General features: G+C 53.8%; 1 protein-coding gene across 6 annotated transcripts; it reads right to left on the reverse strand.

The window, feature by feature from the left end:
• Nucleotides 1-6,987: 6,987 nt before the first annotated feature.
• Nucleotides 6,988-86,436, reverse strand: CHST15 (carbohydrate sulfotransferase 15). 6 transcript variants are annotated; one of them, XM_053910007.1, is made up of 8 exons: nucleotides 86,254-86,436; nucleotides 39,711-40,775; nucleotides 38,656-38,995; nucleotides 36,762-36,908; nucleotides 33,229-33,385; nucleotides 17,052-17,208; nucleotides 9,033-9,180; nucleotides 6,988-7,446 (listed from the first exon to the last, which is right to left on the reverse strand). In XM_053910007.1, exons 2-8 carry the CDS (start codon nucleotides 40,254-40,256, stop codon nucleotides 7,256-7,258), a joined length of 1,686 nt encoding a protein of 561 aa, XP_053765982.1. In that variant the 5' UTR covers nucleotides 40,257-40,775; nucleotides 86,254-86,436; the 3' UTR covers nucleotides 6,988-7,255. The 6 variants fall into 6 exon arrangements, with proteins under 6 accessions (XP_053765982.1, XP_053765985.1, XP_053765987.1 ...); XM_053910010.1 differs by lacking the exon at nucleotides 86,254-86,436 and adding an exon at nucleotides 85,563-85,722; XM_053910012.1 differs by lacking the exon at nucleotides 86,254-86,436 and adding an exon at nucleotides 85,548-85,722.
• Between the last annotated feature and the right edge of the window lie 55,958 nt (nucleotides 86,437-142,394).

Genomic DNA, 142,394 nt, shown 5'->3' on the forward strand with positions numbered 1-142,394 from the left:
GTGAGAGCGTCTCAGGAGGAGGGGAGCAGGGCCTGGAGACAGTTGCCGACGGTCTTTAGGGATGAACGTCCCCAAGGGATTCGCTAGGGCACACTAACTTAGAACCGCTTTCAGTGAAATGTTAGTCACCCCCAAAAAAAGAATTCCATCCTCTCCTAAGCAGACCTGTATCACCAAAAGATGGTGCTGAATTATTATATGTAAAATCCTGTTAGTAAATATTTATGGCAATTTGTGTTCTCTGTTAAACAGGAACCTGCATCATGTCTTCCATTCTACCTCTTGGGCCCGCGATGTCTAACGTATTTATCATCGGCCCCTTTGCACGGGCGAGAAGGTGAAGGAGGCATTCCCGGGTGGGGTGACGGCCGTGAGGCCCCGTGCACCCAAGCGCTTGGCCCGGAGGCTCTGGGGGCGCCCTGGCGGGTCTTTGGCATGCTGCCATTGTGCCCACGCCATCTGGGGGAAGCCGGGTCACGAGTTCCAGCTTGGCCTCTCACACACAGGAAATGCGGTGGCCTGGGGAAGGGTGGAGGTCACAGCAGGAAGAGGTCACTGCCCTCAGTTCCTCTCCTAGGTGGCGCCCCATGGCTGTTGCAGTTCTGCATTGCTGGGGTGACGCTCCGATCTGTATCTGTCTGCCGCCCGAGGCCCCGGGTCCAGGCGGCAGGGACCGGGCCTGCTGTCCTGGGAACCTATCTCCAGGCATCCAGTCAGCGCTCTGTAAATACTTGGTGAAAGAAGCCAGTGAAGGAATCGGCGAATGAGCCAATTTGCAGCCCCCGCCCCAAAGTCTGGCCCAGTGCCTTGTGCAAAGTAGATGTTCTGAAAACATTTGCTAAAAAATTAAGTGTTGACTCTTTGCACACTTTCTAGCTGAAGTGTGTCCCTTGGGGCCTTTGGGACGGTGGGGCGGGGCCTCGGGGAGGGCAGCCCACTTCTCAGGACGCTGCTGGCCCCTGTAGGCGGCGGCCCCCAAGTCTTCCTCATCCTATAGGCGGGAGGCTTGGACCACTGTGCTGCCAGACCCCTGGCAGAACAAAGTCGTGTTTATTTCCTTGTGTTTTCCCTAGCAGCTCCACTCACCGTGCAGAGCCCTTGATGGATGGGTCTGCAGAAGCAAGCCTATGGCCCAGAAGGCCCAGACCCATCCCTGAGGGTCTTCAAAATGGGAGCTGAGGGGGTAGGGAAAGGAGTTTGGAGGCTGCAGGGCTCTGTGGGCGGCGGGGGTTGCAGATGGACACTGGAGCATCACAGTTAAAGGCATTGACTTTGAAGTTAACAGGTGAAAAAATCTGAGTCGCCATTCTCCTGTTTTCTGGGGACCGGAGTTGTGTGATCTCAGGCAGGTGTGCAGCCTCTGATCCCGTCTGTACTTTTGTAGACCGTTGTCTTAACTCTGACGCTCACTCATGAGGTTCACAGATGTGTGGATGTGGGGAAAGGCCAGTGGTGTCCCCCAAGAGTGACGAGGTGGCTGCATCTGCACTGAGGAACCCAGCCCAGCCGCCTGGAACTTGAACCCAGCACACCTGGCTCCAGCCCCAGGGCTTGCCCTCCATCCCTTCCATCCCTCTTGGCGGGGGCCGTTTGGGGGAGCGCAAGGCAGATCATCCCGTTTTGGTGGAAGAATGGTGAAGAATGGCTCAAGACTTGGGGGCGGGGAGCTGGACACTTTCCCACCTCGACTTCCTGGGCCTGGCCTTTCTCTGCGCCACTGGGTCCCCCGCCGTAATCTCACCCGCGTGGCTTGGGAAAACCATGAAACTCGGCGGGGGGCGGGGGCCGGATTCAGCCTTGAAACAGATCTACCTGCTTCTAGATCCCACTTTGAAGGGGCCTTTCAGAGCAGGCAGAGCACAGATGCAAGCCACAAAGCCTCATGCCCAGCGGCCCTCCCTGCTACCCCCCAAGCTGTGCCGCAAGTAAGGGGCCCCTCACGGTGGGGCAGGGGGCCCCCTTCGTATTCTCCCTCCGCGCCCCACCCACAGGGCGGCCAGCAAAACGCTGCCCAGCCATGGAGTGGACCAGTCTGGCTCCTTGTTTAGCCCTAAGCCCAACAGTGTAGGACATGGGAGCGGGCCTGCATCGGTGGGGGGGGGAGGGGGGATAGGCGGGCCTGAGTCCGTGGCAGGGAGGGGGGCGGGCCTGAGTCCGGTCTCCTGTGCCCCTGGCTGGTGGATGCAGCCACCCTCAGGAGGGGCAAACTGGTGTCCCTCGCAGGCCGGCTGCAGCTTCCCCGGGGCGCCACCGTTTCCACCTCGGTGTTCAGCCCTGGCCCGTGCGGGCTCTAGGGGAGCCATCTGCACAGCCCTAAGGAACCCTGGGCTGTCTGCAGTTTTCCACCCTTCTGCCAAGACCTGTGCTGGGAGCCCCGTCTGCAAAGGAGGAGGATGGAAGGCGGCCAGGGGGGTGGCCGGGGCTGGAGACAGGGTCCAGACTGCCCGGGCGGCGGGGCTTCAGGAGCAGGGACAGAGTAGAGGTTGTGGACTTGGGTCCAGCTTGGGGCCATGAGGCACGGCCGATGAAACCGAGGTTGGAAGTCAGCCTTCCCATGCCATCCCTGGAGCAGGAGTTCATGGAGGTCACTGGCCCCCAGAGGCTCTCTCAGGGACCAGAAACCACGCAAACTATTTTTGTGACTTTCAGAAGCAGCTCCCCTTGAAGCATGACTAACTAGGAAACAGCTGAACTTCAGAAACTCAAAACTGCCCATGCAGCTGATGTGGGTCTCCTAGGGAACCGAGAAAGTATAAAGAAAAAACAAAACTTGTCAGCGCTCAGAAATCACTTTTACCCAGAGATGGACAGACAGTCCCACCTGGGGTAGGGACGCCCCCTGGGCTCACTTGAAGAAACACACAAAAAGAATGACTTTGACTTTGGGAGAAAGGTGGGGCTTTGGCCCTGGCCTCACCCTGTCCCGAGCACCCCAGTCGCAGGGCCCTGCTGGACAGGGAGACACAGCGTCTCAGGACGGACGCGTTGGGAGGTCTGGTTCTCTGCTAGGCAGCCGCCTGCCCGCTCAGACCTGCTTGGGCCCCACAGGGCACAGCTGCAAGGGACAGGCCAAGGGCACCCACTCCCTTGACTGGCTGGCTGGACCACCCTCCTATGCGCAGCTGAATAATGACCCCTGAAGATGTCCATACCGTGGTCCCTGGAGCCTATAAATATGTCACCTTACACAGCAAAAAGGCCTTTGCAGACATGATCCTGAGATAGAAGATCCTGCATTATCCTGGGGGGGGGGGGGCGGGCAGAGTAATCACCAGAGTCTTTCTGAGGGGCGGGAGGGTGACAGAGAAGGGCAACATAACCACGGAAGCAGAGTCAGAGATTTGAAGGTGCTGCACCGAGGATGGAGGCCGGGGCCCGCGGGAAGGGGGCGGCCTCCAGGAGCTGGAAAAGGCCAGGAGGCAGATTCTCCCCTAGCGTTTCCAGAAGGAACAGAGCCCACACCTTGGCCGTGGCCCCATGGGGCTGATTTTGAATTTCCCGACCTCCAGAACTGCCAGATAATACACTTGTGTCGTTTTAAGGCCCGAAGTTTGGCATAATTTGCTCCGACAGCTGGAGGACAGTAATACAGCTCCCCCAGGGCCGCTGCTGCTCAGGCTGCGGGGGCCCACCAGCGGGCCTGCCCCCTCCCAGCTGCTCAGCCAGAGCCTTGCCCCGGGTTCTGGGAAGAGGTTCTCCCTACAAGTCTCCACAGGACCTGCCTCGCCCGCCTGCATGCAGAGTGGCTACCCACAGGGTGAGATCTCTGGAGATCAGGAAAACACCCGCCCACACCCAAGGCCTCCCCTCCTCCCTCCCTGTGGGCTGAGACCAGAAATTCCTCCGGAGCACTGCCTCTGCTTCTGTTCCACACAGGGGCATTTGGGAAGAGGTCATTCCAAAGGGAGGTTTACACGAAGATCTAGATGATCCGCGTCCTTGCGTTCCCCGCGAGCTGGTTCCCAAGCAGGGGTGGGAACAAAGCAGAGGGGGTTTCCGGAAAGGCTCCAGGACAGGGAATCAATCAATCCTGGAGACTCACCCGTCCATCCTGCCCCGTCGTGTCCCACCCGCCCCCTTTCTCCTCGCAGGCCGGATTTTCTCTGCTCAGCCACGCTGTTCCTGGCTCCCTCATCAAGAGATGGGCTCCTCCTCTTTCCAGGTCTGGACTCACTGGCCCCCTGCCTACAATGCACCACTATGGGGAGCAGTGCTGGAGAGGGACGCTCCCAGGGTGGTCTTTTCAGAACTAGGGGACCATGGCCCATGCTGGCCCCAGGCCTCCAGAACCGCAAACTTGAGACAACCCCATCTCCTCCCACAGGCTTGCCCATCCCAGTGCAGCCAAGGGACCCCTGAGTGGCCTAATGACAGTGACACACACCCAGCGAACACCAGGAGTCTCAAAATCACTGTCCCCCAGGGCCAGGCCTGGGCCCAGAAATGAAGGAAGCAGCCATGATGACAACAGTCTAGGATGCTCCCTTTCACTTTGGTTTTGGATGACAGGCTCGAGGACCGCTGTTTTGGAACAGCACCCCGTGCCGTCAACGGGAACCGGGCCCGAACAGGAGAAAGCAAAGCAGAGGCAACCGACATGCCCTCTGGAGAAAGGCCCCTTGAGAGAGACTGTCTGGATGGCACCGACTGGCACAGAAGGGCTGGGCCTGCCTGTGGTCACCCCACCCTTCAAATCCAAATGTCTGACGACCGCGTTAGGCTGGTCTACGGGCAGGGCCGGCCCTGGGACCCTGACTCACACCCACGGGAGGCCTCTGGTGGGGAGTCACCGATAACGTTGAAGCCCTTCCTCCTCTGACAGTCTCTCTCCCCGTCACCATATGCCGTAGGTCCCCTCACGCAGCGTGCACAGAAAGCACGCAGCTCAGACTCTGAACTACTTCTGAGATTCATTCGTGCACAGCAGACACCATGGAGAACTTAGCACGAGTGCTTGGGGGGGTGGGGTGAGGAACAGCATGCATGCCCAGGGACGGGTCACAGGGGTCCACGTTTAATTATGTTCAATATTAATAAAAATACAGCATAACTGGTTCACTTAACATACCTTCCACTACTAAGGGCGTACAATGGAGTACAATCCGATATACAGCTTTGGGGACACAAAGTAACTTCAATACCAGGTCATGAGAAATGCTCCGTTTCACTTTGGTTTTGGATGACAAGCCCCCAGGACCGCCGCTCGGAACGGCACCTGCACTGTCAACGGGAACCGGGCCTGAACGTGAGAAAGCAAAGGCAACAGACATGCCCTCTGGAGAGAGGCCCCTTGAGAGAGACTGTCCGGATGGCACAGATTGGCACGGAAGGGCTGGGCCTGCGTATATAAAAAGATTTGTATAATAAACCAAATAATATTGGAAATAATACCTCCAGTAATACTTCTGTAAGAAGCAGAATTACACTGCATGTTATTCACATGCATAGGAGCGTGTAGGAAAAATCCTGTGTTGTAATTATGGCTGGGGTGGGACAGCAAAACACGTACTGAAAACGACAAGGTAATTGGCAGGGAAATTCATCCACGGAAGGGCCGCGTCCAGAGCAGGGGCGCCTCATCAGCGGCACAACAGGAAGGGAACCCACTCAGAGAACCGACCCACACACGCGCACACAACACCCCCCACTGCGAATAAATACACACACACACGCTGAAAGTGAGATCTCCCCGCAGCTCCCTTGTGCTCCGGCCAGACTCCCTGCCGGCCGCGAGAGATGCGGGCGGGGGGGTTGCTGTCCCAGAAAGCGGGTCTTCAGCAGCAGAAACAGCTCGGCCGTGCCATGCGGACGGAAGGCCCTCCCCGCACCTCCCGGAGGGCTGTGCCTCCCACCTCTGATGGCATAGAGGTGACGGCTCCGGGGCTGGAGAGCTGAGCAAATCCTCACGTCTGCGCGTGACGGCCGGACACCTGCATGTTTGCGCTTCCTGACTCTGGTGTAGGGGACCCTGCCCGGAAGGTTCTGGTTCACCTTGCAAACACTCCGGTGCGAAGCTTCCCCGAGTTCGCACCCGGGGCTCCAGCCCCCTCTTCAGTCTCTCGCCATCACCTCCGAGAAACGACGAGACCGTGAGGCCATCCGTTGGTGGGCCAGGCGGTCGAGCGGCCCGGAAGGTCCCATGAAGAATCGCAGCACACCCACGTGTGGCTCGCGGTTTCTGCCTCGGGACACACGTGTCTTGTAGTTTGCGGAAACGGGGAGGGCCTCTGGCCACACGGGGCGGAGAATGTGGGCAAGGAGCTGCTTCCAGGGGGCGGGCAGAGCGACGGGGCCTGTCTGTGGCCACAGCTAGAAGTTCACACACCCTCCGGGTCTGACGACCTCGTGTGCGTGAGGAGGGTCCAGGACACCTAGATTTCCCACGGAGAGTTCAGTTCCTTGAAGTTGCTCAGTGTGGCATTAAAGCAGAAATTTCCCTTCTAATTATAAGCTGAGTTTGTATCCCGATTACAAACTCGCCCCAGGTTCTGGGAAGAGGTTACATGAGCTCTCGAGAAGCCCTCAAAAGTGGCAGAAAAGGAGCTACGGCTGGTGAAATGCAGGAATGGTTCGTCTGAAACATTCGTGTTCTGGTTAAACGTAAGTAACACCAGGACAGGACGGGAGGGGTCCGAGATGAATGTGCTCGGGCTTTTTGTTCTCTTTCGTAAAAGTGAAGTTAACAAGGTTCAGATCTGAAGAGAAGAAAGGGCGGACCTCGGAGTCAAAGAGAAAAAAGGAAAGCGTCTGTCTCCTCGCTCTGCCCAAATGAAGGTATTGGCCCGACCGGTGTTTCAGGACCGAACGGAAGCGTTAACTCGGACAGTGTCGTGGCGTGACCTCTAGCGTGATGGCGCGACCTCCGGCGTGGCGACGTGACCTCCAGTGCGCTCACTCGGATCCCACACTGTCAGCCCCCAGCCGCGCTTCCTTCCCGCCCCCCCACACCCCGCCTGGTGCCCCCCGCCCCCCCCCCCCCCACCCCCCCCGCCTGGACCCCGCGGCCCGGCCACTGTGCCGCAGGAGGGAACGGTTCCCAAGTGGAGTTTCCAATGGCCCGGGATGGCGGAGCCCCGTGAAGGGTCAGTTGCCAGGTTGTTTCACACCACAAACGGTTATACTAAACAGGTGCCTAGGAAGGGGAAGAAGAATCATCTTGGGGTTTTCTCCAGGCTGATGAGGAAGAGGGCCCCGCCCCCCAAAGAGAGATTTTTAAATCACGGTAACAGTGGAAACCGCAGGGGGACCCCGACCCTCAGGTCTTCTTCCAGGCGAACGCCTCGTCGGCGAGCACCTGGGCCAGCCTGGCGTTGAAGGGCCCGTAGAAGTCCTGCAGGATCTTTTGGGTGACCGGCCACATGGGGCCCAGGTTCCGGTCCTCGGGACGTCGCGCGTTGGACGCGGGGCTCTTTGTCATCAGGGTCTCTTGTTTCTCACCTAGGGGTCCTGGAACACAAAGAAAAGACTGTGAAGCAGGAGGTGCGGCAGGAAGGAGCTTCGCAAAACTCCCAGCCGTGCTTCGTGTTGGGCCAGGAGTTCCCCTCCCCTCAAGAGTGCTCGGTCCTCTGGCCAGACCCGTCCTGGTCCAGGAGTTGCTGAGGACGGAAAGTGGCAGCGTGCCATCGCGAAGGAGCAGGTGCTGTCCGGCCTGGGGCTGGACACCTGCCCGCAGAAGTGCAGCTGCGGCTCTGGGAGGCAGCCTCCCCTGAGCCTCACCTCCTCCCGGTCTCAGTGCCAAATACCCACAAAGGGCTGGCTCCCGTGGCCGTCAGCCTGTCCGTGGATAACTGTGCGAGCTGCCAGGCACAGTCCATGTGCTTAGATTTTCCTACTAACCAGCCTGCTGGAGTCCTGCCAGTGTCATTTCTGCTTCAGGCTGCTGATGCAAAGGGCCTGTGGCTGGGCCATATTTCACCCTGTGTGTTGTGCCGTATCGTGGCCGTGGGGGTGGTGGGGCAGGAAGGCCACCTGTGCCCAGAGACCCTATAAGCTGAACCTCCACCTGCACCAAGATCAGTGGGGAGAGGCCCGGGAACAAGCCAGCCACCTCTATCCCCAGCCCCCTGGACCATTAGTCCCTCACTGGCTTAACCGACCAGATCACCACTCAGGCCACTTTGTGCCAGGCCCTCGGGATCGGGCCAAAGTCCTGAGCCCTTACACAGAAAAACCATATTCCGGTGTCGCTGGGGTGCGTGCAGCAGAAGGAACAGAACTGGCCTCACTGTCCATCTCAGAGACTAAAGTCAAGCTCACCAACACAGCAGAGTCTACTAGGGACCCACTCCAAGGAAAATGGTTCTAGGCCTTCAGAGGAAAAAGCAATCACACTCCCTCCTACCACTATGACGAAAGGATTCTGAGGCCAGTGGAGGGTAAACAGATTTTAAGGAATATGCCATCAACAGAATTCCTAGGCCAGATCATTAGATGGGGCTGCAGGAGTGCTTGAGCTCTGGCAGTCCTTGGGTGCCCATCCACGTGGGCAGCCCTCTGTGCCCAGAGACCCACCCCTACAAGCCATCACCCTGGCCACTGGCAGTGGACTCTCCTAGAGGAAGGTGGCCACGTGGCCCTGACTCTAGGGGCCCCCCAAAACCTGAGAGCATGCCATGACCCGTCCACTCCCTCCTCCAAGCCTGTGGCCTCTGCAAGACCGTTCCGGCCATGCTCTGACATGTCGCCCAGCCCAAAGACTCAGCTCGCAGACCACTCCTTCCATGACCCCTTCCACCATTCCTCCTGGGACCCCGGAGGCACGTATACGAATCAACCGTCACTCTGCCAGTGCCTTGGCTATCGGTAGCTTCCTCCTCTCTTCCTCTGCTGGGCTAGAACCTCCCAGATGAGGGACCCCCTCCCCCCACCCCGGCACCAGGCCCCGCGCCTGAAAAGCACGTACCGAACCAGCCGCCCGGCCCGGCCCGGCCCGCCCGGTGCGCAGAGTCTGTCTGCGACTCAGAGAGCACCGCGGACAGCCAGTGTCCACAGAGCTCATGCCTGCTCCCGGGCCACCAGCGTGACATTCATACCAAGGTTGAGGAACTGGAAGACCCTGTGCATGGTGTACTTGACGTTGGAGGCGTGGTCTTCCAGGCGAAGGACGAGAAACTGTTCTTTATTAAACACGGTGAGCCAGTCCAGAAGGTACACAGCATACAGACCGACCTGGAGCCTCACCTAGAACCAAGGAGAAGGCGGGCATCACTTCGGGAGTAATTTCCCTAACGCTTTTCCAAACGTACGAGGCCTGAGTACAAACCAGCACCAAAAGAGTTGCCCGAGCAAACAACTGCCTTCAAAGGATGGATTTTATTTTATTTTTTTTAATGTTTATTTGTTTTTGAGAGACAGAACGTGAGCAGGGGAGGGACCGGGGGGGGGGGCGAGACACGGAATCTGAAGCAGGCTCCAGGCTCCAAGCTGTCGGCATGGAGCCCAACACGGGGCTCGAACCCACCACCCGTGAGATCATGACCCGAGCCAAAGTCAGACGCTCAACCGACTGAGCCACCCAGGCGCCCCTGTTTTTTAATTTTTTTAAACATTTATTCATTTTGGAGAGACAGGGACAGAGTGCAAGCAGGGGAGGGGCAGAGAGAGAGGGAGACACAATCTGAAGCAGCCTCCAGGCTCCAAGCTGTCAGCACAGAGCCCGATGCGGGCTCGAACTCACGAACCACAAGATCATGACCTGAGGCTAAAGTCAGACGCTTCACGGACTGAGCCACCCAGGCGCCCCCAAAGGATAGATTTTAAACGCCATGCTTTCTTGAGTCTTCAGGAAGGGTTCTGAGCTCCTCACACACTTCTGTGTGTGACCTACTTAAGGTCACAGTTAATTCTCATGACAACCCTGGAGGTGGCTCCGCAACACGTTCCAGTAGAGACTCAGGTGAAGGAAGAGGTCAAGGCTGTACCCGTGAACAGCGCAAACGTTCTTTGCACGATACCCTGGCTGTTTCTGCTCCTACACCCAGCACACGACAGCCACGAAAACCACGTTCAACACCTCAGAAACAAGCCAGGTGAGTGAACCGCCCCGTGCCTGGTGCCACCTGGGCGTCCGTGACCAGGGGGCCGTGTGTACATCCAAAGAAAGCAGTGTCACGCACAGCCACTCCTTCCCACCTCCACGCCCGGGGTGACGTCCTCCCGCGCCTTCTCTCACGCCAGGCTGCAAGCTTGCGCGGTGAATTCACCTTACCCAAAGGAAGTCTGGCCTCTGGCCTCGGCTCCTGGGAGGTGACCTCTAGGCCACCTGGGATGATCTGCCTGATAAGTGGCTTGGCTGGCCTGGGGCATCTGGCCACCGGAGAGTAAACAGTGAGACTGACTGACAGGGGATCGGTCTGGCCTGCAGCAGGGACTGGACGGTAAAGGCCAGCCAGGCGGATGGCATGTGACTGAGTCCCAGTAAATACTCCGGGCACCACAGGCTCGGGTGGGCGTCCCCGAATGGCAATGCTGTGTGTGGCCACATGTGCTCCTTCCCTGGGTGGGAGTGGGGGGGAGGGGGGTGCGGTTCAGTGGGTGTCCCTTCTCTGCTGGAAGCATGGTCTTCAGTGAGTCCTGCGATTCCTTCCGGGGAGCTACTGAACCCAAAGTGGTTTGGGGGACCCCCTGCCTTACAAACATGTCAGAAACGAGAGTGGCCGTGGGACGTTCCCTCTGACTTCACAGCTGCTGCTCAGCTCTTCAAAGCTTCGGGAAAACACCAGAGCTCTCCCCTTCCGCCCGCAGCCCCTTTCTCCTGGGCCCCCCGCCCTCCCCCAAGTCCTGGGGACCCAGCCCCATTTCCGGTCTGCCGCTCTGCCTCTGCGACCTTCCCATGTTTCCACCTGCTGCCTCTGCCTAGCTCCACGCCAGCCCCTCCGGTCAGACCCAGTTGTCACAGCCTCCTAACCGGTGCTCCCGTCTGGTCTCCCGAGCACCCACCCCTGGCCCGTCACCAGTGCGAGCTGCCCCACCTGCTGGCCTGGCCCCTCGGGCCCCACTCCCAGCCTGCCTGCCCTCCGAGCGTGGGGAGCCCTTGGTCTGGCTTGCGCTCGGCCCCCAGGCGCCCCCTCCCAGCCTCAGCCGCTCAGCTGCGTAGACAGACGCTCTCCCTTCAGGGTCCCTCTCTCCCTCCCAGCCCGACCTGGGGCTCCTCCAGCCTGCCGGGCTCCGGTGTTCCTCGGGCGACGTGCCGGACACGGTGGTGGCAGGGCGGTGAAACGTTTGACAAAATACGTACAGAAGCCGACTAGTCTCATCTCTCGCTAGTCTTTTCCCACTTCCTTCTTTTTCTAATCAGGTAGGAGGATGCGGAGGAAGATAAACAGTGAGAAGCGATAAGCGGTCTCCAGAATTCATTAGCTGCCTCCTGTCCCCCTGGGGTTGTTGCTGCCTCACGCGCCGGCCCCTAAAGAAGACCCCCCGAGCTGGACCAAAGCCGGAGAGAGAACGAGTACGTGCCAGCCTCAGAAATCACGCGTGCGGCACCCCTAACACAAGCAGACCGTAACGAGCGTGCCTTCTGGAGTCATTGGCCTCACAGAGCAGGTCAAGTCTCTGTCGGGCTCGCTGGCCGGGCCCTCCCAGGGAGGGCCAGCCTCACGAGGGTGATCTTCCGGAGAACCTGCCTGTGCAGCTTGAGAACTTTCTAGAAGGACAGAAGCTGGTGTTTGTGGTGGGGATGGGGGGGGGGGGGGCATGATACAGCAGCCGGAACGCATTCCTGACCTGGCCACAGGTGACAGACTATTTCTCTGAAAGCCTGTCGGCTCCCTCCGTGGGCAGAACCCCCCAGCACAAAGACCCGCGGGCTGAAGCCTCCTGCAGCAAGGCCTTCCTTCGCGGGAAGGGACGGTCCTGGCGGGGGGGGGGGGGGGGGGGCGGCGGCAGGGCAGGGAACAAACCCCGCGGGGCTCTGCAGGCCACAGGAGGCGAGGAGGCTCCCCTGAACACCTCCCCTTCTGGCCAGCCCTGGTCCCCCTTCTTCCTCCCCCTCCCTCCCCCCCTCCCCACTCCAGGAAAGCTCCGGTCACCCTGAGTGACGCCTCCCGGTGCACGCAGCATCGTTACCACAACCGTGCGCCATCGACACAAACCCAAGACGGGCCCACTTGGAGCGGTGTTTCTTCACCTTTCCCGGCAGAGGCCGGAGGATCCAAACGGCGCGAAGATAAAAACGGCATTTAGGGGAAGTGTCTGATAGATGTAAAATTACAAGACAGCAGAGCTGAGAGAAGCCTTTGAGGTTATCTGCCGCGGCCAACTCTTGCTGGAAAAATGGAAGCCCAGGGAGGGGTGGGGGCCTGCCCGCGGTCAGCTGGGGGGGCACCCAGCGGCACCCTGAGCTGACACCGGGTCCCCGCCACCGGGGCTTTTCCTGCCACACAGGGAAAGAGCCCGGGAGGGGTGGGTGCGGGGCTCCTTCCAGACAGGCTCCATGCCGAGACTCTCGGTTCCCGATTAGGGGTTTAGGTGAAACACCCTACACAGCCTACCCGGTATCCGCTAGTCTCAAAAACTCCCCATTCATTCATTCATTCATTCTGCAAACAGCCGAGTGCATGCTACATGCAGGTACCCCCCTAGGCAATGGAGACGTGTGGCTATGTAAGAGACGTGGCCCCCGGCCTCACGGAGCCTGGAACCTCGTGGGGGACACAGAGCCGAGCTGCTGAAGAAACAACCTGCAGCCACCAGTTGTGATCCATGCTGCAGGGAAACAACTGGGGTGGAGAGAGAAAACGGAGGTCAGTAAGACCCACAGGATAAGAAACCCAGGGGAAGCACGTTCCAGGGAAAGGGGCTGGAACCGGTCTCTCCAATCCGCCTGGAAGGTGCTAGACAGACTGATGGGCCCACCCCCCCAGCTGCTGTCTTCTGTGGGCCGGGGCTGAGCCTGAGGGTCCCACTGCTGACAAGATCCCCGCGGATGCTGACGCTGCCGGAACCCTGCTTCGCGAACCCCCGATCCGAGGCCAGAGGCTGTTAGGTCCTCTAACAGGAGAGAGTGTGGCTGCAGAGAGCAGTGACAGAGAGGGGGTGGCTGGGAGGAGGTGGAGAAGGAGGCGGGGGCCGGCTGGTGCACTCCAGTGCTGCTGGAAGGCAGGGGATGTCTCAGGAAGGGTGGCACCAGGGTCCGCCGATGTTTGAAAAAGCTCTCCCTCCCTGCGCTGTGGCTGAGCTGGGACTCACAGCTGGAGGGAGATTTGCGTCCCTCACCCCAGAATTGAAGGTTCGTGCCCAAGAGGAGGGTTTCCAACTGCTCCTCGCTGCCTGGCTCTTCCCGGTGAGCAAGGGGCTGAAGGGTCACGGCCAGTCTGCCGTCTGTGACGCCCCCCACCCCGTCCTGTCGACCGATCCTGCCCCCGGACACCTCTCTCTGACCTAAGGTGTCGGCTCAGCCACCACCTCGCCATCCTCAGCAGAACATGAGATCGAGTGAAAAAGCCAGTTCAAACCTGTGCTCTTAGGAGCTAGCCAGGGAAAGGAGGGAATGCCATGAGTCCGAAAGGCCACAGGACCCGGGATGAACCCTAGGCCTGTTACCCACTCTATGTCTCTGGATGTGAGAGTCCATGTCTGTGAGCCTCAGTGTCCTCATCTGTAAAATGGGCATGGGATTCAGGGCAGCACGGACGACAGAACATGAAGAGCTCAAGACTGTGCCTGGCGCAGAATCAGCGGCGAACAAAGCTCGGATCCCATCGTCCCTCGCTCACTGGCAAAGGCTTGTGATCAGGAAGAATTTCCAGCACACCCCAAAGTGGAGGCCCATGACGACTCCTGTGTACTGATCACCCGGTGTCTGTCATGTTTCAGGGTTCCCAGCTGGAGGCCAACAGGGCAGCGGAGGGGTCTTGTCTGTGGGACACAGTGGCTGTGGAAATCTCGCCTCCTAGAAACCTATTCAAAGGCAGGTGAGACCTGCATCCGGCCAGCTCTGTCCCCGTGGCCCTGACTGTGCCGAGGCGCTGGCCCGGCGAGCTCCGGGCGGTGCAGCGGGCCCCGGGCTCAGACTGCACGTGTACATCAGACACTCTCCTGGGACAGAAACACGACGTGAAGCCACTGAAATGCCACTGAAATAAGCCTCACAGTCAGGAGCTCTGCCCGGCCCTGCCTCGCCCTGCCCTTTTCCAAATCCAGCCAGCTTGGGGCGCTCCCTTGTAGAAGGGCCCCGAAGCAAAGCCCTCGCCTATCCCTCCCTTTTGGAGCACCTGCCACATAACCTCTTGAAGAGAGAACTCAGTAGTAACACGGCCTGGAAGAGGACGGTTCCAGCACCTTCTCTGAACCACACCAGCTGGACGCATCACCTCAACTCTCCCTGTTCTGCCTCCCGCCCCCTCCCTCTCCCTTCCAGGTCACCCCAGGGCGGTGCTTCTTCCGGCACTGAGCACGGTGCTGAGCACAGAGTCGGCACCCACTGTATGCCCTTGGAGACGAATCAAGTCTCAGCTGTGAATGAGGCCAGTCCCCAAACCACGCCACACCTAGGAAGTTTCAAGAAACATCTCCAGGTAGTGGCTCTTCTCTCCTGCAGGCCCTGCACAGATGACCCTCACGGTCATGAACAATCATACTAAAAAGCAACAGCTAAGAACCAGAGCCATTTTGAAGCAAATGCTGCACTCAGCCTGCCGGCCGGCAAACACGTGGCTTCCCCATCATCCCACCGCTTGATCCGATCCAGTCCAACCCCTGTCCACGTCCTTTTTCTAGTCCTCCTAATTGTTTCTAGAAACTTCCACCGTCTCCTACCCTGACTCAGCCCCCAGTTCTCTTACAGAAACCCCATCCCACCCCCACCCTGGCCTCCCCGTCTCTGGGAGACACCCCGCCAGCCCTGGGCACCACACATCAGGCATCTTTCTGAAACACAGATTTGCTACGACTGTTAAACCCTCCCTGGGGACCCGTGTCAGGCCAGACTTCCAAGGCTCACACCCACCTCTTACCGTCGCCCCACCACCCACGCAACCATGTGCTGTGCCCAGCTGTAGCAAACGCTCTCCGTGCTTAACTCTTCGGCCTCTGCCCGAGCTGCTCCCTGCACCTGGACAGATCACCACCTCCACGTCCCCAGCCCGTCATCCTTCAGGCCTCGGCACAAACACTGCCTTTCCTAGACGTTCCCCTGGTGCCTCGTGTTCAGGTGGCCTCTGCTGGGAGCCAGGGCTCCTGCCCCAGCTGCTAGGTCACTCTCCCTGCCAGGACTGGGACAGCCCGGGGGCACGAGGACCAGGCCTGTCCTGTCACGGCTGCCCTCCCATGCACAGACACGGTCAAATGACGAATGCATGTGCAGGGAGGCAGAACACGCTGCCCCGAAATATACCACTTTGGCATGAGGATTATTTTGAGCCCAAGGCAACTGAGAAGAAACACAAACATAAGAAAAGCTCTCCGCCCTCACCCTATTTGCCTCCAAGCCGTACATAAATTTGTCAGGGTGCCCTTCCTCCCCTCTCCACCAGGACGGACCAAATTAATCACTGGAGACAACCCTAGACCTTTATCAGCCTTAAGACAGCATCAGAGGATGTGACATAACAAACCTCGATGAAACTAGCCCTTATCAGCCATTAGCTCCCCCATACGTTTACCTGCCTTCCCACGATTTGCTGCCCTAGAAACTCAAAGTCCTCTTGCTTTGTCCGGTCACCTCTCTACAAATGTCCTTTTCTCCTGTTGGGACGTTACACAAGCCTGAGTTCTAACCGTCCCTCTGAGCTACTCATCACGCACGGGTGCAACACACCTGTTAATAAACTTGCAGTTTTTCTCCCTCTTGTTAATTTGTCTTTTGTCGGTCTAATTCACAGGGCCCGGACCGGCAACTCTAAGATGGCTGCAGGACAAGGGTTCTTCATTTCTCCCCTACGCACAAAGGGACTATCACTCTGACCTTTACAACAGCCTGGAACGGCAGTCTTATTACCCGATTTGAGGACGAAGCAATGGCGTCTCAGAGAAGCTAAAACGACTGTCCAGAGTCACACAGCTTAGTAAACGCCCCAGCTGGGAAGCGAACCCACACCTCTGTCTGGCTCCAAAAGCCATTCCCCCACCCTGTGCCGCTGGGCAGATTCTAGGTTTATCTGTGCCCCTGTCCGCATCTTCTCTGACACACTGAAAACTCCAGCCTCAATCCAACCCGCTGCCTCTGCGCATCCTGCCGGAACCAGGACCCTGCGTTCCAGATACGACGGCCTTGAGAACAAGGAAGAGGGAGGGAAACCTCTTGACCCTGAGCACCCCACGCCCAGAGGGTTCCCAGCCTCCACCTCGAGCACATCGGTCTGTGCCGTCCCACATGCTGCGCTCCGCAGAGCAGCGGTGAACCACGCCCCGGGACAGGGGCAGCACCAGCTTCACTGTGTTAGGCTCTCCGGCAGCACCAATCTGCTGAAAAGGCAGGCAACCCAGGGTGCTATGCGGTAGAAAACCACCCCCAGCTGAAGGGTGCTGAATTCACCACCAACAGCTTCTTCTGCATAAAGAGAAAAAAAGGCAAGAAATGTACAGCCACATTCCTGAAGGCAAGTAAGAGAAAAGCAAAAGAGAGATCAACGGGAGATAGTTTCCCATTTAGGCCCTGTCGCAGGAACACTGAAAGTCACCGGTGGGTGATTCGTTAAACCACCAAAACAATCCGCCATCGATCAGGGAACGATGCTTAAGACGATTCGAGAGCTGGGTCCCCGCGTCTGCCAATCCTAATTGCAGGGTGGGTTTTTGGAGCCTCACTGAATGGCAGTCTCCCTAAATGTGCCCTCATTCTCTGCAGGGGGAGGAGAGAGCATTGCAATGGGGAGATGAGCAGGGAAGAGAGCCTGGTGCCAGCCGAAAGGGCCCAGCCTTTCTATACAATTTTTATGTCCGTGCGTATTTGTTTGTGCACTAGCCACCACTGCTCAGAGGCATGGGGAGAGGCGTTTGCACATTAAAATGCTTCTCTGCGTTTATATGCTAAAATCCCATCCACCATGCCACCTGCATAATAACCACCAAGTGGCCTGCTCTGTAAGGGGGCCGGCTTCCGGGATACGCACAGGCATGGCATTGTTGAGGGTGTTGTTGTAGACGCAGGCACGCAGGGAATAATCGAGCATGCAATTCTCAAACAGCTGCACAGCTTCGGTCACTTTCTCATGGAAGTCATCAGCAGATTTATTCGAACTTGCAAAGTAGAGATAGTCGGAGTACAACCTGTGAATAAAATAAACGGAGACTTTTACCACCCGGGACCGTGGAATCACGCGACGTGGGTGACGATGGAAATCGACGTGCAATGACGTTACCTCGTCTCATTCATTAGGACCCTGCCATTTCTCTTGGTTCCCCTGCAGATGAGCCCCCTCCCTGCTTCCTCCCACACCTCCCCACCCCTCACCGGGCCACCCACGCTCTCCTGGATTCGGACATGTCTACACTGGCCCCCCGACCAACCACCGGTACTTCTTAAATCCTATCCAGCCACTTCAGCACGCAGCTGTTTTCACTGGAACGGTGAGCTTAGAAACACCAGATTGTGAAAACTGTACGACAGCGAAGACAGGCCACGAAAATGTTATGCTCCTTCCGGTGTCTCTCTCCTCCATCAGAGGCAACAATAACCAGAACAGCTGTTGCTCCTACAATCTGATAGTTTCTCATGAGATTCCTGGCCCATTCCACAGACGTTCCAAACATTAAAAAACAACAACAACAACAAATTATGAAACGTATCTTTCTAGATTGGTACGGACCTATTTTTTAACACAACATAAAAACACCCCTACATCTGCGTGCAGTCACCCTGTAAACCTGTTCACACGGACCCCACCGCATGTATGTGGCCATGTTTTCCTTCGAGAACTGACGGTGTCACTCCTGGACCCAATTTCCCCGGGCTCCCCTAAACCTTCCCAACTGGGCCTCAGCTTGTAGACTTCCACGTCCACCTCTGCACTGCCCAAGTGCGCAGGAATCCTGCCAGGTTCAGCCAGAATCCCCCGCCCTGCGATATCTGATCACCCTCAATATTTGGCGGGCTCCTGGTCCCCCACCATCTCCCAGGGGATGTCTCATCGCCCCATTGTGCCTTCAGCAGGAATCCTGCTAGGTCGATTTAGCCAGAACCCAGACCGACCTTAGCCCGGTGTGTCCTCTTAGTAATTTCCAACCCATGGACCCCCACTACTCCTTGGCTGTGAGTCCCCACTTTTCCTTGCTGGATCTGGAATTGAGGCCAGTCTTCGTGCCCTACACAAAACCCCACGCAGTGTCCTGACACCCACTGGAGTGGGTCCTGAGTGAAACCTGCCTTACCAGCCTTGACCAAGCTCCAGGATAAGGGTTTGCGTGCTCCTTCATTTCTCTCTTCCTCCCTCCCTCTTTCCCTCCTTCCTTCCTTCGTTTCTTCCCTCCCTCCTTCCTTCCTTCCCCTCTCTCTTCCTTCCTTCCCTCCTGCCCTCCATCCTTTCTTCCCTCCCTCTTTCCTTCCTTCCTTCCACTTTCTTCCCTCCCTCCCTCCTTCCTTCCCCTCTCTTCCTTCCTTCCTTCCCTCCTGCCCTCCATCCTTTCTTCCCTCCCTCTTTCCTTCCTTCCTTCCTTCCTTCCTCTTTCTTCCCTCCCTCCCTTCTTCCTTCCTTCCCCTCACTCCTCCTTCCTTCCCCTCACTCTTCCTTCCTTCCCCTCACTCTTCCTTCCTTCCTTCCCTCCCTCCCTTCCTTCCTCTTTCTGTCTTTCTTCCTTTCAATAAATCCTCTGTGAATATATTTTACCAGACTCTCAGCATTACAGATAGATTTTGTTAAGCAAGGGCTACTTGTTTTCTTAAATGAGACAGACAAACAATAAGAAAGGGTGAATTATGACAACAGTATCATGAACACGGCTCTCACTCAAGCCCTCCTGCCCAGTTTCTCCGGGGGTCCAACCTGTGAGTCCTGCTCCCCAGAGGTGACCTCTCTTATCAGGGGCTGAAAGAGCCTTCCAGAAATTTTCTGTGCCCACTCAAGCAGGTAGGGGCATATTTTCTATTTTCACAACCATGGATGGTACCAGATCAGATCCGGTGGAATCAGATCACGTGCCTGTCGTCGCGGCACACCGCCCACCTCCCGGTTGGGGGGTGGGGGGCTCTGAGCACCCACGAGCGCAGGGGCGACGGGGGACTGCACCCTAACATAAACGTCATCCCACTGCCACCCAGGAACTTTTTTCTTTGCCGCAACTTCTGAGCTGTGAGTTCCCACACCTTTTCCAGCTTTCCGCTTGCAAAGTCTTCATCTTCTTTTGTGTTTCGGAGATCCCTTCTTCATTCCTGCCTGGTGCCTTTCCAACGCCCACCCCCCAAGCGACCTCCCTGCTTCACCCTTCACTCGCACACCGCCCCCCCACCCCGCCTGTGGGGAAGCGGGGCTGACACGGGTCGGCCCCCTGGCTCCACGGACTCACGTTCTCTCTCCCGTTAACGCCTTACTTTCCACCCTCCAACCTCTCTGACGTGGCTTCCCTCATTCCAGCAAGGGTGAGGGCGACTCAGTGAATCTGACAAGGACACGTGTCCTGCCAACGCACACCCCCACCCCGCGCCGCGCCCCTGACACCCACACTCAACCACGCCCACCGGGGCGGAAACCACAGGGCCCCCGTTGCAGGGGCCAGCCGCAAACGCTCCCCTCCCCCCCGGCACCCCTCCCCTCTAACTGCAGTCAAGGTTGGATGCACATGTGTTGACCGCAGGAGCATGGCTTCTTGGGGACCAGCTCTCCTCGGGCACTGGGCACGGTGCCCGCGACAGGGCCCGTTAGAATTCATCCACAGCCAGTGTCCACAGAGGACACCTCTGAGAAGTCCTGAGATGACTGGGATCTGCCCACCGATTGCCTGGCGTCTGCACACACTCTGCAAAGGGAGAGTTTTGTAGACCTCGGCCTGCTCGCTCCAACTCTCCAGAAGGCCCTGTTTCCAGACGAGTCATTAGAGGTGCTCAGGGACTAGTGAGTACATTGTCCCCCAGATCTGTGCCCACCCGAGCACATTTCCCAGGATGACACTCCATCTGCCGGTCACAGCGTCCCCAACAGCAGCTGTTGGTCGCGGCACCCGTCCCTGCAGGCCAGTCGTAGTATCACCCAGAGGCTGATGGGTAAGTGTCTACATCGGATTTGCGTGGACCTCAAAGAGCAGTCGACCTGTACGTGCCAACGCGTTCCCTGTGGCAACGGGTCTGGTGGGGGTGTCCTTCCTGGCTCACACACTTATCGGTCCTGCCGTATCACGGCCCAGCCCAAGAAACCACGTCCGTGGAAAGTAACAGACGCCTTTCAGACTCTCATCAAAATCTGTATATAATGGGAAATCCGAATTCCAGAGTTCCTACCATGGACTCCTACAGGACTATCCAAGTCCTTTGGTGGAGCTGGAATTCTATCACATAAATTACTGTCTACAAACCCAACCACTGGGTCAAGCTTTCCATACTGAGAATTGATTCTGTGGTAGTACCATTCCTTGTAGACACTTTGGCTCATAAATAAAACAAGAGTCCAGGGGCGCCTGGGGGGCTCCGTCGGGTTGAGCGTCCGACTTCGGCTCAGGTCATGATCTCACGGTTCGTGAGTTCAAGCCCCGCACTGGGCTCTGTGCTGGCAGCTCAGAGCCTGGAGCCCGCTTTGAATTCTGTGTCTCCCTCTCTCTCTGCTCCTCCCCCGCTCATGATCTGTCTCTCTCTCTCTCTCTCTCTCTCTCTCCTTCAAACAAACAAACAAAACCATTAAAAATAAATAAGTAAAACAAGAGTCCCTACACCTGGCTCAATTTTAAACACAAAGTAACTTCATGAAGAATCTGCTGATTCCACAACAACTCTTTAGAGATCAAGAAGTAATCCCAGGGCATAAACTGGGACCTGTCCGAGGTGCCAACCAGGCCAGCCCAGCCCTGCTACAGGGCGGGGGCAGGGGACGGTGAGGGAGGAGAGGACGACTGATCTTCATCTGTTTGAGGGGAGGTGAAATGAACTCAGGACCCCATCTTCTGTGACTCAAGTTCACAGCCGGGCCGGGCCCACTTCCTCAGCAGAGTCTCTAGAGGGGATGTCTCTGGCCCCTCAGTCCCCCCGGGAACCTGGACCTGCCCACAGAATGTGCCCGGGGGCTCTGGGATCCCCTCGAGCCCACACGCTTGCCGGGAGGCGTACGAGTAACAATACGTCTCTCACACTCCACTTTGTCACAAACAGCTGAGCAGAGACTTTACTCATCACAGTGAATGGCCACCTCTCCTGTCTGGATTCTACAGATCCTCCCAAAATGTGTCCCCAGCACCTATGAATGGGATCTTATTTGGAAACAGGGTCTTTGCAGATGAAATTATGTCGAATGAAGATCTTGAGATGAGAGCATCCTGGATGGAGGGTGGGTTGTAAATCCAATGACTGGTGTCCTTACAAAGGCGACAGAGACACGGGGGGAGAAGGCCACGTGAAGACACGGGGGGAGGCTGGAGGGATACTGCCGCAAGCCAGGGACCAGCAAGAGCTGTCAACCACCAGCAGCAGCTGGACACAGGCCTGGAACAGCCCCTCCCTCAGAACTCCCAGAAGGAACCCACCCTGGTGGCATCCAGGAGTGTAGACTTCTAGCCTTCTGAACTGCCAGAGGATAAATTTGCATCGCATTAAGCCCCCAGGTTTGTGGTAATTTGTTGCAACAGCCCCAGGAGACGCATGCAGGTTCTACCCCCCAGTTCCCAGGAAGACTGAGGAGTTTTCTGCCTACACCTCTCTCCTACCCTGAGACCGCGGGAGAGTCCTGAGTGTACAGATGGATGAGAGTCACACGGTTCGCTTCCCTACAGAGATGTAAGCAAGAAGGCAAAGGAAAAGCATGAGCTCTAACTTTCAGGGAGCCCTATCTGGATCCCCCGAAGAATCAGGCTCGTGCTTCCTAAGAATGTCAGCAATAATCAATGCTATGATTTCCCCCACAGCTACTCTCTGGGGGAAAAGGGCCAGGCAGTGACCATGCACGAGTGAAAGCCACTTGGATGGGTTAAAGCCATTCAGAAAATGTTGAGAAGGGCAGCAAATGTAGCAAGACTAAGTATCCAAGGGCTGGAGCGGACATTCTCATGTAACAATAGATAAACCGAAACATCCACGTTTTGGTCTTTAAAATCAACTGTACAAGGGGCACCTGGGTGGCTAAGTCAGTGACTCGACCGACTTCCGCCTAGGTCATGACCTCACCATTCCCGAGTTCAAGCCCTGCATTGGGCTCTGCGCTGACAGCTCAGAGCCTGCAGCCTGTTTCAGATTCTCTGTCTTCCTCTCTCTCGGCCCCTCCCCTGCTAGTGCTCTGTCTCTCTGTCTCCCTCTCTCTCTCTCAAAAATAAGTAAACATTAAAAAAATTTTTAAAATAACTGTACAATGATGAAGCAGGGGAGAGAGGCCAACAGGGTAAACACACAATAGGTTTAGCTGACATAAACTCATAATGAATCATCACAGAATTGCATGGACACTGATGCAAACCATAGGATGCATTAATAAAGGTATGGCATTAAAAATGTGGGAGGGTGTCACTCTGCACCACCCTGGCCAGTTGGGATCCCAAAGGATGCTTGCTTTCAGGGCTGGGTGCCAAACGGTGAGGGGGAAGGAGCTGTTCCATCTGAAGAAGCAAGACTTAGCAGGAAGGACAACAGCTTCAATGGCTGAAAGGCCGTCCAGAGCGGGAAGGAAACCTGAACTACGCTCCTGGAGGGAAGACTGCCCAGGGGGTAGAAGGTTCAGGAACCAGCTTGAGACAAGGGGGAGGTCTCCAGCTGGGGCAGTCCAGCAGGAAGCGAGTGGCCCCAGCAGCAGGAACAGTCACGGCTGGCGGGGCTGAGGGCTCCCCGGCTGAGAGCCAGCTGCCCCGACACCCAGCCAGCCCCCTTGCATTGTAGGGGCCGCCAAGCCCCCTTCTGCTGAACCATCTAATTTTCTTACTCTTAAACCATCCCAAACAGATGGGTGTTACATTTGGCCAGGACCGTTTCCAACAGCAATTCCAAATATAAGTCCAAATACATTCCAGGCCTTCTGTGCTGTGGTTATTTTAGAAGGCTGCTGGGGCGGCCCCGTGACAGGGGGCCGGCTCTCCTGGAAGTGCGCTCGGCTCCTGCCTGTGTGGTGCGGGGGTCCCGGGACCCAGCACGGCCGCGAGGGGGAGTGGGAGAGAATGTATGCGTGGGGGGTGGCTCCCCGAACCTAGTGCCTCTGGAAGGGACTACATCTCTCCCTCTCGTGGGGACAGAGGAATGGCCACCAAGGCCATGGAAAACCGGGACGGTTATGCCCAGGCCAATGCTGGATTCCTTCAACGACACTGAGCAGAGGTGGGTGGACGGATTGGCACAAAAACAGGGGCAGCCACTACTCCGTGGGCCGCTCCCACAGGCCGGGCTCGCGGGTGCTGTGGGTGTCAGCTCCCACGGTCCTCACGGCTTCCATCCCTGACGCGGCTGCCCTCAGCAGGCCCTGTGCCACGCACTGCACACGTTTTCTCATCCCGCGTTCACAACCTGTCTCCCCGAGCCCCCCCTCCCCGCCTGAGCCACGGGCAGAGCATCGTCACCCTATCTTACGAGGAGAAGGCTGGCCTTCGGAGAGGTCACACGGCCCCAGGGCCTTTGCGGCTGGGGCCCAAACGAACCCAGGTCTGCCTGGGCCCAGACAGAGCCCCCTGATCCCACAGGCCTCGGCCCATGGCCCGAGTTTAGAAGCCAATCAACCGGGGCGGGGGGAGGGCCAGCCATCGGAGCCAATGGGTTCTGGGGTCTGTTTTGACGTTTGTGTTGTTTTAGGTGCCCAGTGACTGCAAAGCAGGAGTCAATTCTGTTACAGAACTACTCAAGCTCCTGGAAACAGAAAAGCAATTGTGACGTGTAACACAGCACCCAACACACACTCAGGACCAAGATGAGCATCGCTGTGACCATCGGGAAAAGCGAGTTTACGGAGCGTCGCCTTGGGCATCATTCGGCAGCAACGACAAACAGGTGTTCAGGTGTTCGTTACGATGTCAGAGCTCGGGGCGCCTGGGCGGCTCGGTCAGTTGAGCGTCCGACCCTTGATTTCAGCGCAGGTCATGAGCTCACGGTTTGGGAGATCGAACCCCGAGTCGGGCTCTGGGCTGACGGCCCCTGTCTCTGCCCCTCCACCGCGCTTCTGCGTGCACGCGCGCTCTCTCTCGAAATGAACAAACATTAACAACAACAAGTTCGGAGCGCACGGAGTGATCTTTCGCCACTTGCACAAGCCGACGGTCATCGGCTGCTTGGCCTTGGTGGGTCTGGTGCTCACCACCCTTCGTAAATGGAGACGCAATCCACGTCCTAACCATCCAATAGTTCTTGGCACATACACGACGCTGCGCCCATGCTGCCACCATCCACTTCCAGAAGGTTTTCGTCGCCCCCAGAACGTCCCTGCTGCTTTTAACCCGTCCGTTCCCGGAGAGGCTCACGTCAGAAGTCACGGACATCCCCGGGCCCCCGAGGCACGCGACACTTCATCGGCTCGGTCTCGAGAGCCTGAGCCGTGCTGTCGTTCCCCGTCGAAGCGTCACGCTTCGGCCGTCTCAGAGGGCTGGGCTCTGGGAAGAGACCGGGGGCGGCTGCTGGGATGGTGGGCGGCCGGGGGCGGCTGCCGGCTCCTGGGCTGGCTCACCGCCTGCAGGCCGTGCCAGCCCCAATTTCGCTGCGTTCCCAGAGTGCCCGCCAGCCGGCTTCTCAGGGACCCACAGATGAACGTCCCATTTCCTCCACCAGGACCCCCCCGGGAGGTGGGCACATGACACTCTTGTCTTCTGCTTCACCCAACCCCCACCCCGGGCCTGCAGCCACCCAGAGGGGGATGACAAAAATGAAAAACCGAGAACCCCGTCACTGTTCTCCATCTGCTGGCGTCCAGATTCAAATCACTGATCGATAACTTCCTGACCTCCGATACTGTGCCGTCAATAATCATCATGCGTATTTTTCCTACAAGGAAATAAAGGCCATTTGATGTGGCTGGGAAGCAGGCCCTTCCGTCTCGCCGAATCATGGGCTGTGCGTTTCTCACCTCGAGGAACAATGAAGCAGGACTGGCCGGGCCAGTTCGTTTGGAGAAAATGTCGAGAGTCACCTTAGGGCCGTACACATGGGTGACACGGATGAGGCTCATTTTCTGCCAGAGGAGAACATCCACGTTTGGGCCTGAACGTGTCCACATGGATGCAAAATCTCCAGTTCACTGAGGTCATTTGGGCCGGTCTTCTCTTCCCCTCGGGCACGAGTAGGGTTCTGGGTCCAGAGCAGCCAGTCCTGGGTCCGTGGTAAATGCTCACGGAACGAAAAGCAGGACCTCGCAGAGGCAATACCAAACGTGCCTTTCATCTAAGAGCCCAGCATGGTTGACAAAGCACTTGGACACAGTTTGCCAGTGACCCTGATCGTGGGTATCTGCTGGCAGGAAAGAAAAGAACGCGCAGCGGGTCGCTGGGCTGCCCCTGATTAAAGCAGTAGCGAAGCCAGGCCTGAATCCCAGGCTGGGGGACCCCCACCGCAGGGCGTGGCCACCGCCCCCCAGGGCTGGCCCGTGTGTGACACGCCCTCCCCGCTTCAACTCGCCAGCCTCACTAATCCGAGGTCCCCAGACTGACCTGACGGTCCAGAGGGGACTCGCCACCACCCCACCCCCATCCATCCTGGCCTGATGTGGGCACACGTCTCGCCTCGCAGCCTCTGCGGACTGGCTACAACGGGGCCCTTCTCCCCGGTGTCTCTCGCCCTCTGCAAACAACCCGTGTGGGAGCACGCAGGGCTGCCCACGCCTCTGTAAACATTTCCCAAAAACATAAACAGTGTCAAACACACAAGGAATTTTCAGCACGATGGTTTTTCTCTCACCGGTAACAAGACGGGGGCCTTCGCCAGGCGGTCAGTCCCGAACGGCCTTCAGAGCACCTTCACAAAGGCCTGAGCTGTCCTGGCCTGGGCCCGGCCGGCCCTCCCTCCCCACCGTGACAGCCCCGGCCAACCCCCTTGGCCTCGGGTGGCTCACAGTTCAGCCCTATGAAAGTGAGCCCACGCCACATTCAGGGCTCACGAAAGGCAGGCCGTAACACCCCACAGACGGGTTCTGAGAAGCGAAATGCCTGAATCTGCCAGGAAATTAACAGGCCACTGAGAGACACTGCACTACAATCCTCCTCGAGACTCCCGCTGATTTCTTCGTCCCCCAGGGTCTCAAAGACAAAGGCAAGAGTGCGGGCCGGAGGGAGGAAGAGGGCATACCATCCATCTGCGGCTCTGAGGCCGCTGTCACGACCTCTCCGCTCCGACGGCCTCCCCCCACCACCCCCAGTCCCATCTCTTGCCCACAGGGGAGTCCTCATTTCCCCTTAAGATAATCGACGTTAATAACTGAGCCATCAGCGCTGGGCGACAGCCTGCTTTTCAATCCCCGTGCAGATGTGTTACGGAGAAAATACCACACGTGACGCCGAAGCGCCAGCTCCCCGCTCCTGCCCGAGGACGTGTCTGTGGCACTAAGTCAGCGCTCCCAGGGACCCAGGGAAGTGGAACTGTTTGCGGGACATCGGAGCGGCGAGAGAAAGCCTCGTCTCAAGTCAGAGGGTGCCGGCAATCCCGCAGCGGCGGTCAGCGCAGCTACCTGCTAATCTGAGCTCGATGTCGCCCTGGGATCGGCATCTTAATCTCTCTGGCGTGGGGTCCATGCCCTGAAGGCACCCATCAAAGACAGGGGACCTTACTGCTTCCAGAGCTTTGCAAAAGTGGGCAGTCACCCTGCTGATGGCTCACAGCCCAGTCCGGTCCAGGAAAGGCCCCGCCCCACCCATGGTTACGCTTCCCCAGCACGGACAGGGGACAGCGGCTGGTGGCCGGGAGAGGCCTCGCTGGGGACAACTCTGAAGGGCCGTCCAAGCCACGGAGCTCGTGGTGGGGTCGGGGAGACCTCTGTGCGACTGCGTCATGGCCCCAACCTCCGCTCTGCCTGTCTCCCCCCACCGCCGCCTCCCCACCCCCCCACCGGCTTGTCCCACAACGGGCCCCGTAAACCTCCTGCGTGCTCACTGCCGTCTCCAAGTTAAATCTGCATCCCAAGGACCAGCCTATGATAGGGAAGAAAGCCTGATTCCTCAAACCAACAGGGGCTCAAATCCAGCCTGGCCACACTACTAACCAGTTGACGGCGAACCCAGTAATGCAGCCCCACTGAGCCCACACACCTACTTGCCAAGCTCGAATGAGGCAATGCCTGAAAAGGGCTTAGCAGGTAGCCCAGCCTGAGTACGTGCTCAGTTAACGCTTTGGTCACTTAATTGAGGGCTGTCCCCGGCCCTTGCACTGGACAGAGACTCCACGAAGGCAGACAAGAAGGATTTTGTTCTCTAACGTATGCACTGCATCTTGCATATCTAAGTTGTTCAATACCTGTTCAGGGAGTAAATGAGTGCTCAATCTGGCTGTTGTCATTATTTGCTACTACTGTGACCTAACAATAATAGCTAATAATTCCATAATATTTTGTATTTATCCAGCCCTGTTTAAATACGTTACATATATTAAGTTATTCTCACAACCCTAGAGATAGGACTATTTTCCCCCATTTCACCGATAAGGAAATGAGACACAGAGAGGTCAAGTAACCTGCTCAAAGCCACACAGCCAGTGAGTGGCAGAGCTGGGGTTCCGATTCAGACTATCTGGTCCCCCAGAGCTATGACTCTACAAGGCGACCCTGGTTTGCCACTCACCGCTCACACATCCTACCACCCGCTTTGCTGGGAGTAAGATCCATGAAACCAGCATTCCTGCCCCAAGGCTTAGCATCGCTCATTACTCTGTCCTAATGATCAACTGCATGTAAATGGATGCATTTCATTAAGTGTTTCATTCCTTCCCTTCCTAGGGCATCGTCCTAAATAGATTAATTATTGACCCACACTAGTGGGCTGTTTAAAAATCAGTTTAGGGGGGCCTGGTGGCCCAGTGGGTTAAGCGTCTGACTCTTGATCTCCACTCAGGTCACGATCTCACGCCTCATGAGTTCGAGCCCCGTGTTGGGCTCTATGCTGACAGCACACAGCACCTCCTTGGGATTCTCTCTCTCCCTCTCTTCCTGCCTCTCCCACACACACGCACTCGCTCACTCTCTCTCTCTCTCTCTCTCTCTCTCTCAAAATAAATAAACTTTAAAAAACCAATTTATATAAGCAGATGAACACAATGCCCCAGGTTCTCAGGCTCATGGTGCTTGGGTCAAAATCAAGTTCTCACTCCTAGCGGAGCTCTCCTTCCTGTTTGACTCGTCATCATAAAGCAGGAAAACCAAGCATCCCTGTGGGGTCGTTGCTGCACCCTGCATTAACACTACATACAGAACGAAACCCAAAACAGACACGTGGTAAAGTCCTTGACAGATGCTGTGTGACCCTACCCTCCAAGTGTCCCCTGAGTGAACTACGTCCGAGGGGCCAGCACCTTCCAGCCATTCTGCACATGTAACGGAGGCTGTCTCCAAATGATGAGGCAAACTCCACCAACCTCTTGCAGATGAAGAGGCAGGAGGCTAATGTGAGAGGCAGTGAAAAGAATGGTCTTTTCCACTTTAGCGTCAGATTAAATGAAGAAAATTCTGCTTTTTAATTAAGTAGGCCAATTTGGCCTAGAAACGCTTCACTTTTTTAAACTGTCATTATCTCTTTCACAGAGAAACTTGCGACATGACGCCTGGCTGGCCCTTCTGGCCGCAAGCACCCGCCTATCCACTTTCCACTATTCCTCTGTTCTCTTCCAGAAGGGGAGAGATGGGCTTACTTACCATTTACATCTTTCTCTGGAAACTTAAACGTGACTGATTTGATTCTACCTGCAATTCCAGTATTTTTAAACCCTCTACCTTGGATCCATTCGAGAAATAATGGCTAAGTGTGAATCTGAAACTAGAAATAAAATCCACCCCTGGCCCCCGCCAATTTGTAGATGGAAAGAAAGGTTTAGCCTAATCCCACTGGCAGCAGGCAACCACGGAACGTCCCCACGGAAGAGCGAGGTCGCGGGACGACCCAAGTGGGCTATTGGCCGGGGACCCAGTTAGACTAAAGGGAACAGGGCTCCAAGGGTGTGTTTCTTCGAGTGACCTAAACATTGAGTATCTATCATCCTTTTTGGCTGGAATGGCGAACGAGCCAGCCACTTAGGATAGGCCGTGAGCCACGGGTTTAAAAAAAGAAGAAATCCCTACTGTTGCATATTTTTTATAAATGCTTAAAAAGCAGCAAAACAGCTGTTGCTGTCAGTAGCCCACACAGAAAAGGTGCAGATGAACACACACTCCGCTGTGCATGGGGGGGGCTCTGCCTCTGGATGGGGTATCACTCTGGCAGCTTCTCTGCTGTTGGCTGCAGGGCTGGGACCCAGGTCTCTGGGAGGATCAGACAGGGAAATGGAGGGCAGGTGTGCAGGGCAAAAATCCCTGTTCCTTGGCATTCAGAGCATGTAACCTCCTCCCTTCGAGTGTGGCCCGGACCTTGTAACTTGCTTCTAACCGACAGAGTATGTAAAGGTGATGGATGCACAGCCTAGCGATCAGATTATAAAAGACTGTGACTTCCGACTTGCTGGTTGACTCTCCCCTTGCTGGCTTTGATGAAGAAAGCAGCCCTGTTGGCAAGATCCAGCAGCAAGGCCTTGAGGGAAGCTTCTAGCCGGCAAAGAATGGACGCCCTCCCCCCAACAGCCCTTGAGGAACTGAATTTGCCAACAACCGTGAGAGCTTGGAAGCAGAGCCTTCCCCAGTCAAGCCTTCGGATGAGACCCCACCATGGTGAAGCCCTGACTGTGGCCTTGAGAGCGAGCCCGAAGGAGAGGATGCAGTAAACCGGGTCAGGTTCTGACCCACAGAGACTGTGCCATCGTAAGCGTGTGGTGTTCTAAGCTGCTGACTTTGGGGGTGAACTGTTATACGACAGTCGATGCCGAATGCAGCAGGCGATTCAGTGACGGGGTTAGCCTCCTGATGCAGGCTGCCATCGCGGCATCGGGCCGTTCCCTCCTCGGCAGCCACCACGACATCCGCCACGAGAGAGGCAAGGCCTCACTTCTCCAAAAAAGTGCCAGCCCCCAGAGGGTAGGCACTGGATGGACCTTCATCTTTCACAGATATGTATATGCTCAGCCCCCAGCACCACGCCCAACATGTGGTCAGGGTTCGAGAAATGACCAAATGGACCAACTCTTTCTGTTGAGGACCAGAAAGGCAAAAGAGTATTCACAATAAACAGAGTATTTGGGAGAGGGGAGAGGAGAGGAGGGGAGAGAGGAGGCAAAACCTGGGACTACTTGAAATGGCCGTCTCGTGGCCCTTAAGTCTTGTAAAGGCAGGCCGACTTTTGGCTGGGTCTAGAGGCAAGTTGGGCAGGTCCTGCTTTGGCTCAGCTGTCTGAATCTGGGCAGCACCATGGCCCTCCCCACTGAGAGGCTCGCCTTATGGCACTTGTGTCCTCGGAGGTACAATCGAGAACTGCAGGAAGAAAGGGATGTGTTTAGGAAAGGTGATTCCACCCTCCCAACAAGAGAACCTGTGGTCTTTACCTTTGCTCTCACTGTTCTCCCTGCTCGCAAGGCTTCTTCCTCTCAACCGCACTCCATCTCTGTCGACTTGCCAAACTCCTACTCAGCCTTCAAAACCCAGCCTGGCTTCAGCTCCTCCAGAGTAACTCTTCTAGACCTCCCCACTAGGAACTCATTCCTTCTTCTGGGTCACTTCTCACCCTCCCTCTTGCTCTGGTTGAAGTCACAGACCTTAACAACCACAGCCATGCCGGTCCTGCAACCAGCCGTGGGCTCCCATGCTCGGGGCCCAGGACGGGGCAGGCACACGCTGAACAAGACCAGACCCACACCACACCGGTCCCCACCCCTCTATGCCCAGGGAGTGACACGATGTCGCAGCGCTCACTCCCGTGGCCCCTGAGCCTGAGACACAGCGTGACCTCCCCCAGAATGAGGAACTAGGGAGAGTGACAGGAAGACATTCAGTGCACAGGAAGCATACTCTTGAGAGAATTTTCCAGCCTTGGGAGCTGCGGCTGGAGGCGGTCTGGGGGAGGAGGGCAGAGCAGCTGTGAAAACACCTCAGTGGGCGGTGAAGGGTCACTCAGTCATGAAGCCTTTCCTCCCGAGGCTGACAGTTACATAATCATGTCTACACGAGAGCACCGCCGGTTTGTGTCACCCGCTCTCCGGCTGGGGAGGAGGCTGGGCAGCCCACTCCCTGAGCAGAAGGGCCGATCCCTGCCTCCCAACTGTGGGAACCAGCAGGTAGGATGTGGCGAGCTGCTCCGAGGTCAGCGGCCGCCTCGGAACCAGACAGGGTGGCTTCCTGAGGAGAAGGACAGAACCAGAGTGGCGGCATCCGGGGCACAAAGATGTGCCTCGTGATGCAGCACGAGGAGGGCCTGCCGCAGCGCAGACAGAGGGGGACAAGCCAGCGCTCCTCTGACCAGGCCACGGTCAGAGCTGCAGGGGCCGTTTCGAGAGCTCCGCCAAAGGGACACAGAGATAAATGCAGGGAGTGACCAGGGCAGGACTTTACGGCAAGTCCTCCTGGGGGCAAGAATGTGAAACAAAAGCAGCAGGTGTAAGACTGGATGTGCATTCGGTTGTGTACATACACATACACACACACACACTTATCTGCCTAGGTAAGCTGGTGGGAGACTATTGCTGGTTTTTTTTTATAACAGTTTTCCTTTATAGCTTTCCAGTGTGTTTCCTAAAATTTCCCCAACAAGCACTTCTTATTGCTATCCCTGGCAAGGACACGAGGCCCCGGATGCATGCCATCCAAGGAAGATATTAGGGGGATATTAGTTTCTACCGCAACCTGTGGGCCCGTGACTGCGGGATTTTTATTCTTTGGGATTTCTGAAAGCTCGAAGTCTGAAATCCTGGCTTCAGCAGCAGGGCGGGTTCCCGCTGGGGGTGCTGAGTGAGGGGCTGTTCCAGACCCGTCGCCAGCTGCTGGCGGTGGTCGGCAATCCTAGGTCCCCCCCGGGCCTGCGGACGCGTCACTCCAATCTCCGCCTCTGCCATCACGTGGTGTCCTCCCCTGTCCCTGTGTCCAAATTTCCTCTTCTCACAAGGGTATCAGCCACCGGATTAGGGGCCACCCGTGTCCAACAGAACCTCATTTTAACTCGAGTCCAGCCGCAAAGGCCCTGTTTTCCAACAAGGTCACCCTCAGACGTATGGGGGCGGTTAGAACTTCAGCACATGCTTGGGAGAGGCATAACCCCGCCCATAACAAGAGACGCGGAGCCCAAAGAAAAGCGAGACACCGAAGGCCCTGGCTGCTGTCTTCCACATGTGGCAGGCGCTGCCATTTGGGGAGCATGACACTTGGTCTGTGTGACTCTGTGGGGAAGAAGCAGAGCCAAAGTGCGGATACTCCTACAAGACAGATCCGGCTTCACAAGAGGAAGAAGAGTCTCACGGAGCTGGACTGGTCATCACAGGGCTCGGGGACTCCCACTCCAGGATCCTGGACCAGCCTGCGGGGCCCCTCGTCTCTGATGTGGTGATACTACGGGGACTGCTGGGCTAAGTGTCCCAGAAGCCCCGAGCTTCCGCCGTCCACGCAGGCTTTGGTGCGATCAGAGCATCGCCAGTGCCGGCCCAGCCCCGCCGTTCAGTATCACACCAGCTGCGCCTCAGTCACACGGGGCGACCCCGGCTTTCTACAACAAGACAGCCCTGCCCGTCATTTTTCTTCCTTTTGGTCTTTTGAGGAAAGCTGGAGACGGAACACTCAGCGGAGCTGACGGGGTCGTGACACAAGGAATCGCGGGAGCTAAAGCGCTCGGCAAACCCCGACGCCCCTGATTCCAAGGGGGTTTCACGTGCCCTGACGGTACCCAAGGAAGGGCCCACGTCCCCAGGCCAGAGGCGGAAGGCCCAAAGACCGCGGTCAGGCTGTCTAAGAAAACAATCCACAATTTGTTTAGACCCAAGGAAGACTGCACCAAGAATAACATTTACACAAGAAAGAGCAGTAACGTTGCAAGTCAAGCTTGTTTATTTAAAAAAAAAAAAAAAAAGAGGCAAGATCTTGCTCATGATGAGAAGGCGGGTCTTTAAAACTGCCTCTTCACCCCCAAATGCACGAAACCCAAACCGCTCACCTCTCCACGGGGTCCCTGAGCATGACAATCAGTTTTGCGTCTGGCTGAAAGGCATGGATGAAGTCCTGGGTCAGAAAGGGCGGCTCTCCATCCGTGCTGTTGTCGTAGAAGAACGTCCAGGCGTTGTTGTCCCACATGGTGGACGCGCTGGCCTCCCCTAGAAACAGAGAACGCCGCAAATGAGCAGTGCTGAGTTAGGGGCTCCCGCGGGGCAGCCTGTGCCAGGGGCCAAACTGGGCTCCGATCGATGCCTTCCCCTCAACCAGCCATGATGGGTGAGCTGGTCTACCACCACCGGCACAGGGGACTCCAGGAAGAGTCACGACCCTCTGCCACGGCGACTTCGCCCGCTTCCCCCCAAAGGCCTCCATCTGGAAATCCAGGTGATCTAGGCACCACGGAGCATCCGCTCCCTCCCAGCTCTTCTCCAGGATGTGCCAAAAAAACCCCTCTGCCAGCACCTGGCCTCCCAATTTCACGATGTTTGACTCTGCTCACGGCACACAGCTCTGTGGCATTTGAAGGGCCCGCTGAGAATGTACTAGATCGTTTCCTTCCCCGAGTGCCAGGGATGGAAGAGTAGTTTAGGGAAACGGAGCCTCTTCAGGAAATTAGATGGCAATCAGCATCAGATTTTTTTGTGCAATCACAACGGCCGGTCCGGGGCACTCTCTGAGACCAAACGAGAGGAAGGCTTTGCGGGAAGGCTCACGGGACCTCAGTCTCAGGTGCTGCGTCCGACGGGCCCGCCACCCCATCGCCCCGCACACAGCTGGCATTCACTCAGTACTGACTGGGTAGACGGCCCGCCGGCCCGGCCCTGGTTTTACGACAGTCCGCACGGACGGAGGAGGAAACGTTCAACACGCATTCTAAAACGGGGAGGAGGCCAAGGCACGCACATTTCCGCGTCTCCCTCTCCGACACTTGAACCAGTTCCCTGACTTTTTTTTTCTTTTTAGCAGAGTCTTCAGAGATTTAAGAAGAGAGGCAAATCGATCCATTACATACCAATTCAATTTCCCGACATTTCACATGGGTACTCGATACATCGCAAAGTCACTTATTCAGGGAAAATCTGAGCCAAAAGACGAGTTTCTTTGATTGGGGGTGAGTGCGTCACAAAGATGCGGGGAGTTGGCAGGGCCCTGGCTCTTCTAGGATGTTCAGTCACATCCAGGTGAGCATTTCTGTGCTGGTCTTTCCTCTCTTTCAAGGTAATACCGTAGAATACGGGCAAGGCACGCCCGTCAGAAGTCTTTTGAACGTTCTACTCACAACGAATATGAGAATATTACAACAAGGGAAGTATCTAAAACCAAAGTGGCACAAATTCGGTCAGATCTCATACATAAACCAGCTCTGCAACCAGAGAAACATCTGTCCCTCCACCCGTCTGTCCATCCGTCCGTCCATCCATCCATCCAGAAAACATTCATCTAGTGTCTCAAAGTGCCTGGCAGTGTGCTTGGCATTAGGGACAGAGAAAGGAAACAGGACAGACAATCCCCTGCCTTCTCCTCTCTTACAATCTAGGGGAAGACTCCATCAACAACTCCATCAGCAGTCAGATCCCCAGCTGAGCACTTTGTCAGGGCAGAGCAGGGGGCCGTGACAGCAGAGGTAGGGGCCTGCCTTTCCGCGTGTCTGGAGCCCCACCCCCGAGAATCTGGTCACTGGAATCCCTTGTGACTCCAGCCATTGGCCCAGACCACTGAGGAAAGGCTCTCTCTGACCCGTGAGCAGGGCTGAAGGAAGACACTTATGCTCTACCAAAGACCTAACCCGAGGAAGCTGAAGCAGAGCTGAATCGCATTTCAGGGCTCGGAGGAGCCAGAATGGATCTGGTCCATTCTGTCCCATGGTGCAGATGTGCCGACTAAAGCTCAGGAACGCAAAGACAGACTCGTCACACGGCTCAGAGCCGGCTGGTGACACAGGCAGGCCTTAGCCTCCAGCTTTCCACCTGCCTCTCCACTACCATGAAACTCATCAAACTCTGTTCTAGGTAAGTATCAGAGCAGCAAACTTTTTAATTTTCCTTTTTAAATCTGGAAGTAAAATTAGAAAACCACACTAAGGCTTTCCTTTTTCATTCATTATCTCAGGCTCTATTTCCTAGCCCTAGGATGTGTATTTTTAGCTCTTTCATAAGAACATGAGATTCTCCCAGAGGCATACGGTGTAGGAGTCACAATCAAATATTAATTAGACTTGTGAGCTGAGGTGTGTGGACCCAAGGCTGCAAGAAGATAGCTAGTAGCCAATTTGCACTACTGGGGTGGGGGGTGGGGGTGGGGTGGTGTATGATCTCATCTGAGTGACTTGATGTGAGTTAAACCATCTGAGTGACTTGATGTGAGTTAAAAAACCATAAATATATCAGAGCTTAGGCGTGTAAGTCTATCTCCTTGGACAGGAGAGTCAAAAGCAAGGCCATGTTTCAAATGGTTGATTACAATTCCTCTGAGTTGCTAAAAGATTCCTTGAGTTTGGAGAATCAAAATATAACACATTTAGGAAAGTTAAAAAAAGAAAAAAACAGATTGCTGCCTTAGGTAACCAATTGAAGCAAAATATGTGATTAGGTTTCTCTCTTTCAGAAGAGGTAAGTGGATAAATGTCTTCTCCTAAGCTGAATCCAATACAAAGAGCGGGTTAGACAAGTTTTTTTTTTATAAAATGTTCTTGTGAATTAAAAAAAAAAGTGATTATTAATCAAACCACCTCATTGTGAATGTCTAAAGGCATTAAGTTGATAAGGGCTAGGCTTTCTCAACAGCCATCAGTCACCAACAATGTGTTAGGGCTGCGTCTGCTTCAGGAAGAGACTGCGTCCCTCTCTACCGGGCCCCAGTGGCCAGGGACTACAAAAGCCACAATATTAAATCGACTCATTGGTTATCGGCGATCACGATGCCCCGTCCAAACTTAGATCAGTACGTCATGAAAAGAAACCAAGTGTGTGCGCTTAGTTTAAATGAAGACAAAGAAATACCAACTTAAAAAAAAAAGACAAAAACGTTTCCGGTACACTTGAGTCTGCACAGAACTAAAAAAGCCTACTAAACGTCGCTGCTTGGGGCACCTGGGTGGCTCAGTCGGTTAAGTGTCCGACTTCGGCTCAGGTCATGATCTGACGGTCCGTGAGTTCGAGCGCCGCGTCGGGCTCTGTGCTGATAGCTCAGAGCCTGAAGCCCGTTTCAGATTCTGTGTCTCCCTCTCTCTCTCTGCCCCTTCCCTGTTCATGCTCTGTCTCTCTCTGTCTCAAAAATAAATAAAAGTTAAAAAAAAAAAATCTAAGCGTCGCTGCTTTACAGAAATCGCGTAAGCGACGTCAACATTTCACGGAGGGGTGAGACCGACGGCCAGGTCGGGAAGTACACCTTCAACAGAGGTGGCCGGCGTCAGGCAAATGTTCCTGGCGGGCAGAGCAAAAGCTGGGCCAGCGTCAGGGCAGAAGGGGCCCGGGGGGAATGGGGGCCCAGCCCGGGGCGGGAGTGGCCCCGATGGGAGCTGCCCAGAAGCCGTACCGATAATGATCCTAGTCATCCTGCTCTGTTCCTCTGCAGAGCTGGCCTGCAGTCCTTGATGAATCTGGTGTGCGGCCAGGTCAAAGAGGTCCAGGTAATCTTCCACGGGGTAGCGGTCCCGAAGCCCATCTCTCAGGCGGACGATTCCTACGAGAACCAAGAAGCCCGCGTTACTGAGAACGAAACTGTCAACGGCCGGACGGTGGCCTCCTGGAAGTAACCAGAGAGGGATATGAAGGCCCGGGGGCCCACCGGAGTAAGCTGCAGGAGGGGGCTCACAAGAAGGACGCCTGCAAACTGGCTGTCCTCTTTAATCCGTGCACGCTTCAGGGAGCGGAAGGCCACCATTCAGCCCCAAGTGGCAGATTCAAGGACAGCCCGCCTGTTCGAGATCTATAAAAGCATCTGCTTAGAGGGCCAGAGACTTGGGGGCTGGTCACCACGTGCGCCAGACGGGCCCTAAAGTGGCTGAGCAGCGATGGCATCCAGAAGGCACGTGCTGTATCAGACAGAAAAGGGAGTTTTTTATCTGAGTTTCTGTTTCTGGCCTGTGGGATCAGGCAGCTTGTCTCTCTGTCTCAACAAGGGGAATGGACAGTCCCGGGACAAATGCTCGGTTGAACCCACTAGTCATTCTGGCATCGACCCACGCAGCCCAATTGTGCCCCTTGCCTGAAAAGCGGGTAAATTTCACGTGGAAATACGTTAACAACACACTGTCCCAAACCACAACCATCAAGGTTAACGGAAAGCGGAGAGAAAACACCCGTGTACAAAACAGCAAGAGGTTCAAGGAGACCCTGGGGATCGGATTCCAGAAGCATGTTCCTGGGCTTCCCTCTTCCCTGCCAGTGGGAGGCTGGGTTTCATTAGGGCAAACGGTGAGCTGTGCAGGGAGATCACCCTATGTGAAACCGTGGCTCCCATAGCTGCTGCTGCCAAACCACAAGACACATTTACGCTTCTGTTCATCCGCTCCGGGAAGGACATCAAAAGTATGAAGTCAATTTGTCAGGACACAAACAGGACTTGGCCGAAACTCAGGTTCTACTAAGGAAAACTTTAAAGATTCCCTTCTAAGCAACCTGGGTCCTTTGCCTGAAACACGCCCTCGAGTCCCACCCGAGCTGTGACCTTTGTCAAAGGGACCAAACATCTCCTGGCAGAAGGGAAAAGGTTAAGAGGAAACAGTGACATGAGGACTGCAGGGTGGCTCCGGCTGGGTGGGGGCGGTATCCACGGTCACCCCGGGCGCAAAGGGATGCTGCGAGCAAGGTCGCCCGGAATTATCTCGAGGTGACGTTCATTCTGAACTTGAGGCAGACAGATGGAGCAGGTCAGAGCAAGTTAGGCCCGAAGCAGCTTGATGACGTGTTCACGATCCTGGGAGAAGCCAGCCAGAAGCTCAAACTTCACCCAGCGTGGCAGTCTTTGTAGTGTTCCCCAGGCAGGGGGGTGTTGGGGGCGGGAGGAGCTCTGGCAGGAACGGTGCAGAGCTGGGGGCAGAAAGCCCCAGAAATACGCCCAGCTGGCACTTAACCACTCACCGCTGGCAGGTGTACCAAAGCTCTTCAGAACAAGAGCAGCTGCTGATTCTGCACCCTTCCCCTTGCCCTGTATACAGCCGGCACTCAATAAATGCTCCCTCGGTGACTGGGAGCCGGGTTCCAGCCCCACTGGAGGTTTGAGTGGGGGCGGCCCTGGATTAGCGAACTGTCTGCTCCCTGCGACTCGGGGACCTGCCCACCCTCCCTGGCGGGGCCGAGCACCACGGGACCTGGGATGGGAGCCGGAAACCACTTTAGGGAAGGCGGGAGGCGGGAGGCGGGAGGCGGGGACAGGAAGAAGCGCGCAGGCGCAGGCCCCTCCCCTCGCGGCGCCAGCTGGCGCTCACCAAAGCGCTTCCGGGTCCACCAGTGGGGCTCCTTGATGGCGGAGAACTTGACTTCCGGGTGCAGCCGGAGGCGGTCGTAGAGGTCGGTGGTGCCACACTTGGGCTGCCCGATGATGTAGAAGCGCGGCAGGCAGCGGAGGCGGAAGTGCTTCCCGCTGGCGTGGGACAGGTGGCCCCAGAAGGCCTTGCGCAGGGCGTCGAAGGTGGAGCGGAAGCGCTTGGAGTAGAGCACGTAGGAGTTGGTCAGGTAGGGGTCGGTGGTGTTCCTACCCGTGAACTCCTCGTACCAGCAGGGGCTCTTGCTATTTGGAAGAAATTTATTGGGGATTACCGAAAACATCTGCAACGAAAAAGAAAAAAAGGGAGAGACACACGGAGGGGGGACAATTAGCAAGAACGCGTTCTCACCGCGATGCGATCATGCCCTCACCCTCGCTGCAGTGTTCGCGTTTCAACTGTTCTGTGACGATGGCTAAGCACGAAAATAAAGCAAAACTTGGTAAATAGCCAAGGCCATGTTTTCTCCTTAGACCAGAATAAAACTAGAATCTGGAGAGAACGAAGATAAAAGCTTACTCAAAATCCATTCTACCATGATTTATCTTTCTTTCTCTCACACGCGCGCACAGCAATCTAATTAAATTTCACAGTTGGAATCTTTTCACTAGTTGTGTGTTTAAGTGACCATTAGGGACAAAAATACTAATTAGGACACAATAGAAACAGGATTCTGGTGATCTACAAAAGCAACTTGAGCCACCATGGCCGCGTTTCAAGTCCTGCGATGAAATTATGAGAAGGGGAGGCCCTTCCGGTATTTCTAGCTTCGCCCTTCAGTACTTCGAATTTCCTCCTTGGTGTAAACATCGTGAACGGACAGCCCTCTCCCAGTGCACTCTGATCTGTGAGGCCGTCAAATTAGCCTTGTTACACATGAGAACATTTTTTTTCCGTCATTTTTCTTCCTGTGTTCCCAAAGACGGCCGGCCGCAGAAAAGGAAGCATCTATTTTTAAAACTCAATCAATCAATGGAGATCAGCACAAGGCTACTCACGTGCAATTCCTGCTTCTTGAGATCTTCTATGTCTGGGAGCTGCCTGGTTGTGAACTCTATCCTGGCTGTGATGCTGTTGATGATTAATTTAATGCTTGGGTAGTCTTTCACGTACGAAATATTATTTACAGAGGGTTGGTGATGATGCTCTTTCGTGTCACTCGGGTTTTCACCGTCCATCAAGCTGGGATTGCTGGGGAAGGCTCCATAATGGAAAGGTGAGGAGATCAGAAGCTCTTGGTGGGCCCCAGAAAGGATGTAAGATGCCATCACCAAGGTCATGATCATCAATCCAAAAACCAGGCTACATCGCTTCCCCTTCTTGAAGCGCAGAAACCTGCCCCAGCTCTCATTGCCCTCAGCCCTCACCTCGAGAACAGCAAGCAAGTTCATCTGCTTACCGTCCACACGAAGCACAATTTTGTTCTCTCCTTTGCACGCGGGGCACTCCAGGTGACTGTGAAGGGGGCCTCCTCCGCAGCCAACCTGCTGTTTGTGCTCGTTGTTGGGCAACAACTGTATACAGCAATTAATGCAGTGCCTCATGGTAATGCCCTTGGACTGCTGGCCCACAGAGCCATGGGAGAGCCCCTGCGGAGCCCAGATGCATGCAAGTCGCGCTGGAACACTGCTTAAGGATGTCTTCTGATTCCGTAAGATGGTTTTAAGGCACAAGCAACGGAAACAAATATAAAAATGAGCAGGAGCCAAAGCACTAGACAATGAGGAAGTGCCCTCTTTGGTTCGACTCTGAAAGACAACAAAAAGAAGTGATCTCCAATTGTCATGTCCCGTAAGAGCCGCTGAAACCTCAGAAAAATCCCGAAGTCTGGGAACAATTCTGCCTGCCCTTCAGGTTTTTCCCATGGCACAAGATGAGGGGGAAGAATTCTCGCTGGAGAACACGGAAACATCCAAGGGAGGAGAAGAGATCATGGTCTCAGCGAGGGATGGGCTGGCATTCCATCCTTGGAGACGCCCGTGAAGATTTCTTCTTTTACATCTCGTGTTCCTTTCAAATGTTTCCTCTTCAGGGGGAGCAGAACCTTTAAAATGTCAGACCACCTAAACAACAGAGAAAAGAGGTTTTAGTAGCTTATATGATGATCGCAGTAACCCTGGGATCATCTTCCGAGGAGAGAAGCTCTTTTCCACCCCTGTGTTTCAGCCAGTCCGCTCCATCGCAAACCAAGTCATAGAAAATCACACAGGATAAAAGGAGACGTTTCAGGTCCTCAGTGCTTGGCTTTGGGGTTCAAGCTCTGCCACCAAATGTGACTCTGCATATATCCTCTAGTGTCCCAGCCACACCACAGCCAAGTACCAGATCCCCAAATCTCAGGAGTTCACGGTCATTCTCGGATGCATGCAGGGTCAGTGACTGTTTGGACATATCCGTGCTTTTAAATCCACCAAATACCCAAGAAGCAGCCTGGTTAGGATAGGCGCGTGCAGAGATAATATGTTTTTTTTTCTCTCCCAATAGCACCGAGAGTCTCTTACCGAGATCTAACCTTTATTACCAGTTTAGGAGGCAAAAGTTAATGAAAATTTAGAAACACTGAAATGATTCTCTCCTTCAGTAGAGTGTATCATATTAAAAAAAAAAAAAAAAAAACCATTTGACTTTAAGTTATTAAGCAATTAAATCCAACGTGCAGTATTCTCCTGAGTAACATAACACTCAGACCCTGAAATCATTTTTCACTTTCATCATCCTGGGGAAAACATGATTCTTAAAAATCCATTAACAGAATTCTGTGGTTATAAAATAGATTGTTGCCCAAATGACACTTCTTTGTAGATGTTGTAAAACGAGCAAAAAAGGAGGCTTAGTTTCCAATAATGGTAGGCCGCCGTGAACTAGCTGTGTGGCCCTGAGTAAGCCACGTGACCTGTCCAAGCTTTGCCACCCTCCCTAGTAAAATTAGGGTGAGAGTATCTCCCTTACAAGCTTGTTGCAAGAGTTTGCAGAATGCCTACACATAGTTGGCCTCCCCTAAAAGGTAGGCAACATGAAGACGTGTCATCAGTGACCATTACTATTAGGACTTTTCATGGTCAGTGAAGGCCAAGAACATTTGAAGTAGAGTCAAAGACGGGAAATCCTAGCACGTTATTTTTCCTTAGCTCTTGAGAGTGAATTACCCCAAAGGGCAGTGGACTCACCTCCGACCCGGCACACACACATACAGCCCTCAAACAATCCTACCTGTCAAGGCGGGATTAACTAACCCTCCATTAAAGCCGCCTTGTATTGGCTGGAAGGCCGAACAAGGAGAACTCACCGGCAGAAACCTTCCCTTCCCTTGAACCCAGAGGCCCACGCCTTATCAAAATATGCGGACCAAGCAACAGCCAAGCAACGTTTCCTAAACTGTCTTCCACTGAGTGCTCTGCACGTTGTCAATACCTGCTTTCTGCTTAAATTACTCGGAGAAAAGGGAAGATGGACAAAATCAAACAGACTTCTTTACCAACAGGACTTTCTGAAGCCTTTAATACTCTACTGAGCCCTGTGAATCCACAGGAGAGGAACAGAATACACAAAATTTCCAAAACATAACCAGCCATGGAATTTTCACTAATGTCGCAAGGAACCAGCTTGAGAAATGCTAGTTAGTGAAGGCTGACATCGGGGTCAGGGCAGTTCTGGGAAGAGCAGAGGAGTCGGGGTGGTGTGGGCGGGGGCGGAGGCAAAGTGCTCTGGAACCAGGCCAACATCCAGGGCTCTGCCGCCCTCTCATCTCTGAGAGCAGTTGGAGGGACGTGACAGGAGCCTCAAGGCTCACATCTCTGCCTCCCATTTGCTCAACCACCCTTGACCCATCACTTGGTACAAACAATTCTTCCAAACCAAAGAAACAAAAGGGCAAGATCCCCTACTTGGAAATCCAATCACTAAGCCAAGAAAACATTTTTTTACATGTTGAAGACAAGGGCAAGCGGGTTAAAAGAAGGCTCCAACCAGGATCCCAGCGGGGAGCGTGTTCGCACCCTTCTGTGTCTCTGGCTGCAGAAAGTCTAATTAGATTTTTTTAAAAACATGGTCTTTGAAGCTCTAAGACAAGAATGCACAAAATCCGGACCCAACAGAATGGGCAAAATATTCCCAAACACAAACAAAGGTTTCTTATTACAAGCAAAGTAAGTAAACGGATCTGGGTAGTCGGGGAAGCGGACAGTCTCAACAGGGGGGCTCTGGGACACAGTGAGCCCAGGCGTTTGTACCCCTGGGCAGCCTGCCCCCTCCAGCCAGACCGCTACTCCAGTCTTGCTTCTTCCACATAAAACAGGGCGCAGAGAACTAGGGCAACAACTCATTCACCTGTCTGTCCTTTTGGCCCGCGGACCCCTTCTGAAGGGTGACTGTGTACCAGGCACTGCTGAAGAAGCCGTGGAGGTGTGGAGACCCAAAGCCAATACGAGATGGGGGCGGGGGGCAACAGAATAAAAACGACACATGTGGTCTTTGCCCCCAGTTCCTGGCATACGGCTTCTAAAACGCTTGGAATTTCCCAAGAGGTGACAGGAGCACCTTTTACCCTTCAGCCACACCTGAGCTTATGCTAATGAGGTGACTCCTGAATGAAGCCCCAGGGAGCTTTAGGATGGGGCTGGTCACCAGAATGCAGGAGCCTTGATTAGCCAGTTAGAAGGCTAGAACTTAGGGCCCCACTTCCTCAACCTCCAGGGAGGAGACAGAGTTAATCATCAAGGAGCAGTGATTTATTAGTCATGCCTGTGCAATGAAGCCTCCATGAAAGCCCCAAAATGCCAGGATTCACAGAGCCTTCTAGTTGGTGGAGATGCTGGCAGGGTGGCTCGTCCAGAGAGGAAGGCAGGAAAGCTCCACACCTCCTCCCCCCACATCTTGGCCTCTGCTTGTGTTCGGTCTGGCTATTTCTGAGTTGCTTCCTCTATAACAAACTGGTAATGGTAAATAAGGTGCTTTCGTGAATTCTCTGCGTTGTTCTAGTGAATGATCAGAACTAAGGAGGGCCCTGTGGGTACCTCTGAATTTGTAGCCAGGTCAAACGGAAGTTGGGTAGCCTAGGGACCCAGTATTTGCAACCGGCATCTGAAGTGGGGGCAGTCTTGGGGGACGGAACCCTTAATTTGTGGGGTTCGTGTGGGCTCCAGCTAGTTATTACTGGAATTGAATTGAATTGCAGGGCACCCAGCTGGTGCCTAGGGAGTTGGAGTTGGTGGCAAGGGGGAAACATCCGGGGGACCCTCTTTGAAATACAAAGCTATCTTACAAGTTTTACCAAAACATATGGCCAGTAGATAGTATGCAAAATACCCCTTGATGATGTTGATTAAGAAGTCACATGTCCGTATACCATACACGGCTGGGCCCTTGTACGTGCAGGGCCGGCAGCTTTGAGGCTTCCCGACCAAGCCTGGTGTGGACGCGAGTGGTACAGAAGTGACGGTGACAGGGAGGCCTTTCCCCACCGGGAGATTATATCCTGCCAGGAGTTAGAGGCTACAGGGTAACAGACAATACGTGCGACAAACCACAGCGATAAAGGCCATGAAGAAAATACAAAGGGAGCATACAATGAAACCATTAAAACAGGTGTCCGCCGTGCAGCACTAGGGCTAGATAATTCTTTGTCATCAGGGGCTTTTCTGTGCGCTGACCTCCACCCCCGCTGAGACTTGCAGCCTGACAGTAAAGGGGGTCTAGCAGCAGGAGGTCCAGGGAAGGCCAGTGGGGACGGGACACCTGAATGCCAAGAAGGAAGCCAGCCACGTGGGACTGGGAGACAGAAGGACCCTGTGAAGGTGAGAAGCCGGGGGTCAAAGCCCAGGGGGACCACCAGGAGGGCAGACTCCTGGGCTTTGGGGCAGGCGAGGGGTAGGAGCCAGATGCACGAGGAGGCAGGAGCCAGACTCTGTAGGACCTGGAAGGCAGGAGTCAGGGCTGAGATTCGTCCAAGTGGAAAAAAAGGATGCACATTACATATTCTCTCAAAAGGATCTTTACAATATGTGTAACTATTAACTAACATAACTCGGTGAAGAAAAATCGAACCAATGTCGCTGTGTTGAAAGGAAAATGGATTGCCGTTGGTGTTCCCGAATTGGCCTTTTCCACATGCCACAAATTATCCTGAGAACAGTTGCGCAGAGAAACCTAACACTCAGGTTGTTCTTCCTTAAAAAATCAGCAACGCCTTTCCCTTGCACTTGACCTGTCTGGAATGTCCACATTTTGGTGCCGGTCGACTCAGATTAGTCAGGACCCTTGGCACTCCGTGCAGGTGCTAAACCAAAGCACTCTGCTATATATTCCAGTGAGATTGCTTCCCAGCCTGGGCTCAATGCTGTGCCCTATGGATGCAGACTGTAATTGTGGGAACTGGTACCACCGTGAGAGATCAGATAACTGGTCCCCAAATAGAAAGCATTCAATTACCCAGCCCTGGCTAGGATGCCCCCTATTAACCTATGTACCCCAAGCATCATTAGCAAGCCATTTATAACAAAATTGTAATTGAGAGACCCAGAAATACCACTTTAGAGTAAGTAATTGAATGCCCCCTCAGTGTAAGATCGATAAAGGGCATCCAATTTCACCCTAGGAAAAAACTTATTAAATTATGGTGGCCAGGAGCTGATAGAGCAGAAGAAAGATGTACAAAACTTCAAAAGAAATCTGGATGGAGTTAAATAAATAGCTTCATTTAGGTAGAACATTTACATCTGCCCTCTGGGAGAAGAGAGAGAAAAAAAAAATAGCTGATTACGTGATTTTCCTTGACTGTTTTAAGGAAAAAGATCTGACGGGTCTTAAGTAACCTTTACTAAAAACACAAGGCTTTCTTCTGATTAGCATGTCTAACTGCCGACATTTCCTTTGGGCTCTGTGTGTGGAAATACATTTCTTCAAGGAATATTCATCAACAAGTGCAAGAAGGAACATTTTTTCGTATTTAGCTCGAAGACATCAGATTGTCTCGGAGACTGAGAAGCAGCAAGCCTGGAGAGTCCCGCACAAACAACAGGTTACCAGTTCCGACCTTACGCCCGGAGCTTTACGCTTTGGATCACAATGCGGTCAAATCAACAGAATAAAGCTACAACCCTCAATTGTCATACTCACCGTCTACACAGCATAGCGGAAGGAAGACAGTCAGCAGTCCTGCGGGCCAGGATGCCAACGCCGTGTCCACCTGGTGACTTCAGGCAAGTCACTTAAGTGATGCGGGCCTCTGTGTTCTCAAAAGAAATCCTTGACGGTTACAGATCCCATGCACAGCCCTGGAGCCTGGATACGTGTGGCTTTGACGTTGAGCAAGTCATGATACACGTCTCTTCCTGTGTGCCTGGATGTAAACTGGAAATACTCACTGGACCTATACCACAGCATTGCCGTGAGCCTCGAGTGACCAATTCATATGAAGCGTTTAGGAGAGTGGCCCATAGTAAGTGTTAAATAACTATTAGCTATTTTTAGACAGACATAGTCCCGGCCCACGAGAAGTATTTGATAAGTAGCAGTGGATTATTCTTTACTGTAGATTACACTGTTGGTTCCAGTTTATTACCCTGCCTCGCATTCTGCTCTCCGTCGCACGAGTGACTTTGCAGCCCCTTCAACGAGCAGAGCGGAATACGTTTCTCCACCCTTTGGCTTCAGGTTGAGACTTGCTCTGGCCCACGCAATGAGCCGAGATGACAACGGGCCAGTCCCAAGCCCAGGCCTTAAGACACGTCACGCGTGCCCACCTTGCCCTCTACACCTCTGCCGTCGCCATGGGAAGAGTACGGCGGGCAGTGGCTGGGGTGTATAAAAGCTAACCGATCCGCTCTTCCATAGGTTACGAACACGAGGTGTTACTAAGTTAAACCGGTACAACTGTACATTTGTAAGTTCCCCCAAAGTGCGTTTAGAGGAGTAAAGTGAATCACGAGCGGTTCAGGCCAAAGGAACTCCTCCAGAGACCCAGTGAATGCACTGAATCCATGCGTTTGCCTAATGGAACCCCCTGGCTAACACCAGAAGCAGATATGCCAAAACAGTGCTGGCAACCCAGAGGGCAGCCGTTCTCAAACAAGACCAAACTGCCCCAATGTCACGCACCAGGTTACTTCCCGGCAAAATGCGCGTTTGTGACAACCACGGCTGTTAGGTTTTGTTATCTGGACAGCCGAGCCCCATTCTCCCCCCCTTTTTGATAACGACGCCTTCCTCCCCGCCTCTCTCTGGGACCACCATAATTTCTTCGGTGCTTCCTTGAGCAAACCTTTCCTACAGCCTAATCTTTATGATGTCCTTGCCAGATTTCACCTTTCCTGATGACTGAAACAACCTCCTCTGTGCTTGGTCTAAAAGAGAGGTCTTCAAACTGTGTGATATGACCTGCAGTTATCTTCCTGGCGGGCCCAAAATGTGCGTCTTATCGTACACAACACAGGTCGTTTTTAAAAGTTATTAAAAAAAATTGTTTGGTTCATGTTTATTTAGTTTTGAGAGAGAGAGAGAAACAGAGCACACGCAGGGGAGGTTCAGAGAATCTGAGGCAGGCTTCAGGCTGTGAGCTGTCAGCACAGAGCCCAACGTGGGGCTGGAATCTGCGAACCGTGAGATTATGACCCGAGCCGAAGTCAGACATTTAACCAACTGAGCCACCCAGGCGCCCCTAAAAGTTATTTTTAAAGTATACTTGACTGTAGGGGCTGAGTGGCTGTAGAGCCTGGGTGGCTCAGTCAGTTAAGCATCAACTCTTGATTTAGGCTCAGGTCATGTTCTCAGAGCTCGTGGGTTCGAGCCCCTATCTGGCTCTGTGCAGACAGTGGGAAGACTGCTTGGGATTCTCTCTCTCCCTCTCTCTCTCTCTCTCTCTCTCTCTCTGCCCCTTCCCCATTCATGCACTCGCTCACACTCTCTCTCTCAAAAGAAACATTGTTAAAAAGTTAAAGCATACCTGACTGCATATTAAGTTCATCATCAACACTGTATGTGTTAATAATGACTACTTCCCATGCCTTACAGTATAGAAAATATATTCCAGACTATTCTTTCATTCCATAAAATACATTCGTAAGAAACTGGCATTTCTGCTCTGATCAGATCTCCACAGGAGGCAGCCAACTCCTCCCCTGCATCTGGCCTAGAGTCCCGGTGATTTGCAACTTACTAGAAAGTTTGGATGTAGCAAAACATGTTCTCTGAGCAGTGCAAACAAAGGGTTTCAGGCCTTGGAGTCAGGCAGACCTGCATTTCATTCCCACTCAATTCCTTTTTTTTTTTTTTTTTTTTTTAATTTTTTTTTTTTTAACATTTATTTATTTTTGAGACAGAGCGAGATAGAGCACGAAGGGGGGAGGGTCAGAGAGAGAGGGAGACACAGAATCTGAAACAGGCTCCAGGCTCTGACCAGTCAGCACAGAGCCCGACGCGGGGCTCAAACTCACATACCGCGAGATCGTGACCTGAGCCGAAGTCGGACGCTTAACCGACTGAGCCACCCAGGCGCCCCCCCACTCAATTCCCTGCCAGCTTTGTGATCGCAGGCAACTGACTTAACCATTCTGGGACTTTATTTCCTCATCTGTACAATGGGAGTGAAACCATCAGTGCTGCCTAGCGTGGATGTGAAGAGGAAATGAGATCATGTCCATAAAATGCTCACTCCAGCATCTGGCAAACTTCAGTATATGGCAGGTGTCCTTTCCTTATTGGGGAAGCCCTCCGGCCCTCACTCCAGGCCCACTTGTATACAGAATTCTAGGCTCAGGTATCCGATTTTCCCGTCTGCAACTACTCGGAAGCAATGAATCAGAAGAGGCAGGTGACAGTGAGAGGCAGGCACAGAGAAGTCAGCCAGGTTTTTAGCAGAAATGACACGTTAAAGAGCAAAGCCAACTGGGATCATCCAGGTGCCCCAGGAACCAGGGTGGGGAGCCCTGCAGAGTCTGAAACCGCTGCGGGTGCATCTTGGGAAAAGCTTAGCCCCTTCAGAACGATTATCCGTCCACAACTTGCTTCAGTGCTGGACAGAGAGGGTCAATTTTCCCAAAATGTGCCTGGTCCCAAAGTTCTAGACGTCTGGGCTAAGCAGACCGCTTCTTTACAGAGGGAGTTAAGAGACGGCAGAAAGGAACTCGTGGGGGATTCCTGGGGACTTCCGCTCTAAAGTCGTTCATGCTATGACCAATCTGCAAATGACGGTGGGCAGTCAGGGCCCAGGCCAATACCTGGGCAGGCTCTGGTGAATCAGACCTGCAAGGTACCCACTCATCCAGGCCCACAGGTCACAGATAAGGAAACCGAGGCCCAATGTGCTTTTGTACTTCCCCAAGGATGTGCAGCTCGTAACAGAGACCCAGTGTCCTGATCCCAGTCTTCCCGCATACCTTATCAGCGGGGAGCCCACCCTAACCTCCAGCCCTTCACCCTGGCCCGGCCCGGGACAGTCCTGCCCCTTCCCACCCTTCAGGAATCCACCCCCACCCTCCCCCCCACCTAAAGAACAGATCTGCACAGAGATACAGGCAGGACAGGGGGCCCTGAGAAGCACGTGGGAGGGTGGTAAGGCGGGTCCCTTAGGCAGGCGCCTGGGGCACCAAGTCTTAAACGGTCCATTCAGACTCTATTCATCACGCAGGAGTGTCTCCTCCAGCTGCAGAGTATGATGGGCGACAGGGACAGCACCAGGATAGGGACAAGGTGTGCAGAGGCTGGCCTGGCACCAAGTGTGGGGCAGGGGACAGAGGTGGGGGCCGGTCTGCTAACAAAATGCTGAAGCTAGGACAGCAGAGAGAAATGGAAAGGGCCGCCCTGTGGGGGAGGCAGAGGAGGCCCCAGCCCCGTGCCCCTCTTTTGTTCTGGCACATCAAAGGGAAAAGCCTGGACCGAGTAGGACTCAGGGGGTGGCTGACCTCGACCAGCTGTGCTTTGGAACGCTATAGCCACAAAGGTAGCACCTTCCAGACAAGGCAGGAAGCTACTGCACAGGTTGAGGGGGGCGGGGGCCACTCTGAGCTGGTACCCGCAGTGTGTTCTCAATCCAGACCTGATCACTAACACTCCTGGCTGGTAACCCTGGGCAGGTCACTGCAGCTCTGGGCCTGTTTCCTTGTATGTAAAACGCGGAGCTGGCACTACCTGTTTCAGCCTGAAAAGCTGGTGCATGCGTGTTTTTACACTGGGCAAAAAAGCTGGACAATTAACCCAAAAGATACAAAAGCATCTTTTTCCTTAGCCCACACCCCATTTAAAAAAAAAAATTTAATGTTTACTTATTTTTGAGAGAGACAGAGAGAGAGAGTATGAGCAGGGGAGAGGCAGAGAGAGAGGGAGGCACAGAATCTGAAGCAGGGTCCGGGCTTTGAGCTGTCAGCCCAGAGCCCGACGCGGGACTCGAACTCACAAACCACGAGATCGTGACCGGAGCCGAAGTTGGACGCTTAACTGAGCCACCCAGGCGCCCCTCCTTAGCCCACACCCGTAAGTACATGTTTATCAAGCACCCATGGCATTCGCTAAAGCTAGAGATATGAAAAACGCACAGCCCCGGCCTTCTGGAACATTCCATCTAACTCCAGAACAAAGCCTCCAGAGGGTCCAGGAAAGTGCTGACACTCAGAATTACATATCCCATTTCAAGGACAGCCCCGAAGCCCAGGAATCTGCAGACCTTGGGAAGAACAAGCACTGGCTGGTTCACGGAGCTGAGGGGCAACCTCACAACAGAGTCACTGACCCACAGGATCAAAAGGGGTCTCTGTCATGCTCTCTGAGACGGTGGCTCCCCCAACAGGGTAACGTGTCCCAGCCACCCTCATGCAACTACCTGATACTTGGCACGGAACACAGTCAGACACCCCCGTCTCTCTGCCAAAATGATCAGATTCTCTCAGCAGACGGGAAGGGTGGACAAGAGGCTTCAACATGTTCATGCTGCAGCTGTCACACAATGATTCAATGTGCACAAGACGCTTTGTGACAAGGCCGACAATTTTCTTTTTCTGAAACCAATTGGGGGGAAAAAAAGCTACCTCTGATTGCTCATTTTATTATTGCCAGGGGTACTGCAAATGCATACTAGGGAGCGATGTTCGGTCTGTTTTAAGATCTTAAAAATTAAAAATTAAATATCACCCTTGGTGCAGCCTGGGATATATACCCCAAAGCCGGTTTCCGGGGACCCCAGAGGACGAGAGCGCCATGTGAGGTCGCTTCTTGATGGCAACCTTCCGAGGTCAGCACGGCGACTCCCACGTTACGTGTGGGAGACCGAGGCCCAGCTGGTGAGAATATAGCCCCACCACCACCGCCATGGCTAGCGGGCGGCAGGACCAAAATGCAACCGTAGGCCCGTTGGGCTGCAGAGCCCATGACCTCTGTCCCGCACTGCACCATCACGCAAGACAGCAGCTCTGGGAGAAACCTGCACAGAAATCGAGGCTCCAGGGGCAGCAAGGACAGCCATCGCTCAGCGCACTGGCCGCCCTGTCTCCCAGACAAGGAGGGGCGGCTCGAGTCGGCCGATTCTCCCTGGAAGCTCTACGAGGGTGGAGTCAGTGCTGCTCAGCCCCGAATTCAAATCAGTGCAGGCACAAGATTTCCCACTGAAGCTTCAGCATCTACTGCCCCTGGCACTGGCTGGGTACCCACTAAATAGTTTTGTTTTTAAATTAACGAGTGAAGGAGCAAACTCCCAGCTGAGATCCAGAACGGGGCTTTGGCCACAAGTGACACGAGCTAAAATGTATTAAGGGTTTCGTTGTGCCCAGACACCGGGCTGGGTCTTCTTTTTTTTTTTTTTTTTAATTTTTTTTTTTTTTTTAACGTTTATTTATTTTTGAGGCAGAGAGAGAGAGAGCATGAATGGGGGAGGGTCAGAGAGAGAGGGAGACACAGAATCTGAAACAGGCTCCAGGCTCTGAGCTGTCAGCACAGAGCCTGACACGGGGCTCGAACCCACGGGCCGCGAGATCATGACCTGAGCCGAAGTCGGCCGCTCAACCGACTGAGCCACCCAGGTGCCCCAGGGCTGGGTCTTCAATGGAGGATCCTGTTCATGCGTCATGATAGTCTACGAGAAAAGCGCAATTAGCATTTCCACTTTGCAGAGGGGGACGTCGTGGCCCCGAGACTCGGATGCTATACCCCTCCTCTTCCATATGACTTAGAGTAGAGAGAGATCAGACCGGGGGATCAGCAAACCTGGGTGAAGCACCTGCCATGCCCCTCATCCTCTCCCTCCCGAAGCGGACACATCGCATGCCCCGGTGATCTCAGGAACCCATCTATGTGATATATTCTGTTATTACTCTTTCTGCACGCTTTCAAGGGTTCGCGCACCTGCAACAACAAACCCTCACTACCAGGAAGAAGGGACACGTTGTCGGACGAGGGGTCATTGTGGTTCTCGTGCAGCAAGACCACAAAGATGACAGGCACATCCTAGTTGCCTTTCAACAACATTCCCTTAACACAAATAAGAAAATGAATACAAAGCAGCAGCAGGTCCGAGCATGCTGCACAGAGACGACGTCTCAGGGCCAAGAGGCACAGGGTGGCTCTGCCCCCTGTCGAGTCCCCAGAACCCTCCCGCCTGCTTGGACAGGAATTCGGGAAGAGCGGAGGGCCGCCGAAGGACAGAGGAAGCCCAACCCAGATGTCCTTCAGTTGGGGCGAAGAAGAGAGGTCTTGCATAGACACACGGCTCACATGTTCAAAACCGACTGCGAATAATGATTTTGCAGATGTACCACGGCACCCTTCAATGAATAAATTAAAGGCAGCACAATTGAATGGGGAGCAGCTGGTACTCCCCACCAGATGGCTTTGCTGATCTGAATAGTTTTAAACATTGTTTTATTTCCAAAGATAAGCAAAATAAGAATCTGGTTAACCCTTGAATAAGAAGAACCTCCGGAAAACACTTCTCTGGAATTTATTTCATTTTGATGGAAAGCATGAACAATCGGGCGGAATAACAATGTCCTGGGGCAGCGGGGAGGGGGAGTTTAGAACAAGGTGAACCCGGATTTCTCCAGGGCGTTGTCTGCAGTCTGTAAACATTCACTGCCTGCCTCCAGGCCTGGCCCTTAATAGCTGTGGCAGGAAGACAACTCCAGCACCAACCCCAGCTTGGGGGCATAGACCCCAGGTGTTTGGGCAGGTGCACCAGCCCCCCAAGGGTGTGGGGGAGGTGTGCCGGGGGCTGCGGGGAAGCTACCAGGCAATGTGAGGCTTCCAGGTTCAAAATATTTAAACACATCAAACATGAAAAGCATTGTTTTTAAGTAAAGTTAAGTTGGGATATCACTAAGTGATACAAAATCTGCACAGAGCTGGAGGCTGCCTTGCAGTCTGCACACTGCGGGGGGCCAGCGGGGGGCACCCCAAGGGGAACTGTCTTCTACCTGCAGGGTGCCCTGGAGGGGAGTTCGAGAAGCAGTGATATAGGGCAGGGGGGGTGGGGAACCACCAGGAACCGAGCACCTGCTCTTGTGGCGGGCGCTGGACTGCCTCCCCTCTACCTCGAGGACCGAGCGAAGCGAAAGGCACATTCTGCTCCATTTTGCAGGTAAAACAAACAGAGGCTCTGGGCAGTGAAGTCTCTCGTCCCAAATCACACAGCAAGTAAGGCGCAGAGGTGGATTTAAACCCAAGCTGAAGCCCACACCGCCCCGCCCCCGCCACGCCCCCCCCCCCATCAGTGCAGGGAAGACAGAGACCCGAACACACACATTGGAACCCTCTAGCTGTGGGGGGTGGGAAGGGGAGGGATTTGCTCTCCACTTACACATCTCCATCTGACTTCCGGTTTTACTTGGTTTTACTTACATCAAGCAAGCATTCCTTCTGCAACCACAAAGACAATAAAGACGAAGTAATAACAATAAACGTGGAGTCAAACAGGGCGGCAAATGGAAAACGGACCGGGGCCAAGGCCCCCAGGACAGGAGTTGCCATCTCTGAGCCCCGGTTTCCCCTTCTGCGGGAAACGAGTGCACTCTTGTCCCGCGCCCCAACTCAGGTGGCATGGGGTGATGGCAATGAGGCCCCGGGACCCCTCGAGGCGGGGTCTGGTGGCACTAATGGGCTTTGTGCAAGGTGCAAACTGGAAGTTACCTGGAAGCCTCGCTTCATTCATCTCCTTATTTCTCGAATTATCTTTGCATTAATGGCATCTTCCCACAGGACACACCGGAATGCTCAATTACCATTAAAAAAAAAAAAAATCCAATTCCCATTTCACTAAGAATGCCGTGCCTGGGAGTGAGCCCTGCCCGCTCCGCCGCTGCCATGGAAACCCCGGAGTGGGGGTGCTCGCTTCTAAACCTGCACTGTCCAAAGAGCACCGAGGGACCCTGAGCACGAGGGACAGAAGGACCCCACAGGACAATGTCTCGTGCTGTTTACTGATGCCAAACGAGGCCTTGACGGTGACGACCCAGGATCGAGCGTCATATGGGCATACGTGCGGGGCAATGAGCGCGTTGCCCGCGTGGTGGCAGAGAAAAAAGACGAAAACCCAAACCGAGAAGGATGCAGACGTACACACGGGCCCATCTGGTCGCTGTGTGCCCTTGGGCAACAAACTGCTTCACCCTTCTGTGCCTCGGTCTGCTCATCTATAGAATGGAGACAGTGACAATATGTCATGGCTGTAGGTATCGAATGGGGATAATCCCTGCGAGACACTCGGGTGGTGGCTGCTGACACCGGGGCGGGGCGGGGGGAGGGCTCAATTAGCAGCAGCCGAACCACGATCCTCATTTCTCTTCCTTCTCTCCCTCCTGTCTCTGCCGAAAGGAGCTCAGCTCAGCGGGAGGATGCTGGCCTGGTGCGTGAAGACCCAGCCAAGTCTGGCTGCGAGGCGGGAAGGAGAGAAGCTGCAAAGGCTTCATATGGGCAATGTCTGGAAGGACCAAAATAGGCCTGTGGAGGAGCCCCCCCTCCCTTCCCCGCAGTGACATGGCAATGAGGACACCAGTGCCACCAGAACACCCCCCGAGCCAAGCGCCGCCTCTTGGATGGAAGGAGAGGCCCACAGAAGAAACCGAGCTACCAAATGGTGCTTTCACACCCTCCTTCAGACTTTAGAAGACAGACCCAGTGTCTGATAACCTCACTCATCCGTAGTCACAACTCCGTCAAATAAATAGGTCAAGCAGGTATTATCTACAGACGAGTATTACGCCGGACGCCGAACGTGGATATGCCCAGGCTACGGAAAAGGAATTCTTTTCTCCACGAAGTGGAGACATCCTCAAAGTGTTTGGTGGCACATATTTTCCAAAAGCAAAACAAAACAAACAAAAAAAGCTCGCCAGTTTTCAATACTCGAAGCTGGAGAGGTGAACGTTCGGTAAAGTATTAGTACAAAGGTTATGGTCTCCAAGAATACCTCTGTTTCTCTCAAGCTGACACATCCATGCCCATCTTGCCAATGAACGGGGCTGCTGCGAACCCAGGAGAGAAAGCCTCCTTTTCACAAATAAGGAGGGGGGAGGGGGGGAGGGGGGAGGGGGGGAGGGGGGTGGGAGGAAGCTATACAGTGGATGCCATCAGACAGCTGAGCTACAAGAACTGTTCTGGATCCTCAGTGCTCTATAAACAAGTAAACAAAGCAACCTCTTCATATTAAACCACAGAAGAGTGGAATCTTTTTCATAAAAGATCTGGAAAGCATTCAGGCCTCATTATGAAGGTCAGGACTTGTTTGCAGAGAGCAGACCTTCTCCTGAGCTAAAAAAAAGAAAAAAACCTCTCAACTTGAAAAAAAAAAAAAAAGGACTTTAAAAAAGTCCTTGTAGCTGACTTCCTATCAAGAACTTCTCTGGTCTCTGTTTCAGCAAAATAAATATTTGGCTAAAGCGCACGGATGTTCGGACCCGACAAAGCCAGCTCGCCGTCGGTAAGATCTCTCTCTGCACAACCCGAGCGCCTACGTGCTGCCTTCCCCATCCCTCCAAAGGCCCAGCAGAGGCTGTGGAACCAAAAAATGAGCACAGGACTTAGAATCCACGGGAAGGCATGGCGAGCCGAGCAGGAACATGCACCCACTGGCCGGGGGACGCCCCCAGATCCTGAAGCAACCACATCAGCTCCGACTTCGGGCAGGCCACCTAACCTCTGAGCCCTGAGCCGCTGGGCTGTAAATGGGGACATCATCCACTCCCCCCAGAACTACAGGAAGATTAAGGGAGAAACAGAGGCCCTGGGTGCCCCTTCTCCCATCTATTCCCACTGTTACCAACCATCTTCCCCCACACCACTGACCCAATGAACTTGACCCATGTCAAGTTGACCTGTCACCCTTCAGATGTCAGCCAGTGCCCCCCCCACCCCGCTCCCCGCACCTCATTTGCCCAACCCCTTCCATTTCTCATCTCTGTGCACTTCTTGGGGTAGCACCTGCCTTGACCACTGTACTGTGAGCTTCACAGCGGCAAGAGTGTCTATTCTGTTCACTTTTACAACTATTTCCTAAAGGAAGAAAATTAGGGAGGAAGGCAAGGGGTGGGGGAGCAGGCAACATAGGTAAAAATATACTACATCGCATACACAGAAGTCCAAATAAATGTGGGGGGGGGGGGGTAGTATTTAAAATAGAATTGAAAATTCTGCCATTGTGCAACTCTGCCTCTCTAGGATTAATTAGCCCTTATGTCACTGAAAACCCACTTCCTGGTGTGTCTTGGGCCCGCAGCCATCACTGGCTTCCACCATAGGACGGTGGGCTGGCCCGGGGCCTCATCGGCCTTAGGTCCCCGACGCCTCCGCGAGCCGCCCCCACCGCCCCAGTTCCGCAGGAGCAGAAGCCAGGGCCGCTGGGGCCCGTGACTGTACCTCAGTCCGGCCAATGTCAAGCACGCCCCTTCCCTTTCTAAATGAGCTTTCATACTTAAGAAAACACAAAATGATACGTCTTAGCAAATTATATGATTCTTATCTGTGGCCAGAAAGTTTGTTTTTTCCGTTCTGTTTTTACCCGTCTTCAGTTCTCATAACCCTTTCGCACAAATTTCTGAATGCACTCAGACGGCACCGTTACTCAGCACAGGCCACACATCCCAGGACTGAGTTCGGAACAAAAGAAAGGAAAGGGAAAAAAAAAAAAAAACCCTCTGCCCTTCGGATCATTTTCATTCCCTTCCTGTAAAGGGTTTGGAAATGTCTCGAAAACAAGTATGGAGAGCGGACTAAAAATCCAAATTACCTTTCTTCGCTCTCCTTTCTTTCTTTCCCTTTTTCTTCTGTGGCCCTCTCAGCTCCTTTCCCTCTTCTCTACTTCAGAAGAGATAAAATACCAATTCCCTCCGTAATTAAATGCGCTCCTCCACTTAATTAATTTGAGGGATTTACTGGGGTTTATGGGTGGGGGGAACAGATTCAGGTTAAACACTTATTCAGGGCATCGCGCGGGGCTGGGACGGGCAGGGATGGGAGCGTGGACCGCAAAGGGGCGGCCGTGGGGAGAAACGGATGCCTCCCGGCCCTTGCAGTGCACATGGGCCGGGCTGGGGCTCGAACCCCTGCTGCCGGGACCTGTTCCATCCCTGCTTCTGCGTCTGCTCCCAGGCCTTCCCCGCTGTCCCCTGTCCCCACACTGGCTGGCAGAGGCTGGAAGAGATGAGGTGATGCTTTCACAGTGACGGGGGCCGATCTTTTTTCTAAATGTTCCTACACCGGGATGGCTTTCACCTTCGGATGACGAACAGTTACGACCTGGCTGGACCCTCTTTGGCTGACTCAGTTCTTCTGAGGTTTTCACACCCTTTTCGCAGTTGTAAAACCTTAAGCAAAAGCAAATGGTTAGGAACAAATCCCCAAGGTGCGAGGAATGGCCAACAGCACTGACTTAACAATCTGGCGAAGAGATGGAGACATTTCAACTTGGACAGGGCGGCACCCTTACCTAGCGCTGGCCACCCCCCTCCCAGCAGCGTGGGTCAGCTCCTTCTGGGGCCTTGTGCTCCCTGCACAGCCTTTGGGGACCCTGCAGGGCCTTTTGGCCACAGGACCTGCGTTAGCATACGCCTTGGCTTCAGCTTCCTGCCTTTGCCCTGTTCACCCCCACCCCTGCTTGGGTCTGATCCTCCCCACCACCAAAAGGGGCGTCGCAGCTGCAACAGAGGAGCCGTGTGCATGTCCCAGAGTAACCGGCTGCCCTTCCAGGAGCATCGCTGGGCACGCGGGCCCCAAGCCTGGGCGACGTGACAACCGCACCCCAGATACCACGTTCTGCACTCACACTGCAAGATCCGATCTAGTGCCAGGACTCCTGCAAGCAGTGTTCTCCAAGCCTCTTTAAAACTCTCTTTGGGGATTTCAAAGAAGAAATTAGGAACGTTGTTCAAAGGTAGCACGAAGCGCTTAGATTCTTATCGCCTATGGATCTTTTCTGGCCGGTGATTTCCATGCACATCAACGAAACCACAGCAACTCCCGCACTTGCTCAGACCGAACTGCTCAGTCACCAGGGCCAGGCCTTGAGGAGGGAGGCAGAGGAGAGCAAACGTCCGTCCTGCCCTCCTAAGACCTGCCCGCCCGTCCGGTCGGGCATGGAAGCCACCAGAACAGAACCCAACGTCTGAGAGCGAAAGGTCGGTCAATCTGCCGAAAACCTAAGCTGACTTTCAAGTCTGACCAACTGGGCCCTTGGAGGACGTTAGGTGTTGGGCAATTACGCTCATAACTGGACGCCGAGGCCGTCAAGGACTTCGGGGGAGCAAAGTTGGAAGCGTGTGGACATCATTTCCCCAAGTACAATTGGGTTTTCACATTTCATTAAAAGCTGGGTCTAACACATAACATGCAAATGGTGTACCGAGGCAATTATCCAGATACTTAAAGTCCAAATTCCCAGAACTTTTGCCTCAATGAGTGAAATAATAGAAGCAAATATATACACACACACACACACACACACACACACACACGCACACACACGAGCAGATGGCTCATTCCAGGACTAGCTGCCTCCAGTCCTCCCCTTCTCAGGGGGTCACAGGCAGAGCCAAGGGACTGGCGAAGACGAGTCTGCACTTGTGTTCCACGTGCCAATCTCTCAGGAGCAGGGTGGTGGCTACGAGCACATGGGTCACCCAGTCGGCCGGGGTTCCCGTTCTGGCTGCAAAGCCTGACCCCCAAGCCCGCCTCCGTTCCCCATCTGAAAACTGGGGATGATGATGCTAATGTCTAGTCTAAGCCAACTGCAGAGAGCACTGAGATAATCCGCGGGCAGCGCTGAGCAGGGAGCCCGGCGCCCCCTTAGTGCTTGAATAGTTGGCACCTCTCCTGATTACGCTTTTCCTCATCATTACTAGAATTCCTCTTCCCAGTATTACTCCTGCTCTTCGGGTCTGTGTTTCACCAACATGTCAGGTGTGCCTCAGGTTCGGTCCGTCTCCCTCAGCTCGGCGTGTCATTCGGGCCTCTTCTAGAAGGCTGGCTCGCTGAAATGCGTCACAAATGAATTAACGTCGCTTTGCTGCCTGTTGCCACAACTGATCCTTCATATTCTAATCCAGAAAAAGAAGATCAAAACACGTGCATTTTAATGTCTCCCGAATCAGTTTAAAAAGAATTGCTATGCTCTTATAAAAAAAAAAGAAAAATCTGCTTTCATATCAATGCCTTGATATCCATACTCTTAAATACAAAGGGGGGAACAAAAACAAAGAGGAAACAGTTATTTTAAAAATAAGACATTGTGGGGGCACCTGGGTGGCTCAGTCAGTTAAGTGTCTGACTTCGGCTCAGGTCATGATCTCATGGTTCATGAGTTCGAGCCCTGTGTGGGCTTCTGTGCTGACAGCTCAGACCCTGAAGCCTGCTTCCCATTCTGTGTCTCCCTTTCTCTCTGCCCCTCCCCTGCTCACGCACTGTCTCTCTGTCTTTCTCCCAAAAATACGTAAACATTAAAAAAAAATTTTTTTGAAAGACCTTGTGAATAACTACAAAGTGTTCCATTTTAATGAGAAACACAAATTGAAATGATTAAAGCAGGATCATTTTTATCTTACAATGCTAGGTCTGATTTTGGGCCTCCAGCTCACAAAAAAAAAAAAAGCACAGGAAGGAGATAATCCAAGCTAGGAAGAAAGTATCCTAACAGGTATGAGCAGGTTCCTCTCTGGGCTAAGCTGCAGCCAGACAAGAGTGAGACATGACCAGCAGGGAGGGGACTCCACCTCTCAGATCCCTGCACAGACATCCTGTTCAGCAGGGACCCCCGGGGGCCCCTCCCTCTGGGAGTCACGGGTCTGTGCTTCACCAGGCAAAGATACAAACGCCCACAAACCAACATCCCATCCGATTTCCCACTTCCCTGAAAACTCCCAAATGCAGGAAGAATTGGGGTCAACTGAATTCTGCAAGCCTGGCTTTTGTACACATCAATGCCATACAGGCCATAAATACAGCCAGGAGACACAAGAGTCTAGGGAGGTTCAAGTTCATCCTTGCTGTTTTCGGACCCCGTCTGCTGGCTGGAAGGGATGGCAACCCCATGCTGTGATGTCACCATCAAGGTCAGCCAGTGCAGAAAGAGAAACTCAGACAAGCAGTGGGCAGGGCCTATGGCCTTGTGACAGCTGAAGAAGGTGGGGTATTTACCAGACAGTTTATGGTTTCCGGGGTAGAAATCTGAGTCACCGACTTTAAACGGCCGAGCAGAAGACTGATGAACCAGGACCCATGTCCTCCACGAGCTCCCACTGAGGGACACCTGAGACAGAGGCCAACCTGAGGCCCTCCCCAGCCACCCAGCTTGTCCCCGCTGAACCAGGCCCCAAGCCTCACTTCAGAAAGGCACAGATTTCTCTCTCCCTGCCTCGGCTTTGACATTTCCGGTTTCCCCTGGCCTAACCAACCAGGACTTTGAGGCATTAGGTTACATGAAACACAGTAAGAGTGAAGAAGTCACCCGAAGATGGAAGTGCCCCCGAATCTAAGTTCCCACTTAGACGGGACTGTTCCAACTTTGGACGCGTGGCCCCACCTGCTTCCCGGGGTGATGAGAGAATGCAGACGCGGCCCGGGGTGCTGCCAGGAGCAAACGGCAGAGGAAGGTCAAGTGGACAAAGAGGACTCTGCCCAGGCGGGAAGTTTTCTCTTGTCAACGTGTAATGGTGGCAGTGTTGTCCGAGAGACGGCTTTTAGAAGGAAAAACACCCAAAACCGCACACTTAAGAGTTTCAGAATAAGGCACAACGTTGGTCTGTGTTCCCAACCACTCCCAGGCCAGGGCCCCCAAGCCCACCCCCGGGGGCATAACTTCAGGGAGGCCAAGCCTCCACCTCCAAGGGTCATATTCGATCTTCAGACAGCACGCTCCACATGAACCCATTCAACAAAGTTCACGAAACCCCCTACCGTGTGCCGGGCCCGTGTGTCAAGCCAGGGGCACGGCAATGAGCTAAAACGAGGCCCGTGCAGTGGGCTCGCAGGCCGGTTGGGAGAGGCATCCAGAAGCCCACAAGGGAGAAAATGAGTCAGATGGGCTGGCTAGGTGCGGGGGTGAGAACGAGCTGGCGCCTGTCACAGCCCACCATACCAGCACAGGACTCCTCCAGGGGACTCCAGAAACAGAGGGGCCAAGGCCTGGCAGAAATGAAACCCGTTTCACTTTCCGGGACACGTCTCTGTAGCTTAGTGTTTGCAGTATTCTCTCCCTAGGGCGCTTGCTGGTACTTTCTTCCTAGGTGGGGGGCGCACCAGAGCAGTGCCCATTTCCAAGGCAGCCCCAGGAGAGAAGCTGCAGGAAGGACAGGGCAGTGGGCAGCTCACTGAGGGCTTTCCCCTCCTTGACTGAGGTACCCTTGAGGCCACACGTAGGGCCAGGTGTGTGATCAGCCCCAAACCCCGCTTCCAGGCGAGCAAAACAAAGGGGGGGACAGCGGGCAGCTGTTGCTTCCTCCAGCGACCTGGCTCTCTGGCTCTGCTCCCAGCAGGGAAGGGAGAATCATCACAACAGCATGTCCCACAGAGAGAGAGAAGGTGAGCCCCGCGCCCAAGTTGAAATGTCCCAGATTGAGTTCATTCTCCCAGATTTCCGTCAACCTGCTCTTCTCCGAAATATTACCATTTCGGCATGCGTTCAAGCATCCAAGGAATTAATATAAGCGCCCGCATTATTTTTTTCAGACCGCGTCGTCAAAATCCACTGTGCATTTTACACTTCTAGCCCCTCCCAATCTGGATGCTAAATTTTCATCAGAAGTTCCTGATCCGTATCTAGATTTCATAAAATGTTTAAAAAGCAGAGTCAGTACTAGGAATTTATCCAAAGGATACAAAAATGCTGACTCGAAGGGGGCAAATGCACCCCAACGTTTAGAGCGGTGCTATTGACAATAGTCAAATTATGGAAAGAGCCCAAATGTCCATCAACTGGCAAATGGATACAGATGCGAGATACACACACACACACACACACACACACACACACACACACACAATGGAATACTACTCAGCCATCAAATGAAATCTTGCCATTTACAACAACGTGGAAGGAACTAGAGTGTATTATGCTAAATGAAATAAGTCAGAGAAAGACAATTAGACAATATCAGATGATTTCACTAATATGTGGAATTTAAGAAACAAAACAGATGAACATAGGGGAAAACAAAGCAAAAATAAGATAAAAACAGAGAGGGAGACAAACCTAAGAGACTCTTTTCTTTTTTAATATGAAATTTATTGTCAAATTGGTTTCCATACAACACCCAGTGCTCATCCCAACAAGTGCCCTTCTCAATACCCATCACCCACCCACCCCTCCTTCCCACCCCCCATAAACCCTCAGATTGTTCTCAGTTTTTAGGAGTCCCTAAGAGACTCTTAAATACAGAGAACAAACTCAGGGTTGCCAGAGGGGTGGTGGGAAGGGGGATGGGCATTAAGGAAGACACTTGTTGGGATGAGCACTGGGTGTTCTATGTAAGTGATGAATCACTAAGTCTACTCCTGAAATCATTATTACACTAACATATAGCTAATCTGGGTTTAAATTCAAAAAATAAATGAATATAATTAATTTTTAAAATAAATAAAAATAAAAAATAAAAAAAAGGAGAGTCACATGCCCAAGTTGCTCCAAACACTCTTAAAAGTTTTCCAATAGCTGAACCGAATATCTTTTCAAATTGAAATTAATTAAAATTAAACTCAGCTCCTGGCGGGGGGGTGGGGGGGGGCGCGGGGGGGGGGGGAGGGGGCTGGGGGGGGAGGGGCGGGGGAGGGTACCGGTCACATTTCACGTGCTCACGGACTACGTGTGACTGGTGTAACCAAATGAGCAGAGCAGATACAGTGCCTCTCCGTTGTCACAGAAAGTTCTACTGCCCAGGGCCGCCCAGCATCCTGAGCTCCTTAACAGCAAGGTCTGTTTCCTATTTCCTTCATTGCCCTCCTTACCCAGCCTCCCAGCAAAGGCACTGAGAAGTCACTGTTTCCCACAAGTGACTCACCTAGGGCACCAGATAAAAAACACAGCTGCCAGACCCTGCCCAGGATCTACTGAATCTACTGGGGACACGGGGAGGCAGGTGGGCAATCACACCAGGGGGCTTTTAAGCCTCAACCTAATGGCCAGAGTTTCCTTCCTTCCAAGTGTCCCTCATCCAGCCATCACCACTGTTCTAAGTTAGGAATTCACGGAGCCAGGGGGAGCAATCGCCTTGGAACTCAGCCAGGGCTGAGATCCCCCCTGTGCTGGGGGAGAGTGACGGGTCCCCTCTCTCCTTCAGTGTTCATTCAGTAACAAGAGACCAGCCCACCTGCATTCAGCATTCTTATCACCACCCAGGGACACCCCAGAAACACCAGCTGCCTCCTCCCACTCACTGCTGTGGTCCCCTGGTCACACTGAACAGCAGCCGTGAGGAAAGGAAGAGTCCCTTGCTTCCCTTGAACATGGAGCCGAAAGGTTCAGCTGGTCAAGCTGCACAAAAGAAGTGCTTGCACAGAACCAGTTGGTTCTGGGACTGCACTGATTTGCAAATAAAACCTTCCCAGACTGGGGCACCTGGGCCGCCCAGTCGGTTGAGCGTCCGACTTCGGCTCGGGTCACGATCTCGCGGTCTGTGAGTTCGAGCCCTGCGTTGCGCTCTGTGCGGACGGCTCGGAGCCTGGAGCCTGCTTCGGATTCTGTGTCTCCCTCTCTCTCTGCCCCTCCCCCGCTTGCACTCTGTCTCTCTCTCTCTCTCTCTCAAAAATAAATAAATAAATGTAAAAAAAATTAAAAAAAAAACCCTTCCCAGATGAAGCCACAGAGTGGTGGCCACGCCCACTTGCACCCGGAGGAGAGAGGAATCCCAGGCTTCACTTGAATGCAAGCCGACACCCAGAGGGTGACCACTACAATGCTGGATTCTGTGCTCTTCCCCCGAGACCCACAAATCCCCACCCCCAAGTTCAGGTACAACGACAGTCTTCCAGTGACATCTGACTGCGAGATGCAAAACCCTAGTAGGGGCAGGAATGTCCTTCCGGGGCATCGTAGAGACCTTCTCTCTAATGGTTCCTGGTTCATCCATGCAACACAAACCCTCAGAAGGGCCAGAAGTTATCCCCCAGGGCTTTTCCATCTGGGGCAGGGGGCAAAGGGGGAGTCAGTCTCATGGTATGGTTTGTCCAGGCTCTTCCTTCGGGAAACTCCTCTTCCGCTGGTGGGAACTGTATCTGGTACGATTGTTTGGGAAACTGGCAGCATCTACAGGAGCCAAGCACACTCATTTCCAAAGACCAGCAGCTCGACTCCCAGGTACGTGCCCAACAGAACCGTGTCCAGAGGCTCATCAAAGATGCACTAGATGGAAAGCCATGAACCGGAAATTGTCGTGTCTGCCCACAGTCGACTGGGTAACTATAATTCAGCTGCGAAAGAGAACCAGCTACAGCTCTAAGCAACACCAGGGAAGAATCTCACAAAGTGTTGGACACAAGAAACCAAAAAGAAAGGGACCACGCTGCACGGCTCTGTTTATGTCATGTACACAGAGGGGGGAAACCAGCCAAGGCTGTGGAGGTCAGGAGGGGTTGACTAATGAGCGGAATGGAAACAAGGCGGGGGGTGGGGGGGGCGGTGCCTGGGTGGCTCAGTCGATTAAGCGTCCAACTTCAGCTCAGGTCATGATCTCAGGGTTCACGGGTTGGAGCCCCGCGTCGGGCTCTGTGCTGACAGCTCAGGGCCTGGAGCCTGCTTCGGGTTCTGTGTCTCGCTCTCTCTCTGCTCTTCCCCCACTTGCACTCCGCCTGTCTCTCTCTCTCTCAAAAATAAACACTAAAAAAAATTAGAAAAACAAAAAAAAGAGTGGAACCAGGGTTTCTGGGGTACTATTCCTACACTTGACCTAGGTGCTGGTTGCACAGGCGAGTTGTGTCTGCAACAGCTATATGCATACACAAGGTGCTCTCTCTCTAATGGATGTTATACTCCAAGAAAAAAAAAGTTCATACAAAAAGTTTGGAATGGGTGGTGCTAAGTTTCTGCCGCGTAAGGAATCAAGAGGGGAGCAGAGGGCCCGCGGGCACTCTGACACTGCACGAACGCACCAGTACGGTCCAGCCCTCTTGCCTTGAAGGTGGATGTCCTCCCATCAGATGGGCGTCCGTTTCCTTTCAGAGGCGCCAAACCAAAGCCTCCCCTGCTTGTGCATTTCAGAATGGTTAACAGACCTCGTAACCACCGAGGGCTGATTTTATGACCCAGCTCGCAGTCCAGACGGCTAATGACCCCCAGTTGCCAGGCTTGATGGGTTTCCAGGGTCTAAACTGGCTCATCCAGGGTGAACATGGCCAGGAGGCTGCAAGCCCTGGGCCCTCCTCGGCCGCACTCAGGGCCTGCTCACCTGGGTGTCTGGGCCAGGCACCCTGGACAGGGGTGAGGTCCGAGGTGGGGGCTTTAAAGGGGCTGGCTCGCGTATTCTTTCAGTCTCTTTCCATCGAGGGTTTCTGGGGGCAGAGGCTGCACGATCAACGGCGGGGCCAAGCCTTCCTGCCGCACCGCCAGGGAAGGGAACTCATCATTAGGTCCCTGATCTCTTACTGCGCCACCAAGGGGACCAGTACCCCAAGGGGGGGAAGACAGTGAGTCCCCACCTGTGGCCGTAGAGACTTTCCTCTCTGCAAGTTGACTTCCAGACAACCCTTCTCAACTCTCCCAATGGAGGAAGAAAACAAATAGGCCCTCGGGAGCCCTCACTGTCTCCGAGGAAGCCCAGCTCCCCTCCAGGTGGAAGGCAGGAGGCGCTAGGGGGCATGTGCTCCCCCCCGGGGCCACAGGGGTGCCAAGCCGAGGGGATGGGGGTGGCGGCGCGAACGGCGGCTGTCTCGGGAGCCCAGTCTCCAGGAACAAGGACTCCGCACACTGTGAACCTTTTAGAGAGAAGCACAGGCCACAGCACCTCACTGGGGTGCGTGTGCCCCCGCCCTCACGCTCACCGGGCGCGCCCTGTCGCTTCAACAGGTGTAGACTCTGCCCCTCGGAGGCCTTCCCTCCCTCCCCTCGGGGCCCACAGCTGCCTTGTGCCCAGTCTCCTCCAGCTTCGTCCATCGTGATCTGGAAGTCTCCAACACCACCCCGCACCCTGGGCCCGACGGCTGGATGCACCAAGCGTGCTCACACACTACTCCCCTGTGACACACTCATCACAACTGAAATTGAGTGACCATGTGACAAAGCGTTTATGTCTAGTCTGCCCACTAGACTCTAAGCTCTGAGTCTGCAGGGCCCGGACACGTCTCAGCCACCACTCACTCGCCAGCAGCCAGCGTTTACTCCGTCATCTGTGTCCTTCTGTGAGCTAGGGCTCGCACGGTGAGAACACCGGGGCGCCCCAAACGGCTGACTGTCCACAAATGTTCTTTCTCTCCCCCCCTGACATCTCCCATGGCACAGCCGGCAGGGGGGTGGGGGCAAGTCCTGGAACCAAAATCTCAGCCCAGCCACTGCCAGCGGGGTGACCCAGGAACCTCTCTGAGCTGGATCTGTCCCTCTGTGAGACAAGTTGTCATGTCACCTACCTCTCCGGGCCAAAGAGAAGAGGAAGTGAGTTATGTCAAGGACTGACCACAATGTCTCCAACAGGACAGTCGGATTTTCTGCTAGCTTTGTAGTTTCTTTCCATTCGAGGCCCCCGTCCAAGAACGCTGGCCCACAGGCCCAAGAGCAGCCTGATGCATTCAGCCACTAATATGCCACTATGCGTGGCTGTGCCATGTGTGGCGTGGGGCGCAGGGGGCGGGCCAGACGGACAAGGCCCCGGCCCTTTGCAGGTGCGGTGGTTTGCAGAGGGGAAGGACTGCTCTGGCACATTCACGCTCCCATGCATCTCTCCCTCTCACTTTTCGTGCGCGCGTCAAGATTTTCCCCCAACAGCTTGAAAGCAGAAGTATTATTTAAGTCATCTCAGACTTCCACACCAGGTAATAAAAATATCGTGGGCTTTTCTCCTACTCTTTTTCTTTTCAAAATAAAAACAATGGTTGTGGAGGTCTGAACAGGGGAGAGCAATAAAACCAGCTTTTGCTCTGCACAGGAAGGTGCTATGCTATTCTCGTTAATCACTAAAGCAGTGACGCACGGGGCCGAGCGCTCCCTGGAAGGCAGGGAGGAGTTCATTCCAGGCCACCAGGTGCGACTCGGGGTCTCGGGCTCAACAGGGGCAGCTGTGGCTTCCAGAAGGGATTCCTGCCCTGCCAGCTCTTCCCCAGCCAGGAGGCAGAAAGGATGAGTCTCTCTTTCCTGGAGCTCACAGCCCCGTTCACACCCGTCACCTTGCAACAACGAAGGACAGCACAGCCCCGGCTGCTTTGAGCTCATGTCTCCAGTGACCTCTGTACAAACGGAGGACAAAGAAGGGAAACCCAGCACGCGGTAACTCCCCTGGGGCCGAAGCTCCGAAGAGCCGACCTGGGCGGCCGTCCATCCATCCCTATTCTGAGCCGAGCACCGACCCCCGCGCTCCCTCCCGGTGGAAAATAACTTGAATCCTCATCCCAGAGCCGCAGTTCCAGTTTAAAACCTGAAAAGGCCAGGTTCTCGTTTGCTGGAGCCTCCCCCCTCCTTGGCAGCCAGCCCCCGATGGATGCTACTCCCCGCTTCTCTGGCTGGCTTCGAAGAGAGAAAGGTACCCACTGAGCGCGCAAGTCCTGGCCCGCTGTGCTGGGAGAGAACAAAGACTTTGCACAAAGAAGAGAGTTAGTGCTTCTAAGCCCTGTGGCCACTCGCTCCGGGGGGGGGGGGGGGGGGAGGGGGGGGGGGCTCCAGGCGCCAGAGTCTCCTGGAGAGACGCACAGTGCCAAACCCCCTCCTCTGCACACTGGGAAATGACCAGAGTGACCCACACTGGCCCTGAAATCCTGGACTCTCTCCAGGGGCCTTCCACTCAGCGGTGGGGGGGGAGGGGGGGGGGAAGAGCCCAAGCAGTGGATTCCAGAGATGAAAAGCTGCCCCTCTAGGGACTGAGACACAGGGCCACAGACGAATACACGTTATCCATTAAGGGGCGCCGGATAATCACCGTTTGTCAGCCTTTTATATTGTGCAGTGAAAAATTACCAGGATTTTAGCTTTAGACACACACACACACACACACACACACACACACAATCTAGAAGGGTTTTACATTCAGGTTTTCTCTTCTCTAAGCTGAGCTGTCTGACAGGGAGCTTCCTTAGAGGATTTTGATGCTTGTGCCTGTCCATTCTGAAGAGCATGGTGGTGGATTTTTCCAGATCCCTGACACCTGGAACCCGAGAAAGCCACAGGAAATCCCACCAGCAGGCCAGGACGATTGCTCCGTGAGCCAACTCAGCTCAGCAGGTCTCCCCTGAGCGTGCACAGAACCCACCGAGGCGTGACAGCTGCAGCCCTGCCCTCTGGCCACTTACACTCGACTGTTCACGCCGGTTGCTCTAAGTCAACTCGGTCTAGGATGAGCAGCACAGAAGACACTCAGGGCCGGCTCCACAGACTGCGACCCAGGCGGGCACCCGGGCCCCCCTCTGGGAAGGGCCCTGCACTTGGTTCAATGTTCTTGCTGCCCCGACTTGAAAGTCTCAGTAATCTTTCAGGAAGGGGCTCGCCGTTCATGTTGCGCTGGGCCCTCTAAATAAATCCTACGGCCGGTTGTGGAGGTACCTTACGAGTTACGTGATCGGGATTGAAAGGAATGAGAGATCACGCCCGAAGCGCTTCTCTTATTCCTGGGATCTGGGGCCGCTAAGGAGCAAATCCCCAGAAATGGCATCACGCCTCGGGTCTGAGCTTATCGTGGGCTTGCGCAGGGACCTTTCCGAGAGCGTTTCGGAATCAGAACGTTGCATTCTGTACCGACGGTGACGTTAACACGAGCAGCTTCCGTGGGCTTCCGTGGGCCCGTTGATCCTAACTCTGATCTACAGCAGCATCTCCTCCGATGCAGCTTTGCCTGACGATTTAAACAACATGGGCCCTTCACTTATCACGCGAATGCGATTACACACTCTTCCCAGAGTCCAGCCACCGCGCCCTCAAGTGGAGGCCCCTTCTGTGAAATTTACGGCTGAAGCTTACACCCTTCTGGCCCCTTTAAGTGGGAAAATCTTTCCCTCAGTTGAGCGATGGGCTCCTTCCACAACCTGCAAAGAAGATGAGGCCCTTGGACGAGGGCCCTGCTCTGTTCGTTTTTACAGCCGTCTCCAGGACCGTGAGGCTTAAACACCATTTACAAACAAGCTTAATTTTAACCTTCCTTTGTGGAGAATGCAAAATCAATTAAGTATCTGCTGATAATGCCCTCGTATCTCGTTTTGGTGGCATCTCACAATTAATGCTTCCTGTGAGGCCGACACACCGAGCAGCCTCACACACGCCTTCTGGTTATTACGAGCGTCACTCTGACCCACAGCTGAGCGCAGGGGGCTCAGACACAGCCTGCTGCGTGGGGATTTTGAATTTTTAAGAAATCGGTTTGTAGATGGCTTAATTAAAACACACCAGAGCATAATTCAGTGGGAATCGAGGCTCCCATCAAACTAAAACAGGCAGCAGATATCTTCCCGACCCACAAAGCACCTCCTGGTCTTTCACCAGGAAAACCAACCGCGCTCACAAACGGACGGGACACGGCGGCAGATCTTCTCAGCCAACCGCCTCACGTTGCAGTTGAGGAAAGAGGTTCGGAGAGGTCAAGGAAGCAGCCCCAACACACAGAGCAGTCAGGGAGAGCTGGGAGCCCAAGGGTCAAGACCTGAACCAAGGAAGGCAGCCCTACGAGGTAAGGGCGCGCAACCTCTGAAGTAACACTGCCTGGGTTCAAATCCCACTCTGTCACTCACCAACTGCCAGAACGGGGGCAGGATGAACCTCTCGGGCCTCAGTTTTCACATCCGTTGAGTGGGAGTGTCAAGCGTGTCTATATCAAAGGTTGCTGAGAGTAAACAGAGTGCAGATAAAGGTTAGCACGAGCGCCCAAAGGTTGGCTACCATTATCAGAACCCAAGCTTCCCGATTCCCTGTCCTGGGCGCCAATGCACTGCACTGTTCTTTACGGTTCCTTAGATCTGAGCATCTCTCAGATCTGGGAAAGAAAGTTGTCCATGTTCATGCACCAAGGCTGCGGGCCCACCGAGCACCACGTGGGTGCCTGGAGGATGTGAAATGCACATATCGCGGGTTTTCCAGGATTGGTTGACCAGCGGAAATGAATTTTAATTGATGACCAATTGGAGGAGATCCAAAGACAATCTAAAACATAAACGACAGCACTGAAGTCTATGAACTTCTAAAGTGCTGTGGATCCCTCCATGTAACAAAATTAAGCGGCAACAGAATAGCGTCTGTAGTTTAGTAACAGTATTTTACCAACGTCAGGCTCCTGACTGTGATAATGTCCTACGGTTACGTAGGACGTTATCGCTGCGGGAAGCTGGTTGAGGAGCACACGGGAACTTAGTACTATTTCTGCAACTTCTTGGGGGTCTCAAATTATTTCACTGTTTTTCTTTTTAATTAATTTATTTGTGAGAGAGAGAGCACGGAAGGAGCAGACAGAATCTCAAGCAGGTTCCACACTGTCAGTGTGGAGCCCGACATGGGGCTCGAACTCATGAACCCCGAGATCATGACCTGAGCCGAAGTCAGACGCTTAACTGACCCAGTCACCCAGGCGCCCCAGTCTCAAATTATTTCAAAATCAAAAGCTACAATGAAATCACAAGGCAACATCTAGGAATGCCAAAAGACTAAGGGGATTCGTGGCAAGTTTTCAACAGGTCAACACAGGCACAGTTTCCAGGCGGGACAGCCCCACGCAAACTTGGGAGGAGATGCCGAGCGAACATCTGGAATGATTCTAAATCGAGCTCTACAGGAAAAAAAAAAAAAAAAAATTGTTTCTCTTTTGTTTTTCCATTTACTTAAACTCAGAGAAATCCATGTTCTGTCCATAGTTTAAAAACTAATCATAAACAATATAAAATGGGGCTGTACGTCACCATCGCTGACTGTAAACATTTCTAGGGAAGCTTTGCAACATTATACCCTTAAGGATGTCCAGGGAGGGATGAGAGAGATTTGAAGCCTATGAAAATAGGTGATAGAAATAATCTGCGGAGGGAGCCAGAACACCAAATAGGGCGTTCCCATTTGGGAACATGGGTTCCTACGGGATCTGGGGTGGGAAGGGAGAGGATTTCGAGAAAGAGACATGAATGGCAGGTCCCTCAAGGAGCAAGGTTATAACAGATGATGGGAAGGAAGCTCTGGGAGTAGCACAGGGAGGGGGGGCAGAGCCTCCATCTGAGAGAGTTAAGAGGAAGCCGAGTCGTGAGGGACTTGGTCAAGGCCAGGCAGGAAAGCAACACTCCAGGAAGAGGCCATGCCCACACAGGAATCTGCTTTGCCCCACTTCCCCGCCAAAGGGTCCCCTCTCCCAGAAGCGGGCCGCTTGGAGCCGTCACAAATTCAAATCATCAGCCACACGCTCACCTTTGGGAACTCACGGCACTATTTCGGTCTTGTGTCGATGAGTGTGGGTTCAGCTGTCCACCCTGAGACTTTGCCCTCAAGCGTGTGTTTGCATAAAAATAACTTCTGCTCACAAGCCAAACGCTCAGGGAGAGGACAAGGAGGATGGGGGTTTCTTCTGGTTCCCCCCACCCACTAGCCATTTGGACCAGTGTTGTGCGGCAAGTTGTAAATGGTAATTTGGAGGAAGACAGAAGCATGGACGTCAACCCAAGTGTGGTAGAAACCAGGTCCTCTGACCAGCTCTCCCATCCCATCAACTGGTCCCCTGTTGGGGTCTTGTGACTTGCTGTTCCCTCTGCCTGGGACACTCTTCCGGAGCTTCAGGTGGTAGTGCCTTCTCATTCAAGGATCAGCCTACTTGTCACCTTCTCGGAAAATCCTTCCCCGATCACCCAGTCAGCCACTGCCCATCGCAGACACTTCTTACTATCTGTTCTGATACTTGGGAAACTGTCTACTCTCCATCTCTCCCCATGAGAGTTCCAGCACAGTGGCAGGCACAAAGTATTTCCTCCATCAGGAAAATGACTTTTAAGGGGAGGTACAGAGCCTGCGTCAGAAGGGCTGGAGAAGCAGAAGGGTCAGGCTCCCAAATACTCTTCACCAATGGCGCTGAAGGATCGGGGGCAAATCATTTCACCCCCACGGGTCTCAGCCTCCCCGGCTACAAAAGGGCTGTGAGTAGGCTAGGAAAATGAACCAGCTGACCTGTAAGACCTTTGCTTTCCCACACGCTGGGTCAAGGTTTTCAATTATCCAATGTACTCTTGCCTTTCTTCCCTTCATCCATGTGTCCGTCCATCCATCCATCCATCCATCCATCCATCCATCCAATCATTCTTTGCCATGGGCTAGACCCTGGGAATATAACCTTGAGTAAGACACAATTCTGGTCTTAGCAGAATAAATAACCTCTACCAGCAGATGGAAAGGAAGTAATTCCTGCACAACCAGCTAAGTGCCAAAGGAGATTCTCAGATCTCTGGCTGGGCCGCCGTGGAGATGGTGCCGGGGCAGTTCCCAGAGAAGGAAAACAGACCCACGATCCCACAGATGCAGCAGAGTGATGGAAAATGTACAGTAATCACATCCAAGGAATCCGGTCCAGAAACACAAAGAGAGTCACAGTCCAGGTCCCAACACAGACTGGGGACAAAAAAGGCTCATTCCTGAGGATCGCTGTCCCCCTCTTGGCCATGGAAGGATTGTAATTCTCCTTAGAAGAATGATTATAATCACTGCCGATTCCATCAAGGGTTCTCAGCTAAAGAGCTTAACATGTGCCTACACACGCAGGTGCACGGGCACACGCACAGCTGTCCAGGGCTCCCCCCCGCCGAAGACATGACGAAGGACTGGAGTAGGTGTATTTCTTTCGAAAAGCTCCATGGGAGTTCCGATGCAGCACCCTGATTTACAGCCAGAGAGCTTCCTGCAAAGTTTACTTCTCACTACAATTGTAGAAGCGCATTACAACATCAATGACAACGAGGTGTATCCGTGGGGATCTTGACAGATGGACTTTCTGAAGCATCCAGAACATCCCGGCCATAAAACACTTCTATCTACTGCATCAGAATTTAAATGGCACCTGAAAACAAGTGCATGAGAAGCTAGAATGGGGACACGGCTCAACACTTCAGGATGAACCCCCAGCCACGCAAGCCGCCCGCCCCAGGAGGTGCCCCCGCCGGCCCGCGCGGGTCTGCCAATGCTCTGGCCCAACATAATGCTTCAAAAACAACTTCATAATGTACCCTGAAGTCACAGCCACAGCCCCTTGTTTATGGGCTCAGCCAGATCAGATAAAATTTCATTCTCTGAATTGGTTCCTAATTTAATTATTCCCCGGATAAGCGTTGGCCTCCTGTTGCCGCAGGGAGAAAGAACGAGAAGGCACTGGCGCCACAAGCCGTAGCTCGTTTGGCAGCTGGTGGCGGACCAGCCACCCTCCGGCCTCCATCAGGTCAGAGGGGGTTACAACAGCGGGCTCGGGCAAGGTGGTCACCAACCGTCCACCCCAAGCCGGTCAAGAGGGTGACTGGGTTTTATGAAGAGCTTAGGAAGAGCATTCAGGACAACTGAAACCAGGGCTGAGTCCTGGCTCCGTGTGACCTCTTGGGGCCTCAGTTTCCCCATCTACAAAATGGACCCAGACTATGATCCCCTGAAGGCCTTTCCTAGCTCTAATAAATTCAGACAATTCAGATGGGAAACAGAAACCCATCTGAGAATTAAGCCTTCCCTAGGGCCAGGAAAAGAGCATGTAAAAAAATAAACGAATCTTATTATTAAGAGCAAGTAAAAATATCTCATAAACCATAACCCTAGAAATGGAAACATGTGTCCACACAAAAACTTGTACATGAATGTTTATAGCAGATTACCAAGACTCCAAAGTCGGAGACAACCCAAACGTCTATAAAATGTGATCCATCCATCCAATGGAATACGATTTGGCCATCAAAAGGAATGCCAAACTGGTCCATTCTACAACATGGGTCAACTGTAAAACCATGATGCTGGGTGCAAGCCAGTTACAGAAAAACGCGAAAAGCAAAAACAAAACAAAACACAAAAACGCGCGCACGCGCGCACACACACACACACACACACACACACACAGGTGTTATTTATACGATTCCAGTCATACACAAGTCCAGAGCAGAAAAACTGATAGAGACAGAAGATGCCTCACTGCTTAGGACTGGGGGAGCGGGGGGCTGTGCATGAGGGAAGTGGGGGCTGACCGCGAATGGGCAAAGGCTCTCTTTCTGAGATGATGGAATGTTCTCAAATTGAATGTGGTGCTGGCTGCACATATCTGTAAATACACTCAAAACTACTGAATCATATGCTTTAAATGGATGGATTTAATTTAAATGTGTGGTATGTGATCTCAAGTAAGCTGTTTGAAAAGGGAAGAGGTTAGGAGCGCCTGGGTGGCTCAGTCGGTTGGGCGTCCGACTTCGGCTTGGGTCGCGATCTCGCGGTTTGTGAGTTTGAGCCCCGCGTCGGGCTCTGTGCAGACAGCTCGGAGCCCGGAGCCTGCTTCGGAGCCTGCTTGGGAGCCTGTGCCTCCCTCCCTCTCTGCCCCTCCCCCACTCACACTCTGACTCTCTCTCCTTCAAAAATCGATAAACGTTAAAAAAAATTTTAAAACGAATAATAATAAGGGAATAGGTTGAATGGACCAAAAAAAAAGCAGTCTGTTGCATAATTTTTAAAAATAAATTCGATGAGAACTTTGTAAGCTAAATATACCTACACACATATACATATACACACATCCACACGCGTGCACACACACCTCCCCAAACAGTTCTATAGCTTCAGGGCTGGTCCAAGAGGCACAAGGCTGATTTTCAGTGGGCAAATCTCCTTCTTCCACAATCCAAAAAAACCGCTGACTCAGACGTGGGCAGGCCTGCATTTTTCTACTGATTTGTTTCAGTTTTAACAGCCGAAAGCAAATTTCCTTTCTACCCCTAATGGCAACCGAGATTTCATCTAATTTTTGATACCTCATTTTACTACATCATTAATGCATCAATTACAATGCAAATTTTGTCCAAGGCAAAGGATCCCTGGATTTTGCAACAGTCGACCTGTGGGCGAATGATTTATTTTATTTTATTTTATTTTATTTTTGCCTGGAAGGTGCTTCTGACGAGGAGGTCTCATTTGCTAAGTGCCCATTGTCTTCTGCACACCTTTCCACATCTCATTTCTCACAGAGACTGCTACAGCGAGTACAAATAGCTTTTCAAAGTTAGGACGACACAAATGTCAGGCTGCTCCCACTCTCATTAATCAGAGCGTCCCTTCAGCCTCTTATTTATTCCGACTGATAACTTGCTTAGGCAAGTTCAGCATGTCCTAAAAGCAGCTATTTCCTCTGACTCTCAGGACAGTGCACTTGGGTCGCTGGCCCAATCCGGGGTCGCACAGGGCCCTTCTGGATCTGACAATCTTTTATTAAGAACTATGACGGGGAACGAGGTGGGGTCGCATCACCGCGGGTTGGGCTGAAGATGACCACGGAAAAGGCAACCGTGAGTTTCTCGCACTTCAAGAACACCCAGACGCCCAGGAAGTGGTGCTTCCTAAACGCTCACCATCTCTGAGGCAGGGCAATGTTTCTTTCAGATAAGGAATGTTCACTGATGGGTCAAAGTAAGAACCAAACATGGAAAGTTCCACGCTTAACACTGGATGGCCCATCAGGGCAGTGCTGGAGCTAGCATCCCAGCTCTCCATACCTCTCTCCTCAGACCGTCTCCCTGCCTCGCTTCCTCTCCCACGTGCGGCTCAGCATCCCTGGAGCCCAAGGAAGGAAAAGTTCCCAAGCAGAGGGAGGCCTGACACTCCTTCGGTCAAGATGCTCTTTTCAAGATGGCGATGGGGAGGGCCAGAGGGTTCCTGCTGCCTCAACCGAGTCCGGTCCTAAAGTAACAGCGTGCAGCGTCCGAGGAGGAGCTGGTCCCAACCAAGGGGAGGATCCTGGGTAGCTGGGAAGCAGGGACAAGTGGGCCTTGGTACCAGAGAACCAGGGGCCAGAGGTGGGGTCCCCCAGGCCCTGCCAGGAACCCCCGTGTCCCCTTCTCCTCTGCCCTCCACCCTGTGATGGAGAGTTTGCCAGGGGGTTGGGGACAAGCCTAGATTTGGGGCTGGCCGACATATCACCCAGGTTGGCTGTCCCCAACAGGCCGGCTGACTTCCACTTCTCCATTTGTTGAGTCACTTGGAGACAGGGTTTCCATCTGGGGCTGCCACCCTCCAACACACACACACACACACACACACACACACACACACACACCACTGGAAGCAGAGGTCCTAGCCCAGCACAACTGCAGCCCCCCACCTCTCACTCTGGAGAAGAGGGCGGAGACCAGCTAAGCGGTAAAACTCCGTCTCCACCAAATGTCTGACAAAGCAGGGCTGTTCTCTGGAAAATGAAAAGGCTAACCCGTCCCCAAGAATCTCATGGAGGATGACATCCCACAGAGGCCTTCGGAGTTCAACCATGAACCGGAAATGAGAACGTCCTGCCCGCCCCCCCCGCCTCCTCCAGACCACAGGACGGACCCCAAACGCCCATTCTTCTCCACATCTTCCTGGAGCGACAATAATTCTGAAATCAATGTCTGGTTACGTGGCCCCGAGATGAGCCAGCTGTGGTCCATCCCCTACCTGGGATGTCCAGGAAACGGAGGTCACAGGAGCCACACAATCCCACGGGACCGGGGCCCAAATCGGGCCATCCTCCTAGTGGCTGCTGCTTACCAGAACATGACCCGGAATGCACACTGGGAGGCACAAGCGCTCAGCCCAGACTCCCCGAGGCAACCCCGCTCTTTGGTAATCCTGGAGATCCCTTACGTGCACAAGCAAATATGGTTGTGTGTGTGTGTACATTTGGAAGACTCTTTATATAAACAGGTTCACAAATCAGAGGAAATAATCCTCTGTAGACCAATAGTCTGATTTGGGGTTTGGAAATTATGGCCGCAATAAATACACGCCAGGATATACTTTATATTTTTAATGCAAATATTTACATTCCAAACAAAGGCGCCTGGAATTTAAAGACAAGCCATTATGCCAGCTATAAGAAACACTAACAGCCCCCACATTTCTTCCCTGAGTAGATGGCTCCTGTTTATATTTCTGAAACACCAACCAAATTTCCATAACATTTCCCCCCAAGGCTCTCAAGACACATACACACACACGAAGCTGTTTAGTGGCCCAAAACCCTAATGCCAGGAAATCCAAGGTTATTGCATGAGGCTCTTGACTCCTTCAAAAATTTAGTGGCAAGCGTTAACTCCTGTACCGGGGCACCAAATCGGGGACTCTTTTCTACCTTCTGGGTGCACACCCAGAGGCCCGCGTAAGATCCGTAACAGTCTGGGAGAAATGGGTTTTTCGAAGAATCATTTTCATTAGTTCAATAAACGGCAGGCCTCCCCCAACTCTTTGGGGGCCTAGCTGTAAGCGGGTCCCCTAGAAACCTTCCTCAACCTTGAGAGGCTCCCCGGGCTAGGGAAAGCAGACGGCACTCAGGAAACTGGAAGATGATGCAAGGTGAGATAGGTTCAAGGTGGAGTTCAAAGCAGAACACGGAAGGTCAGAAGAGGAAAGGAACACTTGGACGGGGGACAAAGGGGCTCAGGGGGGATGTGGCAGAGACGATACGAGTTACCGGCAGAGGTTTCCTGAAGGTGGCGATGGGGCCCCACGGGAGCGGGGGGGGGGGGGGGGGGGGGGGGGGGGAGGCAGACGCGGTTCTCCCGGCCAGGCTCGTGGTCAGCACATACCTCCACTCCTTGTGAACTGCCTCACGGTTTAGAACGCAGCCTCGGGGTCCACGGCTAATCATTTACTCACTGTGGCGACCACTCCCACGCTCTGCAGATACAAGTAGCCGACAAGGCCTTGCTGCCTAACTTCAATGCCCCCCTGCCCTAATGGACACCATCTGTCAGCCCCCACCAAGGGCCAGGCCCCAGGCTCCACACTTACTACTGGATGTCAGCAAGGGACTCGTCTTGCTCGCTCCTGACGTCTCCTCCCACATGCACAGCACTCCGCCTGTGTGTCTACACCTGGTGGTATCTACACTATCCCAGGAGCGTGGAACAAGGATCTGGATGTGAGTGAGTGACCCAGTCCTGCCTTTTCTCACCCAGAGCAGGCCTGCCACCCCACCAGCTGCCCAGGGAGGTGGGGGTTGCCCCCGGGGCGGCTGCAACTTCCCCATTCTGCCTGTGACTGGGGGGGTGGGGGGGGCAGGGGGCGCCCTCAGTTCGGGACTACGATGCCCCCATGCCCACCAGCTACATTCTCCAACGTAGGCTTCAGTCGAGGACAGATGCCACATTTTTATCTCCACTCATCTCTCTCTCTCTCTCTCTCTCTCTCTCTCTCTCTCTCTCGGTTCAGAAGCTGTCCAGGAAGAGGGGCTCAATTTGGGGAGCCCCCTGGAGCCCTAAATTGTGCTACTTCTAATACTCAAAACACAATACAAAGTAGAAATCATTAACCCCCTTTACCAATGACAAAACTGAGGCACAAGATGGGTAGGCCAGTCGCTCAGGGTTACGGTAAAGGAGCAAAGAAACAAAGGATGGGGCGCCTGGGTGGCTCATTCAGCTGAGCCACTGACTTCAGCTCAGGTCACGATCTCATGGTTCCTGACTTCTAGCCCCGTATGGGGCTTGCTATTGACAGCATAGAGCCTGCTTCGGATCCTCTGTCCCTGCTCCCCTCTCCGAAATAAATAAACATTAGAAAGAAAAGAAAAGAAAAGAAAAGAAAAGAAAAGAAAAGAAAAGAAAAGAAAAGAAAAGAAAAGAAAAGAAAAGAAAACACAGAGGGACTCCCTCCCTGGTCAGCATGGTGCCAGGCTCACCCACCCCCTGAGCTGCCCCGCCAAGGGTCTCTAAGGGATTGAACACCCAGGCTAAAAGAACGTCTGCATGGAGGCACCAAACCTCTGATTCGCTGCAAATGTGAAGGGGCTGAAATTCACTTCCATCGGCGTGTGTGAGTAAACAGGTGTCACGAGGGGCAGACAGAGCTCCCCGGCCCCTTCCATCGAGGGCATGAGACAGGAATGCACTTCTGCAGACCTCTCAGACTCTGGGATGCAGGTTCCAACCTGAGAGCAAAGATGCCCCAGGCCCTCGGGGCGGGTCCCCACAAGGGCACAGCAGAGCAGGACAGAAGTTCCCCCGTGACCCGGGGCTGCCCTGGCAGGGACAGAATCACCACCCCTCACGGTCTTCCCCTCCTGCTCCAGACCACCACTGTCTTTTCCACCCCAGGGAGCAGAGGAATCAAAAGGAGGGTATCCCATTTCAAGAGAAAATGTAAAAAAGACCAGGTTCCAGCACAATGTAGGAAAAAATAATTATGCCTGGTCTGCATCTAATTATTTGCCCATGTTGGGGTAGTTTCCAGGCACCTGGGTGACTAGGCTGCCTGCTTCAATATTTTCACCACAAACACAATTCTGGAAAGTGTCCAAGTTTCCATTATAATGACACCCTCTACTCCTGATGATCTGCCAACCTCACTTTCTTCCGAGAGCCGAAAGGCCGGGGCCAGGACGAGTTCGAGAAACGTGAAGTAGGTGTCAGGGGGAGCCCTGGGCCAGCAACGAGGCCCCTGCAAGCCTGCTCAGGACTCTTGGAAGCTTACAGCGGGGCTCAAGATGTAACATCCGAACGCAAGCTGTCCCCGCACGTCTCCGGCGAGAGCTGCCTGATCTGCCCTCTGCTTCACTGTGACAAGTGGGGAACACAGCCGAACTGACCCACGGCCTGCCCACGGGGTCCGCTGAAAGGGTCACAAAGTGGCCGTTTACCCGGCCCCTGCTCACACTCACACACACACACACACACACACACACACACACACAAAGAAACAGGCCTGAGAGGTAAAGCAGCCAGCCAAAGAAAACCGGAACAGGATCTACAGGATCCAAGGTGTCCTGGGGCTCCTGGCCTTATGAGGTCCCGAAGGCAGAATCTGTTGAAATCGTGCGCCCCCTTCTGAAATCCACCCACCTACCATCTTCATGAAAAGTTGTCCCCGCAATTTCCAGGCGTTCAGAGACGTCCTCTGTCCTTGGTTATGAGCTCCAGCACTCAAGAGTACAAGAGTGCTTCCTGTGCGCCAGGCCCTGCTCCGAGCACCTGGCGGGTGTCGACTCACGTATGAGACAGCGGCCCGTCAGGCCGGGGGACGAAGTCACTCCAGACCACTGCGACCTCGGAGCCGCCGCTAACCATGTCCTTCCTGCCAGCGGTGTTACATAACCAACTTGTGCAAGCTTTGCCTTGCCCACTAATTGGGTGCTGCCCTGGCTGTGTGCTTCCTCTGCCTCCCCCCCCGCCCCAACCCAGCGCACTTGGCCCTGGGCCCACACCTGGGGCGATGCATCAATGCCTCCCATCATCACCGCCGCCGAAACGCCTAAGGTTCCTCACACCCCTTTTGAAACCAGCAGGGACTGAAAACCTGCTTTCCAGGGCCACCTCCCCCTAACGTAGCATTTGCTGATTCACACCCACCTTCCCCTTCTGGGGAAGCCACAGTTTTTACCCTGTACCCTGTCTTCTTTCCCTCCAGACCCTGCTGTCGTTCCCTCATCCTTCCTCCTGGACACCTGGGTGGCTGAAAGCTCGGTCTGTGTGATCTCAAGCAGCCTCCCCGCCCTCTAATAGAGACAAAGGGGGACACCTGTCCGACCTGCCTGGCACAGGGCCAGCTGGGAACCAGTGGGGACCCAGCCAGTGACAGCTGTTGTGACCAAATGTCCGCCTCCCCAGCCCCTATATGTTAAAAAAAAAAAACCAAGGGGCGCCTGGGTGGCTCAGTCGGTGAAGCGTCCGACTTCGGCTCAGGTCACGATCTCACGGTCCGTGAGTTCGAGCCCCGCGTCGGGGCTCTGGGCTGATGGCTCAGAGCCTGGAGCCTGCTTCCGATTCCGTGTCTCCCTCTCTCTCTGCCCCTCCCCCATTCATGTTCTGTCTCTCTGTCTCAAAAATAAATAAATGTTAAAAAAAAGATTAAAAACAAAAAAAAAACTGTATTGGCCCAAATCAACACTAAGCCTTTACTTTTCTTCCTGGCTACCTAAACGGGATAGACTAACTAGATAACTGCCACCTTTAAGCTTGCTTCATGCTGCGAAAACATGGGTCATCTTCTCCGGCTTTATTGTAAAGGACGAGCATCTCGGGAAGGAAAGCAGACCTCCGCACTGGAGAACAATAAAGAAATACATTGTGCACGTCAAAACACTCGGTCTCCCGACACCTGCTCGGCTAAGCGAGAACACAATCTCCTGGCTCACGTGACAGGCACAAAATCACCCACGGAAGTAACTGAATATACTCCCCGGCCTCCCAACAGACAGACTGGAAGGGAAGACAGGCGGCATGATTCTGAACAATGACTGAAAACATCACTGCCAAACGACATACTGCTGGAGAGATGCCCGCCAGCTGACTGCTCACTTAAGTGACACTCCCATGCCAGCTACTACTGTTAAGTTTTATTTATTTATTTGCGAGAGACAGAGACGGCACGAGTCGGGGAGGGGCAGAGAGGGAGAGAGAGAATCCCAAGCAGGCTCCACGCTGCCAGCACAGAGCCCGGCGCGGGGCTCGCTCCATCCCACCAACTGCAAGATCATGACCCAAGCAGAAACCAGGAGTCCGAGGGGCACCTGGGGGGGGCTCAGCTGGTTAAGCGTCTGACTCCTGATTTCAGCTCAGGTCGCGATCTCACGGTTCGTGAGCGGGAGCCCTGCACGGGGGAGTAGTTTGACATCTGCACTAATAGGGTGGAGCCTGAGATACTCTCTCCCTCTCTCTCTGCCCCTCCCCTGCCCATGCTGGCGCTCTCTCTCTCTCTCTCTCAAAATAAATAAAACTTAAAAAAAAAATGAAAGGAAAAGAAAAGAAACCAGGAGTCAGACGCTTAACTGGCTGAGCCACCCAACTTTCCCCAGCTACTACTTTTAAAGGTAGTGTCTGCTTTTAGAATTTAAGAACATTCCCGTCTCTGACACATGGTTCCAAATTGTATCTTTGCAATCCTGGACCTAGAGGCACTAGGAAGGGGAAGGGGTCCAAACATACGGACAGGATCTGGGGGTTTCCAAGAGGCTCCAGCCCCGCGTGGTGGGATGTAAGGGCAGGCCCAGGAGCTACAGATCGGGGGCAGGGGCTGACTCCCCACTTTCAGGCTTTCAACTGCTGTGAGCCTCGGTTTCCACATCTGTCAAAGGAGACTCCTCCCCCAACAACCCACCCCTTCCAGCACTGTTCTTGCCCTACTGTCCTTCCCAGCTCGAGGTCTGTCCATCTGGTACAGGCATTTCTGTCTGCCCCCCCTTCTGTGAGGGCTGGGGCTGTGCCCGTCTTACCACCGTAGCACCCCCCAGATGCTCCACCCTGGGATCTATTTGGTAAATGAAATCATATAAAAAGTCTTAGTAGCGTCACTTCCCACGTGATGGGTCTCCATCAGGTAGCTACTGATTGAGTGTGTGACACACACGTGTGTGACAGAGCCTGGCACATGGCGCTTAGTCCCTGGGCCCTTGGGGAAGGGGGGGGGGGGGGTGAGCCACAAGTCCTACCATGTATCACATCTCCCTGATGGTAGGACACCCCTCCCATTATACAGACACGGGGCCAGATGTCAAACTTCAGACCTCCTGGCAATACAACCACCCCAACCTTTTACTCCCCTTCTAGAATGAGAACCCACACTTGAATGTCCACGCTTGAGAATTCTCCTGAAAACAAACAAGACCCGCCAAGTCTGTTTCTTTCCAACTGGCCGAGGCCGAGTCAAAGCTGCCCCCTATAGGTGGGGCATGGTTCACCCATTCAGGGCAGCCCCAGAATCCCCCTCCTCTCCTTCTCCCCCCGCACTTGCAAGGGCGATTTCCAGCTGGGTCCTACATGGCCTTGGACAACCACAATCTAATCACAGCCCAGACTAATCTAAAGCTTCTGATAGTGCAGGTTCAAAGGGCCTGAGGTTCCTGTGGCCCAGCTGGTTAACCTGGAGTTTCTTTTACACTCTTCTCCAAACACCAAATAAACACAATCCACTTCCCAACCTCTCCCAACCTTTCCTGCAAACACTGCCTCTTCCAGACGCAGGGATTAATCTTCTCTCTTTCTGGCAGGTAGAAAACCAAATGCCTTGGCTCTCCTGGCCAGGGGCAGCAGCAACAGAGGAGAGAAAGGTACAGAAAGAGAAGCCTGCACAGAAGCCACAGCGACGGTGCCGGGATCCCTGGCCGAGACCGTGGTTCGGGCACCACAAGCTCTAGTCATCAAAGAAAAGCAAGGCATACCTGTACCCCACTGTGGGCAGACCTGCCCCCTCCCCCTGCCCTGGCCATCCTCCCCCCACCCCTGCTCCCCATACCTGGATGAATTCATGCTGCTTGCTTCACCCACAAGCCAGCTCACTGCAGTCATGCATTGATCAGAAAAGACAGACGCTGTTGAATTTCCTTCCCAGGAGCCTAGAGACGGTTCTCCTGGGGACCTTGAAGGGAAGCCCAGACCCGCAGCTCTACTTCTGGCTCAAACCCACGCTGAGAGGGAGACCATGGCAAGCAGCCCCACCTTGCTGGCTCAGCCTCCTCGTCCAGGACGAGGCAAAAAGAACATTTTCCTGCCAATCTTCCAGGAGTATTGTAGAGAAAAACTTATTTGATAAAAACCACCTAATTAAAAGATATTTTTATGCACACGCTATTTTAAGCAAAAGCATGTATGACTCCAATGTGTTTAGGTAGCAATCAAAACATCCCGATTCAACATTCAGTTTGTAAAACCCCTAAGTGCCACGTTCTGTAAGGGAGGATTCCTGATTTTCCAAGGGATGGGGGGGCAGGAAGGCTGGGATGGAGAGCGGGGTGGGAAGGTCCTAGAGGAACTTCGGGCAAATCTCCAAACCTGGGTTTCCTCCGGGGCCCCGCAGGGCGTGCACATGCCCTCAAGGTGCCTTTCTGCTCGGCGGGCTGGCTGCCCTCATGGCAACTGCAGCTGATAAAGAGGGGCTGGGGGGCACTACGGAGGAGCCCAGAAGCGGAGCCCCCCCCCCCACCCCCCCACCCCCCCGCTCCGCTTCACTGAACGCCGCGCCAAATCCCTTCACGGGGAGTCCTGGGGCTTCCTGAGAGCACAACTTCATCCCCCAAACTCCGCGCCATCAACTCACCCGGTGTGAACACGCGGGGGACGGGGCACACGGGGGGCCCCCCCGGAGATCTAGCCTCAGCCCCAGCCTCGCCGCCTGCTTCTCGAGCCTCCCTACGCGAGGCGCAGACGTCCAGCCGCCAGCAGCCGGCAAGCGAGCCCCCGCCTCCTGTGTCTCCGCCGGCCTCTCCAGCCGCGAGGGCCACGCCAGGGCGCGGGGCGGGCGGGCAACGTGGGCACCAGGACCGCGACGGGGCGGCCAGGCAGCCGCGCCCAGGACCCAGGCGGCTCCGAATCCCAAACACACACGCACACACGCGCGCGCACGCCGGCCAATCCATTCGCCCGGAGGAGTCGGAAGGCGCTTTCCCGGCTCTTCATTCATTCCCCAAAGGCGAGGTTCCTTCACCCGGCCGCCTCCATCCCGCCCTCCCAGGGGGCTCCGAGAGGGCCCACTGCGCCACGCGTCCTCTCCACCCGCACCCGCACCCGCAGCCCAACGCCCCGGCGCTCCGGCACGATCGCCGCCGCCTCCCCGGCTCCCCCACGGCTTCGGCGCCCCGCAGCCCCCGCTCCCCGCCGCCGCGCCGCTCAGACCTGCCGCGCTCGGCTCGCCGCGCCCAGCCGGCCGGGGCCGCCGCCGCCGCCGCCGAGAAGCGCCGGCAACTCCCGAGTCCCGCCGCCTCCCGAGCCACGGCCGGCAGCCGGGAGGGGGCAGGGGGCGGAGGGCCGAGAGGAAGGAGGAGGGGGCGGGGAGCAAAAGTTCAGGCCGCTCCGGGCCCGGCCGCGCCCCCGTCTCCTCCCACGCCCGCCCCCGCGGTGTCCCCGGCCGGACCGGGTCCCACACGCGTGGGTGCCTGGGGACCCCCCCTCCCCCGCCGCGTCCTCCCGCCTCCTCGGCCCAAAGCGCCCGTGGCACCGGAGCGGGAGGTCCGGGGGTGGCTGCCAGCCAGGGTCGGGGAGAGAGAGAGGCGGCTGCCCACTTACCTGCCCCGGGCTGCGCCTGGAAACTTCCCCGAAGTGCGCGGGGGAGCCGAGCATCTGGCTGGGGGAATTCCCGCCCCCCTCCCCCGACCACCACCACCCACCCGGCGCGCGCTCACACGGTGAAAGCACCGGTCTGTCTGTCGGTCGGTCCGTCCTCCGCCTGCAGCTTCCAGAGCGGGGCGGCGCGGGGGCGCCCCGACTCCGACTCCCGGGGCCGTTCTTCTGGGCAGCCGGCCCGTGCGTGCCCCGCGGCGTGCGCCCCCCGCCGGCCTCCGGCCGTCCGCAGCGCCACCACCCCTTCGCCTCGTCCCCTGTCCCCGAGCTCCGGCTGCATTCTCTCGAGCCAAGGAGGGGGCACGCGAGTCCCGGCGCCGCCGCCGCCGCCGCCGCCGCCGCCGCCGGGCAGCCCTTCCCGCGGGGTCGCCGGCGCGCGGGGTGCCCGGAGGCGGCCGGGACCGGCGGCGAGGGGACGCCCCCGCTGATGTCCGCAGGGGGGGGGGGGCGCGGGGGGGGCTTCGGGAGACTGGGCCGAGGGGCAGGGGGCTCAAACCTGCCTCGGCTCGGCGCGCTCGCAAGTTCATTGTCTGCCTGGGCCGCCGCCGCCGCCGCCGCCGCCGCGCCGGGAGCGCCGCGGGGAGTGAGGCTGCGCGCAGCCTCCGCCGGCCCGGACTCCCTACGCCCAGCCCCGCCGCCGCCCGCGCCGCCCGGCCGGAACGCGGAGGGGCGCCGGAAGCCGGAGCTCCGAGCCAGACCTCCGCCCGCCGCTCCTCGCCGCCCCCACCCCCGCGCCTGGCACCCAACTTGTACCTGAGAAGCCGGAGTCCAGCCCCGGAGCCTCTGCGGCTCGGGCTCCGCGGGAGCGCGCCCAGCCCGGCGCCTCGAGCCCCGCATCCAGGGCGCGTCAACCTGACTCCCCGAGCGCAGGGAGGAAAAGTTTGGGAGTGACGTGCGGATGGCGAATGAAACCTCCGAAGAGAACCCTCCCCCCGCCCCATGTCGCGCTGACACAGCTCGAGTCTGGAATGTGAGATCAAGGCGTGTGCGCCGCGCGGTGGGTTTGGTCCCCGCCCCCTCCCCTTCCGAGTAAACACGGTTTGTGTGATGCGGTGATTCCAAATAGAAAGCAAACCGAAACCCCTGAAGTCTGCCCGCGACGCTCTGCCAGAGACATTTTTAACGAACTTGGCGGTCTGCAGCCAGCCCATACATTGATATGCAAGGCCACGGCGCTGGTGGGTTCTGCGCCGTCTGTTGTATTTTTGCAGCCCGCGAAGCCTCTCCCGGGCTCTTTGGCCCAGCCTGTTTGCTTCTACCGGGAGGGAAGGCTCCGCGGGACCGGGAGCCCTGCCGCAGTGGCCGGGAGGCTCCTGCTCCAGGAAACCACCTGGGCCGTCCCAGGCCAAGGAACCGGCCCCGGTGGTCGACTCCCTGACCCTTGACCAAAGATGCCATCAGTTAAAGAAAAGACGCTGGATTTTTGGAAGACTCAACTCAGGGGGCGCTTGGAGCAACCAAGCCCAGCCTCTCAGGAAACAGGTCCAAGGGACAGAAAAAAAACATCTTTGTCTTCAGTCACACAGCCTTTTGCCTGCCCATGTCCCCATGGCCATGGTCCAGCATCCTCTGGCTCAAAGCAGCCAGAAGTGGAGCTGAAAGTCTTTCCTATGCTGCAGAGTGCTGGCCCGCCGCTGAGGGGTGCTTCCTGATCCTGCCTTTCCCCCTTTCCTCTTGTTCTGAAAAAGCTGATCTGTATTGCCCGAGGCTTCCTCTCACCCCCCAGAAACTATAGCCTGCCCTGAGGTCGTCAACTTGTGCTCGGCCTCCATGGCAACTAATGCAGAGGTCACAATCAGAGGATTATAACTGCAGATGGGAAGCTGGATGAGAGGGGAATTCTTCAAAACTGTGTCTTGTTTTCCTGCAAATAATGCCTCTTACATAAAATCTACCAAGAAAGCGGCAGCAAAGAGACCAGCCTCGGAATCTCAGACTACATTGCGTTCTCCATATAGACTCCGCTTGGTGATTTTCGCTCATTATTATTATTATTTTTTTTTAAACGAAACCCTTTTTCTGAAAATACAATGAGCTGCTTTTTGCAGGGTTCACAATTCCCAATAGATGATGATGCCATTTTTCAAGGTCTTACACACGTTGTGGCTTCGGGGCTTATTTATTGGCTCCCAAGAAAAGCCTGCCTTTCAGTGAAGTTTATATACTCGAGTAATTGCATGGGGGGGGGGGGGGGGGGTGGCACAGTGCAGGGTGCTGTTAAAGAGGGTTAGTTGTACATGTGTCTGCAAGGGAGGCCCTGGGCCAGGCAGCTGTCAGACCAGAGTGTGCAATGGGTTTAAACAAACACAGGGAAGGTTCTATGGAAACACTGAGGAGGAAATCCGCTCCTGTAAGGCCTCCATGGCCACACATACCTCGGTCTTTCCTCTCCTCCCTCCAAGTAAACACATGACCCCGTTATGGAGATGGCTCTGGGCCCACCCAGATCACTTTCAAATTCAGGTGTCGGAAGTCACAGTTGACACGGAGCAAATTGTTTTTGAGTAAAATCACGGTACCGCTTTGATCTGAATTCCAACAGGGACTTTCCAAAGGTATGTATGCACGTGCCCGAGATCAACTAGAGGGCAATTTTTGCCCTCCACACTCAACGTTTCAAAAAATTACCCGAGAATTGCACTTTGCCTATGATTCTGGAGGGTTGAGAGAACACCCCAAAGCCAGACGTGTGAATGACCGAACGGGTAGACGGATGGATGTGTAACTGAGAGAGAATGAAGCCAACATGACATTGGCAGCTAATGGGTGGAAACATGAAGATAATTTAAAGAAACAAACATCCCCTTCCCCATATGCACACCCTGAGGCTTCCATAACTCTGGAGTTAAAATGCCCGGGTTCGGGGCGCCTGGGTGGCTCAGTCGGTTAGGCGTCCGACTTCAGCTCAGGTCACGATCTCGCGGTCCGTGAGTTCGAGCCCCGCGTCGGGCTCTGGGCTGATGGCTCAGAGCCTGGAGCCTGCTTCCGATTCTGTGTCTCCCTCTCTCTCTGCCCCTCCCCAGTTCGTGCCCTGTCTCTCTCTGTCCCAAAAATAAATAAAACGTTAAAAAAAAAAAAATTTTAAATGCCCGGGTTCAAACCATACCTCTCATACCTACTAGCTGAGTACCTTGGGCGTGTCACTTTCTGTTGGGATAATAGCACCTACTAGTAGTAAATCGAATCAGTGATCCCATGGGGATATTACACTTCCACACCCTTGTCACAGCCTCGTAGAGCATGGAATATATTTCCCCATTCCAAGATTTTGGACTTGGCCGTATGACTCACTTTAGACAATGAGATTTTAGAGGATGTTAGTGAATGAGGAGATTGATATGTGTTGCAGGGCTGGGCTTCCTCTCTTGTGCTCTGGTGGCTCGTAATGAGAAGAGGACATCCCAAGAAGCTGCCGTCTCTTCCAGCAAGCCTCCAGAATAACCACACATGGAGCAGACCCGAACTCAACTGGCAGCCTGGGACGAAGTCACCCCATCGACAGCTGGACGCAGAACTGCCTCAGCCAACCTACAGACGCATGGGCAAGGGAGGAAATGCTTGTAAGCCGCTCAGTGCTGGAGTTTGTTACGCAGCATTATTGTGGCAGTAGCTGACTGATACATTCCCTTGGCGGGGGCTTGTGTGAAGATTAACGTCAGAATGTTTGAAAAAACACTAAGCACAAATCTTGGCACATCGCAAGAGCTCAGAAATATTAGCTATGATTAGCAGTCAGCATTAGAAAGGAATTTTGTGCAGAACAGTCACGTAACAACTTTTTGGACCAATAAATTGAACCGGTGAACAGGTATTGCTTGAATAGAGATTCTATAGGACGCAGTGCAAGCACATCAGAAAACTGGAAGGCCAGGGACCTCTCATGGCTACCGAGTCACATTCATTCACTCATTCATTCAGCAGACATTCCCTGAACACCTGCTCTGTGCCACACACTGGAGTGCATATTGGAGCCGCCAAGATGACCAAGTCTCCATTCCCTCCTAGGGATGGGGACACACAGAGCCCCTCCATGTGATAAGCACTCTGCTAACCACTTTCCTGTTCTGCTAAGCACTTTCCTACGCTACATCCTTGGACCACAACAGCCTTGTGAGCCTTGGCTCACAACAGCCTTGTGAGCCGGCCATGCTTATCCTCATTTTTCAGGCAAGGAGACAGAGGCTCAGAAACCAAACAACCCAGGAAAAGCACCGAAGCCTCTCCTATACCATTAGTGTGAGCTGATGCCAACGAATTCGAGTTAATGGCAGGCACGCCTGATGGGAAAGTGCAGCGAGAACCAAGTTAAGGGGTGAACGCAGCGTGGGCCACTCTCCACGCCACGTACGTGCTAAGTGCTTCGGAAATACTGAGGCTCAGAAGACCCAGGCTCTGAGCCACCAGCTGTCTATGAGACCTGGAGCCCTTCTCTGGCCTTCAGCGTCTCCAGCTGGAGGACTGAAAGCCCCGGCCTGGCATTTTACAGAGCTGTGAACTCCAGACGAATTGCTATTGGGAGTCCCTTTGCAAGGGATTAAGGGATGGGAGTCATGTTTCTGAAAGGACCCGGACCCCATAATCTGAAAGTGGGGACAGCAGACCCCTCAGAAGGAAAGGAGATAAGGCCGGGCCTTGAGCACTACTTGCTACAGGCCCCAGCTCAACAGCAGAAACTTTGCCACTGGCCATTCCATTAGAGCACGGAGACCGGAGCCAGTGGGGTCTCCCAAGGGCCTCCCACTGCGATGCCAAAGCCACTGAAAGAAAACCAGTTTAAATGCCTAAGGCCATCCTTATCAGCTGACGCCTTCATTTGCAATGAGCACTTGACCAGAGAACCAGAGACCGGGATGAAGTTGTGATTCACTTTCACCTTGTCCCCACATCTGAGGTTGTTTCCAAGGGGACAGCATGGGGGTGGAGGGCTGCTGGAAGCTCCCCGTGCGGGGAGGGGCCGCACCTGGGTGTGAGGGGTCCTCGGGGATCCTCGCACAGGCCCTCGCTCTGTGGACCTGGCTTCAGATCCCTGCCACCAGCAACGACCTGCCTCCAGCTCTGTGACTTTGACAAATTTAGACTGCTCGGTAACCTGAAGTGCATTTCAATTTCATAAATTTAGAAATGCTCTGGTTAGACAGATCCCTTCTGCAGTAATGCATCCATTAAGTGCACTTTCCGCCAATTTTGGTATGCTAATCCATCACAAATCGACGTGAGATTTAGGTTCTTGTGAAAATTTCCTACACCCGATCCAAAAACCTCTACCGGATTGAGGGTACTAACAACTCGCGGTTCCTTAAAGCTGCAGACTTCGACTCTGCGTCGAAACTTCTCCACGGAAGGGAGAAGCAGGGCCGGCTTCAAACAAGCATTAGAACCTGTGTTCGCACCTGAGAGCTGCCTACTCCCCCGAGAGAAACGGCTCCCTTACTCCTAAGATGCTGCCACAGCCTGAAGGCGTCCACAGGCTGCATCTCAGAGTTCCCGGCTGAGAAATCTGAAGCGCTGTAAGCCCAGGGGGGCCAGGAACGGGGGCCTATGCATGTCAGCACTCGGAGCCCCTCGCTCAGCGCCTGGCGTGGCAGGTGCCCCCGGTAAATGCCTGGTGAGTGACCCCACTGGAACCCCCTGGCTTGATTAGCGCCTTCCTTGTCCGCCAGACTTAACTTCCTGTGATTTTCACTCTTGCCTAGAATCCGATGCCTTCCCCGCCCAATGAAGATTGGAGGTCCTAAAAGCACAGGCAGAAACCTCTGAAGGAAAATCAGTTGAGGACCCCAAGTGATTTGAGCGATGACAGCACCATGGGAACAGCCTCTTTATTCTGCAGTATCTGAGGCCAGGAGTGAATGTAGGGCCCGTAATTGGCGATACAAAGACCGTGCGGGTGATGAAAGAGACATAATGTCATCGCTATCACCGCCCGAGACTCTGTTGCTACCAATTGTCGGAGGGCAGCGCCTACTCACCAGAGGTTTTGAGCTGCATAATCGACATTTTGCCAATGAGGTGAAAGTTTATAGCCGGTAGCATTTCCACTCGCTTCTGTCATAAGAGCTACAATCCACCCAAGAGCAAAAATGAGCTGTTGACTTGGTCAATTTAGAGCGGCCTCCTGCCCTAGATGTGAAATACCTGGGCCTTCTAAATAAATTTCATTTTCCTGGCTGAGCATGTAATGCAGTCAAATGTTACAGAGCGGTGCTGGGGAGGATAATGGGAATAACACCCACACACAGAGAGGCTCTGAGTCGACTGTTCGTGATTTTCACTCCCTCCCCGCCCGGCCTCGCTGCTGGGTCCAACCCAGACCCGCTGTGTGCTTTGCAACAGCCATTTCTATGAATGCCCCCATCACGCACCTGCCCCGGTGCCTGATGCAGAAGCCCCAGTGTCATCCTTCGCTCTTGTACCTCCAATCAGCCACCATCCTCCTCCCAAGCCTGGCTCGCCTTAGAAGCCTGGGAGGATTTTAAAATTCAGATTCCTGGGCTTCGAAACCCGAGATTCCGTTTCTATAGGTCGGGCGCGGGGCCCAGGAATCTGAATCTCTGGCATGGTACCTAGGAATCTGTGTATTTCGCGAGCTCCCCCAGTGCCCAGTGGAGTTGAGAACTGCTAGTTTGGACCCATCTCATCTCTCCCTTGGGACCTGTTGCAGTAAGCTCTAGCTACTCTCCCTGCCTCCTCTCCTTGACCTCCACGAACTGTTTTTTTTTTCTACATACGCAGCTGGGATCTTTCCAACACACAAATCTGATCGGGCTAGCCCCATAATTAAATATTTGTGACCCCTCCCCTGCACCTGCAAGGTGACTCATGTTTACATTGCAGTCCTGCCTCTTCTCTGGGCCTGTCTTACTCCATGGCTCTCGTACCCTCCTGTGCTCCATTCACACTGCTTCCCAAAGTGACTCACGGACAACAGACATGGTGGCTCTATGACAATGGCATCAGAAAACATCGGTGTCCATTTCTAGGGACTACCTGCTCTCAGATGGAAACTAGACAAAAGGCAGCTCCTTAGAAGTTGCTTTAATGGCATCAAAACCCAGTGGGTCTCTTCCATAAATGCCGTTGGGAGGGGCACCTGGGTGGCCCAGTCTGTTAAGCGTCTGACGTCGGTTCAGGTCATGATCTTACAGTTTGTGAGTTCGAGCCCCGCACCGGGATCCGTGCGGACAGCTCAGAGCCTGGAGCCTGCTTCGGATTCTGTGTCTCCCTCTCTCTGTGCCCCTCCCCCACTCATGCTCTGTCTCTGTCTCTCAAAAATAAATAAATGTTAACATAAATAAATAAATAAATAAATAAATAAATAAATAAATGCTGTTGGGAAAAACCGGATAGTCACATGCAAAAGAATGAAATTAGACTACTATCTCACACCACACACAAGAACTAACTCAAAAGGGATTACAGACTTGAACGTAAGACCTAAAACCACAAAACTCCCAGAAGAAAACATAGACGGTAAGGGCCCTGACACTGGTCTTGGTGATGACTTTTTGGATCTGACTCCAAAAGCCAAGGCAACAAAAGCAAAAATAAGCAAGCAGCACTACATCAAACCAAAAAGCCCCACACGACGAAACAAAGCATCAACAAAATGAAAAGGCAACCTACTGGATGGGAGAGATAATCTGCCAAATCATAGATCTGATAAGGGGTTAATCTCCAAAATATCAAGAACTCCTACAACTCAAAAGCAAAGAAAAGAAAATGGGCAGAGATCCCAAATAAACATGTTTTCCAAGAAGACATACAAACGGCCAAGAGACACATGAAAAGATGCTCGACATCCCTAATCGCTAGGGAAACGCAAATCAAAGCACAGTGAGATGCCACCTCACACCTGCTAGCGTGGCAAGTATCAAAAGGACCAGAAATAACCAGGGTTGGCAAGAACGTGGAGAGAAGGGAACCCTCGTGCCCTGTTGGTGGGATTGCAAACTGGGGTGGCCACCCTAGACAACCGTGCAGAGGTTCCTCAAAAAGTTAAAGATAGAAATCGATCCAGCAATTCTGCTTCTGAGTATTTATTTGAAAAACGGTGAAAACATGAATTTGGAAAGATGTGTGTGCCCCTAGGTTCACTGCAGTGGTATTTACAATAGGCAGGATGTGGAAGCAAGATAGGTGGCCATCGACGGATGAGCGGGTAAAGAAGATGTACAGGCTTGGTCAGACTCGGGGTAGATATTTCTGACAAGAAGACCTGGCGGATGGTGATGTGTGTTTCCAGCAGAAGCACATGACTTCTGGCTGTCTTTCTTCTTGGGATGTTGCTAGCTAACAATGTTTCTAAATCCAAAACTATAACATCCAAAATCCACTATTCTTTCGTCATTTCTTGGATGGAACACTCCTAGAAAAGAAAAGTTTTCCTTGACTATTATCGGCTTACCTTGTGGTATAGTTAGTAAAGAGAAGGCAAGATAAACGCTTCATTTTTTCATTTACTGTTTTCAGAATTATGGCTCGGGGCCGCCTGGCTGGCTCCGTCGGTAGAGTGGGAGCCTCTTGATCTCGGGGTTGTGAGATCTCAGCGTGTACAGCCTGCTTTAAAAAAATAAGGAAATAAAATAAGAGAATGAAAAATTAAATAAATTAAATTAAATTAAAAAAAAAAAATCCATGGCTTGGTTCTCCAGCATCCTACGGTGGTGACCGATTAGATTTACTTTTGTCGTTGCTTTAATCCTTGTTGGATCGATGGCCTTATAAGAAAAGGAAAAAAGAGAGATCTCTTTCTCCAAACATGCACAAAAGGGAGGTCACGTGAGCACACGGCCCGAAGCCAAGAGTGGGGGCATCAGTATGAAATCGACCTGGCTGGCACCTTGGTCTTTGACTTCTCAGCCTCCAGAGCTGTGAGAAAACAAGCTTCTGTTGTCTAAGCAAAACAAAACAAAACAAAACAAAAACCCGGACCAAAACCCAGCGAGAGGGTGGCTGCGGCTGTGGCGTGGTATGGGGTCCTCCAAGGCTGTGAGCGCCCTGTTCGGGGGCCTTCCCTCCGACCTGGCTGAACCTTGCTCGCTACACTTGGGGCACTTGGTGAACGAATGAGCTGCAGGGTCCCGGGCTTGGGTTCTGCGCTCAATGACTTGCCTGGTTTGCTACGAGACCCTGGGTGGGCCCCTTCCCCTCTCTGGGCCTCACATCCCTGCTCCTGACACGAAAGATGGAACCGGATTAGCTCTTGGAACTGTGCTCTCGCCAAAACGGGTCATTAGCGTCCTTATTACTAGAGGTGACGGGAGGTGTTCATTCTCTGTATCGGTCTTCTATTGCTGTGAAACAAATTACCCCAAATTCAGCGGCTTCGGTCAATACCCATCTGTTACCTCGCAGCGCCGTAGGTCGGAAGTCTGGTGGGCTATCTTCTGCAGGTGTCACGAGAATGAGGCCAAGGTGTCAGCCACGCTGGGCTCTCATCTGCAGGTCCCGGGGAAGAAACCACCTCCACGCTCATTCGGGTTGTTGGCAGAATCGATTTCTTTGCGGCCACGGAGGTGTCTGCTTCCTCGATGGCTGTCAGCTGGGGTTCTCTCTCTCCTCTTAGGGGCCACCCGCGTGTCTTCTCATGTGGCCTCCTCTGCCTTCAAAACAGCAACAACGGTCAAGTCCTTCTCCCTCTTGGAGCCCCTCTGCTTTTCTCTTCGTCTTGCCTTCGGGGGCTCCTGTGGTTACATGGACTCCACCAGGGAGAATCCAGGATGTTAATAACACAGAATAATCTCCCTATCTTAAGGTCGACCGATTAGTGACTTGACCTCGGCAAGGTCCTTTTGGCCACGTAACTGACATATTCACAAGCGTGACACTGGGGGCAAAGGTGATAGGTCGGGGTCATTTTAAAATTCAGCCTGCCAGACGTCTGCGTCAGGAAGTCCCATAGACTAGTTTCTCCTGGGCGTCGTTGCTTCCTCGGAAGACGTTTCCTGGGTGGGTCTGGGGACCCCCCACCTGGGCCTCCAGGTCGGCAGCCCTGCCCTCTGGAGGCCCCCAGTCTGAAAGGGTTCGGAAGGGAAGAACCAAGTGCCGTGTCTGTGCCTGGCCTGGTTTCTCATGTAGGTGTCTCATGCACTCAGTCGGCAAGGGTCCCAACCCCCGGTTATTCAGACCACTCTTAGCTTTCCGTTTATCTGGACCTCCCTATACGATGATTTACATACCATGTTCTTCTAACACACTCACATAGAAGCAATTTACATCCTGAAACATACACTGACAAAGCTGGGACTTGCTTCGATAAGGAAGTGTGGGAAGAGCCGGGGAAATAAAGAAATGACACTCGCCCCAGGCCAACGACGGTTGACGCTGGAAAGTGGTACGTCAGGCACCCATCTCGATTTCTGGTCTGAGTTTGGAAATGTCCACGGTAAAAAAAAAAAAAAGAGTTTTTAAGATGCATTTTTAAGGGGGGATCTCTTTTCCTCACAAATGGAAAAGCCACTATCATTTGCCGTAAAAGTTTCTCAAAAAGTAAACATAATTAAGAGAGAACAGAGAAATTAAATTCCAGCCAGGTGCTGATGGGTGTCTTCCCCTTGTTAACAAGGAGGTCAGCAAATGTCAGAGTTTAAGGTCAGGGCTCAGTGAGCTTTCTCACTTGGTTAGGTTTTTAAGAAGACTTCACAATTTCCATTAAATCCTTCCCATAACGTTCTCAGTAAGCGAAAAGCAGTAAGCAACTCAGTAAGTTGTAGTTAACGCAGGATCCGTGCATCCCTAATAGCCCCTGTGGTCAGAGAAGCTCTGAGTCACCTTCCAACCCTGCAGTGTCCCCGTCTGTGACTGTGGGTGTGCTGTCTGGGGGATGGGGGGATGGAGGTGGGGAGGCGCCAGGGGCGGAGAGGGACAGACAGCCCAGAGCAGAGGGGAGAGCCCCCTTAGACAGAAAAAGTTTGGGTTCCGAGTCTACCTTTGACGCCTCTCGCCTTACCTGAGCACCTGACCCTCTTCTCTAAATCCACCCCCCCACCACCACCACTCAAGACACAACAGCCCAAACACTGCTCACATCTCCACCCTTGGCTGCACACTGGCCCTGGGAAAGAGCCTGGGGGCCCTCTACCTTCAGTGAGCGACCAGTGAAAGCCTTTCTCTTCCTGCCCCACCCTCTCCCCTCCCAGATAGAAGAGAAGACTGCAGGTGGCCTTGTCACCTTCTAAGTCTTAGGCATTCTCAGCATTGAGGAGGTTGGGCCAGGGAGTACTCAGCCAAGGCATGACTTGGGGATTTAAATCCATGGGCCACATCAGTGGAACCAGAAGAGGCTGGTTTCACAGCTGGGCCATCGATCCAGAATTGAGTTGTGAGCCACTCTGGTCAGTGGTGGGGTTAGGCCCTCTGACCTCTTGGAACCTCTCAGAGGCCTGGTCTCGAACCTGTTCCAGCCTGTCAAGGAAAGGGGCAGAGTGAGAAAATGGGCCAGCTACCGGGAGGTACAGAGGCCACAGGAGAAAGGGGGGAAAGAGAAGGACTGGTTCCTCCCTAGGAACCTAGGATGCTCTCCCAGGCTCGCTGCTACATAGAGACAGGGTGGGGCTCATTGCCTGTTGAATCAGTGCTCTGTTCAAGGTACCAGCCCCCCAACCCACAAATAGGCCAGATGTCACCTGAGAGTCCCACCCTAGCAGGGTGGCACTCAACGGGCTGGAACACTCAGTCAGGGGTCCCTTCAGGAGCCTGAGGAGCCACCAGTCACCTCGCTCCCGATTCACACATTTATGCACCAATAACACATGCCAACAAGGACCGTGAGCGTTTTCAGATGACAACGTCATGATAATAGTCCTCTGAGCCATTTGTCATCTCTTGTTTACTCCTTTTATTTCCTGGTCCACACCAGGCTGTATCACGGTAGGCGCGATGGATCTGGCCTCTGGTTGGCCTCTCGGGAGGGAGCATTCTGGGAGAGAGGAGCCCAGGACCCAAGAAGCCAAGAGGTAAGAAGGATCTTTCCTGGGCCAAGAGATCTCTGGGTTCTGCAGTAAAGGCAGGCCTGGTCCTTGCCTCTTTCCAGAGCGAGGAAGACACATTGTCGTTGCACCAAGCGGAGGGGACCCTTTTCATCCTGAGTCCTGGCCCTGGCCTGCCTCCCACAGGTGCCCACTGGGGGCTGCACTGGACGTGAAGCCTAGGGTCCCCTCCCCCTCCCCCGGGGCTGGGCCTCCGTGGGTCCTGGGCGGGGAGCTCACCTGGAAGGCAGCCTTCACACAGGGTTTCCCTCCTGCCTCTCAGGGGCTCAGGGCTGAGCGGTGGGTTCTTTCAATGTTGTACCTCAACAGGGGCTGGGTGTGGCTTCTCCCTCCCTCCAGGAACCACCGACTCAACATTTACATTACACAAACTGAGACAATCCTTGGACATTCCTCTTCAGGCTGCGACCAGGACCTACAGCTGTCATCCCCGGCTCGGGTCGTTGTAAAAACAATTATGTCTTCTTTCACTTCAGCCCGAGAGCTGAGCTGGTATTTGAAGAGTCAAGGAATCAAATATTCATAGAAAAGACTGCATAATTCTTATTTGGAATATTAACAATGTGAAGGGACAGACAGAATCAGTCCTTTTCTGTTAAGCCCCAACCAAGGAGCTGTCCCCCCATTTCGGCTAAAAGCCTAACACAGATAAACAAGGTCCCACCAGTCAGGGCCTGTTCCAGGCAAAGCACTATTACAACAGCAGCGTAAAAAAAAAAAAAAAAAAAAAAAAAAAAATATATATATATATATATATATGTATGTATACATATATATATATATATGCCTAGAACTTCACAATTTATTTTATTTAAAATTTTTTTTAACGTTTATTGATTATCAAGAGACAGAGAGGCACAGAGTGTGAGCAAGGGAGGGGCAGGGAGAGGGAGACCCAGAACCCGAAGCAGGCTCCAGGCTCTGAGCTGTCAGCACAGAGCCCGACGCGGGGCTCGACCTCACAAACCTCGAGATCATGACCTGAGCCGAAGTCGGTCGCTCAACCAACTGAGCCACCCAGGTGCCCCTAGACCTTCACAATTTAAACTTTCATGTTTGTCCAGTCCTTTGAGCCCCCATTCCTAGCTTGGAAAGATCCATATGGGAAATACTAACATACCATTTTGCGAACGAGCAGTAGTCTCTCAAAGAGGGGAAGTCTTGCCCGAGGACTCTGCTAAGAAGTGTGACGGGAAGGACTGAATCCAAGGCTGATGCTCTCCCCCCCTAAAACCCTCTTTACTTCGCAGAAAACTTCAACCTCGCTCCAGCCCCGAGGAGCAGACAATTCATCGACCCATTTTATAGATAAGAAACTGCAGGTGAGAAAGGTCTGCCTTGGACACCTTTCCGAATCCCCTGTAACGCCCACGCCTCCACCCTTCCACCCATGAGATGTTCCCAGCACCCCAAGACCCTGACCTGACCCTGACCGGGATCGGAGCCCCACAGAGGTGCTGGCGCTCACGTGTGTTTTTCAGTCATTGTTGCTTTCCAGCCCGATATTTAAAAAACAACACACCAAAACCACAGAACACAAGGTTTTCTGCACCTTGGCTGATTTCCTGCTGACTCAGCCAGGCTGGGCAGGAGCCAACGGTGGTAACTTCTCGGGGCCCTGGGTGAGAAATATTTATTGTTGAACAGTCCTCTGTTGAATAAAAGGCGCTCGGGCCTTTCTACAGGGCAGAGAGGCTCAGATGAGGGTGGCTGTATTTCCCCTTTCGGGCGGGTGATTTGGGTGGAGTCCTCGACTTTTCTAGCTGTACCTGCTCCTTCCCTCCGCAGAGGACCTGCAGCCATGATTTACATAAGCCAGAGCAGCACTTCTGTCGCTGGCTGCACTCTCATACGTGAAGCAGGCAAATGACTTAACGCCTCTGCACCTCCATTTACCCGTCTGCAAAATGGCCAGAATCCAGTGCAAGTATTGATTAAGTTGCAAGTCACCTGGGATTCAGCCTCCACTAGCTGCCGTGTTCGGGGATCTGGGACTCGTCCCTAGAGGCTGAACCGTGGGTCCGGGCTGACTTGGAAGAAGCCTTTGAAATGTCAGAGTAACAACCAAGAAAACAGCAAAGGACTTCGGGGCACGAGGAAACTACCTCTGCCACTTAATAATGCACGAGGCTTTTTATGATGCATCTGTCAATAGCTCCCGTCTGCCAGGAGGACAAGACGCGCTGTGAGAGTCACTTCCAGGAGGGAGCCCTTCACAATACAGTGGAGTCCAAATCCCCAAGACCAGAGACCTGGGAGGTCAATCACGCTTCAATTACCCAGCGATTACAAAGCAGGATATTGATGTGCTGTGCTCCGGCTGTGCCCCAGGCTGCCCACCCCGTTTTAACAGCGTTCTTCCTCTTGCCATAATTAGCACCTCAATTTTTTGTCCCACTTCCGACCCCGCCCCCTATCCATTGGAAATTTGCAGACTGGAAATTGATCAGAACTTCAGTTGCTGAGATAACACATGGTGCTTTTTTAATCTGTCAGCCTCCCCTTTGTTCTTTCAGGACTGGCTGGTTGCCCTGCCTCCTCCAAGCGGTGCCTGGCAGGGGTCTGCCAAGGAGGTCGACTGAGCAGACGGGACGGCTGTGATCCGTGGGTTGACGATTCACAAGCCCAAGTCTCTCTCCCAAGCCCTAGAATGTTGTATCCCACTGCATCCTGGGCAGATGCACCCCTGAGCCCCTCATCTTCCCCCAAAGCTGCCTTCCGGATGCCTGTCTCGGGGAATGGCAATCACCCAAGTGCAGAGGCTGGGAATTGCCCCGATCTCTCCCCATCTCCCTGACTTCCAGCTGGCCTCTGGATTCTACGTGCCGACAGCTCAAAAACCTGTCCCCTCCTCTCTTGCCCTGCGGCCATGGCCCCAACTCAGACCTCTACACCCCTTGTGCAGACTCCCCACCCCCCCCCCCCCCCGCTATGGCCTCCCACGGGGCTCCTTGCCTCCAGCCCTTGGATCCACTGCAGCCAGAGCTCTCGAGCACGACCCACTGGCACATCCTTGCCACCACTCAGCCCCCAGTCCCTCTTTCCTTTCTTGCTCTCATTACCACTCTTGCTCACGGCTTCCCAGACACCGTTCTCCCTCTGGTCCCTGAGCCTTCAAATATATTGTTCCCCCAGTCTGGGAGGCTCTCCCCACCGCACCTTCTGGGCGCCACACATTTATTGCTCCTGAATACGCACGTAGTCTCCCGCATTTCCCAGCTCTCCTTGCAAGTCAGCCTGGCCACGTGATGAGTTCTGGCCAATGGATAGAAGAGCAGGTGGGAGCCCCATGTGCTTGGTGGCGAGGCGGTGGACCGACCCCAGGCGGAAGCAGCCTCCATCACTGAGTCCTTACAACAGCCGGATGTTGAGTCTCTGGACATGCAGAGCCTGGGTGTGAACAAGAATAAATCCGAAGCGTCAAACCCCCGAGGTTTGAGGGTTGGGATGACTGCAGCCGAGGCCCAACCCCTCCGGACGGATGGTCTGGTGAGTTCCCTTCCCTTTCCGCACGACCAAGAGCCACCTCCTCCGGAGGCCCGCTACCCAGGCCCCCAGTGAAACTCAGGTGCCCACTCTGCACCTCCGTAGTGTCCTAGGGTGTTCCCAAGGAGAGGAACTTTGTCATCATCTGCACCACGGTCACTGCCATCGCCATCGTCATCTATCATTTCTTGACCAGTGTCTAAATACTCCACGCATATACCACATCACCCCCTTAGGTGTGTGCTGTTTATTGTTCCCAGCTTGCAGACCAGGAAACTGAGGCTCAGAGGGGCTACGTGGCTTGTTTAGTGGCCCAGCTGCTGAGGGTCAGGTCTGTGCAAGCTCCCCACCTCTGCTGGACTCCTCCCTTCTCCACTTTCGTACCCCCAGCACTTAGCACTATTACCCAGTAGGTGCCTGGTGATGTTTGTTGAATGAATGTATCAGTGATGCTTGCTTTCTGGCCTTCCTTTTATGCAGCAGAGCCTCAGGAAGAAAGGGGGGCCTGCCCACTGGGTGCTAGGGACAAGTGGCAAGTTATGCCCAGAAAGTTCCCCACCATGCCCTTTCCCTCCAGGGCACCTGGCTCTAGACATTGCCTCTCAGTTCACGTTGCAGATTTTTGTGATGAGCCGTTGTTTTTTTTTTTTTTTTTTAAAGAAAACTGAGCCTGGGTGGCTCAGTCGGTTGAGCGTCCGACCTCAGCTCAGGTCATGATCTCACAGTTTGTGAGTTCGAGCCCCACGTCGGGCTCCGTGCTGACAGCTCAGAGCCTCGAGCCTGTTTCGGATTCTGTCTGCCTCTCTCTCTGCCCCTCCCCTGCTCACGCTCTGTCTCTCTCTGACTCTCAAAAACAAATAAATGTAAAATTAAAAAAAAAAAATTAAAGAAAACTGAAGAAGGATGAGATGGTCACAGGCCTCATCAGTCACTTCCACCTTGATGCTGGGATTCAAAGGCTTTGATCCCTCCAGTCCTAGAATAGCTTCCCGCCCTCCTCTGCGGTGCAAAGCACTTTTCAGGTGCCTTACCTTATTTGATTCTGAGATACGGGGTTATCCCCCCTCCGAGATGAGAACACCCAGGACCAGAGATGTGAGGCAATTACCTCTGCTCAGCCAACTCCTAAGAGGCCACGCTACAGGTCCTCTGGCATCAGAACCCACGTGATCTTCCCCACCGCCTGCTGCCTCTTTTTGGGGGGCAGACGAGGCGAGCTGGGCGGGTCCTGGGGCCGCTACCAGGGATGCTGGGAGTGACAGCGGAGAGGAGAGCTTGGAAGCAGCTCTGGTAGCCTCTTTCTGATGTCACATTCAGCACAAGGGAGCCATTATGCTGATTGTCCTCTTTCCTGGGCAAAAAAGAACAGCAAACCCAAAGTGACAAGTGGGAAGACTGTTTGGAAGGTCTGAGGGGGCCCATTCCAGGCGGGGCGTGGGTGCGGGGAGGAGGGTTGCCAGGTGAGCAGACAATTTGGATTTTGTCCTTTAATGGCTGGCTGTGTGATGCCAGGATCTGGGGAGAAGAAAGACAGGGCCGTCCAGTGTGCCCCTAAAGACGCTCAGCTGACCGGTCTTGCGGCCTCCAGGAATCAGCTGAAGGTGGTCTTTGTCTCTCTCCACCGGCCTGGCCTGATTTGAAATCCCCTGAGACAGCCAGTTGGGGTTGAATTCACTTTTCGTGATTGACCCGTGTCTCCCCATCTAGGGATTGGAAAATGCACAACCAAAGGCCATCAAAAGAGACAGGAGAGAGGGCCCTTCTTTTTCCTCTCGTCTCTGTCGACCCAGAGCTGGGAGCAATGGAGAACAGATAGAAAATGTGCTGGTAGATGGATGGATGGACGGATGGACACGTGAGCGGATGGATGGAGGGAGGGAGGGAGGGATGTGTGGACAGAGAGACAGAGACACTGCCTGGTGGGAAAGCATGAGGTTGCTCTAAAGGCTCTTCAGAAGGGGCCTTCAGGAGTCAGGAGCAGGAAGGACTGGAATCTGGTAGGAGCTGAGGACCCTCCAGCCCACACCACGCCCACCCTTTCAAAGAACCTTCGCCGGGTGTGGAAAACCACACATGGAGCCACCTGCCCACCTTGACACTGCAAGCGTGCCACGGCCTGGAAGGACATCAGACATCCAACGCCAATAGGGCATCCCCCAAGGGCACAGTGCCCATCCCCTCCTTGCCCTCGGAGATAGCACCATGCCTGACCTGTCAACACACGGTCATTGGAGAGCTTGTTTAACTGGAAACACAAGCACGTGATCACAGCCATCACTTCCTTATTCTCTTTCCCGGTAAACAACAGGGGAGATCTCAGGAGCCCGGAGCCCAGGAAGTACCAGTGTGGGGACTTCAGAGAATAGAACAGATCCCAAAATTGGGACTTTGGTCTCATGCACGCAACTCAGACGAGCCACACGGCTTGAGGCAGCGGCCTACTGTAGCTTGAATGCTCATTAAATGTTTGGTAAATGGACCACCGGCTGTTCTGTGCCCTCACGGGACACTTGTGTGGCATCATCCCAAAATCTCTTCGACATCTCCGCTGGAGAAAGCACGCGCAGTCAGACGTACCTGGGTTGATACCGTGGCTCTGCCGTTTCCGATTGGGTGACCATGAAGCAACCGCCTCACATCTCTGCGCCTCGGTTTCTCTCACTGTCACATAGTGGGGACCGTTAGGCCCATGTCAGGTAGCGGGGAGGAGCGTGGGAAGCAGAGAATTGAAAGGGGCGGCAGCCCCCCTGAATCTATGTCCTCACAAACTGATAATGGGATGACTTCAAGGCTTTAAGGATCATAGGTCCCCCTTCTCCCTTCCTGAGAGGCACTTGTGTGGTCATTTTCCCATCAGCTTTCGAAATTCCCACGGTGTCTCCCAAGACAGCAGCCTATGCGGCCAGCATTGCAAATGAACCAGAGGTATGGGTCATCCACACTCCCTCAGATGGTAGAGGGAGTAGAAATTACAGAAATTACATTGGTTCCAGTGAAAACGGGGTCCTCAGATCCAAGATATGCAAAGGATGTCTTTGTTCTAGAACATTCTCTGCATTTCCCCCATGACCCTTTTTGCCCAATAGTCTTCCCTACCTTGTTGTATGTAAATGGAGGACTGAGATCAGCCGTTCCTATTAGCGTATGAAAAATCTTCCCCCCTTCTATTGATTGCCATTATTTGAGTTCCCTTCACAATCCCTGCAGACTGAAGAGCAGAACTTGATGTGGACACAGAAAAATGGGAGAGGGGATAGAGAGAACAGGAGCCAACGACAAAGATTTGTTCTGAGTACCCGTACCCCGTACACAGAGCCCCCACCCCGGGGACGAGCCCAGCAAGAGTTGGATAGGATGTCAGGGACCTTGCCAAGCAGGCAGAACACCAGTCCTTGTGACAGCAGGGAAACTGAGGCACAGACCAGCCCTGGAACTGAGCCTGCATGGCAGAGGGGAGAAAAGATACCATTAACTACTTCAGAGGTGCTCCTGGGAAGGTGCCAGGTCCGTGGGCTCTAGGGGACTAGCAGGACACATCACCTAGTGGCATGGGTAAGGGTCCATTCCCACCACAGGGCCCAGAGAATCTGTTCAGAGGCTCAGGGCAAAGTAGTAACACCATGAACACCCCTCAGTGTCCCACTGGGCAGGACTCTCTAGGACTATGCCCAGCACCCTGGAACTGACAAGGAAATAGACAGTAAGAAAAAGCCATATAGATTTCTGTGTCTTTTTAAAGACCGTATGTAAAGGATGTGGGCAGGGGCTTCTGATGAAGATGGAAACAGAACATTCCCCCCTGGTTGTAAAAGTATCAGAAATGAACAGCCTCCTGAAGATAGAAGAACGCTCTGCTGGGTAATATTGATTATCTTTGGGGTCAGAAATTGTTTCGCAGTTGTTCCTGATTGAAAGGTTTTCTATTAATTCCTACCGGCAGGCAGAATAAGAAATATTGAATACCTAATTGCCTTTGAAATAATTACACCCCCCAAATGTAATATCTTAACCAACGCATCGTGCGATCGATGCCGCGCTGAACTAGGGAGATTCCAGAGGCAATGGAAGGTCAGGGCTGGACGGGGGAGGGGATCGCTAGCGCCCTGGGCTATGGGGTTAGAGCAAGTCGCCTGCTCCTTGAGTCCTGGCCCATCTGCAAAGCTGGTGGACAGGAAATCCTCCCACCAGGACAGCAGCCTAGGGTAAAAGAGCACTGAACTAGGAGTCAGAGCCATGAGCGGCATCCTGATCCAGAGATCTTGTGAAAGCCAGGGAAACTCTTACATTTCCTGTCTCTCTCTTCTGCAAAATGATGCCTACCGAGAGTGACCCCAAGGGTGGGGGGTGGGGTGAAAAGCCGGTGGAATCCATACATCCACCGATATACGTGGAAGCATTTTGTCATCTATGAATGTATCCATTCACTCATTTGAGAAGTATTTGTTCAGCCCCTGCTCTATGCCAGCTCACACCTAGGACCCGGAGTGACAAAATAAAGAAGAGCGAATCCCTGCCCTTCGAGAGATGCATTCTAGGGGGGGACTGCAGGCGACAAACAGAGGGACACATAAGATGTGTAGCATGCTGGTGACAGGTGTAAGGAGAAAAAACAAATCAAGGAAGAGTGAAGTAAAAGGTTGGGGAGAGAGAAATTAGAGAGAGAGCCCGAATCGCTTCTCGGCCTTTTGGCTAAGATCAAGTGTAGAGAGAGAGCCCGATACAGGTACAGGTGGCCGAAGAGAGAGATTTATTATGTGGAACCGGCTCATCAAGGAGGCTGAGAAGTCCCACGATTCCCCATCTGCAAACTGGAGACCCAGGAAAGCCAGTGCTGTGGTCCTAGTCCAAGGGCAGGAGGTTAATTTCCCAGCCCAGTAGTCAGGCAGAGAAATAAAATTCAGCCTTTCTCCACTTTTTTGTTCCATTAGCCCCTCCGTGGATGGGATGAAGCCTGCCAGCCTTGGGGCAGGTAATCTGCTCTCCTGGGTCTACGGATTCAAACGCTAATCTCTTTCAGAGACACTTCACAGACAGACACACCCAGAAATCAGGTTTGACCGGATATCTGGGCACCCTGTGGCTCAGAGAAGTTGACACAGAAAATTAGGCTAAGATCTCACAAAGTACAGTGGACCATGCAGAGAACCTGACGGGCCGCCCCACCCTCCAGGCATCTGTGGTCTCTCTAGAAGAAATCTCGGACGACTTTTTCAAATCCACTCAGTTTCCTGGAGATTCTGACAAGTAGCGTTGGGGGATTTTGCCTCTATTTGCAGATGCCGGTACTGATCTATACACCCTGTGCATGGATGCTCCTTCTTTTTAAAAGCAAATTTTTTTTCATGTTTATTTGTTTTGGAGAGAGAGACAGACACAGAGCACGAGTGGGGTGGGGGTGGGGGGCAGAGAGAGAAGGAGACACAGAATCCGAAGCAGGCTCCAGGCCTCGAGCTGTCAGCCCGGAGCCTGATGTGGGGCTTGAACTCAATAACTGCGAGATCATGACCTGAGCCGAAGTGGGACGCCTAACCGACTGAGTCCCCCAGGCACCCCTGCTCCTTCTTAACGCTAACAATCAGAGACCGAGGGAGAGAGAGAAAGGGGAGAAAACCATTATTTCCTTTCCACAGACTCTACAGTCCTATGGTTCAGGAAGGTTAAACAATTTGCCCCCCCCCCCCCCCCCCCCCCCCCCGCCCAGCACAGAGCAGGGCTTCAGAGCTGGATTTTGTGGCCAGTGTGATTCCAGTGCCAGACTCTTAACCACTCCCAAAACCCTCTGCCCCACCTGGGGACCTCCACCCACCTTTGAGGCAGTGATCCATACTGACAAACACGCATCCCAACAAACCCAGTTGACAGATAGGAAAACAGGCTCAAAGAGGAGGAAGCCTTCCCAAAGGACGATTTCTGCAGCGGAACCCCCTGCAATTTAGAGCTATAAGTCCGGGTTCAAATCCTGGCTCCACCCACGAGAGCTGAGGGACCTCAGTCCCTTCAGGGTTCAGAGCCACGGGCCCCTCACCTGGGGCAGTCGGCACTCTTACCCTCCATCATGCCCCATCCATGCATCATGCCCCAGCAGCTGTTTCCCCAAGGATGCAGAGAGCTTGCTTCTGAGACCAACCACGACTCCCTTCCCACCTACCTCTAGGGATACAAGGGGAGTCGACACATCTCGTAAGATCTCAGCCGTGTGGCAGGGGCAGGGTGCCTTCCTGCCACCGTTAGATCTTTGGTCCCAACCTGCAGCCACAAATCTGTGCCACCGTCTCTCCTTCCAGCAGCTATAATGCCACCAGCACAACACTCCCAGGGCATTGGCGTAGAATTGGAATTTTTTTTTTAAATCTATTTTGAGAGGCAGAGAGAGAGAGAGAGAGAAAGAGGGAGCACCAGCGGGGTAGAGGCAGAGAGAGAGAGGGAGAGAGAGAATCCCCAGCAGGCTTCCTGCTGTCAGCACAGAGCCCAATGCGGGGCTCGATCCCACAAACCGTGAGATCCTGACCTGAGACGAAATCAAGAGTCTGACGCTTAACCGACTGAGCCCCCCAGGCGCCCCATGGAATATTTTCAGTGACTGATTGCCCCCTATCTCAGCCCCTGACTACAAAACCCTAATAAGTCACAGGTTCCACTGAGAATTTGAAAAAAGAAACTGAAATCGGGTATTTTTAGAGAACCTTTCAGCCTTGTCCTAAAAACACCTGCTATGTGAACTTTAACCTCAGCCTGAAGACCACAGTGGCTGAGGACGGAGAGCTTCGGGAGGAGGGCTGGGCCGGGCCTGGAGGAGGGTGCACAGGCCTGTTCCTTCCCAACAGCCCAGCCCAGGCGTCTCTTCAGATAACAGACCCGGCTTGGATCCACACTCGATAAAATCAACTCCCTTCCGTACAGATGCTTCCGAGCACTGACATCCTGTGGCTCAGAGGTGGGAGCCACAGAGGAACCTCCATTTTCCTCCACGCCAGACTGTGACAGCTTCCGGGGCAGCCCCGGATGCACACTTGGTCCCCTCGAGCTGCTGTGGGGGCGTCTGTGATCACCTGCCAGGGCAGGTCCTGAAGGGCAGAGTACAGCCCGACACCGACCGGGGGTCTGAGCCAACACGGCCCGCCCGAACGACGCCAACAGCCACGGCCTCACAGCCTCAGCCTCCATCCCCTGACTGTCCCCCAGGGTCCGCCTACACTTCGGTCCCTATTTGGGGCTCTTGGCAGCATTAGGCATTAGCGGTTACTCTCCTTGGAACTTCTTTTCTCCCGCTCTGCCTTCGATTGCCTCCTACGGTTCCTACCCTTAGGCTCAAGTAGTGATCTCGAGGTCCACGAGTTCGAGCCCCACGTGGCACCGTCTGCTGTCATAACAGCTCAGAGCCCGGAGCCTGCTTCGGATTCTGCGTCTCCCTCTCTCTGCCCTTCCCCCTCTCAAAAAGTAAATAAACATCAAAAAAAATTTTTTTTAAAGATTTCTCTTGCAGCCTCTTCCCTGCTTGCCAGCTGCCGGAGTCCATCCGCCTTCCTTCTTGATATTCATTTATCCAGTCAACACACATCTGAGCTCTCTGTGTGTGCCAGGCATTGGCAGAGGTGACCAGACATAGAACATTACATTTTAGTGGTCGAGCCAGGTAGTCAGAAGGAAAATGTATGGATCTGGAAAACTTCAGTCTCAAAAGCCTTAAAGGCTTTCCCCAATTCTCTTCAAGGGGAGGATCCGGCCTGGAATGTCAGGATCCCAGGGCCCCCGCCTCACTCAGCAATGTGACCAGGCCTCAGTTTCCCCATCTATAAAATGAACAAGGTTGCACCACAATCTTGTCTCTTGATCAGCACTGTCCAGTAGAATTTTCTGTGATGACGGACACGTCCTTTCCCTAGGGGGGTTAATTCAGCGGTCAGCAGCCACATGGGGGGTCCTAAACACTTGAGGAAATGAACTTTTAATTTTGTTTCATTTTGATCAGTTTGAATTTCAATTGGCACACAGGGATGGTGGCTACGGCATGGGGCAGCACAATTTTCTCTGCCCTGGCCTTTCATCTGGATCCTCTGTAATTATACAAAAGCATTAGCTGTGATCTCGATAATGTTACCTACAAACTCTCTCCGAGTTGATTATCAAAATAAAGAAACCGGACGGTCAGAAGTGAAAACAATTCTGATTTTCAAATAGGTTCATTTCTCCTTCCAGAGGCAAAGACCTCATTCATGCCCCTGTGTGAGGCCCCAAGGACAATCCTAACGTCCTCCTGTCCCAGGCTCCTGCCCCAGCCGGGTGTTAGAATCTGCTGGGGGAGATTTTTAGAAGCTCCAAAAACTGGGTCCAACCTCAAGCAAATTAAGTCAGGGTCTCAAGGCCTGGAGCCACAGTGATTCTAACGGGTGGCCGCAGTCTTGCCCACGACCCTGCTGACTTATGGGGAAGCTGAGGGCAAGAGGAGAGGGCAATTTGTCCAGCTCATACAGCAGTTTTCCTGACAGCCTGAGCTGGACCCCAAGTCCCCAGACTCGAGGGCCAGGCAGGCTTTGATGCAGGCCTGGCGAGACCAGGGGGTGGCACCCACGGAGACGGCCTACCTCCTGACTCTTCCTGGTTTCCAAGCCACGGCCCAAGCTGGTATTCCACCCACCTGAGGCCTTTTAACTTCCCAACAGCGGGGCGCATCCATCGGCCATGCTGACGCTCTCAAGGATGGTGTAAAGCCGTGTCCCTTTCCCACTGGGGTATATTATTCAGACTGGGCCCCACAAATCTGAGAAAGGTATCTCTCCCCTTGTCACAGTGTAAAACACGCAATTTTCTGCACTGAAGGAAGGAGATTTCACGTATAAGGTCATTCCGGACGTGGAATGGGGAGACCATTCCAGGCATGGGGAGACCCAGCATTACACAGACCCCACCAGCTTTGCCCGAAGGGAAGGAGGTGCGGCTAGGGGTGGGGGAGCCGCGTGTGCTGGGCCAAGGCCCATAGAGAAGGCCCTCAATTCCACACTGGGTCCGCTCAGCCTCCCCAACCCCTGAGCAGGGACCTCCTCCTAGAGGCCCCTTGGTTGGGATGCGTGCTCCCCCCCCCCCCCCCCCCCCACTCTAGACACTTCTTCTCGAGGGCTTCCTCCGCCCAGGAGCCCTGTCCTCACTCTCGGCTACTCTCTGAACCCTCCCGTGCAGGGTACAACAGCTGGCTCACCCCCAGCCCACCTCTGGAGGCCAAGGATTGTTTCTTTTGCCGGTTTTGTCAATTTCCAAAGTCAGCCTGGTCTGGTGACGCAGCCAGGACAGACCTGGACTCACATCTTAGCTTTCCCACTTTATAGCCATGTCACCTCCTAATAGAGCTTCGGCTTCTTCATCTATAAAACGGAACCCACCTTCCGGGAGGCATGGAGAAAAGGGCTTTCTTAGAGGACAGTCCCACACGCCCCACAAGGGCTTCACAGGTGTCGTTTTTCGTCTCCCTCCCCCCCACCACTCGTCAACTGCCTGCTTCCCCCCAGACTTGGGTCCGGTCTCATTTTCTTTTGTTGTCTCTTGAGCATTTCTCAGTGCCCGGTAAGGGGCTGGGGAGGGGTGGGGGGACATTTGGCAAATATGTGCTCAACGCGTTAAAAATATCCGGAAGGAGAGGATACAGGATTGCCTCCCTGCTTCTTCCCCAGGAATTAGAATTTAGAACTGCCTTCCTCTCACCGATAAGCCTGACAAACAGACCATTTGAGGCCATTTCCTCCATTACAAACACACACACACACACACACACACACACGCACGTACACACATTCAGCATCAAATGCATTCCCGTCAAACAATGGGAGGAAATGAGAGGAATCGTTCGCCAGCCTGGAAGTGAACAGGTTAATGGTGTGATAAGCAGACCAGGGAGCCACTAGGCTTGACAGTGAGAAAAACAGGAAATGGCGTGGTGTGGTGGTGGTGGTGGTGATGGTGGCAGTGTCTGTGCACGTGTGTGTGTGTGTGCGCGCGCTCCTGTTCTGCCTGTGGAATGTGCTCCCCTCACAGATGCTCCTGGAACCGAAGCCACCGCAGCCTGGGGTCCTTTCCGAGCCCCAGGAGCTCTCCAGGCAGAGTAGGGCAACCCCCACAGATGGGAGGGTGGATCCAGGGGAGAGGGAGCGGGCGAGGAGATCTGCAGGAGCCCGGAGTGCCCGGGACCCAGTGCTCTCTCGGGAAGGCTGGTTTTTCACCCCTCTCCTGGAGGAGCCCGGGTTTTCGGCAGGGTTTCTGATGGAAAAAAGGGGTTGCAAACCGTTGACTAGTAGAAAAAGTCCTGGGACAGCTCAGGAGGGCTGCATCCTGAGTCTTGCCGTACTGGTGCCCTTGTTCAGAGCAAACACCCACGCAGAGAGCTCAGACGGGGAGTTGGCTTAAGGGTGAGTTGAATTCAGGTGGGGCTGGGAAGTCATCAGGACTCAGAGATTGTCTGCCTCTCTCTGTCTCAGTGTCTGGCTCTCTCTGACTCTCTCTTCCCTGGGCCACGTGGTCTCTCCGCGCTCCCCTTCTCTCTTTTCTCTCTCTTTTGATCTGCCAGGGGGATATGCGACCTTGCGGTCTCAATGTCGATATGCGACCTTGCGGTCTCAATGTCCACCATACACTGACTAGTCTCCAGTGGCTCGATCTGGCGCTCTGTGTCATAAATGTCTATAAAGTGCCACCGTTCGTGTGCTGGGCACTGGGGGGCACCGGGACGCAGGACAAACAAGGCAGACTGACCCTCATGGGCCTACCCCGTCCTTCCATTTCTCCGGGGAGGTAATTCGATGGGTCCCTGGTCTTGGGTTACTGTCCTCCGGTCCGCTCAGCTACAGCAGAAAGAGTCACATGATGCCGAAATGACTAAACTTGAACCTGCAGTGGAGCTGCGAGCCGGCCGGATCCAGCCTGCTACCTGTCTCATAAATAAGGTTTTATTGGAGCGTGGCCGTATTTATTTGTTTACATACGGTCTGGGGCTGCTTTCACACCAAACTGGCGAAGTGAGTAGTTGTGACAGAGATTACATGGTCTACACAGCCTGCAATGTTTACTATCTGGCGCTTTATGGAGAAAGTTGGCTGAGCCCTGAGCTAGGACGGCAGCTGTCAAAAACTGACGTGTGCCACCAAGTACCGTATAAATGTAAGGAACTCCGTAGTGAAATTATGCCGTCCCTCATGCTGCCAGTATTTCAAGAGTCGGCAGGGCCGCCTGGATAAAGTTGTCGAACCTTCTAGATATTATTTTCCACGGTGCCAAACTTGCAGGCCATTTGCAAAAAGACAAATGGAGCTGATCTGTCCAGGTCCTGGTGGCTGCGGATGTGACCTCCGCTGAGCCTGTCTCAAGACGGCGCGATCCCCCGGGGCAGACCGCCGGCGGAGGTACACCTGTCACCCAGGTAGTGTGCTCAGCGTCATGACCAGTAGCTCAGTCATCCTCGCCACAGCTTTCTGAGGTTGGCGCTGTTGTTGGCCAATTTTACTGAAACCGAGGCTTGGGGGGAGGGACCCACAGCCTAATAAAAGTTGGAACCGGGTTAGGACCTGGGTCTGCAGATCCCAGGGCTCCAGCCCTTCGTCCCAGGGCTAACGAGTCTGTGAAAAATCACATATGTAAGTCATCCACTCGGTGAACATTTGAGTGCATCATCTTTGCAAAGTCATTGCCGGGTGCTTTGGGGGACAGAAAGAATGAGCAATGCAGCGTAGCATTTGCTGCACGGAGCATGGCATCTGGGGGGAGTGGGGGGGCGGGACACTGATGCAGAGGAAACTGGAGGCCGAATGGAAGAGCTCTGCAGAGGTTCGTCCCGATGACCGTGGCAGCAAAAGGGACAACCATCCAGGAACTCTGCTGCCTGAAAGAATCTCGACGATTATACCCGCTGAGGCAGACCCGGGTCCTCGGCTTCCTGCGGACTGCATTTCCCAAGCCGCCCTGAAGAAGGTGGGGCCACGTGGCCGCTGTGACTGCGTCCCATCCGAGGGGCCCACGCTCCGCTGATCCTCTGTGCTCTTCCCCTTCCATCTCACCGGAATGGAGACCACCCCCGCACCCCGTGAGACCAAAGAGGACAGTGACAATGACAGAGGCACAAGACAGGAGGCAGGGTGGCCGAATCCCCACTGGAGGATTGCTGTAGGTGCCTGTGCCTGGATGGTGACGTGACCAAGAACGATCTACAGTCATGTTGACCCAGTGAGATTTGGAGGGCTGTTTGTTACAGGAGCCAGAATAATCTAAACAGCTGGTTCCCAACTTTGCCTCGCAGCTAAAATCGCATGTAGGGCTTATTTGACATCCAGGTCCCCGGTTCCACCCCGGGTGTTCTGATTCAGTAGATCTGGACGGTGACCTGGGCACACACGTGAGGGAAAAGCACCAGGTGGTTCTCATACAGACTCTCGGGTTAAGATCCACTGGTGTCTAGGGGCACCCGGGTGACTCGGTCCGACTTTCGCTCAGGTCATGATCTCGTGGTCCATGAGTTCAAGCCCCCCCGTTGGGCTCACCGCTGTCCGCACAGAGCCCGATTCAGATCCTCTGTCCCCCTCTCTCTCTGCCCCTCCCCCATTCACACTCTCTCTCTCAAAAATAAATAAACTTAAAAAAAAGAAGATCCACTGGGGTCTAGAGAGACTCCCACATCTTGCAGATTCTGCAGAAAATGAAAACCAGTGAGGTCACTGTACAAGTGACACAGCTAGTCGGGGGCAGGGTCGGGGGCCAAGAAATTCAGTCTCCTAACGCTGAATTGATTCTGTGACAGATCGACAAGCTCCTTGCAACGTTCTCAAACCTCGATGCCACTGTGGGGGTTTTGCCAAGACGATGTCTTTTGGTTGATAGGGTTTAAATGCAACCAAGTTGTGTACGAGTGTTGAGAAAACTGTTATCTGATTTGAGGGAGGGGTCAAAACAGTGTGTTCATTTGCTTCTGCCTCTCCCCCCCTCCCTCCTCCACCCTCCCCCCACTTGCCCCCCCTCGCCCCCCCTCTGAGGTCAGCACGGTTCCTTTCCCTTCGGACCCTGTGGCCCGCTGACTTCCCTGGAGGGCATCCGCTGTGCACGGGTTTAGTGCTTAGCAACCACACACACGGGCACACGCACACACACACACACACAATCACATCATATGCACACCTCATAACCCCCCCACACATCCACTCCCCCTCCCACATCACACACACCTCACACAGTCACACTCACCCAGCATCCTTCAAGACTGTGCGTGGCATTAAATCAAACATCCTAGGTCGATGTTTGACACGACCCTCAAGACACGAGTTTTTAGAATTTCTGCCACTCTGGTCAAAAGCCTCGATAAAATTTTTACGGGCTTCTTGGATTCTCGCGTAGCTTTCTCGATTGAAGGTCGTCGTTAGGAGCCCGGGTCCCCACGGCGGCGTCTGCTCGGTCTGGTGTCCCGGGTGGGCTGGTGGGCCCTCAGCCTCCCCCCACCCCCGCCGCTGGGTGCGGGCCTCTGCGGCTCTTTCTCCGGCTCTTCCGGCCGCTCTCTGGTGGCTCAGCTCACGACGGCAGATGTGCCCCTGTGTCCCGACACGCACCTCGGTCTCCCCAACCCGCTGTGGGCTGTGGGGTGCGAGCCCACCCCAGCCGTCTGCTGGTCGCCCTGACCCTTCTTCCCTCCCCTCCCCCGCACCCCTGGCTCAGCACAGGGTAGGTCCTGGCACACAGTAGGTGCTCCCCAACGCTCAGGAGCACGGATCCCTGTTCCAGCCCAGGGCACACGCTGTCGGATTTTATGTTAACATTTCTGAAAACATGATCCTAGCTGCAAGTCAGGAGACGGTTAAGGAGCAGCAACCACCTCTGGGAACATTTTCCTCAATGAGGAGATTTAGATTCATTAGATTTCAGCATTTACAGAAAAACTTTTTTTTTTTTTTTTACCTGCGGGCTCCGAAGAAAATTCCATTCCATATTTTAAAGTCACAGCCCAGATTTTTAATTCCCTAATGGACTTATAACACGAGAAGAATTGCCCCTTAATATGGTATTCTTTCCAGACACCAGATCTCCTCCCATCTTGAGTTTGGCGATGTGACCTCCTCGCTACAGAGCCGAGCTTCCTTCAGCCTTGGTTCCGAGCACATTCACGGAAAGTCTCTTCCCTGGAGTGAGCTCATCGGACAAGCCGCCCCCCCCCCCAGCCACCCCCGCCCCTGCATGGGCCCCAGAAGATTCCCGGACAGACAGCCCCCCAGCTTCTCCTCCTTCTAGCGCTCACCGGCCACCATTCCCTGCCCTCACCTTGTCCTCTTTCCCATGTGGCCCTAGCTGTCATTCCTCTCCCCTCACCTGGCAGGGCTCCACTGTCTGGGGTCTGGCTATGGCCTCAGACAGAAATGGTTTGGGGCACTCGTGGGCTCCCGGACATCGGGATGCCAGGCTGGACACTGGCCTCATGAAGGACCAGGAGGGAACCCCTGCAGAGGCAGCCTCCACACCACAGGGACAGGGTGGGCACTGGAGGCCCTGAGGCTGCTCTCTGAGCTGGGTGCTCCTTTGCTGGGCTCTGTCCTGTCCCCCAGCAAGGCGCAGAGGGCTGGGCCAGAAAGGAGAGGCGGGGCTGGCAGCAGCATCCGAAGGGAGCAGTGGGCTGGCTCTGGAAGCCGGGTGGGGCCAGGGGAGAGTCTGCACCCAGGAGGCTCCAGCCAAGGAGGCACGGAGGGCAGCCCCCAGGCCATGCTGACTCAGTGTGAGGTCCCAGGGACCAGGAGAAATGGAAAGGCTTCTGGAGGTTTTAGGCAAGAGAGTGACTTATTCAGACGGTCCCCAGGACCAAGCGGTGATATTTCTTTAGGAAGGCCCTCGTCCTCTGTCCAGAAGCAGCCCCTCCTGTGCTTGTCCCCTGCCACCATGGTCCCCATCCAGGACGGGACCAAGATGGCCCCAGGCTCCCCAGAGCCCCATCAAGTGGCCTCCACAGCCAGGCAGTAGGACAGCCAGACTTGCCCGCCCTGTGAGCCCAGGGAGGCTTGTCACCGCTGGTTACAAGACCGAGGACGGTGTCTGCAGGCCATAGCCAGAGGCTCCTACAGGGCCTGTGGACCCCACGTTTGTCAGGCGTAAGGAAAGTTTTGGGACAAGAGGATCCAGGCCGCAGCCCCAGCCCTGCCACCCACTACCCTGTGACCGGGCCTTGGTTTCCTCTTCTGGGCAAGGAGACAGCAAAGCAAGCCTCACTGGCGGCCAGAGAGGCTGGAGGGGCACCAGCAGGCTAGGCCCAGGTGGGGCCTGTCATGGCACCACGCCACCCCCACCGCCCTGGGGTACATGCCACGACACAGGGTGCCCAGGTGTTACTCGAAGGTGAAAAACACACCCAGAACCTTTCTAAACATTGTGTGTTTACAACTGAGGCCAAGCCCCAGGGGGGACAGAAAGCACCTCAACCTTCTGACGCTGGCCTAGAGGGCTGGTGCGGGGCCCTTTCTTCTCCTCTTGGGGGTGGGGGCCTTGAGCGGGGGCATTGGGGTCAGGACTGAGCTCCCCAGTTTCCAGGGGCACGGCTGGGACAGGAGAGGTGACGGAGAACCACCTGAACGCCCCCCAGAGAAGACAGAATCAGTGAATATCTGCCCAGGAAAAGTCTGAGATGGGGGGTCCAGCATCCTTTATTGCCCCAATGGGGCAGTGCAGGCCAGAGAGGGAATAATGCTTGGCAAATTCAGAGCCTGCCCCTTGAGGAGGATGTGGTCCCCTCTGCTGAGACCTGCCCCATCCCGTGTCCTTGTCATTTCCGCTCTCTGCTGCTCCCAACCTGTCTGCTTCTTTCCTTCCTCACTCTTCCACTCCTTTCCTTCTCCAAACCCTCAAGGCAGGCTGGGGGGCGGGGGGAGGGGGAGACAGGAGGCAAGGCCTGGGGGGCTCCACTGCCCTTAACAGTTTGGCTGGCAGGGAGGGAGTAACAGACATTCAGGTCCCCAGGGCGTGTGATGCCACAAAAGCTGGAGAAGCAACTGTTTTCTCCACCCCCGCCCAACATCCTGGGCTCTCCCCCAAGCAGCCCTTCAGTGCGCCCCCTCTGTTCCACAATGTTTTACCCTTCCATGCACCCGCTGTGCAACCCTGAAGGCGGGGGCGGGGGGGGGGGTGGCTGGCGGCGGGGATCACATTCGCCTTCTATGCATCCTTATGGGCAAACTGACAGCTTGGAGCAGACTCTCCATGGCTTTTCCAGCACAAACCTCCAAGCCCCGGGTCCAGCACACCCGAGCAGGGGGCCCAGCAAACCCGGAGAAACCAGCTCTTCCCGCTCCACTTTCCCGCGTTAACCAGGCCCGTGATGCACACAACTCCCGACAATTATTTTCCCTTTTTGACCTTCAACCACTCAAATGATTTCTTTCTCACTCCGAGTCACTCCCGAGGGGCGGCACGGCCCAGGTGGGGAGGGGCAGCCTGGAGATGAGCCACATCCCATTTCCCCTCCCAGGGGATCGTGGTCCGAGGCTCAGCCCCCCGCTCCCGACCACTCAGGGCCGAGCTGACACCATCGCGTCGCACGCCCGGGCCATGCATAATTGACGAGCCTCGTTCTCCCCGAGTGCAGCCCTGAGTCGTCAAGGGCGTGATGTTAAAGGCTTCCTGGGAAGCGCTGCTCTTATCTCCAAGTGGGGTAATTAATGTCACACAGGGGTTTCCAGTTCTGATTCCGGCTGCAGCTTTGACCCCCTACAATTCCTCCCTGGATGTTTCCAGAAGCACCCGGGCCTTTAGTATCTGTCAGCTCAAAGGAGTCCCATCCACTCGTACCTGCTCCTATTGTCGTTAAAGGAAGAGGCCCACGGGGCTGGGGTCCAGGCCCTGTGCCAGGGCATCAAAGTGTGGGAGGCAGCCACCACCCGGCAGCCGACCCTGCTTGCTCGTGTCAGAGGGCCGGCTGCCCCTCGTCAGCCTCCGCTGCCTGTTCATGAACAGCTAGTCCCGCTCTCTAAAGGAGAGGCTGTTTGAAGCTAGATTGAGCGGCTGGTTTTGGGGTCTGAGCTCCGCCCACTAGGCAGCCGCTGACCCAGTGTTGTTCGAAGCTGCCAGAAGCTTTGAGAAGCCGGTTGTCAGCAGCGCCTCGGTGTTAGAGGTGTGCGAGCCGAGCCCCAAATTGGTGAGGAACCGTGCGTAGGGACACACACACACACACACACGAGGACCAGGACCCAGACTCAGGTTCTCCAAATGCCACTCTCTTCCCTCTGCCCCAGCAGTGGCCAGACCACCGTGACAATCCCATCCCGTGCGGACGCCTCCTCTCCCCCCAGGACACTGGAGAGAACGTGGTAACTCCCTCTTCACGCGCTGGGGAGAAGCTGGGAGGCATTGCTCCTTCCCTGGAAGTGGAAGGAAGGGGAAAGGGGGCATCTGGGGGCTCGGTGGGGTAAGCGTCCAACTTCGGCTCAGGTTCATGATCTCATGGTTCGTGGGTTCGAGCCTCGCCTCGGGCTCTGTGCCTGGAGCCTGTTTCCGATTCTGTGTCTCCCTCTGTCTGTCCCTCCCCTGCTCGTGCCCTGTCTCTCTCTGTCTCTCAAAAATGAATAAATGTTAAAAAAAAATTTTTTTTAAAGAGGATGGGGAAGAGACACTCAATAGCCTCTTGCACACACATGTGCATGCACACACACACCCTCACACACGCACACCATGGGCCTGGGTTTGAAGCGCGCAGGAACCTCAGAACTCTACACTAGCCTGCGGGGGTCAGAAGGGCATTTAAAGGGACTTTAACTCTACTATGTAGGAGACCGCTTTGTCTGGGCTGGCCAGGGGTGGGTGGGGAAGGCCCTAAGGGATGCCAAGTCCCCCCTGAGGATTCCTGCAGCTCTGGACAGTTGTCAGGACTGGGCTAAGACCTGGAGTACTGAGCGGGGAAACTGAGGCAGCCACCCAGGAATGCAGCTCACACCAAAGCCTTAGCGTGTGCAGAGGCTGTGTGTCCCTGTGTTTGGCTACCCAGGGCTCATGGCCAGCACGTCAGATGCCAGGCGAGTAACATCCTCCCACCCACTGTCTCTCCTGTGGCTGCAGCCGTGTTGTGGAGAGAGAGAGAGAAAGAGAGAGAGAGAGAGACCCTGTGACCAGCAGGGTGGGGCGGGACGAGCAGGTAGAAACTGCCTCTTCCTTTTCTCCTTCCCCTCTGTGGCTTTCTGGTTTCTCTTTCTCTCCTCTCTCAACTTGCCCTGTGCTCCCTGGATTCGGGTCACAGCCCGAGATGCATTATGCAGTGTAGGCCCTGGGGGTCTGAAGCAAACCCAGAATATAGGAAATAATGAGGGGTGATGGGAGCTGGGAGTCTCGAGCAACAGAATGACAGAATAAAGAAGGAAACAAAACGGCACAAGGAATTAAATAAGGGGAAAAGCCTTTCGAAATAACATCATGGAGAGCATTTCACGAAGCATCTTGGGATTTCCCTGCAGACCCTGGGGCAGAAGCCATTCCTATCCTTTTTCTGCTGTCACTTCAACGAATCTCTCCAGAGTCACTGATATTTCTCGTTAGCCTCAGGCTGGAACTCGGAGCTTCCTAGATATTAAACATTAACATTGGCACATGCACTTCTCTTAAAGCAAGAACAAGCTAAAATAGAGAATTCACAAGTCAGCTGCCCTGTGATCATTTTCCCTGCCTATGGTTCAAGGATTTGACATTTTCATTCACACACTGCACAAATGTTTATGGAGCACCCACTGAGCTCCTGGCTTGGTTTTGAAGGCAATGGCTCCATTTAAAAACCTGGTTGAGATTCTTTTTTTTTTTCTTTTTTACATATTTTTAACATTTGTATACTTCCCCAAATGACCAGTCCACTTAATCCCACAGATGGCCATCTCAGAAGAAGAAACAAAAAGCGTTGGTCCGATGTGAGTAGCCGGGAAAGAAGAAGGTGGGGCTGTGGTCGCCTGCAGTTGTGGATGTCAGATCCCGGGGCCCCGGGGACAGGGGCTGCATGCCGGGAGCGCAATCTGGTGACCCCACAGCACACAGCACTGTGTGTCCGAAGAGACTGTGGCATGAGACCGGCCCAGGGCCGGGGTGCAGGGTGTCCCAGGGAGGGCCTGGCTTCTAAGGCAGGTGGACGCCGAGGGGCTTACCCTCCAGAAGCTGCATGGACAGCTTCTCCATGGGAAGAGTCTTGCCCCCACCCCCACCCCACACCCCCACTTTACCTCCCCCAGTTGCAGTTAAAGGCAAGGACCGAGGTGGGCACTTGATGGGTTTTGCCTTCACCCAGAAGGTCATGATCTCACCAGTGATCACTTTTTAAAAAATTTTTTTAAGTTTACTTGTTTATGTTGAGGCAGAGACAGTGCAAGTGGGGGAGGGGCAGAAAAAGAGAGAGAGAGAGAGAGAGAGAATCCCAAGCAGGTTCCACGCCGTCAGGTCAGAGCCTGATGCGGGGCTGGAACTCACAAAGCCGCAAGATCATGACCTGAGCGGAAACCAAGAGTCAGACGCTTCACCGACTGAGCCACCCGGGCGACCCATCACCCTTCTGTAAATTGATGGCTGTAAAAAAAAAAAAAAGAGAGAGAAAGAAAAGAAAAAAGAAAAAAAATTATTCTACATCAAGGTTTTCTTTTCTTTTTTTTAAATTTTTTTTTTAACATTTATTTATTTTTCAGACAGAGAGAGAGAGAGCATGAACAGGGGAGGGTCAGAGAAAGAGGGAGACACAGAATCTGAAACAGGCTCCAGGCTCTGAGCTGTCAGCACAGAGCCCGACGCGGGGCTCGAACCCACGGACCGCGAGATCATGACCCGAGCCGAAGTCGGACGCTTCACCGACTGAGCCACCCAGGTGCCCCTCTGCATCAAGGTTTTCAAAGCAAATAGAGTAATTTGACAAAATTCAAAACCCTCCTGCAACTCGGAAAGGGGTCACGATGGCACGGGAAGGACCCTAAACCAGGAGTCAGGGGCCTGGCGTCTCCCCTTAGCTCTGTTCCCAAGTCACCAAACAAACTTGGGGCCCTCCTTCCCTTTTTAGGTCTTTTCTCCTGCATTCGCTTGAGTTCAAAGCCATTCGCTGTGCCCCTTACTCTGCTTCGGCTGGTGCAGGCAGCAGCTACGGGTATGTCTAATACCCAGTCCCTCCCTCCGGCGGCCCTGTGGGATGACGGCACACGGTCCCATCTGCCACCATGGCAGTAGCTCCTTAGCTGTCCCGGGGCCACGGAGGAGCAGAAACGGATACATCTGGATGCATGGAGGCCAGGGATGGGATCACTGTGGACTCCAAGTGCAAGGACAGCAGGGTGACATCTGCTCTATGGTGACAGCAGTGGGGATGGAGAAGGGGAGAACAGGACTAGATGACTAATCAAATTCTCAGGGCCTCAGTTTCCCCATCAAAGCAGGGGGCTAACTATACCTGACAAGCCCTAACCAGGACACCTAGCTGAAGCGTGGTCACAAACAAAGACTCGTTTGCAAACCACCAGGTGCACGGCAATGGCGAGCCCCGTGAAGAAGGGAAGAGGAGAGCCCGACGGGGTAAGATAGATGTTGCTTCACTTTCATGTGTGAGGCTTATTTAATAAAGCTATTTAAGGAGAAAAAAACTCCAACTAAGTTTAGGTAGAAGAAAAGGCAGACTGCAAGCCTCCTAAAGATACCAGTTGGTGATGGTTGCAAGGCAAAAAGGAGAAAAGTTAGAAAAAAGAAAAACAGCGACTGTCATAGACTCTGTCTTGAACGTTTTTAGGAACACTGTCCCTTCTATGACCTCGTTGTTCTCTTGCTGCTAAGCAGGAGATGGCCTGATCCCCGGGGGGCCCGGGAGCCAGCGTGGATGGCTACCGTGGCCCGCCGCAAGGTGGTCAGCCAAGGTCCCTCCTGCAGGAGGGTCCCAGACGGGTGCATGCTGCTGACGAGGGCTTTGAATCCAGCATTCGGGGCATCCGTGCGGCTCCCAGCGGTTCCTGTAGGAATCCGGAGACGGCTTGTGCGCCAAGATTGGTTTGACCCAACAGTGGCAGTGGACACCTGGAGTATTTGAGAAGGTACCTGCTCGATCCTGCGCCTTTGGAGTTCTTTAGGTTCTGTCCTAAATTGTCCATTACTTTCTCCATCAATAGTAGTTGGAGGGGGGCCCGGGCGGCTCAGTCGGTGAAGCGTCCAGCTTCGGCTCGGGTCATGATCTCACAGTTTGTGAGTCCAGGCCCCGCGTCGGGCTCTGTGCTGACAGCTCGGAGCCTGGAGCCTGCTTCGGATTCCGTGTCTCCCTCTCTGTCTGTGCCTCCCCACTCGCACTCTGTCTCTCTCTCAAAAATAAAGATTAAAAAAAAATTTTTTTAATAAAATAAAAGAGAACAGTAGCTGGAGATTCTGGGGCCCCAGGGTGGCTCAGTCAGTTATGCATCCGACTTTTGGTTTCGACTCAAATCACGATCTTGGGGTTCGTTCGTGAGTTCAAGCCCAACGAGGGGCTCTGCACTGACAGCATTCTCTCTCTCTCTCTCTCTCTCTCTCTCTCTCAAGAGAAATAAATAAACTTGAAAAAAGATAGTAGTTGGAGATTTCATTTTAATTTTCGCTTTAGTAGAGGAGACTTCTGTTCTTTTCAATACACATAATATCTCCTGAATAGCACCTGGAAGAAATTAGCAGGTTCGAAGTTCTCGGAAACCCATGCTTACTTGCGAAAGTGTGAGTAAATATGGAAGCAAGATGCTGTTATTATTTATGTATTTTTAAAGCTGGTTTTCCTGACTCCTCCAAATGTCTGCCTCCCTCACAAAGCATTAGCCAAATGATACATAAACACATTTCTGACCCTTCTGAGGACAGCTGCACAAAGCGACTTGGACAGGGCTAGAAAATGAAGAAACGTGGGGCTGCCCTCTTAATTCCAGATGCTGTCACGGCTTTGATGGCATATCTCAGAGGGGGGACACTCTCCTGCCTCTCAGAGTGCAGATCAACGCATGAGTCCCACCCAGCTTCCCGCGACGAGGAAGCAAGTGCTTATGGGATTTAAATGGCCGCAACCAACGGGCCTCGGGACATCCCGGTGACTTGGAATGTGCAGGTTTGGATGCCCAGGCAACGTCTGCAGTGTCGTCTTCCCAACAGGGCTGGCTCGTGTCCCGCCAGCATTAAGAAATCGGCGGACGGGCTCTGTGTGCTCACCTTCCCGTGGTCTGGTCACGGCTCAGATCCATCTCGAAGACCCCGGGCCGAGGAGGACCCAGGCCAGCTCTGACACCGTATCCATCCTTCCATCCCCCGGGGCCTGGCACACCAGGGCTGTGCCACGCCGGCTGTGTGGAGGCCCAGCCCCCGGCTCACTGCCACCCCGCAGGCCAGCCTCACCGTGCTGGGGGCTGCTTGGGGCCTACTGTCTGTCGTGAACGAGATCACCCCGGTCTGTCCCCCTCCGAGATTGTGACACCTCGAGGGGAGGTCCTCCTCACCTGGTAACCCAGCCCCGGGCACAATGCGTATTTGTTGAATCGATGACGGCAATTTGCTTTATAAACAGATTCTTACAGCTGGTTAGCATCAGTTTTCAAATGCTTTTCGCTGCTTCCCCTTGTTGGGGCATCTACAACACAGGCCCTGGGGTAGGTCGGGGACACCCACGGGAATAATGCGTATCTTCCCTCGAGGGGCTCATAGTCTAGTGGGAAAGATTGGGGGGAGGCAGGTCATTTCAGGATGACACCCTATACAACTGCCTGCTTCTCTCCATCAGGTCCCAGCTTCAAGGCCACCCTCTCCAAGAGTCTGCCCTCAACACCCCGTTCAATGCAGGCTGCCCTGACTCTCTCGGTCAAAGCACCTGCTGATCTCTTTCAGCAGTAGCTATAATTCTGATCTGATTTTTATTTATTTGTTACTTGTCTCCCCCTAAAATACAAACACAAAAGCAAGAGGCTTGTCTAGTTAGTCCTCTGCCGTAATCCCAGTGCCTAGCACCCACAAATAAGTATCCCTTATACGAAGGAACGTACACAGTGACATTTCTGACCGTGTATTACAACTTATGGCCCTTGCTGCCTTGGCATCCTTTCGTTTTGGGCTTTTCTCTCTGGGATATCATTTAATTCATTCATTTATTTTGTTTATTGCCTGCCCGCCCCTTCTAGAATGTACATTTTGTGCAAACAAGGATTGCTGGCTGCTGTGTTCACTGTTGTTTCCCTAGTGTATAGAACAGGACGCATAGCACACACTCAATAAATACTTTTTGAGTGAACGGATGTCAATGCTACGTTGGAGTTAACAGGAGAATAATTTAACCCACGAAGGCAAGCAGTGGTCACAGAAGTCTTTCCGCAGGGTACGGCCTCTGAGCTCTGTCATAAGTCCTCAGGAATTAACTTACCGAAAGTGATCCGAGAACAAATAGAAAATCTGAGTAGTTCTATGACCACTAAATAAAGTGGCTTAATACTTACTTAAAAACCATCTGCGAGGCCCAGATTGTTTTACCAGAGAATTCTACCCTCTTTCGACTTCCAATCTTATATGAACTCTTCTAGAAAATAGAAAAAGAGAAACCATTTTGTGAGGCTACTATAACCTCGATAATAAAACCAGGGAGGGGCAGTAGGGGAAGGAAAATCATTGGCTAACGTTGTTCACAAGTTTCATGCGAAAGTCTCAATGGGACTCATGCGAAAGACTCAATGGGATATTTGCGATCCAAATCGATCAATGACTGTAAAATAATAATGCATAATTATCAAGTTGGGTCTATCGTAGGAATGTGAAGATGGCTTATTAGCAAACGGTTGATAATTTCACTGTATTAAGATTTAAAGAAAAATTAAATTGGCACTTCATTAACTGCAGACAAAGGCAACAAACAAAATTGAACATTTACGATAAAACCTTAGCAATCTAGAAAAAGATGGCAATTTATTTAACTTGATAGAAAGAATAAATTAAAAATCTATATAAGCATCACAATTGCAGGTAAAGCATTTAAAAGCACTCCTTTTAAAAAGATGAATAAGTCAAGGATGTCTGTGATCACTGCTTTTATTCAACTGGAAAAGTTGGCATAAAGTAAAGTAAAGAAAGGGTTGACTGATAAATGGCACTTGGGAATTGGTTATCCAGATGGAAAGAAATCTGATCCTTGCCTCAGATTACATGGAGGAAAAAAGACATAAGCATAAACACTAGGAGAAAAAAATAGAATAATTCGACAAAACTTGAAACATTCCTGCTAATCAAAGATACCATAAGCAGAAAAAGACAAACCACAAACAGGGAAAAGATATTAGCAATATATATAACCCAAAACAGATTCTTATCCAAAATACATTTTTGATTTTTTCCGATCATTTACAAAAATCCTTAGAAGAATAAAAGAAATACGAGCAAAAGTTACCCAGACGTTTCACACGGTGGGAAACATGACAGTCCACTTATAATCAGGGAATGCCAAATCACAAGCATAACGAGATTGTCCCCAAATCTTTTAAATGTGTTGTTAGAGAGTTGAGGCAACCATGTAGACTGAAGGGGATTTTCTTTAAGGGCCACTGATGAGCCACATAAACGACTCCAATCGTTCTGGCAAATTATTTGACAACACCTAGTACAATTGAAAATTTTACTTGCCCTCTGACTTTCAGTTCCATTTCTGCATGATCATGGTACCCTTGAAGAGCTCTTGCCCATATGCATGAGGAGATATGTTGATGGTGTTCACAGCAGTAAGGTTTGTGAGCGAAGAGAGAGAGAAAGAGAGGGAGAGAGGACAAGAAGGAAGAAAGGGAGGGAGGGAAGGAAGAAGATAAATTAAAAGCAACCTGAATGCCCTCAATAAGAGAACCGATGTAAACACATACACGCCTTCACATACACCGAAACATCGGACAGGACTGAGAGTGAATTGACTAAGGCTTACAACCCGGAACCTCTCAAAAACACGATAGTAGGCAAAAGAATACACAGAATATGATATCATCTATATAAGGGTTCGCATTTATTTCTTTTTTTAAATTCAAGTTAGCTAACAGAGAGTGTAGCACTGGTTTCAGCAGTAGAATTATACGAGGTCTTAAAACATTCTCAGCAACAGCGTGTATGGCTTAGGGATGAGCACGCACGTGAATGTATACAGATCCTTAAAGAAATTATAAAACCCTGAATTCAAAATAGCGGCTACCTGGGGGGAAGGGAGGAAGAGCTGTGGGATTGGGAAGTACAGAGAGGTTTGACTGCATCGGGATACTTCGTTTCTTAAGCTCAGTAGGACGAGACATCTCTTAGATACCAAATATTTTATTTTAAAATTGAGTGGGGGAGGGAGGTAGGAGTTAGCGCCAGAAGGAAAAGGCAAGAAAGAGTATTCTAGGAGGGAGGAGGAGCATGAGCGAAGATACGGAGGGGTAACTGAGCAGGTGCCGTGGCAGAAACATGAGAAAAGTTGTGTTTAAAGCCCACGTTGAGAGGGAACGGTTCATGTCGACCGAGGGGGGTAGTCAGGGGGCAGACCATGCAGTAACCTTGAGCGCTGTGCTAAAGAATCAGGAAATTATCCTGCGAGCAATGGGGAGTTATTCAAGGGCACCAGGTGGGTGAGTGACTCGGCCGTCTAAGCATTTGGGACGGGCGGTTCTCATGATGCCGTGTAGGGTGGCTTGGAGGGACCTGGGGGAGACGAGGGGTATTCTGGCAGCAGGAGACCCAGTAGGAAGCTGGGAGGGGTCCAGACCAGAAGGGAAGAGCCCTGAGATAGAGGCAGTGGCACTGGAGAGAAGCTGCCTGAAGAGTCAGTATCCAATGCATATTTCCAAACAATTCTAATGCTGTGGCACATCCACATGGAAATGACTGTTCAGCATGTGGCAGCCTTGAAGTTCAAAACACAGAGGCTTCAGCCTTCCCGTGTGTTTCTAGAGATGGCTTAGAACTGCAGGCTCCACCCAAGTTGGCTGAGTCCTGCCGGCCTCTGATGCCATAATTACGTGTTTATTGGTATTTGGAATGGATTGTGTGCACGGCCCATGTTGTCAGGTCATTGCTGAACCTGAGTGATGGCCTCTCTGTTCCATTTCTTCCCGATGAGTACACACACTTGAGCACTTAATGGAGAACGGGGGCCTCCCAGGACCGATGGCCTTCAAGCGGAACAAAGCACTCTAAGGAATTAGTGATCTCTGACCTTTCTTAACCGGTCTGATGACTCTGGAAAAGGAAATTCAAAATTTTGAGGTATTCCCAAACTGGATGCATTACAGGAGTAATTGTAAAGCAAAGCCACGGAATCCCAGGTATTTTATACCAGATATTTAACATCAAGTGCATCAAGAAAGCAGAGTGCACAGCAGGTAGCTCCGTAGAAGGATTTTACCGTCAAGGACTAGTCACGGAAGTGCGAGGAGGGCAGAAAAGACAGGCGGGACGGGGAGGCGAACCAGCAATGAGCAGTAACAGGCAGCTACTACCAACCCTATGGAGACAAAGAGAAGAAGTGATGTCCCAGAGCCCAGGAATGGACACCGTACCGGGAAGGGCTGGCCCGTGGGTTCTGGACGACAGGGAGACAAAGCAGGTGCTGGACGTGGTCCCTGAAGCAGAGAGGGAAGAAGGGCTAGAACCACCCCGGCTCGTCCCTTTCTCCTGCCCTCTGGTCTGTTGCCAGCACCTCCCAATGGCCAAACCTGGCCACAGGCCGGTGGGCAAGCAAGCCTGGAAAACTCATTCCCCCCCGGGGCCTGTGATATATAGCAGGGCAGGGAAAGGAAGGGGCTGGGTCTTAGGGCAAAAGGGCAAATGGCCGGAACAGAGGCAACACTGAGTCAAGACCCATATGCCAAAAGGACGGAGCCATGGAAAAGTCTGGGGAAGAGAATTCCAGCAAAAGGAATCCAGAGCGAGCAGGGCAGGGGTGGGTGCACTGTCTTCCTCAACCCAGTTCAGGCTTGTCACTGGCACTGGTCATCTCGTTGGGACCTCCCCCACCACCGTGATTCCCTTTGGCCAGATTTTCCCTTCCCACTCAAGCCTGCCTCTTCGGAACCTTCCAGCAGCACCAGGTGCTGCCCTTCAGAGAGCTAGGGGCTGCCTGGCAAGCAGATTATACACTCTTATGTCTGAGCCAGTTCTCTGACTCATAATTACACCTCGCTCCATTTACTGACTCTTCACCCTGTGCAGGAATTGTACCAGAAAGAACTTCAAGGGCATTACATCATGTGTTTCTTGCCACAGCCGTGTGAGGGGGGGTTTTGTGCTCCCCATTTGACGGACTGGGAAGGGGAAGTTCAGATTAGTTAAATAACTTGCTCAAAGATCCTGTTGATGACAGGGCTAGAACTCCACCCCCGAATTCAACTTGCCCATGTTTAACGAACACCTCTCAAGAGTCAGACTGTGGGGATAGACAAGCATAGAACATATAGCATCCCAGGGAAGGCAGATGGTAAACAAATAACCACGCAATTATTGAGTAATTGTGTTCATGATACATTTATTGCTGAAGTCATTTATGCCAGTAAAAAATTGTAATGAACTCCAGACCCTTCCCTGCTCACGTGTTTCTCAAGTGTAACCATTGGTTATTTTTTTGCACTATTTTATTAACTTCTGCTGTCACATGTGTCATTCTTCCTTTCTGCAGACTTACTTCAAAGTTCTTTCTCGGTACTTGAGTCAAACACTGAATTCATTTACAGCTAAGGCTATAAATTGTCCTCTGCGTGCTGCCTTTGCCATACCCCACAAGTTGTGATGTGTCAGTCTTTTATTTCTGTTCTATTCTAAGCATTTGCAGAAGGGAAGCTGTCAGGGTATTTGAAGCAGAATCTTACAGCACCATTTTGACCCAACGTTCTCTTCTTTTGTTAAGCATATAAAATATGATGATGGTGATGATGGTGATGACGATGATGATGATGATGATGATGATAAATTTCTATAAATGGGGATGGGGGAGGGTGACTGCAGAGTATGAAAAGGTTTGCCAGCAAAGTGATGCTCCCTCTCACCCCGGGTCCCCAGTCCCCCTCTGCAGAGGTAATGCCCATCAAGAGTGTTTGATGCCCCTTTGAAGACATCACCCACCCAGAGGCACCACTTCTACGCACCTTTCCTTTTGCAGACTCCAGCCTAGAGTCTCGCTGAGTGTGAAGAGACTGTCGGGGCCACTCAAAACCAACTGCAAGAGCCCAGCTCTTGCAAAAAGGAGCTTATAGAAAATGCATCTTGAGGTTCCTTCTGTTTTGAAGTTTAGATGTAGAACGGCAGGAGCCTCCGAGGATTGCTCGACAGGAGGCCTTTGAGGGTTGGGTTTTCGTAACCTTGAAATGCAGCGAAAGGCAGAGGCCCCAGCTCCAACTTGGGCAGAGATTCATTTCCCCGCTTGGCCCAGCTCGGAGCTCTCAAACGGTTCTTGGACCTTACGCAGGACACGCGTGGCCGGCCCCAGGTGGGTCCTCGAGGCGCCAGGCCCTGTCCTGGGTGTTTTCATATGGCATCTCAGTTCCTCGCCAGGGACACGTGTCATCTTAGAGAAGAGTGATAGAAGCTCAGGATGGGAAACTTCTGGAGCTCAGGGCCACACAGGCAGTGAGAGAAGGAGCAGGAACTTAAACCCAGAGCTGTAAGTAACAGCATCCATGCATTCCCATGGACTGCATGGGACTGCACGTTGCTCTGACCACGTAAGGCCAAGTTTACCTTGGAGCCTGGTGAGGGCACTCTGCGTCTCCACCATCCACACCGACACAGTGACAGACCATTCTGGCCACTGAGGGGAAGGGTGCTCTGTGCTCCTCCAAGTGTGCAGGGCTGGAGGGCACTTGTCCACAGGCTCAGGTCCAGTATGACCTGCGGGTCAGCTCTGGTAAAGAAGTCACAGAGAGACGAGGATGCACAGGGGAAGGGGGCCCGTCATGCAAATGTTGCCTCTTTGGCTACAAAACTGGCTAAGAAATGCCAAAGAGAGGAAACAAAGGAGCTGAATTTGTCCATTGTTCGTAGATGCTACTTTTGGTTCATTTCCCCCCTCCCCGTTATACACAATGCTGCCTTGCACATCCTCATGCCTGCTTCCCTGGCACGTCTTTGAAAGTCTCTCTGGGGCTTATGCCTTCAAAGCAGTTGCACCCACTTATTCTTCCACCAGCAGGGTGTATGTGCACATTCCGGCGACCGTGCTTATGTGAAACTATCAGACTTCAACATCGTTTGCCCATCGTAGGGGCGAAAAACCGCATCTTGTTTTAATTTGCATATTCCCGATTTTTAAATGGGAGTGTCTTTTCATACGGGTTTTGGTCATTTTTATTTCTTCTAGAATTTTCTATACATACCTTTTGCCTGCTTTTTTCTGCTTTTCTTGGCTTTTCAGGATTTCTTCAACTCATCTGCATTGCGTTCTGTTTAAAGTTTGGAAAACATTTTCTCCCCAGCCAGCTGCCTGTTTTTTAGCCTCGCTGACGGTGGCTTTTGCCATGTAGAACTTTTTATTTCAATGCAACCAAACTTACAAATCTTTTTCACTTATGGTTTATGTCTAAGTAATCATTTCCTATCCCAAGGGTATAACATTATTGTTACAAGCTGTGTTTTCAGAAGGTTGCTAGTGTATTCTGGAAACTTAGCAATTCTAATAGCTAGAGAGGTGTTGGCAAACTTCTTCTGTAAAGGGCCCGACGGTAAATATTTTAGGCTTTGCTGGACCTACCATCTCTTGCAAATTGGCAACTCTGCCATCGTAGCACGAAAACAGCCATAGACAATACGTAAGTGAATGGGGGGTGGCGGCGTGTCAATAAAACTTTATTTATAAAAACCAGGTGGCAAGCCAGATTTGATTCACAGGCTGTAGTTTGCTCACCCCGATTTCGCTCATCGAAGTCAGGTGTTGGGAGGTCAGCACTCTCTTATGGTCTTCGGACGTGCCCCACCAAGTTTGTAGAAGTTTGGGCAATTCTATTTGGAATTACATGTGAGGACAATTATGTATAAGACAGAGCTGAGTTTATTTCTCTGAGCCAAAGAACCCACCTTTCCTTTGTGTTGGACACTGACTCTGGACAGCTCAGTCGGCTGAGTCATGTGCTAAGAAGACCCAAGTTCCACCTCTGGTTCTTCCGAAAGCTAAATGGATGTGGACCAGAAATTAAGCACACTGCCGCCAGTTCAGCGATTGCCTAGGGAAAGTGGCTTCAGATAGGTTGCATAAGGTGTAGGGCCCGGTTCAAAATGACAACACAGAGTCCCTTGTTCAAAAATCACTGAGACTTTTAAGACGGGATAGCCAGGCATTAAACCAAGCATGGGACCCTCGTAAGCACACGGCCATCTGCTCCCGGCGAAGCTGGCCCTGCTCGCATCCCCTGGGGCGAAGGCTGGTTGAGGGAGTAGATGTCAACCTGTCTCACGGGCTCTAGAGGAATCTTTCAAAGGGCAGGCTAATTGGCTGGCACGTTGCCAGCATCCATTTGGCCCAAGGCTTGGGAGGGATGAGAACCAGCTAGTGCCTCTGAGTCGTTTCATACAACTTGTTGCATGCTCGTTGTAAATTCTTAAATATAGTTCCTGAAACTTTTAATTTTCCCATTTGCTCTTGGCCGTTTGTGGATTTTGCCTCATGCCTCAGAAATCTGAGGCCCTAAGGATATCTATTTAAAGCTACGGTCCAAGTAGCAGAAAAATGGTGTGCGTGGCTTGGACTTTTACAGAGGAGAGTTTAAAGAAAACTCTCGGTGCTGATGCATCTGTCTTTGGTTAGCACATAGCATCCTTGGAAAGAAACCTGCGGGAGCTGAGCAGCGGTTCCTGCTTCTGGGGTTTTGTTCGGAAACCCAGAGAGGAATAAATAGCATCACTCCCCAGACACCCCTGTTTAGATGTTTGATCTCAGCCCGGCAGCTGCTGTGGGGTGGGCTGGCCCGCCCACCCCGCGTGGGTGCCTGTCGTGGGCCCCGGAAGTACAGGGTTTCTTGCAGTCCTTTGGGGGCTGGCGTGGCCATAAAAATCAACCAGTGCGATCTCCTCGGACTACAGGAGAGGCCCAGAAAGGGCAAGTGACTTGCCTAAAGGCACACAGCGGTAAGCTATAAAGCAGAAGCCTGAAACCAGTCTCCCTGCCCACTGGTCCACGCTCCTGGCTCTTTCTCCTTCTCTGTTCTGTGTCTGAGGCCCTCCCAGCCTGAAATGATCACCTGCTGAAGCATGCTGGGCCTCCCCACCACCTTTTTTCCCCTTTCCTTTCCTTTTTTTCTTTTTCTTTTCTTTTTGCCAAGACAATGGTCACCCGGGCTGCTGGACCACTCTTAATTTCCTTCCACGGATGCTAGAGATGTGCTTAAGGAAGGCCACTTGAAGAGGGACGGGGAACAATGGTGGGGGGGGGAGGTGAAGAAAGCATTGCCACTTCCTCTTCCTGATCCCTTTTCTGTGAGAACCACCCAGTGCGAACCACGGAACATCAGCAGTTTCTGAGTCCTGGATAAGCGTGAGCTGGCAGAGCGTCGATTTCGCACCCCCATCCGGGTCTCGAAGTCCCCGGCCAGCATCCTTGCCAACGGGCTGTTCAGCTGCGGCTTGGCCACAGTCCCTGACGGGAAGCTCACTCCCGCCGACGGAGCCCGGCCCACAACACACCTCAGGAGCCCTGCACATCTCCTTCAGCCCTCACAGACACCCCAGCTCGCTCATCCCTTCAGCTTCTCTTCTCCGGGGGAGCAGGAAGTGGAGGGAGGCGGGCCCTTCTCCTCACCAGACCCGCCTCTGCACCTTCATCCCCGCGCCTGGCCCAGGCGAGGTGCCCCCTGTCCACTTAATTAACAAGTAATTCTGCTCCTTTTTGAGCCAGAATCTGCTCCTCTAGGATGTCCCCCTCCAGTCCCCGTTCTGTGGATCTTTGGGCCTCACCGAACAACCCTTTTCCACAGGAAAGTTCTCGGACTATTGGAAGAACGTTTACTGGCCCCTCTGAGTTTTCTCGTCTCCAGGCCGGCACCTTCCCGGTTTCCCCGCAGAAGCGGGGTCCACACCTCCCTCCCTCTGTGTTCGGGCCTCGGTCTGTGTTTGTTCTTCTTCCCATGTGATGATCCAGAACAAGCCCAGCGCTCCAGGCCGGGTCCGTGGGCACGGGACGGCTCCGAAGCCATTGTGTGCGTGTGTCTTTGTATGAACATCGTGTGGGAGTGTGTACGTGAGTGTCGTACGTGTGTGTGTTGTGGGGGGTGTCGTGTGTACCTATGTGTCTGGGGGGGGGTCTCTGAGTCGTCCCCCAGATGTCCCTGAGGGAGAGCTAGGTGGGGCCTCCACAGCGACAGTCCCACGAGCGTAGGGACTCGGGCCTCGGAAGCACTGGGCGCGGGGCCCGGCGCTCACTCAGCCCCCGCCGTTGTCACAAGCGGTTTATGCTTGGGCTGCGCTTAGTAACAAAGCGCCCCCATTTCCTTCGGAAGGGAAATTGCCAAATGGCTGCTATGGGCCACGGGTTGGCGTCCCCCTCACCCAATTCACGTGTAGAAATTCTAACCCCGAAAGGTGACGTTCTTAGGAAGCGGGACTTTGGGATTAGGTGATTAGGTCCTAAGGGTGGAGCCCTCGTGACAGGACGAGCGCTCTTCCGGAGGAGACCCCAGAGCGCTCCCTCGCCCCTTCCTCCCGCCAAGGACACGGCAAGGAGGCACAGCTACGAGCCAGGAAGACAGCGCTCGCCCGGCGACGCTGGCCGTCTGACCTCAGGCTTCCTGCCTCCAGACCGGTAAGTGGCAAATGTCTGCCGTCTGCAAGCTCCGCGGTGGGTGGCATGTTGGCACGACAGCCCCAGTGGACCGAGGCAGTCCCTTTCCTGCTGCTTTGCAGCCAGCAGGGGAACTTCTGTGAAGTGCATGATCCCGGGTGCTGTTCAGAGAGGACCCAATAGCCCAGGGGACGTGGCGGCGAAAGTCCGTTCGGCGCCGTGGAAAACAGTCACGTTGTACGGCTGCAGAGAGGAAATGGAATCATGGCACGTGGAGGGTACGCATAAATAAACATTCCTCGTACGGCACGTCATGACTCGGGGATGAAAAGGAGTCCTTTCTAGTCCCTCAGATCACCACTCGCTGGGCAGAACCACGTTCACATCAGCCAACCCTCGGATCGCCCCAACAACACTGTGGGCCGTGTGAGAGCCCGTCTCGGAGACGCCCAGACTCAGGGAGGGTCAGATGACTCCCCACTGTCGCACAGAGTCAGGCCTGTCCCCGATCCATCCGGCCCCGAGGCCAGGGCTCTGGTCACTCGGCCCCAGAGGCCACCGTGGCGCTTCCTGACCTGCCACCCAAGAAAATGAAAACATCCTCAGCTGCCCTGCGTAATGCAGAAACGCACGTCCTCCTGCCAAGATTTGCCACCAAATCACTCTAAATTGGGCAATTAGCATGAATTGTGAAATGAAGAGCAGGAGACACTCTGACCCCTTGAACTTCTTCCCCACAGAACTCTCTGGCACTAGTGGAGGATGGGATGGGGGGCAGATAATCCCTTAACCTAAAGGTTCACAGTTGCCACTTCCTGGCGACCCATCTCTACCTGGAGGGTCAAGGTGTCAAAGCTAGGATTCCAGTAAAATGAAAACAAGGCAGACAATGAACTAGGAAAGGTAGGTAAGACGCGCGCCTGGAACACGGACGACCGGGACAACAGCGGGTGACACGATGAGTCGGCAATTCACAGAAGAGATGCGAATGGTCGAGAAGCATAGAGGAAGCAGGGGCGCCTGGGTGGCTCCGTCGGTTAAGCGTCTGGTTTCAGCTCAGGTCATGATCTCACAGTTGGCGAATTCGAGCCCCGAGTCAGAATCTGTGCCGACACTGCGGAGCCTGCTTGGGATTCTCTCTGTCCCTTTCTCTCTGCTCCTGCCCCACTCGTGTGCCCGCTGTCTATCTCTCAAAATAATAAACATAAAAAAAAAAAAAAGCACGGGGAAACAATGTTCAGTCTCACCAGCAAACAAATGAAAGCAAATTAAAACGCTAAGATGTTACTTTTCTCCTAATAGCTTAGCAGAGATAATACAGGGTCCTGGTGAAGATGCAAAGAAATGAGCCCTCCTACTTGTTAGGATGAGCACTGGGTGTTGTATGGAAGCCAACTTGACAATAAATTATATGAAAGAAAGAGAGAGAGAAAGTAAGGAGAAAAGAAAGAAAGAAAGAAAAAGAAAGAGAGAGAAAAGAAAGAAAGAAAGAGAGGAAGAAAAAAAGAAAGAAAAAGGGAAGAAAGAAAGAAAGAGAAGAAAAAGAAAGAAAGAAAGAAAGAAAGAAAGAAAGAAAGAAAGAAAGAAAAGAAAGAAAGAAAGAAAGAAGAAAGAAAGAAAGAAAGAAAGAAAGAAAGAAAGAAAGAAAGAAAGAAAGAAAGAAAGAAAGAAAGAAACCCTCCCTACGCGGACATGGGGCATTTCAAGTGCCAGTCGTTCTGAAGGGCAGTCTGGCAGCATGTTCAAGAGGACGTTAAAATGTGGGTAAATTTGACCCAGCAAATGGTTGTTTTTTCAATGTTTATTTATTTTTGAGAGATAGAGAGAGTGTGAGCAGGGGAGGGGCAGAGAGAGAGGGAGACACAGAATCTGAAGCACGCTCCAGGCTCCCAGCTGTCAGCCCAGAGCCCAATGAGGGGCTCGAACTCACAAACGGTGAGATCGTGACCGGACCCAAAGTCGGACGCTTAACCCACGGAGCCCCTCAGGCGCCCCCTGCCCAGCAAACGTGCTCAGACCGTATCCCAAGGGAATTGGTGAAGCTGTGGGCACAGCTGAATATAGGAAAGGTGTATTGAGTTTTCACTTATAATATTGAAAAGTCTGGGGGAAAAAAAAACCCACCCCAAATCTCCAACAATAGACTACCGCTGGTGCAAATGAGAGCATGTCCCTGCGAGGAGATACAATGCTGCGGTTCCAAATCCCGTGGAACCTGTAGCCCCGAGCCTGAGGTCCTCCTGAGAGGGGCGGCTGTCCCTCAAGCCTGTCCCGGACGAGCCTCCTCCTTCCCAAGACTGTGGCTGCAATGGGCGGGGGCATGAAACGATGCAAGATGGCATTGGGTTCAGGCCTCAGAAGAGCAGGGAACGTGGGCCAGGGCGCTCCGCTGCCATCCCGTTGGAAGCCATGTGTTTTCAAACCGGAGGCTAATTGAATAATTATGTACTCCGTCACCAGCCTTGACCCTGCACTCTGAAGAGGGCACGTGGCCCACCGGAGGGGCCCAGAAGTCCCGATTCCTTGGCACCTACCCGCTGTGCCAAGCCTCAGTGGTTTCCTCTCCACCCGCCCAGGCAGTCAGACCTTGGAAGCCTCGAAGGGTGGCTGATCACAAGGCACAGCGTCCTCCATTCTCCAGAACACTGACCTCTGCCGGGGCTATGCCCTCCTCTAGACCAAGGCCAAAGTTGGAGGGACTCCATGGAGTAGTGAACGCTACACTGGCCTCCTGACCCAAGGCCGCCCCAACACTGATGCGACTCGCACCCCAGAGCCCCGCCCCCCGACCGCGGGATCAGGTGGAAACGAGTCTCGGGCAGAAACCACCTCCTCGCTTAGCTCCTTCCCCTGCCCAGCCGCCTCCCCCACTCTTCTCCTGAGAGCTCCTTTCCAACCAGCCACTCCAACAAGCGTCTCCATTTCAGGATCTGCTTCAGAGAAGGGGGGCTGAGTGAGACCAGCTTTGATGGAGCCCCCTGGCCATTCCTGAACGTTCCCTCTGAGCCAGGCCCCACACCGGAAGCCCCTGCATCGTTCTTGGGATTTCCGCTCCATGGAGAGACCGTCCAAGATGGCCGAAGCGGAAGGAAACCTTAGCCTACATACGGCTCTGCGTTTCCCAGCGTGGGGTCTAAGGAATATCAATCTCACTGCTAGGTGGGAAAGCAAAAGGGATTCTGCCTGCACATAAATTTCAGAAATTCTGGCTGAAAAGTTAAAAGGATCCCTCTGCTACTCTTAGCGTTTCATATTCAAATAGGTTCTGGCACCCCAAGGCAGCATTTCTCAACCTCATTGGGGCCAGAAAAATCTTTGTTGTGGGGACTGCGCTGGGCACGTAGGATGTCAGCAGCATCCCTGGCCTCTCTACTTGTTCAACCCACCCCCTCCCCTCTGTGACAACCAAAAAATGCAGACGTTACCAAATGTCCTCCCCGGGGGTTGAGAACCACTGCCTTCGGGGAAAGGTGTTGTCCACCAAGTCCTTTGGTTTTTAACATCTCTCAGAACTACAATTCTTCGGAACACAATCTACAAACTATTGATCTCCGAAACCAACTTCCATTTCACAGTTGAAGGAGCCAGGGGGACAGGGCCTACCAGCAAAAAACGAGTCAGTAGCAACTCGGAAACTCAAACCCAAGTCCCTTGACCCAAGGCCAATGCAGCTCTGTTTCCCCAGGGGAGTAAAACTCCCCAAGGGCCCTGAAGGGTGGCACAGGCGAGCCCGTGGGAAGGACCCTGCGCTAAAACCTGACGGGGGGGTCCCATTTGGCCACGCCTTTTCCGTTTTCAGTCTGGCCTCCCTTGCTTCTTTCTAGGTTCTGAAAATTGTCACGCTTGTATGTGTGACCTCCCCCCACGTCCCCCCATCCCAGCTGCACCACCCCCTCCCCCATCCAAGACCCTTCTTTTCAAAAACAGCAAGGCTTTCCTTAACCTACCTTGGAAATTAAGTCCCAGGAAAAGCCGGCATCTAATTCATTTCACATGCTAAATTATTACAATTGAAAGGCAAAATCTCAACTGTGCAGCTTTAAAAACATCTGTGTTTTTCTTTTGACTTTTGGGGATAATTATCCCAGCTCATATTGTGATTGCTAATTACTAAGCTAAACTAACCTGCTGAAGGGCTCTGGGGTGGGGGGGGGGGGGGAGGGCAGGGGTTCTTTTCAAAGCATTCTCCCTCAGACCATTAAATCGTCTGAAAATGGAAACAGAAAATGGACCGGGCACCGGGAGCTCTCCCCACGCACTCCAGGGCTGGCCTGATGTGGGACCCTGCAGGAATCTCTCACTGGGGATCCCCAGATCGGGGGCCAGGAGAGGGGCGGGGGATGCCGTGGGGGAGATTTAATTTAATCAGACCGCTAGCTGTGAATTTTTTTTCACGAACAAATAATTAATTTGATGGAGTTTTCCTTTATGCAGAAACCAGGCAAAACCAGGATTCCCAAACCATATTTTACGTTGAACCAAGAACCAAAGCCAAATATTTATTGCTTTAAAAAACTGACTTAAAGCCAACGAAGACATCATTTAAAAGATGAATAGGGAGTGAATCTTTTCGAACCAAAACCAAGACTTCAGCGTGGCATCTCAGTGAAATAAGAACCTTCGTTTACTCAGTTGAGCCTTGTATGAGTCCCCACCACAGAGCAGGGGCTGAGGACACAACGGTAGCAAGACAGGCGCGGTCCCTGCCCTCCCGGAGCTCAGACTCTGGTAGGGGGACTTTAGAGAAGAAAGCAGGTGCTTCTGAGTCAGGCCAAGAAGGACTCTGATGGGGTAGGACAGGTGTCCTTGATCCTGAGAGGGGCCTCCTGTTCCCGGGCAGAGTGATATGAGGCCCAGCCAGGAGACTGAGTCAGAGGCAGCCCACAGGGCGAAGGGAGGCATGGTAAGATTGCTGTAGACGGAGAGCAGTACAAGCAAAGGACCCGGGGTGATGGTGCAGGGGCAGCTGAGAGGTGAGCACAGCACAGACCACCGAGGCACTAGATGATGTCCCAGAGAGCCGGGCCTCTGCCCTGACAGTGCTGGGGAGCCAGCAAAGGCACTAGGCAGAGGCATGACCAGATCACAGTCCCACTTGGTATCGATTTACTCTCCCGAACGAACTTGCACGGAAACGTGTCGTTCAAGCGCGACGAGCCCCGATTCCCAAGGGGCTGTTTGGGCAGGAGGAAGGCCCAGCCCCATAATGAATCCGTGGATCTGGGCAGAGGCTGCAGACCCAGAGGGGAGTCTCGTGTGCTGTGGGCAGCTGGGCTCTGAAAGCCACCACCCTCTGAGCAGCCCCCCGAGCTTCTGCCTCTGCAGCGATCCCCCTCCGCAGGGGTGGAAGGGGCCGCTTGATCTGGGAACCAGCAGGGCTGTTGGTTACACAGCCGCCAGGAGAGAGCATGTACCGCCTGGGAACGTCACACACGTGCCGACGAAGAAATCAAAGCGAGTCAAGGCGGCTTCCAAGAACCCACCCCTCATCCAACAAGGAAAAGGAATCCTTTGCGTGGCTCAGAAATCAAACTTCTGGACGAGATGCAAGCGGGAGAGGGAAAGAGGCAAGGTTGCTTCGGTTGATGGGCAGGTGCCCGGAGAGGGAAGGTGGGGGGTTTGCAGAGGCAGCTGCTCAAACGGGAATTTGGGGAACCACCGTCCTACTGGGTGAGTCTCCCCTTGCGTCATCTTGCGCGACCCCAACAAACCCTCGGATTCGTCTTTCTCAACGCGTCTGGAGTCTAACGTGTTCTTGTGTGCTCCCCGTGGGCCGCTGTGCAGGCAAGGGGCTCACGGGGGTCCGGCTACATTGGAGTTACATGGACATTTCTCCTTCAGTCCTCACAATAAGCCTTTGAAGTAAGTCTTGTCAGCCCCACAGCTCAGAGAGGGTGGGAAATCGGCTGCGGTTGCCCCGCTGGAGGTCTGGACGGACACCCAGCAAGACGGATGGAGGGAAACAGCTTGTCGACTGAGGGATAAGTGCAGCTGTCCATAAACAAGACCCGTGTGAACAGCTATGGGGATGAGGACACCACTGGGGACGGCTCTGTTGGCTTCCCGGCCGGAGGGCGGGAAAGGCGGGTACCGGAAGGCAGCCGAGGCCTCACGGCCCAGAAGGGATGAGAGCGAGTCGGAAGAAGGAGCAGAGGGGGCTTCCTGGGCCCACCCCTGGAATCACGAGCTCAGGCCCTGGGGGAGGCCTCACAGCCTGGCGACAGACCCTCCCAGGAACCCACGACCCCAGAGCTGCCCTCAGCCCCCAACGCCGAGGGTTTCCCTCTCCTGACAGGCTGGTGGCTCCGTGGGATGACATGGCTGCCGTTCTATGAAACCTTTGGGACCTTTCTGGGACACACTGGGACCTTTCTCCCATGACTGGTCTCTGAGCAGAGGAAACCAGATGTCAGCCGGGAAGGAACGCACCAGGGCCCGGCCTGGCTTTCCCCAGGGCAGTGAGTGTCCTGCACTGGGCGCTGTGACTCGCCCGCCTTTCCTTGTGCGGAGGCTGACGGACTCTGACTTGGGGAGACAGCCCCCCACCCCGCGAGATCCTGCCTCGGCGGGGCTGTCAGTCAAGGGTGGTCAGGTGACCTGAGCCGGGGCCCTCGGAACTTTCTCCCCGGATTTGGGAGCCCAGGGCACAGTTCCCACTCTGCCATCCCCTCTGCAAGCCGCCTGGTATCCTTCCAGAACATTCCTTCTCTGCTTACACCAGTCTGAGTGTCTCTTGCTTGCCGCGGAGGAAGCTGACTGGCCTCTCGAGGCACCCTGAGGTCCAGGCAGCGGGATCACAAACCGGGGCACTCACTTCGGGAAGGCTCAGAAAGTCCCTCACAAAGCCTCTCAGTCCGAACCGCTCTGCCCGAAGGAGAGGAAACCCAAAGGAAGCGGGGTGAAGGCAGAAGACGAGGGGTAGGTGGGGACCCATTTAGTGTCCACCTGGACACAGCACGGCACCACCCGGTCCCTGCGAGGGCCGCACCGTGACCCCCGGAGAGGGGCCTCCAGGCCCCCTGCTAGTCAGAGGCCAAGCCACATTTAAGCCCAGTCCTGACCCTGCTCTGCCCACTGCCCTGAACCCCTGACACCTAGAGAGACCCCCCCCCCACACACACACACCATGGGTTGGATTCAGCCCTCCGTGTGTTCAGCATTGCCCACGGAGGTTCCAGGTGCCGGGCCGGGGATGAGCGGCAGAAGGCAGAAGGAACAAGGGGCCAGCAGTCAGTGCCTGCCCCTCCCCGTGCTGCGGGAATTCTCCCACCTAACCCTCCCCACAGCGAGGGCAGAATTACAGTCTCTACCTGAGACTCGGGACATCACCATCACCTGCCTGAGCTCGCCCCCCTGGGCCATGGCAACACCAGGATTCAACTCCAAAGGCACCACCTCCTTCCCGGTACAGGACAGGTGCCCTCTGGTGTGCCCAGCGCAGAAGGAGTGTGCCAAGTGCAGTGGTAGTTCGGAAGAGGAGCCATCCGACCGGTCAGGGAAGGCTTCCCGGAGGAGGGAGCACCGGTGGATGGGAAGGAATCTCAACAGCCGCATCCAGGCAGGGGATGGGAATTACAGGCTGAGGGTAGAGCCCGGGCAAAGCAGCTGGCCACCCACCCCCGCCCCGGGGACACACGGACACACGCACATGAACACACACTCACGTGCTCACATCTACTCACACTTCCATGCACTCTCACAACCCTGGCGGTGGCAGGGGGCCTGCTCCCTGACCTCACAGAGGGAGACGCCCTCAGGGAGGGGCCCGCGTCACGGCCGCCACAGCCGGGGACACCCAGGGGGGCCTGCGCTCCGGGTCGCCGGCCAGCCCGCTGGCGGGAAGGGCGACCACAGAGCATCTGCGCCTGTGCCTGGAGGAGCCTGAAGACACATGTGGTCCCTCCGCTCTGACCAGTGTCTGCTTCTTTCCCTTTGTCTCCTCCTGAGGTTTAATTTCCAGAGGGATCCCAAAAGAGCCCGTCTCGCCCCTGCTCCCGGGGGGCCTGGGAGGGCAGCAGGCAGGGGCCCTCTCTCCCCTCCATAGTGTCGGGGTGGGTGCCCTCCCGGCGGCCCTGGCCTCACCCCCAGACCCCGTCACGTTGCCCCGGATTTCTTGCCTCACACTTCAGCATTCCAGACACTTCCCTGACAGCCTACTCCCCTGGCACCAGGCTGGCTTGTTTGCTGTGGGATTTTTGATACGGGTTAAAACCCAAATGTCCGACTCAGCAGTCTGAAAACCTTGACAGCTGGAAGAAATGTTTGGTCAACACTTTATTTCTGTACAGGGGGAGGGAAAAACCCAGGCCTACGTTTAATTCCTTCCGTCCCAGGTATCTGCTGGGCGGGACTGAGTCACAGATGCCTGGCGGGCTTGACAAAAGGTCCCAGTGTCACGCGTGCTTAGATTTGAGCCCCTTCGCTACAAACCTCAGCCCCTTGGGGAATGCCCATCCCTACTCGCTGTATCAGAAGTGAGAGTCACCCATTTTACGGAAGAGGAGATTGAGGCTGGAGGGATGGGGTGGCAGCTTGAATAACACAGGGAGGGGTTCAAAGTCGGCCTGCCTGACTGGGTCCCCCGCTCTGCCCCACCGCACTGCCCCCCGGCCCAACCCAGGCTCCCCGCTCAGGCAGGAGTGCTGGCCTTTTAGCCCACGGTGTCCAGCCACGGGCTCTGTCCTGATGGCCAAAGGCTCACATTCCCACCCAGCCCTGTGTGGCTGGCC

Source organism: Panthera pardus, unplaced genomic scaffold (genome assembly GCF_024362965.1).
Source record: "Panthera pardus isolate Hobbes unplaced genomic scaffold, ASM2436296v1 HiC_scaffold_22, whole genome shotgun sequence".
Lineage (NCBI taxonomy): Eukaryota > Metazoa > Chordata > Mammalia > Carnivora > Felidae > Panthera > Panthera pardus.

Bases quoted from the DNA above. Each gene is read 5' to 3' on its own strand.
- CHST15 (XM_053910007.1), bottom strand. From the start codon at position 40,256: ATGAGGCACTGCATTAATTGCTGTATACAGTTGTTGCCCAACAACGAG. The intron at 17,209-33,228 runs GTGAGCGGTTTG...TTTTATTCACAG, and splicing joins CTCAGGGACCCCGTGGAGAG to GTTGTACTCCGACTATCTCT. The intron at 9,181-17,051 runs GTGCGTATCCCG...CCTTGGTTCTAG, and splicing joins CCCTCAACAATGCCATGCCT to GTGAGGCTCCAGGTCGGTCT.